The 130,249-nt window shown below is 36.7% G+C and overlaps 6 protein-coding genes across 7 annotated transcripts; 4 read left to right on the top strand and 2 right to left on the bottom strand.

Moving 5' to 3' along the window:
• Positions 1 to 4,705: 4,705 nt before the first annotated feature.
• Positions 4,706 to 11,793, top strand: LOC140143407 (uncharacterized). Its single transcript, XM_072165263.1, has 8 exons — positions 4,706 to 4,767; positions 5,428 to 5,534; positions 6,240 to 6,385; positions 8,599 to 8,760; positions 9,406 to 9,536; positions 10,309 to 10,411; positions 10,801 to 11,117; positions 11,727 to 11,793. Exons 1-8 carry the CDS (start codon positions 4,706 to 4,708, stop codon positions 11,791 to 11,793), a joined length of 1,095 nt encoding a protein of 364 aa, XP_072021364.1.
• Positions 11,794 to 15,204: 3,411 nt separating this feature from the next.
• On the top strand, positions 15,205 to 25,236 carry LOC140143408 (uncharacterized). Its single transcript, XM_072165264.1, has 7 exons — positions 15,205 to 15,316; positions 16,447 to 16,553; positions 17,211 to 17,356; positions 18,846 to 19,007; positions 23,501 to 23,631; positions 24,398 to 24,500; positions 24,916 to 25,236. The coding sequence occupies exons 1-7, from the start codon at positions 15,303 to 15,305 to the stop codon at positions 25,234 to 25,236; spliced, it is 984 nt and encodes a 327-aa protein (XP_072021365.1). The 5' UTR covers positions 15,205 to 15,302.
• Positions 25,237 to 33,910: 8,674 nt separating this feature from the next.
• Positions 33,911 to 35,710, bottom strand: LOC140143409 (uncharacterized). Its single transcript, XM_072165265.1, has one exon. The coding sequence runs from the start codon at positions 35,708 to 35,710 to the stop codon at positions 33,911 to 33,913; it is 1,800 nt and encodes a 599-aa protein (XP_072021366.1).
• A 1,625-nt stretch (positions 35,711 to 37,335) lies between these two features.
• Positions 37,336 to 49,061, top strand: LOC140143410 (uncharacterized). Its single transcript, XM_072165266.1, has 3 exons — positions 37,336 to 37,467; positions 45,073 to 45,179; positions 48,868 to 49,061. Exons 1-3 carry the CDS (start codon positions 37,439 to 37,441, stop codon positions 49,059 to 49,061), a joined length of 330 nt encoding a protein of 109 aa, XP_072021367.1. The 5' UTR covers positions 37,336 to 37,438.
• A 5,726-nt stretch (positions 49,062 to 54,787) lies between these two features.
• Positions 54,788 to 67,049, top strand: LOC140143346 (uncharacterized). Of its 2 annotated transcripts, XM_072165201.1 has the most exons (4): positions 54,788 to 54,921; positions 65,003 to 65,105; positions 65,899 to 66,206; positions 66,972 to 67,049. In XM_072165201.1, exons 2-4 carry the CDS (start codon positions 65,064 to 65,066, stop codon positions 67,033 to 67,035), a joined length of 414 nt encoding a protein of 137 aa, XP_072021302.1. In that variant the 5' UTR covers positions 54,788 to 54,921; positions 65,003 to 65,063; the 3' UTR covers positions 67,036 to 67,049. The 2 variants fall into 2 exon arrangements, 1 of the variants encoding a protein (XP_072021302.1); XR_011857741.1 differs by lacking the exons at positions 65,003 to 65,105; positions 65,899 to 66,206; positions 66,972 to 67,049 and adding an exon at positions 55,515 to 55,631.
• Positions 67,050 to 86,528: 19,479 nt separating this feature from the next.
• LOC140143411 (atrial natriuretic peptide receptor 1-like) lies at positions 86,529 to 118,118 on the bottom strand. The gene is made up of 21 exons (XM_072165267.1): positions 117,855 to 118,118; positions 116,592 to 116,747; positions 115,409 to 115,544; positions 113,141 to 113,235; positions 111,958 to 112,096; positions 110,946 to 111,030; positions 108,842 to 108,956; positions 108,517 to 108,579; positions 108,340 to 108,417; positions 106,841 to 106,945; positions 106,377 to 106,448; positions 105,383 to 105,551; positions 104,818 to 104,967; positions 104,136 to 104,304; positions 102,332 to 102,481; positions 97,562 to 97,685; positions 96,952 to 97,020; positions 96,111 to 96,285; positions 93,504 to 93,602; positions 87,468 to 87,559; positions 86,529 to 86,751 (listed from the first exon to the last, which is right to left on the bottom strand). The coding sequence occupies exons 1-21, from the start codon at positions 118,116 to 118,118 to the stop codon at positions 86,683 to 86,685; spliced, it is 2,574 nt and encodes an 857-aa protein (XP_072021368.1). The 3' UTR covers positions 86,529 to 86,682.
• Positions 118,119 to 130,249: the final 12,131 nt, after the last annotated feature.

Here is a 130,249-nt window from a genome sequence, read left to right on the forward strand (position 1 = left end):
ATACAACGCTCCGACGTTGTATTGACGTCATTTTGCTGACGTGTCCACTGGGTAGCCTCATTCCCACCGGGAATGAGGCTTGGAACTTGAAACCTATTTATTTATTTCAATATCATCTATAATACCTTTAATCATTTTCAATCAACTTTTCAACATCAAAACATTGCTGGAAAATAACGAAACAAACTTTCTTGTGATCTCATGAAAAACCTGTACAAAATCCCCATAGGAAAAGTGGCGACGCTGTGCTTAATTATCGAATTATGACGTCCGTCCTTGACGACCACTATAACAACAGATGACGTCCGAGGTATTTGAACTCCTTTTTAAAACATGTGATGCATAACAAATTATCAAGGTTATGAATTGTGATACTGGAGCAATAAAGGTATCCCCGATTACAGCGGATTAGTAATTGTTATGCGATTATGTTATTTGCCACGATCCAAAAGTTGATATCATGCAGCCTCACTAGAGGGATTTCCTATCTAGCAGTTAATTTCGACTTCCAAAATTATTCAGTTTTAACAACAGATCAGGCTCAAAATGCCAAAAATTACCGATCACCAGAAGGGAATGATAGAAGCATATGTGAAGGAAAATCTAACCGTAAAATTGCAAGATTATTGAATATTTGACGAGGGATCTGTTCGATATAATTTGAGAAAAAGGAGATCCATTGATCAATGGACAATCGCCCGAAATCTGGACGGCCGAAAAAAACAACACCAAGATAATAAATAGAGAAGCTTCTTTATTCTTGGATCTCATCGATTCGGCCGGTTTAAAACAATTTGTAACTGTACCCACTCATATTAAAGGGAACACACTCGATCTTATTATCACCCGCTCTACAGACAATTTTGTATCCAATGTAAGTGCCACTAATTTCCTTCCTTCCGACCACGCAGCCGTCTTGTGCTCACTTGATATTGTTCGCCCTGAGACTACAAAAATGGAAATATGTATACGAAAACTTCGCGACATTGACTTGAATACTTTTCGCAATGATATTTTACAGTCATCTTTATATACTTCTCCTTCTCCTGATCTAGATAAGCTAATTGCTCAATATGAAAATGTGTTACTCAAACTCAAAGACAAACATGCTCCACTTATTACTCGCACGGTCAAATGTCGTCCAAATGCACCATGGTATAATGAGCAACTCTGTGACTTGAAACAAAAACTCCGTCGCCTTGAACGTCGCTGGCTCTCTTCTAAATTAGAAATTGACAAGCAATGCTTCAAAGAACTCAGCAATCAATACCATGAAATGATCAATCAAGCTAAACTTGATTACCATAAGATGCAGTTTGAAAACTGCAATTCAAAGCAACTGTTTCAACAAGTTGAGAAATTAAGCAAACCAAAAACATCTAAAGTTTTGCCATCAGAAATTCCTAATGACCCTCTCGTTGAAAGATTCTCCAGCTTTTTGCAGAAAAAATTCAACGTATTAAAGCTAATTTGGAAGAATCACCACCATCACATTTAAGTGTTCAAACAAGCTATTCTTGCACTTCGACACTTTCTGAATTAGCCATGGTGTCTGAGGAATCGGTAAAGGAAATCATCATGAAATCACCATCTTCTTCATGCACGCTGGATCCAATACCAACATAGCTCCTTAAAAAATATATAAATGAACTTGTTCCTATCATCACAAAAATCATCAACTTATCATTCCAGCAAGGTAAATTTCCTGATGTTTTAAAATCTGCACTCATCACACCACTCATCAAAAACCAAGCTTAGACTGTGAAACTCTGAAAAATTATCGTCCTGTGGCCAATCTCAAATTCCTCGCTAAAACTATTGAACGTGCATGTTCTTCACAAATACATAAGTATCTCACTTCACAACATCTTCGCGGTAAAATGCAGTCGGCCTATAGATCTGATCACAGTATTGAGACAGCGCTACTTCGTGTATATAATGACTTGTTGTTGGCAGTAGACAAAGGAAAGGAAGCTGTTTTAATACTTCTAGATTACTCTGCTGCATTTGACACTATCAACCATGATATTTTTATTGACCGCCTTACCCAGAGATATGGTATTACTGGATCTGTATTAAACTGGTTTTCATCATACTTCAACAACCGCTCACAATTTGTTTCAATCAATAACACTATTTCTAAAGCGCATGTGCCAAAGGAGGGTGTTCCACAAGGATCTGTGATTGGACCACTATCATTTACCATGTACACAGCCCCTCTGGAGGATGTTATTAATGCTCATGGCTTCAGTAAAATGATTTATGCCGATGACACTCAAATATATATTGTGCTCGATGAATGTGAACGTTCATATCTTCTTCCAAAGCTTGAAAGATGTATAAACGACATTAAAACCTGGTCAAACATGAACGATTTAAAACTAAATGAGGACAAAACGGAAGTAATCCATATCACATCTCGTTTTAGACACAATTCACCTTTACCACCTGTTCAAATTTGTGACTCATTTATCCAACCTGTAAATAATGCTCGCAATCTTGGTGTAATTGTCCAGAATGATCTGAGAATGGATTCTTTTGTTAATAACATTTGTCGCTCAGCATCTTTTGCTCTGTATAAAATTGGCCAGATCAGAAAATATCTTGATAAAAATTGTACTGAAATGCTTGTTCACGCTTTTATTACATGTCGCCTTGACCAATGCAATAGTCTTCTTTATGGTTTACCCGACTCACAGATCTCCAAACTCCAACGAATTCAAAACTCGGCTGCCAGATTAATTTCGCTTACTAAGAAACGTGATCACATTACTCCAATCCTTCATGATTTACATTGGCTACCTGTGAAATACCGCATTATATACAAAGTTCTCCTCCTCACTTATAAATGTATTAATGATCTTGCACCTGTCTATCTACAAGAACTCATACAGCATTACACGCCTCCACGTAGTCTTCGATCGTCAACACAATTTCGTCTAACTAGCTCATCATATTCTACTCAGTATGGTCATCGCTCATTTTCTATTGCTGCCTCTGAACTTTGGAACAGTTTACCATTACATGTGAAAAACTCTCAGACTGTTAATCAGTTTAAAACATCTCTGAAAACTTATTTATTTAAAATTGCATACTAATGTTTATTTGTTATGTTTTTTTCTATGTATAATTTGTTTAAGCGCTTAGGGACTTTGGTGTAAAGCGCTATATAAGCATGGTTTATTATTATTATTATTATTATTATTATTAAATAACTTAACAACCGAACTCAAATAGCGTTTGTATCAAACATTGCTGATGCTGACCAGCAGTGCAGTCGGGATAACTGCAAGTCGATCATGATAACTTTTTGATAGCAACATGGTATTGACGTCATAATGAGCCTCATTAAACAGCGCCGCCACTTTTTTCAATGGAATTTTACTGTGTAATTTACCGCAAAATAAGGATATTTTTTCTTTCTTTATTTTTGTAATAAATGAGGGTTCCAAGTTCCTGCAATTATGACTATTATTGATTAAAGGGTTAATAGTTTAGTGACAGTTAGGTTTGATACGTTTTCCATTTGCAGTAGCATTACAGTTTTTCAACATTTAACATTTTCACTTAACCTTTTAACATTTTCTGCGGTTATAATGGGTGCGCAAAGACATTTCAACGCGGGAGTACATGTAATATGTTGACAACTTTATCATAGTTCGTGATCTATGGCTTTATCATGAAATGATTATGTTTCAACGGTCAAAAATCAATTCGTTATCACAGCTTTGATACATACCTGGGATTTATGATAAATATTTCGACTACTCGACTGTTATCATGGCGGATTCAGAGTAAGTACGAGTATAAGCCTTTAGAAACACGATCGGTCAAATGAATAACTGTTTGAATATACATTTCAAAGAGGATTAGTTGTGTCTTATTCACTTGCGCATATTAGGCCTTAGTGTGCACAAACACGTATTTTGGTCGCGTTTGTTTGGCGTTTTGTTTGGTCAGCATTTTAATGGCTTACATAATTTGAGGAGGTCCGTAGCACGAAAGGTACACGTTATGGAAAAATGCTGAATTAAAAACACTGACCATGAGCATTTTGAATTCTCCGAATAGCCAATAATGTGGGAGGTGTGTGGGGGTGGGTGTGTACGAGGGGGTGAATGGGAGATGGTACGGGGTATATAAACATCTCAAAGAAGTAACTAACCCCCCTTAAATAATGGCCATTATTTAAAAACGGGCTATTGTATTACAAATCTGTAAAATGTGTTGGAAGCACAATTTATTTCTGCGCATTTTGACACCTCATTTGATGTAGTGAGGTCCAGATTTGAAAGTTGCACTTAAACAAAACAAAAACACTCAGATATCATTACACACATTGTCATTTTCAGTTTTAAACTCATGTGATTTAATGGTTTTTACATTTACAAATGTCTCTTGTAACTGTTGTTGTAATGTTCACTTCCATATCAGTTAATATCGGGTGTGGCTTCCTTCTGCCTGAATAACTGCCAAGCACCTCCGCCTCATACTGTTTACAAGACGTCTGATGCGTCCCTGGTCTACTGCCGCCCATTCCCGTCTCAGAATTTGTTCCAGTCCTATCAAAGTTGTTGTTGGCTTGGTCCTCTTGTCTACCCGGTACTTTAAATGTCCCCACAAATGCTCCAACGGGTTCAAGTCTGGAGATTTGGCAGGCCATAACATACGATTGATCCAGAAACTGGTTTGTTATCCTAGCCCTATGTGGAGTTGCATTATTGTCCATCAAGATGAAGTCTCTTGTAACCTTGGCATGTTAAAAAGGTGAGATGTTACGAGGATGACCAGCCTAAACTGATCTAACTTAACCGTTGAAATGACAACTTGGCGGGGCATTTAAAAATGTGTTAACAACTAGGGATTAAGTGAATATTGACCAAAGATAAGAATAATGACAATAAATTGATATTGATTTTCCCGACATTTTGACCCCCAAATGCATGAAACAAAACGAACATTCCCATGAGAGCCGAGCAGATTTCCTTCCATTATACTGAATAGGCTTCATATCAATAGAATTTACTGCAACTTTCAAATCTTGGGTTACATTGATTTAAATGTATGCCGCGGCGTCAATCTTTAGACAATTGCTACAAAATGAGGTGTCAAAATACGCAGAAATAAATTCTGCTTCCAACGCATTTTACAGATTTGTAATATAATCGCCCATTTTTGAATAATGGCCATTGCCTAATTTCACATTTGGAAACCATTTAATTCTGCCCCATATGCCTTTGTATATAAATATGACTGTTATGAGATTGGAAATGCGCATTTGTTTTTACTGGAAATACAGAAAATATATGCTGGTGCCAAAATTTCATTTTTTGCGAACAATAATATTGAGATGAGGTAGTTTTTTGCTGAGTCAGCAATGTAACATATATTAAATTTTTTTTTTTCGCCGTCATCTTATTTCCTCAGGTTACCTGAAACGTTTGTCAAAGGATTTCACGATGAAGACTCCGTCCGAAAGATGCAATACAACCCTTTGGGGAATACGGGAATGAATGTATCAGTTATTGGTTGTGGTAAGTAGGTCAAAAATTACAACTCATATGACCACGTATTATGACTGGTTAATAGAGAGATTGCGATTTACAAACGTAGCATTGAACGTACGTGGAATCTATTCAAAATCCCGTCACATGAGAGTGGTTTTGAATAGATTCCACGTACGTTCAATACGTACGTTTGGAAATCGCAATGAGTAAGTTCGCAATTCGCACACGCCGTGATCGTACGCCAGTCTAACTATTCAAAATCACTCTCCTGTGTGACGCAGCGAGGTCTCTTATTTAGGCAGTATTGACGATTCTGCATGTACGAAATGAACGAGCGGACAACGTAGAAAATTAACACAAAATTGGTCCGTTTTATATTATATTAAAGACATTCGGGGATATTGATCACATGAAGGAAAGTATTTCCATCATTATTTTTCATTTTGTTTGTAAGAAATCATCATGATAAATATACCATATAGATGAATCATTATTCTTAAAACCTAACCTCCTAATGTATTTAGGCAGTAGCGTGGCAATGGGGAATTTTCAAGGATAAAATGGGTAAGTTGTCATTAAAATGATTAAAAATGGGATAAAAATGACAAATGGGGACGAGAATTTGGCTTTGCCCACCCACACACTATAAAAGGTTGGCTACGCTGCTCTATTTAGTATAAGTTTGGACAGTTCACTTGAAAAATATTTGATTTTAGGTTTTCTTCAACGTAGGTGGTGCACCTCTTGGTGGATGGTATGGTGATTTTCATGAGGAGAAAGCTGTACAATCAGTTCGTGATGCTCTCGTCAATGGTATCAACTATATAGACACGGCACCATGGTATGGAATGGGGAAATCCGAAACGAGAATTGGGCGAGTATGTTTCATGTTCAATTTCCAGAATCATACACGATAATGTATCCCTACATAATAAATCATCGAACATTTACCTGGTATTCTTATTGTCAATATCAAACTAGCTATATGTTAAACAAAGTAATAAATGCAAATCACGAAGGGTGTGAAAACAACCTCTACTTCTGTAACTAAACTTAGTTATACAACTAGTTTGTTAGCCTGTGTCTTCGGGCACGTGTGGTGCAGCGGTAGAATATATTTTAACGACTCAAAATATTCAGAGCGTGTGTTCGAGTCCCGGAGTGACCGTGTGTTCTGTGTCCTGAGCAAGGTACTTCATCTCAATTTGCTCATCTACACCCAAGTGTATAAATGGGTACCGGCTCATAAAGATAAACAGACTCGTTTTACGGAGGCCTAGCGACCCACCCGCTCCGCATACTCAGAGCAACATTACAAGGCATAGTTTGGCCCAATGGCTACCGCCACACAATTTACCTTTCTCAATATCAATTTGTAAGCGCTCTTTAGCAAAAGTCATAGTTCATCGAATTTACAACCGTATGACAAAACGGGCGAAAATAGTAGCCTTTTGCACAAGATTTGCAATTTAACGAGAATTAACCATTGCTCATTCTAGTGACGCTAGTATATATTTCTTTTTCATCAAATGACATAAAATTTGAAAAAATGTAAGGAACACTTGAGGTTTTGACTTTTAAAACCTACACTTTGGTCAAAAAATGTGCTTGGACAGGTAGTTTTCTACAGATTTACCACATTCGCCTTATTATAACATTGAATTGCGTTATCTGTTCACCTAATGGCGAAAAGTGTTTTTAAGAGTAAGTGTTAACTTCCGTTTGATCTAAAAATCTGATTGGATGAAGGGACCACTTGAGCTTTCGACAAACACCAATCACAGAGGCCCATTTTTCATCTAGAAGCTCCACAGCTCTTACGATACTATGCACTCAACCGTGTAGTGTAATCAAAGACTGTGTGGAGACAAATTCACTGTTTGCTTGGAAGCTCTTGGACGAAAATATGTGCTCAGGTGTATTGAGGTGAATCGTTTTTGTATAGAAACCGTTCCATATGGTGCGCTTCCCTTCATTTATACTACCAATAGGACATCCCATCAGTAACTTCATATATGCTTTGTGTTGCTGTTTTACGGAGATCATTTTAGTCGTATACAGGGTGTCCCAGAAAAAATTACCAAGTGATTAAAATCACAAAATTTAAAATGTAACGCTTTGCCTATTTTCATGATTTTATTGTGCATTACATGCCAAAATTTTATTTGATTCGGTTGACTGGTTGCGAAGAAATTAAGGATTACATAATGCGCGCATCAATGCAGTTTATTCCAAGTTTGATCAACAGGCACTTTTTTCATACTCGCTCACTGCTTTCTAAAGTTTGTGTATCTCATTAAATTTAGTCCACATCTATTTTATATTCCGACGGTGTTATGTTATTCATGCTTTCACTGAAGATAAATAACAGTTTGTCCGAGAAAACTTTGATTTTTGCAATTGGAAGCTCAACTTTAATTCTTTAGGTTGTGCAAATATGTTATATTTTAACTTTCCAAAGAACATTTGCGCCAAGAATGATAATGATCATGTGCTTACGGCTTTACGTGTGATTTTTGATACCATGCAACATTAATGTTGAAGTTTTAAAAGATTTAAACTTTGCACTACAATTTCTTGGAAATATTCCAAAACATTAATGTGTGTGAGAAATTAATTAAGCAAGCTGGAATTCTTTATGCAATAATATTCTTTATGCAACATTTATATCAACAATAACGAAAAAAAGATATTTACATGCCAGTTTTCATTTTCAATATCGTACAGATTTTCAAATTTGAACAAAACTTAATTAAATGGTTGGCAAGAAACAGATTGTTTAAAAAGAACGAAAAGGATTTCACCGAACCAAATATGAAGCCCATTGACAGTGCTAACCACTGGTGCACATTAATTGCGTTGAACGATCTTTCTTTCAAACTTGGAATGAAGTGAATTGACGTATGCGTTATGTAATCGCTCATTTCTTCGCAATCAGTCAACCGATCCCAGTAAAATTACTACACGCTGATTTTTAGATATTTGGATTTTGATGTCTATTTCTCGACTTACGTCTAAATTCATTCGCCCGGTATTTTTTCTGGGACACCCTGTACATATGTATATTATATTTTTGTGTACCTTTATGAAGGCAATCAAAGACGTTCCCCGTCAAGCGTTCTACATCGCCACAAAAGTGGGTAGATACAAGCCAAATATTGAAGAGATGTTTGATTTTTCCGCGGAGAAGACCCTTCAAAGTGTGGATGACAGTCTGCGCTATTTAGGGCTAGACTACGTGGATATTATTCAGGTAAAGCTGTTTTCTTATTACGGACGGGACATTATTATGTAGACAACTCGGTAGGTTCGAGGCCCGGGTCCGAGAGGCCAAAAATTATATCAGCGTCAGGAAACATTGAAATACTATTATACTATGCATTGATACACATGTTCATACTTTCCATCTCAGAAATATAGACAAATTAATGTGAGATGCCCCAGCACATACCATTGTTACTGACATTCCAAGCGGCTGCGTAAGTGTTATATTATGTCAATATTATAAACTTTTTCCTTTGCATTCAAGGCTCTTTTGGACACTTCCATATATGACCACTTTACTGTGTCGATCACAGATCTCTCTATCCAGAATCATGTCATCATATTTATACGCACGCTGCCTGCAAAGCTCTGCAAATATCCTTGCCATCAATGCCAGAGAAAACAGCCAAGAAAGTATCAATATTGCTCGGCATTTTTTGCCGAACAAAGACTGATTCTCACGCTAATCATCTAATAGGCTCTGAACAGTAAATTTGACACTCTTTACTATTTATGTATGTTTCTTCTTCATCATAATAATATAATAATATATAATAATTTTGATATTCATAGGCCTGCTAGGATCGAAAGCTTAGACCATTAACCAAATTTGAATTATTATTTCAATATACAGGTGCATGATATAGAGTATGCCAAGAGTCCTGATATTATTCTAAACGAAACACTGCCAGCACTGGAAAAAGTGAGACAAGCTGGAAAAGCTCGGTTTATTGGGATCACGGGATATCCCCTGAATTCTTACAGGTACTTGGAGAAATTTATCTTTATGCTGGTTTCATAGTGTCATGCCGCTGCCACCTTTTATATGTATCAAAGCACTTTACATTTATTCCGCTGTCGTAAGAATATGCCCGGGAGAATATGTCAGCTGTCATAAAATGCCCAAGGCGTGCTCATATCTTTGCGCGCGTTCAATGTAGGGTTTGAACAGTCACGTGACACATAATTCTCATTCGCAAAAGTCGCCTTATAGAGCCATATTGGGGCACGGTGCACAGCGGTACGGGCTCTAGCTCGCAATCGGAGGGTTGTAAATTCGAGACCCGGCGCGCCGGTGCTATCGTGTTATGCACTTGGGTAATGCGCTTTACCTCACTTGCCTCTCTCTACCCAGGAGTGAAATGGGGAGCTGTTAGGAATATTGTCCATTAATCGCTGTCCAATGGTATAGCATGTCTTGGGTATTGTTTGGCAGCTGACATATTCTAACAACAGCGGAATAAATGTAAACAAAAGCGCTTTGATACACGTGAAAGGCGTTAAACAGTTGACTTCGGGTATATATATAAATGCGTGTATTATATAAATAATAATGTGTATGGCGCTGGCCATCTGGTCACGTGCGTATTTATAAAAGCGCATTTGTTAAAGAAATGTCAACATTTATAAAACTTTTATTTATATTAGTTTTGTTGGTGAATATCTAAAAAAAAAAAAAAGTGCATGCTAATTGCACTAACTATGCGACTGCACGATGTGTATGTCACTTGTTTGCTTCGTTTAATTACCTTTTCAGGGAGATCATTGAAAGAAGCACAGTTAAGATAGATACTATCCTGTCATATGCTCACCTGACGATGCATGATACCACTCTACTTGACTATTTATCGTACTTCAAAGTAAGTTTATTTTAGTGTGTTACCGCATTTTTTTGTTCAGAAAAATGTTTTTTTTTTTTGGAAATATTTTGATTATTGAGTTTTTAATAAATTGCATATAAAACAACGGTAAAATTGGATAAATCGAAATAATTGTTAACCTCAATTGCTTCAATTTATTGATGGATTAGGCCTATTTGTTTTCACCTACATCACGATATCTATTTTTTCCGAAATATCGGAATTCCAAAACTGAGTTGTTGATAGCACTCGGCCTATCCGAAATTAGTGAGAGAGACGAAGCCTGCATTACTTAGGCAAAATCAAATGATGCAAAATCCTTTCAATTGACACGTAACACCATATCTAACTTCAGCACATTTCTTTCACTCGATATACAAACCATTTAGGAGAAAGAAATTGGTGTTATCAATGCGTCACCATTTGCGTTGGGATTCCTGACCCCGCACGGCCCACAACCATGGTTAACCAAGCTAACAGCAGCTAAACCACACATCAAGGAGAATTGTAGGAAAGCTGTCGAATACTGTCAAACCAAAGGAGTCGACATTACTAGATTAGCGCTACACTACACACTGTCCCACAATGCAGTGCCGATTACAGTTATTGGCACGACGAGCCCTGACGAGATGAAGACCAACATCGGGAGCGCTTGTGGTTCTTTGACACCTGTCGAATCTGAAACATTGGAAGATGTACTTGAAAAGTAAGGAATAATACCCTCGTCATATCCATTAGCGATTACATACTTCCACCTGCTTTATTTTATATTTTTCTCCATATAGGAGTTACAAGTTTTCTGATGTCAGATTTGAATTTTACACAAAAAAGTACACAGGATACATACTTTTCCAAGTTATAGGGGTTCCCTTTATACATTTATGGACCTCCAAACATGGCCTTTCGCGTCGCGACATATTTTGTACGCTGACCCCCTAAATTTCAAATTGCTGCCACGGGAAAACGAAATGGGGTATGAAGCTCAAATTTTCATAATTTTACTTTCTCATCAATATATACCACCACACAGACAACGAAATAAATGAAGAGGTGCTGCGGTGCACATCCCTGGGGTTGACATGGATTGTCTAGGCTGATGCGAACGAAGGCTTAAACATGATTTAAATACTGACCCTAAAACCCGGAACTAAAACACCAATGACATTTTGAACCTTTCTTTCCTTTCAGATTCATGTGTCCACTGAATATCGAAAATTAGGCTGATGAGAACGAAGGCCTATACATGATTTTAAATCTGGCCCTAAAACCTGGGACTAAAACACCAATGACATTTTGAACCTTTCGTTCCTTTCAGATTAATGCGTCCACTGAATAACGACAATTGGGCTGCTGAGAACCAAGACCTACAATCATTCACATAATGAGCTAATCAATGGAAACCTTCGCAATCAACAAAATAATGGTCAATGTGAAGTTGGAAACAGATTGATCAACAATAAGCACCAATAAAGTCTGGTCCGGTGGCGGCGGAAGCATTAAAATATACGGGAGGGGGCGTATTTTATCCAGCTTTAAACTCCCATTCAATGATCCCATGCGAAAGTGTAAAAAAATGTTTATAAATTGCTTTAAAGTGAAGGATAAGTCATTCAAATCGTCATTTGGTATTTCTTAAATGACAAATTTAAAAAGTTGTGGTAAAAGGCCATTTTACATTATTTCATATATATTTCTTTGAAATGACATTTTAAGCAAACAAATAAACAAACAAACAAACAGCAACAATGTGTCTGTTCAAACTTTTAATGGGCAATGATGTACCATATTTGTTATAGTGCATTTCGTTGGTTGTAACACCTGTAGTGCCTATCAGAGTTACAGAAGTATTTAAAAATTCCCTCTAAAGAGGGATGTGCAATTACAAGGATGATTAACAATGAGAAGCATCATATTTCGTTTGGTCAAAATAATTTCGTGTATTTAAATATTCGAAAATTTCTGAATGGTACATTTTGATGACCATATTTAAAGTGAGTACAAAAAAGATTTTGATATTTTGAGAAAATATCTCAAAACGTTTTTATGTTGAAATCGATGACCAGCACGCAGTGTTAAACGTTGGGGTTCAAGGGCCCTGAGACGAAAAAGGGCCAGAGGGCGTCTATTGAACTGATATAACTTAAATTTTGAAACAAAAAATGAAACTCAAGGGAAAATATACCTGAATGTGAAAGATACAGGATTTGAGAGAGAGCAACCTTTGCAGGAACATTAAGCCCAATCGCCATTCTAACTTCCGGTTTTTGAGAGCAGTTTTGGGACACTTTGACCTCTGACATATCGGGAAAATTTACGTAATTATTATTAATTTTCTTATTATTGTCACAATTTTGATCATTAAAAATACCATTAATTAATTTATACAACACTAATATTTTTTATATTTGTTTTAAATATTGTAAAACATTTTTGATTATATTTTGTACGTACAAAAACCCAATATTTCTGAATTTTCTGAAAGGTCAAAGGACAAAGTGTCCTAAAACTGCAAAAACTGTCCTACAATGCATTGCAAACTTCCAATGCCGATTGTATTACATGTCAATTACCTGATGAAGCACTCATGAAACTTTTTTTGTCTTGATTCAACATGTTCAAAAAGCATTATGCAGCAGGCTGCAACATTTTTATCAATTAATTTAAACATTTAAAATTGGGACATTTTATTTATCTTTTGGTTTGTGGACACACAACTTTGTGCCTAAATTAGTCCTTGATATGCGCGCATGTGTGTGGATCGGGTCGTGTTTAATATCGACATTGCATGACCTATTGCATGACCTATTCCATCCATTGCTCATTAGAATAACGCCAAAATAATTGTAACTTCGACCCTTTAATAGTTGCTTTTTACAAAGCGTTTTACAATAAATATACTGACACACGGAGCCGTACTTAAAGGGGCATTTCATGATCTATAGCCTCAGTCCCACCGGGAAAACCGGTAATTTCTGTGTGCCCAAAATATATCTTGCAGATGAATTAGCTTATGCATAGCTTAGAAACGCAAAATTGGATTCAATGCGAAGAATGAAAAAAAAACTGCACAAAAGTAACACGGCCGTTATATAAATACGCCTATAGCTTCAGAACTATTAATGGTATTCACATATTTCACAGTGTTTTGACATAGAACGAAGGATGGTGTATATACGCTCATGTGAAATTTGATCCCACATTTTTTGTTCAATGTCGTTCAATATTAATAACGCAGTAGTGCTTTTAAAGAAAAATACCCGAATTTAAAAGATGCAGTTTACAGCGATCAATGGTTATCATGCAAGCATTGTAGCACGTAAAGCCCACCATTATCTTCGCGCTGACTTCAAATCAATACAAATAGCGGCAACTTTTAAATTTGGGTATTTTTCTTTCAAAACACTGCTGTGTTTTTAATATTGAAAGAAACTGGACAAATGGAATATCAAAATGCGCGTTAATGCACCATCCTTCGTTCTATATCAAAATATTGTGAATACAATTAACAGCTCTGAAGCTATAGGCGTATTTATAATGGCTGCGTTACTTTTTGTGCAGTCTTCAGGACTTTTCAGGTACATATCTACTCAAACATACCATAAAAAGAAAGAATGCTAGAATAACAAAATGTTCCGTTAAATGTTTAACTACCCATTATGCAGTCATGTCTACAGCAGAATTCACCACGACCTTTGCAGGACGTAAATATGTTAAACCCCATACCTCATTGAAAACAGCTTAACTATGTTAAATCAGGGATGTGTCTCATATCCATGGTTAAATCCACAAGCACATGTTTCTGATTTATGTGCATTATTGCAATGGGCTGTGGTGAAATATGTATCATGATTTCAGTTGGATGCACCATTACAAAGCAAACGCACAGTACAATACTGTGCGTGGCCTTTGTTTCCCAAATAAGAACAACTTGAGTATGCATATTGTTAACCAGGCTTGTTGATGGTACAACTCATGTCAAACTTGTCAGAGAAATTGTGATTGTATCACACAAGTAAATGAGAAACATGTGGTTTTAGACTTAACACGGTTTGGAAATAAGTTTTTCATTTCTTAGCTCTCTATCGGGCAGTCAGAACTCCATATTTGGGAGGGCTCGACAACAATCTTCCCAAAATCGCATTTTAATAATATTTAGATGACCATAGAGAGCTATAGAGGGAAAGAATTTAAGTTTATTTTCAGCTTCTATGGCGAAAATTGATCAAACCGATCACCCGACGGTGCCCCGTCGAAGTTGGGGCTATCATAGTCCGAATAATCTGACCCAGAACAAAATATTAATTTCTGACATGATCGTGTTCTGGGTCTGAACTGTTTTCATTCGAAATCTTGATGGCAAATACATGTAGGGCTATTAGTCAGCTGTTGAGCACAATTTGCCATTGAAATTACACGTCCGACTGCTATGAAATTTTGGAATTCTCTCTTCGGAAAAATAGCTCGACAACAGCTTTCCCGTGACATTTTTTACTTCAAATTGTAGTATGTTAAGGATGAATATTATAATTCACATGTGAGCTTCTATGGCTAATGGTGAAGGGTTTTCCCACCAGCTCACTAACTAGTCTATTGTCTATACGTACAGTACAGTGAGTGAGCTAGAGGTCAATCATCAATTGGAGCGCTGTGTGTGCACTGAATAGGAAAAACGGACAGTAACTGTATAATGCTTAATTCGTTCCTACTTTGTACATGCAGCTATAAGCTTCACTACTCCTAGCAATATTCACGCTTTTGTCAGTTGACAGCTTTATTATTAAATTGGATAGATAATCAGCTTCAACAGTCAAAGGTCACTCCGTTATCACAGGTTTGAAACATGCTTGGGATTCACTGAATATAAATATTTTGACTACTCGACGGTTTAATCATGGCGAATTCAGAGTAAGTATATGAATTTAGAAACACGATCGGTCAAATGAATAACTGTTTGAAATAAACATACTTTCAAGGAGGATCAGTTGTGTCTAATTGGTTGTCGATTCACTTGCGCATATTAGGCCTTAGTGTGCACAAACGCGTATTATGGTCGGGGTTTGTATGGTAATGCAGCATTTTTAATGGCTTATAGAATTCAAGGAGGCCCGTAGCACGGAGCGTGCACGTTAGGGAAAAATGCTGATCAAGAACACCGACCATTCTCCGAATGATGAGTAAGTTGTTGGGGGTGTTTGCTATGTAAGTTAACTTGATACCATATCTACTACATAATGTGCTTTAGTTTGATCAGTTCGTAATCGGCGGGAGTTGTTAGGCTATATAGTACCACTACGCCGAAAAGTAGACCCACGTTAAGAGTGATATAGTTGGCCTATCTGATCGATTTTGTGCGCGTTAAATAAAGTAGATTGAGTATAGGATTTTGAATAAATAATTTGTGATACTTCTGGTGAGATGTCACAAGACAACTCGAGAAATAAAATATATTGCTCATTAATCCGCGATGTTATAAGGCCCGCCAATTACGAGCTGATCAAACTATAATGTTCACTTATATTGCCACATCTCACATTTGGAAACCACCTAATTCTGCCCTCATACGCCTTTGTATGTAAATATGGCTGTTTCACTGGTGTTGGAAATGCGCCTTTTATTATGTTTTTACTGGAAATGCGGAAAATTAATGCTGGTACCAAAATTTCATTTTTGCGAACAATAATATTGAGATGAGGCAGTTTTTTTCGCTGAGTCCACAATGTAACAGACTATAGTTTGATCAGCACGTAATCGGCGGGAATTGTTAGGCTTTTACCACTACGCCGAAAAGTAGACCCACGTTAAGCATATGTTAAAGAGTGATATAGTTGAACTGTCTGGTTTAATTGTGTGCTTTAAATAAAGTAAATAAAATATAAGACTCGAATTAATAATTCGTGATTCTTCTGGCGAAATGTCACAAGACAAGTCTCGAAATAAAAATATATTGATATTAATTCGCGATGTTATAAGGCCCGCCGATTACGAGCTGATCAAACTATACTGTAGTTTTTTTCGCCGTCATCATATTTCCTCAGGTTACCTGAAACGTTTGTCAAAGGATTTCACGATGAAGATTCCGTCCGAAAGATGCAATACAACCCTTTGAGGAATACGGGAATGAATGTATCCGTTATTGGTTGTGGTAAGTAGGTCAAATATTATTACAACTGACCACATAAACCGGATTATACGTAGGCCTACCCAGATAATTACCCAGATAATTTTAAAGATTGCATTCTCTTATGCGTTACAATAGAATGATGAGTGAGGTCGCAAGTCTCACACGCAGTGATCGGACGCCCGTCTAACTATTCAAAATCACTCTCCTGTGACGCAGAGAGGTCGCTTATTTAGGCAGTATTGACGATTCTGCATGTACGAAATGAACGAGCGGACAACGTAGAAAATGCACACAAAATTGGTCGGTTTTTCATTATATTAAAGTCGTTCGGGGATATTGATCACATGAAGGAAAGTATTTCCATTAATATTTTTCATTTTGTTTGTAAGAAATCATCATGATAAATACCGTAAACGCTCGCCTAATCATGCTAATGGCGCACATGGGCTCCTTTGCCTTGGGGTAAATTTCTTGTACAAATAGAGAGCCCCCTCCTCTGAAAATCCCAACAAGTATTGTCATTAAAATGACTAAAAATGGGATAAAAATGACAAATGGGGACGTGAAGTTGGCTTTGCCCACCCACACACTATAAAAGGTTGGCTATGCTGCTCTATTTAGCATAAGTTTGGACAGTTCACTTGAAAAATATTTGATGTTAGGTTTTCTTCAACGTAGGTGGTGCACCTCTTGGTGGATGGTATGGTGATTTTCATGAGGAGAAAGCTGTACAATCAGTTCGTGATGCTCTCGTCAATGGTATCAACTATATAGACACGGCACCATGGTATGGAATGGGGAAATCCGAAACGAGAATTGGGCGAGTATGTTTCATGATTAATTTCCAGAATCATACACGATAATGTATACCTACATAATAAACCTTCTAGCATTTACCTAGTATTCTTTTTCTCAATATCAAACTAGCCATATGTTAAACAAAGTAATAAATGCAAATCTTGAAGGGTGTGAAAACAGCCTCTACTTCTGTAGCTAAACTTAGTTATACAACTAGTTTGTTAGCCTGTGTCTTCGGGCACGTGTGGTGCAGCGGTAGTATTTAAGGACTCAAAATATTCAGAGCGTGTGTTTGAGTGACCGTGTGCTGTGTCTTGAGCAAGGTACTTAATCTCAATTTGTTCATCTACACTCAAGTGTATAAATGGGTACCTGCTCGTGAAGATAAACGGACTCGTTTTACGGAGGTCTAGCGACCCACCCACCCCGCATGCTCAGAGCAACATTACAAGGCAAAGGTTGGCCCAATGGCCACCGCCACACAGTTTACCTTTCTCAATACAAACTTCATATCAATTTGTAAGCGCTCTATAGTAAAGTCATAGTTCATTGAATTTACAACCGTATGACAAAACAGGCGAAAATAGTAACTTTTTGCACAAGACTTGCAATTTAAAGAGAATTGCGCCATTGCTCATTCTAGTGACGCTAGTATATGGACAATATCAGTGTGTTTTTTCATCTAATGACATAAAATTTGAAAAAAAAATGTAAGGAACACTTGAGGTTTTGACTTTTAAAACCTACATTTTGGTCAAAAAATGTGCTTGAATAGGTAGTTTTCTACAGATTTACCACACTCGCCTTGCTATAACATTGAATTGCGTTATCTGTTGACCTAATGACGAAAAGTATTTTTAGGGGTAAGTGTTAACTTTCGTTTGATCTAAAAAATCTGATTGGATGAAGGGAACACTTGAGGTTTCGACAAACACCAATCACAGAGGCCAATTTTCAGCTAGAAGCTCCACAGCTCTTACGATGCTATGCACTCAACCGTGTAGTGTAATCAAAGACTGTTTGAAGACAAATTCACTGCTTGCTTGGAAGCTCTTGGACGAAAATGTGTGCTCAGGTGTATCGAGCAACTGTGCGTAGATGGTTTATAAGAGAATCGTTTTGTATAGAAACCTTTCCATATGGTGCTCTTCCTTCATTTTTACAGGAGACATACTACCAATAGGATATCCCATCAGTAACTTCATATATCATGTACCGTAAAACCCCGTCTACAAGCATATATAGTGTTTTTGATGAAAGTTAAATTAATACGATACATGCGTAAATATGTCAATACAATAGAGTGGTCTTACAATAATACTTGTTTGTATGTGCTTGGATCTATAATTTATTTGCTCTAATTCCATAATGGCGCCTGGATTAATTTAGCTTTTATTAGAAGCACTCTATTATGCTTGTAGACGAGGTTTTACGGTATATGCTTTGTGTTGCTGTTTTATGGAGATTATTTTAGTCTTATACATAATATACATTATTTTTTGTACCTTTATGAAGGCGATCAAACACGTTCCCCGACAAGCGTACTACATCGCCACCAAAGTGGGTAGATACAAGCCAAATGTTGAAGAGATGTTTGATTTTTCCGCGGAGAAGACCCTTCAAAGTGTAGATGACAGTCTGCGCTATCTAGGGCTAGACTACGTAGATATTATTCAGGTAAAGCTGTTTTCTTATTGTAGACGTACCTGGGGCTAAATATAGTCAACTCGATAGGCCCGAGGCCGGCACTCTAAAGTAAAGTTTGTCGTTGGCTTAGGAGATTGCAGCCCAAAGTTGGGTAATGTTTTGCCCAATGGTGTGTAATGTAACGAGACTGCTGTGCAGCAAAATTGCATATGGTCATGTTTTTTAAACTGGGACCCTAAAAAAGGTGGTGCTGTCACATTTTGCTAAATCATTTTGTCTTCTTATTCCTATATTTTTGCTAAAATTCATCATGAACAAATGGTTTTGGTCTTATTTTGAAGATAAATTATTAATCTAATGAATTAATAACAAATATAATTAAACAAATGTATTAATTAATTACAACAGCTTAATTAAGTTAATTAGTCAGGGGTGGTGCCGGAAGTGGAGGAGCCGGAAGCGGAGGAGCTCTGTGTAATTCCAATGGGAAGTTGGTGTTCATTAATAAAATTTATGCACTTTGTTGCCTAGTAGAAGTGAAAATGCATTTGCATAATGTTAATCTTATTTTTAACTTTCTATAACTATAATTGCCTAGTTAATCTTAATAAACTTAGTAATTACGGATTTATAAGCTTTTAATTAATGCAGTGGAATGTGGGTCATGCAATAGAATGGGCTTTAAATTTTGCATGCATATGAAATAAATTTCAATATTGTTTTATATTTGAAATATAAAATAAATCTTCTCAAAGGAGATTATTACAGTCAAAGGATTTAATCTGATGACATATTGATCTCTGGTTATTGTTAAAAGTTTATTGATGTAGGCTATTTGTGCATGTATATGGTCGAATCCAACGAAAAGTGTACACGGCATGTTCAGGGCCATAACTTAAAAGTATTAATCAATTGGCATTCGTTTTTGTATTGTGTTTATTCGTCTTGATCATACGCTTCGCGCCATATATAATAAGACCCCTTCTGTGAAAAACTTAGACACAGAGACCCCAAAACATGCTATTTTTACCCATTTTTTTTTTTTTTTTCTTAAAGTATTTTTAAAAACATCTAAATCAGTTATGAAAAGAAGTCATTGGATTGAAACTAAATTGATTTCCTAAAAGGTGTGTATTCAAATATTGCCTGTTCAATTTTTCACATATTTGTACATAATTATGAATTTTTTGTGATATTTTTTTTGAGTGGTATTTTTTTACATTACCTACGAATACAAATTTTCATAGCACTAGATATCTCTTTAAAAAATGGAAATCACTAATAAATGCGCAATTGATACAAGCTTTAATATGTCCAATACTGAAATGCATTGCATTCGGACATCTTTATTATTGTGTTTAGCTGCCAGAAATTCTAAATGGCACAAAGGTAGGTTTGGTAAAAAATATGCATTACCTCCGAATACATGTTAAAAGCTGTGCCATTTCCACAAAGTGAGAGAATAGTAAACAATAATTAAGCAATAGGTGCAGGGTAATACACTCTTTATTTCTACCAAGTTTCAATAACCTGCGTTTAAATATTTCTGAGATGTCAACAATAAAAGCAAGTATTCGTAGGTAAATTTCGGTAACCGAATGTTACCTACGAATACACTTTGACATCATGACAGTATTGTGAAACACCGCCATTCATGCCAATGCCCATATTGGTACATAACGAAGGCCTGTATGTTTGCTATTAAATCATATGTCAATGAAAGTTGCGAATTCACATACATGCCCACCATGCAAAACTGAATACGGCTTAATTGGTGAAAAATATGTACTGAAATAGACGACGGTCTGCTCATTTGAAAGAAAAATCAGATTCAAAGAAGATTAGAAGGGATAAATACTTGGATTTGTCAACTGTCATGTGTGCTTCATTTTAAATGTTTACCGACCTTCTGGTTTCTTAGTAATTTGTGTCCAAATTGATTTATTCGAAGGTAACTTTTGACGTTTTCGCTAAGGTTACCTACGAATACCATGGAAAAAACGACTGTTCTCATTGTCTCATGATCTTGACAACACATTGATGGACCCTGGTATAAAGCTAATTGTAGTTGCCCTCAAACGAAAGGCCACAAGACGTAACTGACTCCAAGATGGACTTCACAAGTCTGCAATAACGGTTTTAAGCGATTTATGTGCAATTAAGCAAATTAAAGTCACTTTAGTGCCTTTGTTTCTTACCTCAATCCTCTTTCAACCGTTGTGAACCGACATTATTAATACATGATAAGGTCTAAAGTATCAATAAACGCACATAAAGAAAATAATACATTCAAAGTGCTTTATAAAATGAAGTTTTGATTGCGATATCCACCAAAAGTCTAATTCTTACCTACAAATACTGAAATGTTACTGACGAATACAGCATAATACATGTCATGTGTAATGAAGTGTCCCTATCGATGGAAATTAATTGTCAAAAACTTTAAGCGGTACCCCAGGACACTATTATTACCCATATACGGATTCATTCAACAATTATTTATTATGTAAAATTGCTGATTAACTACTTGTATATCAAAATGAAGTGGTCAAAATCTTGCTAAAAGCATCAAAAATGTTTGATCTAAGGTAATAGCATTTATTCATTTGGACGTACCATCTGAAAGGGATCTAAAACTACCATTTTATTAATTCATTACCATAATAGCAAAATTTAAACCTATAAACTCAATATAGATATTGTTAAATCGCTCATGTTACCTACGAATACCCGGGTTTCTTCACCTTTTCATTGTGTAAAGCGTTAGGTGTATGCGTATAATTCCTAATATTCTTGAAAACATATATCATACTCGTTCTTATACAATGTGTAAATTGATTCATACTCATTTGATAAATAAAATACAGACACTGATCTAAACTTCATTTTCAAAAATAAACTAGCATAAATTGACTATGATCATATTGATCGCGTTATAAAAATAAAAACAAATATTTTCTGGTTGAGTTAGCATTTTCCTGACACCCTGTGGTCTACATTACACGAAAAAAGCGTTAATGGGAATATTCCATTTGTTTTAGGTTGATTAGTATTGAGATAGTGAAAGCATCCTAGTGGTATTCGTAGGTAACATTGGGTATTGATATCACATTTACTATCACACGTCCTGGATTTATTTTTCAAGATTAGTAATGGCACTTTTGGTTCCTATAAGGCCAATATGTCATCAATCAATGGGCAAAAGGAAAAAAATTGTGGAGACATTTTTATTTCGGACTTTTATTTTTGGCCCGTGGACACTTTTGGTTGGATTCGACCATATGCCTACATGTACATGTACCTTTGTTACTAATTATTCACTGTATATTGATTTTTGGAACACCCTATATAGGAATTGGATATTTAAATTTGATATTATAGCAATTCTTTAAACTATATTGAATATATTTTCCAAATTTAATGGCACTTAGTGAAATTTTACATAAATTAACAAATTTAAAATACAACTTTTTTCACACCCTGTATAACACAATGGGCTTAACAAATATAGTGCAAACTATATATTTAATGAAAGGACTAACTGTGTACATTGCAAATATCAAGTTCATTTTCCAATTTAATATACTATGTAGAAATATTGAAGTGGTAAAGAAATTAAATTTTTCGGTATTTTTCAATGGAATCACCCTGTATATTTTTGGTACACCCTGTATATCCACTCAAACTTTACAGATTTGCAATCATGACAATATATGCTTTCTAAAAATGTATACTTTTACTAGTTTGGGTGAAAAGTTTTTGAAATATAATCAGAAATACAAAAAAGGAGTTCATTTTTGACAAATTGCAAGATGTGACACAATTGGGTCCCACCTCAAAAAACATGACCATATATAATTGTCTATTTTGTTCAACTTTGTGTTTATATTGTAAACGTTTCCGTCGTTGAATATTTTTTTCCGTCGTCAAATACTTTCAAAATATTGATTTTGATAACATCTTACAAAATTCTGAATTGCAAAATGTGTTTTAATTTTGCAATTCAATTAATACTTAAATTTGATGATATTCATCTACAGAGTTCCTATCCCTTTCTGTATAGTGGTCAATGCGTGAGGATTTGGTCACGCTTGCTGGTCTTGATATGTCGTGCCCATGGGTCACGTGCGTATTTATAAAAACGCATTTATAAATACCGAAGTACACTGATTATAGACTTTTCCCTTTGCATTCAATTGGCTCTTTTGGACACTTCCATGTGACCACTTTACTGTGTCAATCACAGACCCCTCTGTCCAGAATCAGGTCATCATTAACGCACGATGAAATATCCTCGCAATCAATGCCAGAGAAAACAGCCAAGACCGTATTGTTATTGCCCGGCTAAAGACTCATTCTCACGCTAATTATTTAATAGCTTTGAACAGTAAATTTGACACTCTTTGCGATTTTTGTATTTTTGCCTTCATCATAATAATATAATGGTATATAATAATTTTGGTAGGATTGATAGGATTGAAATCTCAGACATCAACCAAATTTGAATTATCATTTTAATACAGGTGCACGATATCGAGCATGCCAAGAGTCCTGATATCATATTAAACGAAACACTACCAGCACTGGAAGAAGTGAGACAAGCTGGAAAAGCTCGGTTTATTGGGATCACGGCATATCCCTTGAACGCTTACAGGTACTTGGAGAAATTTATCTTTATGCTGGTTTCCACAGTGTCCTGTCGCTGCCGCTTGGTTAAAAAAAATGTTGGTATTTATATAGCTCCTTTCAAATGTGCACATGTATCAGACCGTGCTTTTACATGCTACGCACCTCGTCAATGGAACCGGCTACCGAAACATATCAGAAATGCAAACTCTCTTCTCATTTTCAAAAGACTCTTGAAATGCCATTTGTTTAATGTTGCCTATGGACTGTAATTTTATTTGGTTTAAGTGTTTATCAGCGCCTGTTAGTACAATTATTTGGTTTTAGGCGCTATATAAATTTCAGTTGTATTGTATTGTATTGTATCAAAGCGCTGCCATACAATGCCTAAGGCATGTTTATACCTTTGCGCGCGTTCAATGGACAATATTCGTAACAGCTCCCCATTTCATCCCTGAGTAGAAAGAGGCAAGTAAGGTAAAGCGCATTTTGTCCAAGAGCACAACACGATATTATGAGCATGGTATAAGTATGCCTTTTGCATTATTTGACAGCTGACATGTTCTAACAATAGCGGAATAAATGTAAAGCACGTTGATACACATGAAAGGCGCTTTATAAATGTCAACATTTATTTAACATTTATTTATATTAGTTTTGTGGGTAAATATTAAGAAAAAACACCAAAAGGCAATTTTCAACAAGATGTGGCCGATTTCATGCCTCCCTAAACTACATGATAATTACACTGTACGAATGTCACTTGTTTGATTCGTTTAATGTATTGTTTTCAGGGATATCATAGAAAGAAGCACAGTTAAGATAGATACTATCCTGTCATATGCGCACCTGACGATGCATGATACCACTCTTCTTGACTATTTATCGTACTTCAAGGTAAGCTGGTGTGTAACGGCTTTTTTGTTCAGAAAATATCCTTTTTTTGTAAATATTTGGGGATTATTGAGTTTTGAATACACCGTGTGCAGCACGTGTGGCCGAGTGGATAAGGCGCCCGACTCATACTCCATAGGTTGCGAGTTCGAACCCCACTTGTGCCAACGTGTTGTTACGGGTTACCATTAGAAATAAAACCTCAAAAAAGCGGTAAAAGTGGATTAATGGAAAGAATTGTTAACCTCAATTGTTTCAATTTATTGATGGAGTATTTGTTTTCACCTACAGCCTACAACTGAGTTGTTGATAGCACTCGGCCTATTCAAATAATGCAAAAATCCTTTCATCTGACTTCTAACACCATGTCTAACTTTTGTCAATTTCTTTCACTTTATAAATTATACAAACTTTTTAGGAGAAAGGAATTGGTGTTATCAACGCGTCACCATTCGCGATGGGATTTCTGACACCGCACGGCCCGCAACCATGGTTAACCACGCTAACAGCAGCTAAACCACACATCAAGGAGAATTGTAGGAAAGCTGTTGAATACTGTCAAACCAAAGGAGTCGACATTACTAAGTTAGCACTACACTACACACTTTCCCACAATGCAGTGCCGATTACAGTTATTGGCACGACGAGCCCTGACGAGATGAAGACCAACATTGGGAGCGCTTGTGGTTCTTTGACGGCTGTCGAATCTGAAACACTGCAATATGTACTTGAAAAGTAAGGATTAATGCCCTCTTTATTTCTTTCATACTTGCCCCGCTTTATTTTTAGTCTTAACAACGTTCAAAGTATTTTTTTTAAAGTAAAGGTATACTTTATCAAATTTAGGAACTTTTGAATCGGTCTGAAAAACACATAATGTACAAAGTCTGCTCATAGGACATAAATGTCGCATGCATAATTTTGGATGTCATTTTCTTCAGCATGTTCAAGGCTCATTTTTCTGTGTATAAATTTAGTTGCTTTCATATTTGTAACAGATCTTTTCACGCTTCTATTTCGTTATCAACACGATATTTCCTTGGCATATACAGTCAGCACAATAAATAAGAAAGTAGTTCATAAATAACCTTATATAATTGAAGACTGAATTAAAAAGACTAGTTTGCGTATGACATCATGTCAACCAGACCAAAAATGCTGTGCTGCGCATGGCAGCAGCCAATCACGTCGCGCCTTTGCCCTGAGTTCAGACAAACTAGTCTGTTTAATTCGGTCTTCAATTAGCCCTATAGCAAAAGTGAGGATCGATTTTGAAAATCTAGGTAACCGCAAGGTCAATGTTTTCTTTAATTTGAGATATCATTGACGGCAAATTATACAGAAATATACAACTTATGAAACTAAAACCGATAGAAGGTACAGATTCAAAAGTTGCACCCTTTATATGACAATACCCTTATTCAAAATGAATCATGGTGAGTGCCGCACACCGTCATCGTCCCTACATCTTCGTGTTAATAATTGCCGTGATAGTACGATGAATCCTCACGTTTTTCAACAGCTACGCATGGTGATTTTGTTCGAGATAGGCCGAGCGACTCAGGCTAAGCATACAATGTGAGATTTTGAGAGTCTGCCACACTGTTTCTATTCTATGTTTTTACGATTTTCGCATGATCAGTATATGGCTGTCCGTAACCGCCACAACATGGAGCTGCTACGCGCAGCTTACTTTTCGCTTCGCGGAGCTAAATTGACCAATCATGTTAGATCTTTTCATTACGCGGAGCCAGTGGATGCATCCTCGTTCCAGAGAGAAAACTCTTGCCAAAATTAATGTTTACTATGGGGATTTTAAATGAATCGAATGTAAATAAACCACGACCAGTTGTACAGGACCAATTCCATTGTTTGATTAGTGTATAGTCAATGTTACCTTGCATGCATGTGTCATGTGTGTGGCGTGTTTGTTTGTTTGTTTGTTTGTCTACTGTGTCAGGCCAGGATCACTGACACCCACGGTACTGATACTGTCATACTATCACGGTGATCATATTGTTGAATGTTGTTGACTTTAAAATAATCATGATGCAGTCATGTCTACAGTAGAATTCACCACGACCTTTGAAGGACTTAAACCCCATTAAAAGCTATTAAACCAAGATAACACTCAATGAAAACAGCTCAACTATGTTACATCAGATCTTCTCTGGTTAAATACACACTGCACTTGTGTCTGTTTTACCTGTGCAATAAGCAATGAGCTGGTATTATAGTTTCAGTTGGGTGAACGATTATAAAGCGAACGTAAGGTAACAATACTGTGTGGGCTTAGTGTTTACGAAATGAGACAATAGTCTGCTTATTGTTCACCAGCGTTCTTGAAAATGAGAAGCATAATGGTTTGCAGACTTAACACGGTTTAGAAATAATTTCTTCATATTTTTTGGTGTTATCTGTCGTTTACATATCCTTCCTAAAACACAAAAGTACCAATATTTCCAAACACCTAAATTAGCTAAAAATTTAGGACATGTTACAAAACTATATTTTCTAGAATTTCAGAGAATACTTTAAATATTGGCCGGTTATTTTTTATACAGTGACGTCAACTAGGCAATGGCCTATACTTCTAACATACACTATTTGTAGAGGTCACGCGTCAATGGTGAGCGCACTGAGTATTGTGTATAGGAAAACGGACAGTAACTACAGTACAGTATGTATGGCCTACTATACTAGTATATATAAAGTAAATCCGAACTGGTTTGCTGTAGGTCGAATTCCGCAGGCCACGCCGCGCAAGTTGTACAAATTAGCTCTCGGCGATACACTGCAGATCGCAGAATTGTGTGCATGGTTTACCACCACTCTGCCTAGCTATTATAGTTATGTACAATACTGTATGAGTTTCTTATGAGTGCATGTCCATCTTAATAATAACGGTTCGTACTTTTCATAAACTACTTTTATCATAACTTTCGTGACCGAGGATATCTTGCAACTACGTGAAGCTCGTCTGGCAAATTCTTAATGAATAAATGAGTAAGTCGTACTTGATTGGTCAGTTTTACCTCCGAGTAATGAAAAACTCTAACATGATTGGTCAATTTGGCTCCACGGAGCAAAAAGTCAGCTACGCGTATAGCAGCTCCACGTTGTGGCTGTTGCGGCCTACCATATCAGTATCCCATATGATATTTCTATTGCAAGAAAATTTTATTTGTTGTCAGGTAAATCACAGGTTTTATTTTAAATACACTAACTGGAAATTAAATTCACTAATTAGTGAGGACCGGTATTAACTGCAATTTTGCGGTAAAAAATTTGAAATCCTGGGTAAAAATTTTGATATATTCAACTCTTTGAGAAAATAATTATATAAAGGAATGCATGTAAAACCCAGGTGCAATACAATGTATATTATTGACACACTATCACTTTCTTTATCTACGTCAATAATAGAATAATCGATTTCAATCGAATTGAATACAATTCTCCATTTTGAGTTTGTAGTTGACTACTGAGCGACATAAGCGATCGATTGCTAGCCAATCAGATAGAATTCCGTTTCTTGCGTTCGGTGAAATACCACTCGCCCGTCGCTCACCAACGGAGTATTAAATTTATATTTATCGTATAGGGCGTCGACACTGTGTGCCGCGGACAATGCTTGCATGCTACCGATGAATATTGACGGAAAGCGAAAAGACATGCATGATGTGTATTAACCCATAGGGTCCGAATACGTCTGTATTCGGACGTCTTGTGTCCATTCGTCTGTGACAAACGCAGAAGTAATTTAGGTTGATGTGAACGAAGGCCTAAACATGACATATACTAAGTATTCTGGCCCTAAAACCCGGGACTAAAACACCAATGACATTTTGAAACCTTCGTTCCTTTCAGATTTATGCGTCCACTGAATAATAAAAATTAGGCTGATGCGAACGAAGGCCTATACATGATTTAAATTCTGGCCCTAAAACCCGGGACTAATACAAACACCAATGACATATTGAACTTTTCGTTCCTTTCAGATTTATGCGTCCCCTGAATAACGACAATTGGGCTGCTGAGAACCAAGGCCTACAATCATACACATAATGTGAGCTAATCAATGGAACCTTCGTTGGTCAATGAAGTTGCTCAACTTTCATCAACAATCAAGCACCAGTCAACGTGTCACTACATTTCTTTACAACAGAGGCTGGTTCTGCAACAAACCAGCAATGTGAAAAATCAAAACACATTCTTTAATTATGGGCAGGTATAGTTTCTATTCTGACCAAAACGCATTCGTGAGAGATGTAGAAACAATTAGGCAGGTACATCCCAGAAAAAAAACTACTGCTTTTTCCTACCAAAACCATACTTGGCGTGTATTTTGCTTTCGATGACAGAAGTAAAATAAGCCCAGGGGCCACCTCAATTTTTTCCTTAAATCCAAGATGGCGGCCAAAATCCCCAAAATCCACTAAAATCCCCCAAAACTCATGTTTACAGTCTTAGAATGTTTCATTTTACCTTGCACTTATATACAGATATCGGTTAACATGTGCACACAACAAAAACAACATCACAAAATAGGTAATTCACTAAATGGACTCACCGTTGACCCAACTCAATATGACTAGATGTTAAAAATAATTATGATGAAATGACACAGTAGAGAGATTGCGAAATTTACGTGAAACGTGATACGGGAACGCCAACCGCATGCTACATTAGTCGAAAATCAGTTAGTATGCCCTCTAGATGGTGAAATCCATTGTGAATTGGTCAATCGTGGAATTTCCGTAAGGTGGTTACGTTGCGGTTGGTAGCAAAAATGACGTTCCAAAATGATAAAAAATTGCATTACAAAATGTGCCCATCCACCACAAACTGGTCGTAAAGTCGGCATTTTCCATTTTGAGATACAATCAAAAACAGTATATGGATTTCTATGTAAAATGTAGTAGGAATTTGACCTTTGATGAACCATAACTTCACTTCCAGATGTCAGATGAAGCTGGTTGAGATGTCATTTTACAGCTGCAAGTGCATTTTATTTTAATCTGCAATGAGAAAATGATCTAGAGCCGACTTTACTACTACTTCGTGGTGGATGGTCTCAAATGCAGAAAAATGTTATGTTTGTCGTGTTATGAAGCGAATCAAAGTATCCAAATAGTACAAGTAGAGTCCGACATGTAATAAAATCCATTTTGGGGTTACAATATGACTTAGTACTGTATAAAAAAGAGGTGAATAAATTTCGATTTTTTCGACGCGAATTCGAACGGGCAGACTGCCTATTCATTTGTGTGTGGAGAATGCCGTCCAAATATCATCTTGCGAAAAGGCGTTATAGGCAAGATCGTGTCGTCTTACGGCATAATGCGGTATGAATTGTCTGTTTTGGACGACGGGCAGTAGAAGTTCGTGCAACGTCATTTTTCGCCATTGCTTTTTCGTTGCGTTAAACAGCTATCAAAGTGTTTTGCTTATGGATACTATTCAGCAAACACCAAAAATGTTTTTAAAACATGATAATTAACTTGCCCATACACTATCTGTAAATAAATGATGCAGGCTCGTTCACTGATATTCATGTTAAGTAAATGGAAATAATTTGAAATATCAACCGAAAATCTCGATCACCCATCTGCTACTCCACTTTTCAGCCCTCGACCCCTCCTTCACTACCTCAATTGCCCCTGGCTTTTAAAATGTATATTCGTGATATTACGAAACCCATTTGACTTTATTGAACAGGTCTATAACCATGATAACAACATATAAGGCCCCCAAAAAAATTGTTCTGTTGCCTCAACCGCCCGACCCTAAATCCTGAAAAATCAGGGTCGGCATTTTTTTTTTGAATAATGATTTTTACAGATTTGTTCAAAAAAATCAATGTTTTTCACTTAAAATTAATATTTTATTGAAAGACTAGTCTTTAATTGATGTCTAACAGGTATCCAGAAGTCAAAATTGACAAATGTCTCCAAATTGAAGAAGCATTATTTAATATTTGAGGGGATTAAAAAAAAAATGAAGGTTTGGGAAAAAAAAATCCGTCCGTCCGACCCAACTTTCCCATTTTCCCACTTGAGGGCAACACAACAATATTTTTTTTGGCCTAATACTGCGAAGTAGTTAACTATAGAAAGTGACACAGATATACCTATAGCAACAATGGCACGGGTAATCGATCAGCAACTCTATTGAACTTATTTAAATGAGGCGCCTAAATAAAGGTGTGTGGTAAATAATTGTACATCGACGGTAAAGTGTGCTTTTGTGTGCATGTGACAACTCAAGCACACCCTTGGGTTATATTAGAACAAAGGGTACCTCTCGTTCGTGTAGGCGCTTTCACGTGACTTTCGTTTCATCACTTATTGACAGTAGCCTGCCTATTATAGCGTTAATACGCTGTCAGGTCAACATGAAGGCGCTGGAACTGACAATAAATTTTGAGATTTTCACTTTAACTCTCCTCTCTAGTGATAATTGCGCTATTCCGCTATTTTCAAAAATCGCTTCAAAGTAATTGCGCAATTTTGAGTTAAATTGCGCAAGTTTGAGATTTTCACTTTACCTCACCACTCAAATGATAACTGCGCTATTTCTCTATTTTCAAACATGACATTTTTACTTTACATCTCCACTCAAGTGATAATTGCGTTATTCCGCTATTATCAATCTTTTCGTCCAACGTATTTAACATACACGCAGCAGCTCAAATGTTTTGAGAACATGCTCCAAGTGGGATCACAACGTATCAGCCCCGCATGGCAAGTAAGAAAGTGTGAACTGCTAGGTCTGACGTTTACGCATTTGTCCTGATAGCTGTGGAATTTTGTCCAAAGGGCGTTTCAAATTTTTTAATAACATACATGCAGCAGCCCAAACGTAGGTCTAGCTGAAAGGCTAATTTTGAAAATTGCGGAATAGCGCTATTATCACTAGAGTGGTGAGGTAAAGTGAAAATTTCAAAATTGCGCAATTTTGTCTTAAGGCTATTTTTGAAAATAGCGAAATAGCGCCATTATCATCTGAGTGGTGAGGTAAAGTTGAAATTTCAAAATTCCGCAATTTTGTCTAAAGGCAATTTTTGAAAATAGCGGAATAGCGCAATTATCACTTGTGATGAGTGGTGAGGTAATGTGAAAAATTCAAAAATTGCGCAATTTTGTTTAAAGGCCATTTTGAAAATATATAGCGGAAATATCATTTGAGTGGTGAGGTAAAGTGAAAAACTCAAAATTGCGCAATTTCGTGTAAAGGCCATTTTTGAAAATAAGCGGAATAGCGCTATTATCACTAGATAGATTTTTTTCTAATTTAAATATGTAAAAGTCCATGTTCTTCTGATTACAAAACTGAAAGTTTTATTTAATCAGACATTCGGTTCTCGAGATATGGCCTGCCAAAATGGCGCGAAACCAACAAATTGGCAACAACTTTCTTTTTATTTTCTTTATTTTTGGCATGCAGCGTTGCCAGGTAATTTTCTAATTATATATGCATGAATTATGCAAAGTAAAGTTTTCAGATACAATTAGAAGAGGTATGGTACTGAAACTTGGTACATGGGCAGTATACATGAAATGCAACAAACCTACGGTTGCGTTTGGCAAATTTCCATTTGCATAATTAATTAGGGCCCTAATCAACTTTTCTAATTAGTGGCCCTAATTAATTATGCAAATTAAAATTTGGCAAACGCAACCATAATTTTGTAGCACCTTGTTTGTACTACCCATGCACCATGCCTCAGTACCATAGCTCTTTTAATTCTATCTGAAAACTTTACTTTGCATAATTCATGCATAATTAGAAAATTACTTGGCAACTGGAATTGTCAAAAATATAGAAAACAAAAAGAAAGTTGTTGGCAATTTGTTGGTTTCGCGCCATTTTGACAGGCCATATCTCGAGAAGCGAATGTCCGATTGAAACAAAATTTTCATTTTTGTAATCTACAAGGCAAGAGCTTTAACATATTTAAATTGAAAGAAAATCTAAATGTTTGCATTAGCCGATAGGGCCACCTTAAGGTTTGTAAATTGGGATCCCAAAAATTTGGCATGCACAAGGGGGGGGGCTTTTTGGGCAAAGAATTTTGGCGGGCCGAGAGGGGGGGGTCAAGCGATTTTGGCATGCCGAGAGGGGGGGGGCGGCAAGCGATTTTTGGCGAGCCGTTTGGAAATTCCCCCCGGGGCTCATAATTATTGCACAGCCCCTTAGGCGGAGGCGCCGTGGATATTTAATTATTTTCTTTGATTTCCACCCGCCTTACCCCCGGGCCTTTAGGCCCGCCTTTAGTTTAGGCCCCTATACCCGGGTGGAAAATCAAAGAAAATAATTAAATATCCAAAACAACGCTAAATTACGGCGCCTCCGCCTAATGTGTACCGGGCCGGAACTGGTAAGGAGGCGCTTCTGCTTCTGCTTAAGTACTGTACTCATCACCCTGTAGGGTTATCTCGGTACAGGTCTGGTCATGTGGGTAGCAGCAAATTAAATCCTGAAGTGTGCGCGGATGACTAAATTATTTATGTCCAAAGTATCTAAAGCAGTTTTAAAACTGTCCACGCTCGGTGCCAACTTCATTTCCTCAGGCAAAAGATTCCATTCAGGTAAAGTTCTTGGATAGAGTGAATATTTTAAACAATCCTTGTTGAAACTGGGTGTCTTATATGAATATTGTCCATGCATACGGCGAGAGTGGTAAGTGTTTTTATGAATAAATTGTTCTATGTTACTGGGTAACAGTCCCCGTGACTCCTTGTAAATCAGGGCTAGCCTGGCTTTAGTGCGACGAACTTCCAGAGTGTCCCATCCTAGGTCTTGAACCAAAGCAGATGCACTTGTTTCTCTGCTGTAGTCTCTTGAGACGAAACGCGCTGCTCTTCTTTGAATTTTCTCGACATTATATTTGTGAGTTTTGTGGTGTGGGTCCCAGATAGTATTACAGTACTCCAACCTGGGTCGAACAAGTGCCTTATAGGCAATTGATTTAACATCTGCAGGGCAGCTGAATATATTTCTCCGTAGCAATCCCAGCATTCTATTTGCTTTGTTACTGATCTTGTTTATATGAGAACCCCAGTTCAAGTCTTTAGATATCTCTACACCAAGATAAGGATAACTTTTGACGTCCTCCAATGGAGTGTCGTCCATGTTGTACGTTTGGATTTCAGGTTTCCTTTTATGCGTAACTCCCATCGAAAAACATTTGTTTTTATTAAAGCTCATCTGCCATGTTTTTTCCCAATCAGAGACTTCATTTATGTCTGCCTGAAGCTGAAGCTGGTCGCTTGATGACTTAATCTCTCTATATACTATACAGTCGTCAGCAAACAACCTAACTCTGGACTTGATGTTATTTGGCAAATCGTTAATGTATATTAAAAACAGCAATGGCCTGAGAACCGTCCCTTGGGGCACACCAGATGTCACTGTGGCTTCTGATGACGATGCCCCCTCCAGAACAACTTTTGATGTCTTTTAGTCAGAAAGCTCTCAATCCAGGTGAGGATATTATTTCGTATCCCAACATTGTGAAGTTTAAGAAGCAGGCGTTTATGCGGCACGGTGTCAAAGGCCTTACTGAAATCCATTATTATTAAGTCAGCTTGGCCTTTAGAGTCCACAATTTTTTTTTTTTTTTCAATTAAACCTGCAAGTTGGGTTTCACAAGAGAGTCCTTTTCTGAAGCCATGCTGCTTGTCATACAGAATGTTATGATAATCTAGATGATTCATTATGTGATGGTGGATAATGTGCTCCAGTAGTTTACACGAGATAGATGTAAGGGATACAGGACGATAGTTCGCCGGGTCTGAACGATCTCCCTTCTTGAAAAGTGGCACCACGTTTGCATTCAGCCAATCTCTTGGGAGCTCACCGGAAGACAGAGACTTATTAAAGATCTTGCTTAAAACAGGAGCCACGCTCGATGCACATTCGCGTAGAACTCTGCCGGGTATTTCATCTGGGCCCGCAGCTTTGTTTGGCTTGATCTCTTTCAGCAGCTTTTCGACACCAGGAGTGGTTATAGTGATGCCGGATATGTCTGTTATATCATGAGTCTTATGACTAGGGGCATTTCTGTGGTCCTCCTTTGTAAATACCGAGCAAAATTGATCGTTAAGTGCATTTGCCTTTTCTGTTGTCGATGAAGCAAACTTTCCATCAGCTGTCTTCAGGGTGGAAACACCAAACACTTCCTGTTTCTTGGTTTTCAGGAAATTCCAGAAAGGCTTTGTATTGTTTTCTTTCAGGCTACCCCCAACCGTATCTCTCACATAATTTCTGTAGGCCCTGCGAATCTTCCTATCAGTGTTTCTACGCTGAGTTCTGAATTTCTCCCAACTTTTGGAAGTCCCACTCTTCCTGGCTTGTTTATAATAACGCTTTTTCTTGCGAATGTCTTTCTTAATGTTGCGGTTTACCCAAGGCAAATTGAACCTTGAGGTACTCATTTTAGAAGGGATATGTTTGTCCATTGAAGCCAAAAGTGTATCTCTGAAGAGCGACCAGATTTCATCCACACTATGATTTCTGATAAAGTCTGGCGATAACTTCTGATCAAAAGCACTAACATCATCAGAGATATTTTGGTAATTTGCCTTTTTATACAAAAAGATTTTGCGTTTAGCTGGGCGCATGAGCTTAGGTTTCACATCGGCATCAATAACAACAACATCGTGATCGCTGATGCCTGCTTGAACACTAACATTCTTGACAAACGATGGGCTGTTTGTAAAGCACAAGTCCAAAATACTTTTTTCCCTTGTTGGCTTGTCGACTTTTTGGAATAAGTTATGGTCCATTGCAATGTCAATCATAGCCTTGCTAGGGGCTGGATACCTGCCACCACTTTTAAAAGCAAACTTTTCCCAGTCTACATCTGGCAGGTTAAAGTCTCCCAGCAACCATATTGACGCTTGTTTAGGAATTTTGCTAAGAGCAATGTCTAATTGTTTGATATAATCTTCATTTGTCGTTTGAGATCTGTAAAAAGCCCCGATATACACTGGGCTGACACCCTTAACGTGGATGCTTGCCCAGATTGATTCAGTCTGAGTAGCTAAGTCTTTTTCTTCAGAAGCAATAAGAGTATTTTGATGGCTAAAAACACTCCCCGTGTGGATCAGTTTCGCGATCCTTGCGGAAAACTTGGTAATGAGGCGGAAAAATTTCACCCGATGAAATTCCATCATGTAGCCACGATTCAGTCCCAACAATGACATCTGGATCCTCTGATTCCAGAAGCAAATGAAAACTAGCTGCTTTACCTTTAACACTTTGACAGTTTACATTCAAAATCTTAAGCGGCTTATGCTTGGGCTTAGTTTTTGCTTTGCCTTTTTTGCAGGCTTTGGGCTAGAACAATGAGCAGGCAAGCTATCACAAAGGTTTGATGAGCTTGGTAGAGAGTCAATACTGCTGACGCTTGAATTTTGGCAATCAAGACTAGTTAACAGGTCGCTTTCCGAGTCCAAATTTGATAGTGGATCAAAACTGTTTGAAAGGTCAATGCTAGAATTTCCAAAAGTGTACTGTTCAAAATGCGGAATTCCACATGAGCAGCAAATCCATGAATATGAATCATGTTGAGCCAAAACATTGTAAATATCCTCACTCAAACCGATACATTCGCGATGGAACCACTCCTGACAATTGTCACATTCAATGGCTTGTTGGCCCCATTTTGCTGCTTTTGTACATATAGCACAGGGGTACTTAGGCACATAAGTAGGGCCCGGTTTTTTTCTATGTCTCCACAAAGCAGAATGAGCAGGCATAACTGAGTTTTTAAGTTCAGGTTTTTGACAGCAAATGCTTTTTTTTTTTTTTACTAGATGGTGACTGAGAAGAAATATGGAACGAACTCACCCATAAATCCCGAATGACCAAATCTGTACCGTTAGTCAATGTCGACGACCAATGCTCGCAATGGTAGTCAGGCAAATCCAACTCTACAGGCGTATTTAGGATCCTCCAAAACATGATAAACAACGTAGCAAACAAAGAACAGTATGGTGATGCATTCATAAATCCCATTATTGCACTATGCGGTTGAGTAATTCAGAGAAGTAATGTAACGAGATGGCTGATAAGATGTGGCAAGATGGCGACACCCTTATTGCGTCATTAAAATTTACACATCAAAATCGCGGAAAATTATTTCAAAATGTTAAAATGCGCACTGAAGACACAAGGTATTTCATAAAAAGACTGCAAATTTATTTCAAAGAGTTAAAAACTGCGCCACTGTTTGATAAAAAACACCGAAAGTACAAGTAATATCCACGCTGAAAAAGTCGCTGGGTGGGTCCAAGATGTATTCAGGATATAGCCAAAGGCAATATGGCCGCTAGCAATTCTCCAGACGCGGGAACATCAAAATTTTCAACTGAAGATATATCTTCCAAAAATGCGAGAATGACGAAAATCACGAAACACGGAATGCTAGATAGTTAAAATAACTGAATTGTTGATAAAACTCGCGTGAAAGATGAAAATAAATAACTAAATTTGGATAAAATTGTCCACCGATGGACGGAGCGAAATTTTTTGCTGCTAGCCACAGTGGTGACCTTTTGACCTTTTTAATGGAATGAAATTCGGGGATGGCGCTATTCAGTGGTTCTTATCTTCCAAATTTGTCTTCACTTGTTTTAAAAACTCAAATTTTAATAAACATGTTATCTTTATTTAAGAGATTGGTGTGATCAAAACAATAAAAAATACTGTTACAGCAGAAAAACAAACTTACTTTTTTGTATTTTCACGTGTATTTCAATGAGACGTTTATTTAGTGGTGTGCACCCACAGGCTTGGGTGACAGGCTAGAGATAGCGGAGCACGGACATTAATTTTTACGAGAAAGAAACAGCATTCAGTTAAATTAACACACTTAAATTAGCAGTAGGCCTAATTGGAGAATCTACTGGAGGTGACGGTAGTATGCGAGTATGAAATCGTCTCAAACAACTGTAACGCAGTGAGTATTACTATTAACGTAAGCACAGCCTCTGTCATGATCAGGCGCGTACGCAGGAATTTAAAAAAAAGGGGAGTGTGATGATAAACAATACTAAAATAAAGAAATGGCCGCGTAGCGGTATCGCGTCGCGCTTGCGCGACGCAGGGGGGTGTCTGAGGGGGGATGTGCCCCCCTCAGAATTAAGAAACTTTTGGGAAATGAAGACCTAATTGAAGCGATTTTTTGGTGGACAATTTTGGCACTATTAGGGCTAGGCTAATGAAAGTCGATTCAAAGTTTCCCGTTACCCTACTCCGCTCAAAACAAATTGCTGGCCAAATATTTCATTATTTTGAATAAATGTTGATTTCTAACAAACTTTTTAATATGCAAATAAATAATTGTGTTTTTAAATATATCATAAATCTCTTTCTGTTGATTTTCAGGGATTTTCTTTGCAGTAGGAGCATGGTATATCATCATGCCTGGAAAAAGTGGGGAACTTGGGAACCATGTTCCCAGGAAATTTTGCTATTTGGAGGGAAATGTTTGTCTTCTAAACAAAAAAATACATAGCAAATAATGGAAACATTTTCAATACTGGAGGGAAATTTTGCAAACTTGGAGGGAAAGTTTGATGATGTTCCCGGGAAATGTTGCATTTTTTCCAGCCCTGCATAGGCCTATGGGTCAGTCCATGTCAAATCAACCAATATTCTGAAAAGTTCCCAGGTGACCCTCTCAGATTTTGATGAAATTCCATCAGAATAATCTTTTGTGGCCACAATGAACCCATACAAAAATTTGGCTTCATAGGCCATGTCGTTTTCGAGAAATGGCCCTTTGAAGTTTGGCCCGGACCCCCCCTTTTTGGCACTCGCGAGTGTCATTGGTGATTTTTACCAACTTTGGTGGCTCATAACTTCTTGTTCTAAACAGATATAAAGCTGCATTCTTGGATTCTAGCTAACCTTATGTCATATTTTCAGAATCTGGCTCTAAATTTCAGATATCTGCTTTCGTTTTTAAGTTATGAGCACCCAAACTTAGTCATTTATTCAACCGCAAGTGTGATTTTGTCATTTTTGGGGTCCCCTGGTGCCAAAAATATGTGGTCATATGACTCAAATGTCATAGATACATTGTCTATGGGTACATATCTGAGCCCACAAGCAAGTTTGAGCAAATCAAACCATTAATGGAGGAATGAGCGGTTGGGTTCGGGTGAAAATTTGCCGGAGACCCCCCTCTTTCTGACCAATGGTTGACCATGTTGACAGTTGAAACATGAATTGAAATTTACAGCCATGAAACATACTTATGAGACCTACCCAGAAACAAAAAATCAGCTTTGGTACTCAACTCCATTATAGTTAGATGGTAGCTTGAAAATAGGGTGCAAAACCTGCTATTTCTTGTCTAAGGGTGTTCAATTCAGCAACCATGACAACAAAATCAGCAAAATTTGACAAAGTTTTTTCACAAGTTACCTCAAGTATCATATGAAATATGTTCTGGGTGTGTTTTAGAGGCTAATAAACACATCTAGAGTGGTCTGTAATGTACGACCCAAAAATATGCACATATACTTAGTAAAATTTGGCATATTTTGTTACTATGGCTGCCGAATTCAACACCCTTAGACAAGAAATAACAGTTTTTTCTCCCTATTTTCAAGAGCCATCTAACTATGATGGAGTTGAGTACCAAAGCTAAATTTTTGTTTCTGGGTAGGTCTCATAAGTACGTTTCATGGCTGTAAATTTCAATTCATGTTTCAACTGTCAACATGGTCAACCATTGGTCAGAAAGAGGGGGGGGGGGGGGGCTCCAGCAAATTTTCACCTGAACCCAACTTTGGATGCCGCTCATTCCTCCATTAATGGTTTGATTTGCTCAAACTTGCTTGTGGGCTCAGATATGTACCCATAGACAATGTATCTATGACATTTGAGTCATATGACCACATATTTTTGGCACCAGGGGACCCCCAAAATGACAAAATCACACTTGCGGTTGAATAAATGACCAACTTTGGGTGCTCATAACTTTAAAAGGAAAGCAGATATCTGAAATTTAGAGCCAGATTCTGAAAATATGACATAATGATAAGGTTAGCTATAGAATCCAAGATTGCAGCTTTATATCTGTTTTAATAGAACAAGAAGTTATGAGCCACCAAAGTTGGTAAAAATCACCAATGACACTTGCGAGTGCCAAAAAAGGGGGGGGAAGGTTCTGGGCCAAACTTCAAAGGGCCATTTCTCAAAAACGACATGGCCTATGAGGCCAATTTTTGAGGCCAAAAAATGAGTTGGTGCCGGTAAAACAAGTTTCGGACAGGGGGTCTGAAAATCAATAATTTTGACAATAATCATTATTATATGCCTTATTCTGTTAAAGTTGGTGCTGATTTGTATGTAATTGATGTCTAGAATTCCATTTATGAAAGTTGCATAAAAATTGGAGTTGTCGTTTTCTTAAAATGGCTGTTTTACGTCCAAATATGGATGTGAGGGCGCTTTGCATAAAATATGCAAACGACCTTTCAAACGGAAATTTCAATGATGTATGTATGAAGATAATCATAGTTAGCACCTGCTCAAGAAATTTGAGTGGTTTACATAGTACGGTTTGATTTTGGCAGCCATTTGAATATTTCATAGAATGTTCCCATTTAACTGGTCAATACACTTTAAAACGTGTACAATTCAATGGAAGGCTTCCTGGGAATACGGAAAATGGTGCCACGGTCAAACGAAAAGCAATATAATGCCCAAATTTCTTGAGGATATGCCACATGTGATTATCTTCAAACTGGCATCATTTAAATTTCTTGTGAAAAGAACGTGTGCGTGTTTTATGCAAAGCGCCCTCACATCCATATTTGGACGTAAAACGGCCATTTTAAGAAAACGACAGTTCCCATTTTTATGCAACTTTCATAAATGGAATTCTAGAATTCTCAACTTTAACAGAATTACGCATATAATAATGATTATTGTCAAAAATATTAATTTTCAGACCCCCCACAGACCCCCTGTCCAAAAACTAATTTTTTGGCCGATTTGGATGAAAATGGTGTCAAAATGCTCAGGAGATCATACTCTATCAAATAAGCCTGTTCCCTAAGAAATTTGAAACATCAGGATTAAATAACCCACCACTACTATTAGTGTATAAAATTTTAGTTTGAAAAATCCGAAAATTGGTGAAATAATGGTCCGTGAAGCCATTCGTGAACAAGAGTTTTCCCTCCTGCAGAAGTTGGAAAAATGTGCAAAATGAAGGTCCGATTGAAGCTATTTGGTGCATAATTTTTACACTATTTAAATCATTGCTTCAAACAGAAAAAAGGCCCGAACTCAATTTGCACAATTAAAACCTAAAGGCCTACGTGAGTACGTTGCCGGGGTAGGGTCCGGGGGTAGGGTGTGGGGTGTGACAATGTGGAGAGGTTGACAATTAAAACCTTTACGTACGTACGTTACCAGGGTATACATGGTAGGCCCCCTATAGGTGTGACTGAGTGATGATGATGTGTGTGTGTACATGTGGGGGTGTGTGTGTGTGGGGGTGTGTGTGTGTGTGGGGGGGGGTTAACATTAATCGACACATTTACGTACGTTGCCGGTCAATACCGGGTAAAGCCAGGGGTGAGAAAAATTTGTGTGGGTGTAGTTAAGGCATCTATTATAGGTCTATGATAATTTGATAATAATGTCCCATATGCCTTGTTCATCTCCATCCTCTCCTCTCCCCCTCTCCCCCCCTCTCTCTCTCTCTCTCCCTCTCTCTTTTCTCTTTCTTTGCCTTTTCTCCCCCCATTTTCTTTTGGACAGACACAAGGGGGGTGTTTCACACCCGTAACACCCCCCCCCCGCGTACGTCAATGGTCATGATCATGTCGGTGCCGTCCGCTGTAGTGCTGGGACTCCAACTTGATTACTCGAGAACCCCGGGGTCGAGAACTCTAGTATTTAGACTATTATTAGCTTAGAATTCGCACGCGATAGTAATGGTACAGGTAGTGTTTAGTGTTAAGTGTACGAGCTAGTTCACATGGCTCAGAATTTATACACTAATAGGTCTTCACCATTATATTGCTATTTGAGTATTCTGATAGCACTAGTCAGAATTATACCTCTTAGCATATCTACTTCTCCCACAAATTACGTAGGACGGGGACGCAACTTGCGCATATGCATTGCCATTACCCAGTGTCTATGAATCATACACAGATTTGAGGTCAAAGGTCATTAAGGGGACACTTCCGGTGTAAGACGAAATACCTTCAAAATGCTACTTCTCTCATAAATTACGTAGAGCACAGACGACACTTGCACACGTGCATTGTCATTACCCAGTGTATATAAATCATACACAGATTTGGGGTCAAAGGTCATTAAGGGGTTACTTCCGGTGTAAAACAAAATACCTTCAAAATGCTTCTCTGCCACAAACAACGTAGCAGAGTGACACCATTTGCGCAAATGCATTGTTATTACCCAATGTCTATAAATTGTAAACAGATTAGGGGTCAAATGTCATTAAGGGGTTCAATTCTGGTGTTAAACAAAATAACATAGCACATTAACGGTATGTTTACACATGAATTGTTGATACCCCACTCCTCCCTACGCCATACATAAATTCTCCCAGCTACATTTCCCTAATAAGAAATTAAAAATAAAAGTAAATTGAGTTCGGCAGAGGTGGGGCTCGAACCCACGCCGCTATCATAGATACAGTATACTTCCAGCGCCTTCGGGCGCTCGCCTACGCAACTTCAACATACCACGTGGCAATTTTATCTGCTTAAAAACATTAATGTGTATTATAGCGCTAAATTGTTGATAATTGCGTGTTCTACATACAGAAATACGACAATACATGGGCCTATACACATGCACAATACATATCGATTTTGACTCGCCGGACTGCATGTGGCTAAGGTACCAGTTATGTTCATCCCCTGTATATCCTAAATAAACACAGATATGTAATAATTGGAACCAGCATCCAAAAGCTCCATCTTTTAGCTCGAATTTAAGACCTCATTCGTTGAAATTGTTCAAGAAATAAAGACACGACGATCCAAAAACCCAGAAATACCAATTTAAAACTTGCAGTTAACACCATTGCATGCCCTATAATATTGATTTGTACACAAAGCGTTCGCGAACAAGAGAACTATAGCGCCGTGCTTCCATTGATTAGCACGATTAAAACTAGCGTCGTTCTTTCATTGATTGGAACACAAAAGTGCAACTTTTGAGTCGTTTTAGATCACTGTTTCTTTAATTCACAACCAATGTCAACAAATAAGGTCTTAAATCAGAGTCAAAGAGTATAGGTATTGGCTGCTTGTTTTAATTTTGACATATTTGTCTTTATTTAGGATATACAGGTGTGAACACAACTGGTACCTGAATTATTTGGCTTACTGTAGATCAGTATATGGAGCCAACCATTTTTCTTGTGTATACGTTCTGGGTTTTTACCATTTATTTATAGGATTTCCCGGTCAATTTTGCAACTTGTGTGTTCTGTTTAATAAAAGGGTCGTTCTTTTTCGTGCCAGATTGAATGATCGCAACAAATCCCGCTTTCTTTTTTGCATCATGAGCAATCGATTTCATTTTAGCTCAATCAAATTAATGTATGATCAGCACTATTCATTATTGTGAATTCAATTTTGTTCTAATGCTTCTAATTTCACCATTACACGTCTAATTTGAAGAATTCGCCACAGATGAAGAGGGACTGTGAAACGGTGTTAATCCGATTTTCTGTTTCATGCATTGTCAATCTAATTAGCAATAATGCATTCAATTCGAAACTATGGGCATATTTAAGTCCACTGATATTGCAAAAAATACAGAGTATGCCTAGGTACGTAAAACTGAAACACTTTAACGTGTTGATGGCCAATGCTTGTACAATTAAGTATACATTAGGTGCTGTTCAAGTTCATTCATGAATTAACACATTAACGCTTGCAAATATGAATACGAATGCAACATGTTACTATTGTTAACACACGCACGTCTTAAAATGTGTTCAAAACGTCTTTTCACACGTTCAATGATAAACCATCACGTGTTCAAGTATAGGGCTTAGGCTTCTCTGCATTTTTGCAGACAAACACCAATCTGTAAATGTTATTTTTTTATCCATATTTTCACACAATCACTTGAACAAGAAATAGGTCTCTATAGCTTTAAGATTTTATTCGTAATTAAAGTTGCGTATATATACATTTTACTATACATATCTGGGGTCAAAGTTATTAAAAGGTCACTTCCGGTCCGAAACGAAATTCCTTCAAAATGTCTCTTCTGGCACAAATAACACAGCAGAGTGATGCCACGTGCACTCATGCATTGGCAATAGCCAATGTCTATGGGGTGTTCAGAGATTTTGGGGTCAAAGGTCATTAATGGTCACACCACAACTGTGTTCGTTGTCTTAGACAATGATATTGGTTATGACACTGGATTCCTGATGATTGACAGCTGAAGGGCGGGGCTAATCGACGAGACAAAAATGTGACTCGAAAAATGAATCAAAATTCGGAGCGGTGATACGTGGTCACAAACTAGATAGATCATAGATGCAAGGCATACTGCAGTTACTGTCCGTTTTCCTATACACAATACACAGTGCTCTCACCATTGACGCGTGACCTCTACAAATGATGTATGTTGGAAGAATGGACACTTGCCTAGTTAACATCACTGTGTGAAAAATAACCAGCCAATTAAAAAATTACAGCTAGGTTAGATGTTCAGAAATGGTCGCACTTTTGTAAAATATGAGTGAGGGCAAAGCATAGCTAGCTCATAGCTAGCCAACTCCCCGTGTTAATTGAATGGAGATTTGACCGAAAATATTGAGCTATATTGGTAACGGACCGCTCCGTTCTGCAGGATGCCACAAAAAACGGTACAAGCTACATTTAAACTATTCTAAATAGGTTCTAGAAAATATAGTTTTGTAACATGTCCTAAATTTTTAGCTAATTTAGATGTTTGGAGAGGGTCGCACTTTTGTGTTTTAGGAAGGATATGTAAACGACAGAAAAAATATGAAGAAATTATTTCCAAACCGTGTTAAGTCAACAATCATTATGTTGCTCATTTTGAAGAATGCTGGTTAACAAAAAGCAGGTCATTGTCTCATTTCGTGAACAAAGGTACACATACCATTGTTTCCTTTCGTTTCCTTTATAATCGGTTACCCAACTGAAGCTATAATACCAGCTTTATTGTGATGTCGCACATGTAAAACAGACACTTGTGCACAACCAGAGAAGATCTGATTTAATCAGTTGAGCTGCTTCAATGAGTGTTATCTTGGTTTAATAGCTTTTAATGGGGTTTAAGTCCTGCAAAGGTCGAGATGAATTCTACTGTACACATGACTGCATCATGGGCCGATGTGACTCCATCGTATAGGCATTTACTACAGAGTATCGTTGGCCTGATTCCCCGCTGGGGCCTGATTAGAATATGGCTTTCATTTATAAGCCTAAGTTGTATGATTACAAAGTGTACCACGCCTACAACAAAGTTATGAACGATCATCTTACCCACACTGTATTTGTTCACTATTCTTCAGATTACCTGAAACATTTGTCAAGGAATTTCACGATGAAGACTCCGTCCGAAAAATGCAATACAACCCTTTGGGGAATACGGGAATGAATGTATCCGTTATTGGCTATGGTAAGTATAGGTCTTTCATCCTAAATAAAAATGCAATATTTGCTTCGATGATTACATACAGATACTGCATTCAACTTTGGATGCAGACTGAATTAATTAAGATATCTGCCCCCATCCCGTTAAAACGGGTGACGGGGATGTGCGGTCACATTGACCCCCATTTTTCAACTCGCTCTCACCCAATGACCCCCTTTTTTGTTTTACTGAACTCCTCTCACCCAATGACCCCCTTGTTTGTTTTTCTGTCACCAAAAGACCCCCTTTTTCAAAAATTGTTTTGAAATTTTGAAATTTTTTCATCAACTTTTATATCTTGACCCAAAATTTTTCCCAGTCTCACTGAATGACCCTCTTTTTTGGTCAGAATTTCCCCAGTCTCACGGAAATCCCTTTTTGGAACCTTCTCACTGAAAGACCCTCTTTTTCGGTGTCTAGGCTCTCACCGAAAGACCCCTAGTTTCGAACTGCTGTCCGCACATCCCCGTCACCTCCAAAGTCGAGTGCCCCCCCCCCCGGGTATCTGCCTCCCAAACTTTGAAATGCGGTGCCTGTTATGTGCATTACAGGTTGTTATCGATAACATTTTCAGTCTTTGGCGGACTTTGCCATTTTTCTCTTATCTTCTGACTTCACATTGAATCTTGATGAAGCCATCTTTCTTCCAGTTGCCTAACAGCTTGTAAGATATATCTCAATAATCTCATAGTGGACCCTCTTAACCGTATCCCTCTTCTGCAAATGTAACCCTAATTCAAATTCTAACCCAAAACATATTTCTAGCACTACTAAACAATCATAATCCTAATAGTAATACGTGTACTATATTTTGGAACACCAAATCAAGTATGAATTATAGGCCTACACCTAAAGACTTCTCCAAACGCGCCCCTTTCATTGGCTGCTGAATTTGGCACCATTTTTGGTTCTGACCCCAACCAGCTTAGGTAGCCGTGTTAACGCTTGCTTTACAGAGTCTAATTATTAATGACTGAAATTCTATCGAGAACGGTGAGCAATGTGGTTTACTTTACCGTAAAATTCCGTCTACAAGAATATACCGTATGCCTCTAAACGAGGGTTTTTTGACGGAAGATATGAGAGGCAGATACTCTTCACAAAAACATTATTTGGAGTTTGAACAACTATATTACTGCAGGCGACTGCACAAACACGTATTATTGTAAGACCGATATATCATAATATTTTTGTGAAGGGTATTTGCCTTTGGTCCTCGTTTAGAGGCATAATCATGCTTGTGATATCACACCACCAAATAAATCCTCATAGAGATATGTACTAAATTCGCCTCAAGAAAACGTCCTTTTTTCTTCTCAAGAGCGACTCAGTTCTTAGCGACAGCTATGATGGTTGAAATTAGCCCTAGCCTGATCCCTCTGACTGGGAAAAATATAGGTTGACCGTCATTATTTTTTACGACTGGCCCTCGAAGTCTATGATGTCTGGGAATTACCTAATTTACCTGCAAAATCATGCCAGTGTTTCTGTACAGAAACTTATTTTTACTTTTATCCACCACTTTTGCCTTTCATAGCGTCGTGGGGAAATGTAACTTTCTTTCCTGGGCGAGTCGGGTAGCCCCACTCATGGTAATCCCATGACTTGCGAGTACTTCCTTTACTCCATCTGCCCACCTCTTCCTTGGTCTTCCTCTAGCCCTAGTTCCTGTTGTTTTGCTGTTATATGTTCTTGCTGCAGGTTGGCTAGGGGCCATTCGCATAAGGTGACTGAACCATCTAACTTTTTGTTTTGCAACATATTCTGTGATTGGTGTGGTGCCCACCATCTTTCTGATATCCTCATTCCTGATTTTATCCCTCCTTGACTTATTAGCTGCTCTTCTTAGGCATCTCATTTCACAGGTGATGAGCTTTGGGGTTGTTCTATTGTTGAGAGTCCATGTTTGGCACTGGTAGCAGAGAGTTGGGAAAAATATGGCATTGATGAGTTTTGCTTTTGTATCCATCGGTATTGCAGGATGTGTGAGAAGCGGGCCTAGTTGGTAGATACTATTATTGGCCTTTTGACATCGTGTCTCTATTTCTCTGGTGATACTTCCATCCTCAGAAAAGATACTTCCCAAGTACTTAAACTCCTTCTGTACAGAAAAGACTGCTTAAAATCATTTAAAAAAAATCGATCTCTCCCATCTGTGGTACACTTGCAGGATTTGATATTACTAATCATGACCAATCCAAATTTAGTCAAAATTATGCAAATTTCAGCTCATTTTAATGCTTACCAAGGGTAATTCAAGTTTTTTCTGAGAAATGCATTGGACGCACGACCGTATAATCCTATTTGGTGGTGTGAAATCTTGTAGACGGTATTTGCGGGAGCAGAATGAATCAAACAAAAAGGCAGTAGCCCTATCTGCTCTGTAATATTTAGGCTACATGTAATCACTGCGTTGTTACTTGGATGGGCATACATGTAGGTCCGCCGTCCAAATTGTTAATTCATATACAGACTTTTTATTAGTTAGAAGTTAAACATTACTGGAAATGGAATTGGAATAGATTGAATAACGAAGACATGTTACATCAAATATTCTACGTCGAATATTCGGAGTCTGTATGACCCTTTAAGCGTAATATTTTTGCTCTAAATGCAAAAATTGAGTGCCCAATCGGCACCCGTGAGCAATCCCAACATTCCAAAGTCAAAGTGTATACAGGGGTCAAAAGTTTGACAAATCTACAACTTATCTGTCTGTAGTTAGGCCCAAGGATTTTGGTTTTGTTATCTCAAAAAGAATACTTTGCACTATCTAGGGTATTTGTTATCTAGGAATCACAGCAAAATATGTCACAATCAATAGGACTGGATGGGTATCGATCCATTTCGATAACTGTGTTACCCAGGTAACAAAACATCTTAGGTATTGCAAACTATTTATTATTTAAATAATTATTATTGTTGCAACAAACTGACCATTTTGGAGACCATTTTGATGAAAATGTTTTGTTTTTTACCTAAAGCCAAAATGTTGTCCTTCGACCTTAACGTTAAGAATTCCAGACTAATAAGTTGTAGGTAGGCCAAACTATATATTTTCTGAATCCTACGAATATTTTGGAATAAGTTTTAACTAAATCAGAACAAGTATGAGTTTTAACCCCTGTGTAAACTTTGACCCTTGATATCTCGGAAGGCTCAGGGGTTCACACTGGACACCCTCCAGATTCTTGTTCTATAATACACCTCAGAGGTCAACATAAAAAGCAACAAATCGTAGTCATACCCAACTTTACAGTCATAATCAAGTTCTATTTAAAGTATTATTCAGATTTCCTTTTACAAGTTAACCATCGCGTATACGTGCGCGACGTCAAGCGTGTGCATTGGACCATGTGTAAAATACGCGCTGGACGGCTAGCAGTACGCTTAATTTGTAAAAGGAAATCTGAATAATACTTTACCTGACTAAATATTTTGATATGGTCGTAAACCATGATACCACGAGGAGGATGAGCTGACATTTTAGGGGCGTGGGGGGGGAGCCGCAATAGTGAAATTGAGGTTTAGTCAATAGACTCCCGCCTTTCTCTGGACGAATCCAGAATCCAAATTACCACGTTTCTTGTGAAGACAAGAATGTTAATTTTGATAAATTTTGACAGTTTATTTGAGCAAATTGATTTTAACATTACACGATTCTCTCATACAGGTGGTGCACCTCTTGGCGGATGGTATGGTGATTTTCATGAGGAGAAAGGTGTACAATCAGTTCGCGATGCTCTCGTCAATGGTATCAACTATATAGATACATCACCATGGTATGGAATGGGGAAATCCGAAATGAACATTGGGCGAGTATGTTTCTTGTTCAACTTTCGAAATGATAATGACGATAGTGTATAAACTTACTATATATGGAAATTTCGGCAGTATTTCTTTTCCAAATACACTAAGCCAAAAAAGAAACCTATCATTTTTACAAGGTCATATCTTAAAATCCTGTCCATCAAAATTAACCAAAATTACACAGGATTGCCTCAATACTATATTCTAAACACATGTCAGTAACCAAGCAGTTGTCCAACTGACACAACAGCAAAATGAACTGATATGGTACAGCTTCCTGGACCACCATGACCATATTCACAGCCCAATAATTGGCACCAGCACAAGAAATCTGTGAGAGCGTTGAACAGATGCCAATTATTGGACTGTGAATGTGGTCCAGGAAGCTGTTCCATATCAGTGCATTTTGCTGTTGTGTCAGTAGGACAATTGCTTGGTTACTGACATGTGTTTAGAGTAGAGTATTGAATCCGGGTGCTCTGCAGGGACTCCAGTGGTGCCGTTGTGGTGGATGGCAGTGTCTCAGAGCCTTTCCGGGTGACGGCTGGAGTGCTTCGGGGTGGTGTGTTGGCGCCGTTCCTGTTCATTGTCCTGGTGGACTGCCTTCTGATGGGGTCGACTTCTGGAATTGACGCTGGGGTTGTTGCCTGCCCGTGTCAGTCTAGCAGGTGTCCTGCCGGGATGTTGAATGACCTGGATTTTGCTGATGATGTTGCCCTGCTGGAGTCTTCCGTGGACTTTCACGGCTTGCTGGGACTGCGGCTGCGGCGGCGGATCTGGGCCTTGTTGTCGGCGCACCTGGGACGGAATGTGTGACTGCGGGCTGTGACGCCCGGCCGGCACTTGAGGTCTGTGGTGGTACCATCAGCCATGTCACAGGCTTCAGGTATTTGGGTTCCGGGGTGGGCTCTGGTGTTGGAGACCTGGAGGGAGGAGGGGCGCTGGCCTGGGCGGCTTTCTGGAGGCTGGGCGCCTTTGGAGGGGCCCGTCCCTGCCGGTCGAAACAGGGGTCAAGCTGTTTCAGACGGCGTGTGTTGCTGTCTTTCTGTGCGGGTGCGAGTCGTGGGTGATTGCCAGGGACGTGGAGGACGGATCAATGCGTTTGCAGCGTCTTGCTGCAGAGTCATGTTGGACGTCGGGCGTGTGGATCGGATTCGGGGTGGGGCCATCTGCAGCCTGGCCGGCGCCACTCCACTGGTTGCCGGAGTCGGGATTCATCGGCTCAGATTTCTCGGCCATGTGCTGCGTCTTGGAGATGGCGAGCCTGTGAGAGAATATGCGCTTTGTATTCCACCACATGGGAAGAGGAAACCGGGACGGCCACGCACACTGTACTAACAGTGTGTCCAGCACCTCCTGGGAGATACTGATGGGATGCTGCAGCCAAACAAAATTGTTTTGCTTGCCCAAAATCGCATTAGTTGGAGAAAGCTCCGCAGCCGACTGATGATGATTGAAGTAATCCTGTGTGTAATTTTGGTTCATTTTGATGAACAAGATTTTAAGATATGACCTTGTGAAAATTGTAAGTTTCTTTTTGGCTTAGTGTATCAACCCCAATCATAAGTTTCAGCCTAATCGTGAGAATCAACTTAACCGTATAGGGTCATGATTTTTATGTTGGGCACCAGTTACGTTGCATGTGTATTTTCAAACAAATCACATGCTTTTACAGGTTTGGTACTATAACTTCAAAAGTTTACATTAGAACCCAATAAAAGTATATATTCTGAGAGCATATACTCAGACGATTTCAGAAACCATACATTGGGAGTAATTATACAGGGTGACCCATATAATATACAGGGTGTAACAAGCAAAATAAGAATGAAAATATTAATTCAGTTAGGGGTGTCGACGTACATTGATAATGTAAAGTTTTCACACATGTTTAATATAGTTTATTTAATTGCCCACCTAGCCATATGCAACTTTTAGCGGTCAAGTACTTCAATTATGTAGATATATGGTGGTCAAAAATCTGTCAATATTTATATACATTTCTTTAAAACACCCCTTATCTGGCACTGGAGATGCAAATTTTCATGATTGTGGCATGTAACTAGATGTACAATAAGCTCAACAATCCAGTTTTGAAAGTTAAAAGAGAATTCGACAAAGCGTTTTCGTAAAAATGGACTTTTTGAATCAAAATTTGTCGCAAACTTTCTATAATTTTACTAGTTTTTAGTTTGCTGAAGTAAAGAGGATCACAACCAAGGTCTGCTTAAAAAATTTGAGCCTTTTATCATGTTTCGTTTGTCCGTAGCATCCTTTTGAATCTTGCCTACATTAAATCCCTATTAAGTACATAGAGGTCAACGAACTTTATTAATGTAGCAACAAGTAATTAGTGATTTTTAATTGTCTAATTAACAAATACTGAGGCAATGAATGCTAAACATGATATCATTTGGCTGAGATCAAGTACAGAAACAAGTAGAAATCCATCAATAATGTTTATTGAAGATCATGTGGCGGAGGATCACCATTGTACAGCATTGTGATCCTCCGCCACCTATGATCCTCCGCCACATGAGCCACCTCTGACTAATTAGACTTAACGAGTTACAGTAATTAGTACAAATGAAAATCCTTAATTTTTGTTTCAGAAATTGAAAGACCAATGTCTAAGGAAAAAAATAGTACTAAACAAGCTCATAATAAATATCAAATAAACAAGCTACATGCATGTAAACTTCAAATTGTGAAAGCCTTTTGTTTTCGAACGAAAACAACTTATTTGCTATATATAATTTACATAAACATGATAAAATCTGAACTAATTTTTGTTTGCCATCGACTAGCTCAATATACAAAGGTATGCTCGACTTCGCTCGCTGCATTTAAGACATACCTCATACGATATGCCATCATGTAACAGTGATAATATTTGGTATGGTCAAATTTCAATAATTACGTCACAATTCATTTCGCATGCGCCCATCTCCCAAAAGCTTACACAAAAACATATCAAAAATCATGGAAAATCTAAGTGGTGATCAGTGTCTAATATGCATGAATCCAACATGGCCGGCTATAAAGGTGTGAAATGTTAATGCATTCCTCACGTCATAAGGATTCAGAAAAAGTACACTTTGACCTGTCTCAGTCCTTGAATTATAGGCCTATACAAAAAGGTCGAAGGTCGAAATATGTGGAAAATCACACTGGTCTCAACTTGTTCCTTTAGCAAAATCGCGACATTGGTCAACGTCAGTCAGCAGTAGTCAATGTATCATTGCACCCCCCCGACACACACACACACAGATCAGTGCATTCTGCTTACAGTGCGGGATAATACATTCAAAAATAGTGCAAACCCATTAATAATAGTGATTGGCTATAAAACCTTGATGTGTCAGATAGCTTAGGGGAGGGTCTTATTTGAAGCAGCTTATCTTCCTGAACATTTTGACACCTTTAAAAAAATAATCGGTTGAAAAATGAGTTGGTGCCGGCCAAAAACGACATACAAGGGGGGGGGTAATTTGGACCTTAATTTTCTACTTTTAAGCAAATATTGTGACATTAAAGATTATGTATTGTATATTTTGGTATTTCATAGATGAATTTAGGTCCAGGAAGGTCATTTATGCAATTTGTGTCGAACTCGAAAGAAAATGTTTGGTGTCTTTAAAATTGATGTTTTAGAGTAAAATCAGTCTGTGAGGGCGCTTTGTCATTTAATGGCCCTTTTCGCGCATACTTTTGTTCTCGCACTATTGCGATGGGTTTTGGTCTACTTATTTCCTCACAGCGTTGCAGAATAAAAAATAAAATAATCGTGCTGTCTATGTAATCAGGAAACTACAGAGGCGATAGTGTACATTTAAATTTGTCATTACTACTTCATGTTGATATACAAACAGTGCTATAAAGTTGTTTTACCAAGGAATGTGTTTGTATTAAAAGAAATAATTGTTTTACAACTTGGATGAACTAGAATTACTTTTATGCAAATCCGAAAATTGCAACAGATATTTTCATTGCTTTAATATTTAGCGGTATTGCCAGATTTTACATACAGTTGGGCTACATTAATAGCCTCATTATAGTTTTATTAATAACTTCCTACCCCTCCCAGTATCAAATGGTGCGTCCCTTAGTTTAATTCTTTCACTCCTCTGCTAATGATGACAAGTGAAAATCGAAGTAATACTGCATTAGGCCAAATAAAAAAATAAACATGTTTCACGTCCCCTCCCGCTTCCTTTTTGGAGGTTTCTTCAATTATATTTTTATATTTTGAAATTCAGTTATAACTTGTTAAAAATTATGTCTAGGATGTTGAGATGCTTTCTATAGCCTTCCCAATATATAAGAAACAATTTGGAAGGTTTTGAGATCATTAGAGGGGGCCTACCCCTCAGAACAACAAATAAAAAGAGGCCTCCTCCTTTTTGCAGGTATTATTGTGCACGCTAAAATAGCTCTAAATATGGGTATTTGTATCGATTCTGCGATACAAAATCCTCCTTTTTTTCAAAAACCTGGACGTCAAACATGTTTTTTATTTTACTTGGACTTATCAATATGGAACTACACCTTTATCTTGACAATTAATTTGCTCGCCCTATTCCTTTTAAAGGAATTTTTATTTAATTCATCATATACTCGAGATAATCATTGATTACACAGATTCTAAAATTTATAGCATTTTATCACATTTGGTGTGGCTGTAGCGCTCATTTTTAATCTAGGGGGAACCTGCCCATAGGAACATACAGGGGTCAACGAACTTTTGTATTACTTGTAATTCAATGGAAGCGGCTGTTCAAATATTTAAATCGGTACTACGCAAAAACAAAATAAGCTAGAAAGTTCAAACTTGGGGAGATTCTGTTAATTATAAATTGCTTTCATTTGGTCATAAAAAAGAACAAAATTTTAATAGGGGTGTATGCGAAACAGCTTTTAGGCTGAACAGCGCCCTCACGTCCTAAATTGGAGCTTTAACTCAAAATAAAAGATACAATTTTGGTAAAAATTTCATAAATTGGTCCAGTGGTCCTCAAACTATGTAAATTATCATTAAAAACCATCAAACAATATAAAAAAATTGCCGTAATATTCAAAATAGTGTAAAAGAGGGGGTCCAAAACCAATCACCTTCTACGTCGTTTTTTGGCCCGCACCAACTCATTTTTCAACCGATTATTTTTTTAAAGGTGTCAAAATGCTCAGGAGGATGAGCCGCTTAAAATAAGACCCTCTCCTAAGCTTTCTGAAACAGCACCCCTTTTTTCAGGCTGTTTAGCCTATGCCTATTAATAACGCTATTGACGACTTCTTGTCTCCCAATGGCTGTTTTATCACATGACTGCATGGGTTATTATATGTGCCTTGAACGCTACCATGACTGCGGTATTTTTTACAAATGCTGTCACTTATGTACTAATAATTACTTTTATGGACCGAAAAGAGTTATTGTTCAGCTTCACTTGTGCTCTTTTCACCTAATGCGCACTCAAAAGGCGGGAAAAGTGGGTCAAGATCGTCGCGGTGGTTGTTTCCCTTGCACGCTACCCTACCAAAAAGCAACTGAATAAAAGTTACTTATTTTTTGAAACATTGGATACCTTTAACAGAGGGTCGCTGATATCAGCGGACCAAAGTGCTAAAGTTTATTCCTTCGCACCTTTTACACCGAGATGATCCCTATCCATGTCACTTATCTTTTGTTTTAAATGAAGTTTACGCTATTAATTAATTGATTATCACCTACATTTTGTACTGTATCTATTTTAAAGGCGATTAAAATGTTCCTCGACAAACGTTCTACATCGCTACCAAAGTGGGTCGATACATGAAGCCAAATCGTGAAGCGATATTAGATTTTTCTGCGGAGAAGACCCTTCAGAGTGTGGATGATAGCCTGCGCTATCTAGGGTTAGACTACGTGGATATCATTCAGGTAATACTCCTAGGGTAATACTTTGTTCTCGGGGTTTGTATAGGCTTAACCACGGTGGCTTACAGATGCAATTAAGGAGCCAAAGAAAACTTGGTGTTGTCACGATCACTTACAAGTTCTTAGAAAGTCAGTGCGAATTTAATACCGTGAGTAGACAAAACAGAGTATAGATCCTAAGTATGTGCGTCTTGTAGTGACTCCTTCGGTAGCCTAATGATCTATAATAATTACTCTGTACCCCTCCTCTGGCACAAAATTTTGCAAAAGCCAATTTCAAATCGATGATTGCTCTCATATTCGAGCCTATATACGCCCTGATCCTAAACCCAATCATTATAACTCTGACTCTAATACTAACTGTGACCCTAACCCTGGCATGACCCTATAACACCAATCCTAACCATTACCTAATTCCTAACCCTAATCCAACGACATATTCCTAACCAAGCATACTCTAAAGTAACCGTAATTTTAACCCTTTTCGAACTATAAATGACTCTTCGGACTGTTCCGCCTTGTTTCCCCCCCCCCCAGTTTCCGAAGAATAAACCTAGATTAGGCTGATCAGGTCTCCATCATATTTTAATTTACAGGTACACGATAACCAGCATACGGATGCCATTGTAAACGAAACGCTACCAGCATTAGCAAAAGTGAGACAAGCTGGGAAAGCTCGGTTCATTGGACTTACGGGATATTCATTAAATGCTTTCAGGCACGTTTAATTTTGATAAAGTGACAGTAACCCTTTAGAACCAACTTCGTCTATACACCTATCCGACTTCGCCATTACTGCGGTGTCCCCGATGTAAAACTGCGGTGTCCCGAGGTCGGGGGTTCCATCCATTATTTATTGTGTGCTATACAGAATTGTGCCCGGGAATTGTACACAACAGTGATATTCAATACACAATCATGAGTATTGAATTACGAATTAAATCTCCCGCTCTGGTACATCTGTGTTGCCGTCAATAGAGGGCCAAATACAGTAAACGCTTCTCGGATTGGTGTATAGTTTGTCATTAATTTTTGAAAATGCATGTTTTGAATTTCATACCCTTTCAAATCTTCAAGGTTTAACTTTTCATTAATCCCCTAATCTAGGCAATGAAAATTGATTTTTTGGAGTTAAACGACCGCAGCTATTCCGACACGCCTTGCACCATTCGTGATGATGTAACAAGATTAAAGGATGACTCCGGCAATCACAACAGTATGCCTTATATTATCAGTTCGGGGGCACTCGTAATAACCAGACGTCTCTGATTTCAAAGACGGGTCAGTGATTTCACATACGGGGCACAGTGTCGGCGCCCTATACGATAAATATAAATTTAATACTCCGTTGGTGAGCGACGGGCGAGTGAAGGAGTTCTATCTGATTGGCTAGCAATCGATCGCTTATGTCGCTCAGTAGTCAACTACAAACTCAAAATGGAGCAATGTATTCAATTCGATTGAAATCGATTATTCTATTATTGACGTAGATAAAGAGAGTGATAGTGTGTCAATAATGTACATTGTATTGCACCTGGATTTTACATGCATTCCTTTATATAATTATTTTCTCTAAGAGTTGAATATTATCACAATTTTTACCGTGGATTTCAAATTTTTTACATCAAAATTGCAGTTAAACATATCCACAGCAAAATACCGGTCCTCACTAATTAGTGAATTTAATTTCCAGTTAGTGTATTTAAAATAAAACCTGTGATTTACCTGACAACAAATAAAATTTTCTTGCAATAGAAATATCATATGGGATACTGATATGGTAGGCCGCAACAGCCACAACGCGTAGCTGACTTTTTGCTCCGTGGAGCCAAATTGACCAATCATGTTAGAGTTTTTCATTACTCGGAGGTAAAACTGACCAATCAAGTACGACTTACTCATTACGTGAAGCGAATTTATTCATTAAGAATTTGCCAGACGAGCTTCACGTAGTTGCAAGATATCCTCGGTCACGAAAGTTATGATTCAAAAAGTAGTTTATGAAAAGTACGAACCGACTTATTATTAAGATGGACAAGAAACTCATACAGTATTGTACATAACTATATAGCTAGGCAGAGTGGTGGTAAACCATGCGCACAATTCTGCGATGTGCAGTGTATCGCCGGGAGCTAATTTGTACAACTTGCGCGGCGTGGCCTGCGGAATTCGACCTTCAGCAAACCAGTTCGGATTTACTTTATATACTAGTAGTAGGCCATACATACTGTAGTTACTGTCCGTTTTCCTATACACAATACTCAGTGCGCTCACCATTGACGCGTGACCTCTACAAATAGTGTATGTTAGAAGTATAGGCCATTGCCTAGTTGACGTCACTGTGTAAAAAATAACCGGCCAATATTTAAAGTATTTTCTGAAGTTCTAGAAAATATAGTTTTGTAACATGTCCTAAATTTTTAGCTAATTTAGGTGTTTGGAAATATTGGTACTTTTGTGTTTTAGGAAGGATATGTAAACGACAGATAACACCAAAAAATATGAAGAAATTATTTCTAAACCGTGTTAAGTCTGCAAACCATTATGCTTCTCATTTTCAAGAACGCTGGTTAACAATAAGCAGACTATTGTCTCATTTCGTAAACAAAAGCGCACACAGTATTGTTACCTTGCATTCGCTTTATAATCGTTCACCCAACTGAAACTATAATACCAGCTCATTGCTCATTGCACAGGTAAAACAGACACAAGTGCAGTGTGTATTTAACCAGAGAAGATCTGATGTAACATAGTTGAGCTGTTTTCATTGAGTGTTATCATGGGGTTTAAGTCCTTCAAAGGTCGTGGTGAATTCTACTGTAGACATGACTGCATCATGATTATTTTAAAGTCAACAACATTCAACAATATGATCACCGTGATAGTATGACAGTATCAGTACCGTGGGTGTCAGTGATCCTGGCCTGACACAGTAGACAAACAAACAAACAAATACGCCACACACATGACACATGCATGCAAGGTAACATTGACTATACACTAATCAAACAATGGTATTGATCCTGTACAACTGGTCGTGGTTTATTTACATTTGATTCATTTAAAATCCCCATAGAAAACATTAATTTTGGCAAGAGTTTTCTCTCTCTGGAACGAGGATGCATCCACTGGCTCCGCGTAATGAAAAGATCTAACATGATTGGTCAATTTAGCTCCGCGAAGCGAAAAGTAAGCTACGCGTAGCAGCTCCACGTTGTGGCGGTTACGGCCAGCCATATACTGATCATGCGAAAATCGTAAAAACATAGAATAGAAACAGTGTGGCAGACTCTCAAAATCTCACATTGTATGCTTAGCCTGAGTCACTCGGCCTATCTCGAACAAAATCACCATGCGTAGCTGTTGAAACACGTGAGGATTCATCGTACTATCACGGCAATTTTTGACACGAAGATATAGGGACGATGACGGTGTGCGGGGTCTGTTATATCACATACGTCGAGCTTTGTTGACAGCTCGGCACCCGATGCAGCACATCGGAACGAAGCTGAGTGTATTAGAATAAGCTTTCCTATGTTTAGAAAATATCTACCTGTGCAAAAATTATATCTATCTGTGCAAATTCTGACAAATGGTCCCAGAGCACACTTAGATTGCAATGGCCAAAATCAAATGTTTTGAAGTAAAAAAATTCCCAATTTTACTATCCAATTCATGAATTGGATAGTAAAATTGGCAGGCACTCAACATGGTCAACTTGGGCTAGCTACAACCCTGATAAGGCCTATACACAAAATTATTCCCACTGCGCTGGCACGTTCATCAAAATTACTTATATCGTTTGCGACTGGGTTTTGAAACTAGGGAGTATGTGATTTATGAGACGTCTCTGAAATATGATACTGTTATGTGACATGACGCTTCAAGAGTATTTGATATCAGAGACGTCTTTGAATTAGCAGTGCCCCCGAGCTGTTATACCAGGGCTACGACACTCAACTCATTTGCATAGCAAAATGACCCGTCTCCTCTGCAGCCAATTTGGTTCCGCTCCATCGAAATCAAGCTGGTCACGGAGGAGACTACCCTCCTTGTGTTTGTTCATTTGTGTATGGAGAGCCCATCTTGGAGTCCGTAATGACTTAGGCTACGCTCTCAGCTAGAGTCCGACGCTGCATTGCACTAGAAATACTTTTCTGTGAAATCGCTATAGAGCCAACCGGGAACACGTATTCGTTTTGAAAATATAGCATTAAAATTAGTATCACCCTTGTGGCCCCCGTGCAGTGGAAAACCTTAATTCTTTCATTAAAAGGAAATGAAAATTAAAAAAAACACGGATCTACCTGTGCACCTATAAAAATGAGCACAGCAATTTGTCTCAAATAATTATGAATGAATTTTAAGAAACATACGGGATGATGATGAACATTGACCTGACGCCATGATAGTAGGATCTATTAGTCGTTTTATATACAATGTATATACCGTATTGTCATAATACCAATATTTGTCATTATATATAATGAGTAATATTTAGCAACGTAAATGTGCAGTGCATATGCACAAACGAATACTGATCTTTATGATATTCAGGTTTTTGTACATCACATATAACATGTCACATAGGAGGTCATACGTGTTGACCTTCATCTATTGTATTTGTTCATCTGTGTATGGAGAGGATTAACGCCATTAAACGCCATTAAAACTCCATCAGTATAAGGGCGTATAGTTCAGTGAACTCACCGTATTGCTATTCCAAGTACTTTGATAATACAGATAATATGTATTAATGGGTCGAGGCGATTGCATTGAAAAACCTAATAAATTATTCATAACAGTTACGTAATCAATCGATAGTGTGGACACTTTTCATTTGCAAACCACCAAAATTCGTAATCTTTTAGCGTTGGAAAAGAAACCACGTGAATCGAGTGCCCTCTCAAGAATATCTGCTCTCTGCTTATACTATCAAGCACAAATCACATGGTTTTATTTAAAACAAACTCATATTGACCATAAAAATGAATAAAAACAGCCGGCTCTCAACACGCGATATTCAAAATTCCCCGCCGCCGAAATTGTCCAGCGCAATGACGTCGTGGTTATTTGTGCTCAATTGTTGTCAGCCTTCATTGTATTACTGGGACGTCACTGCACTCGATAATCTCGGCGCCTGGGAATTTTGAATATCGCGTGTTGAGAGACGGCTGTTTTAATTAGTTTTTATGGATAATATGAGTTTGTTTAAAATAAAACCACGTGATTCGTGCTTGGTAATTAATTTTCTAACATATAAGGCATAATGTTGTGATTGCAGGAGTCATATCGTTTAAATACCGTAGCAATAGGTTAAAACAATTTTTGAATATATCGCCCAGCACTACAAGCAGGTTGCACTTATCACCTGTGTATGTCTGCAATCATAGATTAAATGCAATACCGCTCTTTTCAACGGTACTAATCTTGCAGGTGCGAGTGATCAGCATGATATGGTTCAATGCAGAGGTATCGCGTGAACGTATTAGTGCATCGCGATATATTCAAAAATTGTTTTAACCTATTGCTAAGGTAGTTAATCCGGTTGTTACATCACTTCTACGGCGAATCAGTGATTTGGGAAATCAGATAAACCCTTCTTTTGCATTTTTTAATTGTCAATTAAAAATCAATTTTCAATTGGAAGTATTAAAGTCGATGTTGGAGGCGTTTATCCATTTGGACACTCGTCGCTCGGATGACATATCGCTCGGATGACATACCGACGTATCAGCTATTTTTGACAACATATCAATTTGTAAGCGCCCTCTAGCAAAGTCATAGTTCATTAAATTTACAACTGTATGACAAAACAGGCAAAAGTAGTAACTTTTTGCACAAGATTTGCAATTTAAAGAGAATTGGCCATTGCTCATTCTAATGAGGCTAGTATATGGACAATATAAGTGTGCCCTTTCATTTAATGACATAAAATTTGAAAAATATTGTGAGGAACACTTGAGGTTTTGACTTTTGAAACCTACATTTTGGTCAAAAATTGTGCTGTGGTACCGTAAACGTTCGCCTAATGGCGCTTTTGGATTCTTAGAAATGTGAGAGCGCCATCCTTGTAAAATCTCAACAGCATTAAGGGCTGGGGTATGAACGTTTGGACAGTATTTATTTTGGGACATTAGAGCACATCAGACATATCGAATTGCATTCTGAATACGAAGAATGTCATTCTGATAATAAATAATTTTGATTTTTTGAAATTCGTAATTTAATACACATTTTATGGCAAATCATTAAAAATTGATATTTTTGATATTTAACAGTACTTGAAGCAAACTTTATAAATCTGATGATTTATACTTAAAGTGTATGTAGGTGGGATGAAAAGCCGACGATCAATTGAAAATTTTGACCTTTCGTATTGAAGATATGGATTTTTTCCCAAAACACCAAAAAAATTAGGTCTTTTTGGGAAAAAATCCATATCTTCAATATGAAAGGTCAAAATTTTCAATTGACCGTCGGCTTTTTCCTTCCTGCTGCATACACTTTAAGAATATATCATTAGATTTATATAATTTACTTCGAGGACTGTTATATATCAAAAATTTGAAAAATATCAAATTTTTATAATTTGTCATAAAATTTGTATTATATTGTGATTTTCAAAAAATGAAAATTATTTGATATCAGAAAGACATGCTTCGTATTCAGAATGCAATTCGATAGGTCTGAGGTGCTCTCATGTCCCAAAAAAAATACTGTCGAAACGCAATAAACGCTCATTTTAGATCCCTTAAGGATACGTGTATGTTAAATTGAGCAACCTGGACATAATGCCTCAGAAAAAATATCGTGACATGACCCAATACTTTAGGTCACTAGGTTAGTTGCTAGAGCAGCAAATGTTTTGGGGTTTCTTCAGGTATTCTCTCTCTGGACTTAATTTGTAAATCGATTCATACGTTATACCTAACTCATTTTGGTAAATCTGTTTATAACATTGTAATTTCTTTATATTTGTTTAATATTCTTCAGTTCAAAATTACACCCTTCTATTGTCTGACCCGTTAGCTCAGTCGGTAGAGGGTGCGCCTTGAATGGTGAATGGTACTTGTTCGAATCTTGATTTCTGCCCCCACTTTATGTGAAGAAGGGTCAAGAAATGTTTTTGGATTTTGTCCCCATTTTACGAACGAATATTGTGAATTTTTTTAATTTAATTTTAATTTTCATATTTTTTTAAAATATATAGGCACTGCGAACAAACGGCAACAAAAACCGCTGAAAAAATTTGCTCCACCTGCTACCTATCAATGCGTGATATATTCCACTACATTTAACAGTTAAATGACCTTTGAAAAATAGAACGGCCTCAATGTTTCAAATTGTGTAACTACATTACTTTATTCATTAATGCATTATAAATGATCAGCTATTTTTTCTGTTCTTAAAGGGGCATTTCGTGATCCACAGCCTCATCCCCCACTTTTCCCAAAAAAGTTGAGATTTTTACACCACTGGATACCTCTGGCTACATAATGTTTATGTACCAAATATTTCTTGCAGATTAATTCGTTTAGCAAAAATATCGCCAAATTTGAATTTCGTTCTGGTGCACCAGAACGAAATTACAACACATTGTCTATGGAGCAGTGTAATACACATAATCATGCATAACTCGCAAACGCAAAATCGGAATCAACTGAAATTTTGGAAATAAGCTTTTTTCGTGGATATCTACTGAAAAATGTCATAAAAAGAGGATGCTAGGATCACAAAATCCTCCTTTAAAAGGATCGAACCCAAGTAGATCAGACCATTGATCATATAACTATCAGACCACGAAGTAGTTACGTAACTCCGTGATGGTATCGGAACCAAGCACTGTTTGTATGGCGATCATTACGATCACGCTATTTTGGTATGCCTTTTTTGTGTACTGATTGTTTCGATCGTGGTTCATTACTTAAGCGCGTGATCCCGTTGACATAGTAACATTACGTAACTTCGATACCGGGCTTCGATACTGAATAGTTGTTGAGTGCACATAATATGGAAAGCCATTGGGGTATTGTGTGCCTTCCAAAGCGCCTTATAACATGTTCTCATTGTGTTGTGGAATCCTAGCCAGTATTCAATGATAGCTATAGAGGCCTTGCGTTTATCGATTGGCTCCAAACAAAGGATTTGAACCGGTTTCTTCCCCGTAATCATGGCGCAGTGCAGTCCATTCAATCAAATGTTGTCATCAACCTATTTGATCGTAGTGCATTTTGTTATGTGTGTGAGACGAACTGTCGCGGTAGATGCAATCATGCTTTTGTTGAATGCATTTGAGTAGTCCGCCATATTTACAGGATGATTGATACGTCATATGCACAGCCTCTATTCAGTTGGTAGTTGTATGATTTTGTTCGTTCACTCATTCAAATTTTATTTATATCATTTGAAGACTGAGCCTATTATGATACATCCTCCGTTGAACAGTTTCAAACAAATATAGCTAGGGATTATTGGGGCAGAGGTTATCTTTTGAATCCTCTTAGAGGGCTATCATTTTTTTCGGAAGGGGGGGGGGTCCCACATTTACAAAAAGGCTGCGTCAATAAAATTGCGCTCCCCCTATTTCGGCAACAAAATTTTATGATCCCAAACCCCAAAATTGTATTGAAATCAGTCTTTTGAATAAAATAACACACTTTCTGTGGTCATCGTGTGACTCCTACATTTTGGTCATAAAACATTTTATGACCCCTCCTATTATTCTTTCCAAGACTTTATGACCCCCCCTTTCGAATAAAATGATATACCTCTTATGACCACTGATGCATAGGCAAGGACACTCGCGCGAATTGAAAGACTTGTCGCACGCGACAGTTCGTCTCACACACATAACAAATGCCTATACATTCAAATAGGTTCATTACAACATTTGATTGAATGGATTGAGTTACTCTAAAATGAAACGATAAAAACAAAGAATCATGAAAAAAGACACATACAAGATAAGATAATAAAATTATATAAACAATGTTAAAGATAAAATCAAGAAAATCGGGAATAAAATTTCCTCAAATCAGAAAAAAACAAACATTGACAGACATCATAATCTGTCAGAAATTACTGCATGAGATTCGAACCATCAATCTTCTCCACAAGTTCTCTTTATCCTCGCACTATAGTCTAATGCTCTGCTCACTGGGCCACAACGTATCAGGTGAATGATTACCGCATTATCATGAACAAGTTTGTTCGATCTTGTTCATAATTGTATGTGTCGATAGGTTTCACCCTTTAACTACACGTACCCTTAATGATCAGTGATAATAGTCGGCTTTTACAGGGATGGCGCTCTCTCATTTCCATGAACTCCATAGCGCCATTAGGCGAACGTTTACGGTATGTCCATACTAGCGTCACTAGAATGAGCAATGGCCAATTCTCTTTAAATTGCCAATCTTGTGCAAAAAGTTACTATTTTCGCCTGTTTTGTCATACGGTTGTAAATTCAATGAACTATGACTTTGCTAAAGAGCGCTTACAAATTGATATGTACGCCACTATGTCGTAAATATGTGGCATACGCCACTATTTCGGTAAATCGCGGCTGTGTGGCTAATACAGATATGAATTCAACAATGACTGGACATAATTGACGTATCACGTGTCGTATGTCAATTTAACCATTTTTCAAAAAATTTACCATACTGGCGTATAAGTTTAATGATTAGTTACAATTAATTGGTGAACGACAACAATGTATTTTCATTAAATATAACTTAAATATCTATTTTTCATATCCATTCAAGAAAAGGAGACATTTTAATCGAGTCGAGGTAATGTATGACAAACGGGTAAAAGTTGCAAAAATATTTCAAATGCAATTTTATCTCATAATGGCCATTTTCGTGATACGTCATTATTTCATCCGAGCGAATTCATACACACAATAACTTCACTGATATATCATATTTTCAGTACTTTTTGTTGTTTTTCATATGAAACAAATACATGGTGTGAAAAGTATTAACTTATCCTTCACCGATGGTGCTCTTTAGTGCCTGTCTTGTAGGACTACATTTCCTTTGGATCTTATTTTGATTTGCTTCGGTTCTTCTTTCAGGGATATCATAGAAAGAAGCACAGTTAAGATAGATACTATCTTGACATTTGCTCACCTGACGATGCATGATACCACTCTACTTGGCCATTTATCATACTTCAAGGTAAGTTAGTGTGTAATTGCTATAAATGCATATATAAAAAGACAAACTACCATACAGAGAAAATAGAATCCAGTAAAATGACAATCGCGACAAAATGAGCAAGAATGAAAGTGGAGGAGTCCAGCAGGTGCGATCCGGGTGCCATCACAAACTGTCGAGAAGCTGATCTTTGGATATAGCTGGAGAGGAAGGCCATTGCTGAGCACGAGTGGCCCAACATTGTCCGGGTAATGAGCTCACGGGATTCAACTACAACAGGAAACAAAGTTACGCGTTCCTGAAAAACAATAATTTTGACCATCCAATTTTGATGTTTCTTCTTGATTTTTATGGGTTTAACGTTAAAGTGGTTCTTTTGATATTGATGTTGGGTCCCATGGAACTCCCCCCCCCTGGGGGTGGGGGATTTTCGAACATATTCGTACGGGGACATGCCACGCGAACTTTCGGATGTTAACTTTCACTATATTTTTGCAACCCATCAGTATACCAATTTATGTTACAAATACCACCCAAAAAGCACACAAATTTGCCCAAATTGGTTGCTTTTAAGGGCACTTTTGCCCAAATATGCCAAATTGGGCGCATTGGCTTCCATTTAAAACCTACCTATCGATATACCAAATCGCTGAAAAGGTATTCCAAAACCGTGACACATCCCCATAAACTTTCAACCAGGAAGACCCCCCCCCCCCCGGTACACCCCCTCACCACAAGCGAGGAAAAAGGTACCTTGATCACTTTTACCATGCTTACATATTAATTTCCATTCCGCTTCTAAACCATTAATTAGGAAAAAGGAGTTGGTGTTATCAATGCGTCACCGTTTGCGTTAGGAATGCTTACACCACACGGCCCTCAACCATGGCACACAGCACCTGCACCACACATCAAGGAGAATTGTAGGAAAGCAGTTGATTACTGTCAAAGCGATGGAATTGATATTACCAAGTTAGCGCTACACTACACACTTTCCCACAATGCAGTGCCGATTACAGTTATTGGTACGTCGAGCCCTGAAGAGATGAAGACCAACATCGGGAACGCTTGTGGTTCTTTGACATCTGTCGAATCTGAAACAATGGAATATGTACTTGAAAAGTAAGAAATTAATTGATTGCCTTGTTGTATCCTTAATATGGATTTTGATTAGTTTATCCTGCGTATTTTCATATTTGATCAAGTCCGGGCGAGTAGGATGGCAGGAGCCATTATGTCCATTTAATAGCCATTTAACGAAAACAATGCAGTGGAGAAGAAACGAAAAAAGGAAAGAAGATGAACAAAGAAGTTGGTGCTTTCCCCCAGGTTTTGACCCAGGACCCCTCACGTGCCAAACACTCCATATCGGCGAAGTGTAGCTACGGGTGTTTCGCTAGCCCGGCCAACGAAACCGTGCTTTGGCCCTCTATGACTTTTGCATACGTAGCTAGCATCACGTGGGATGCACACAGTGGTGGTTTTGCTTTCAATTGTAAGATATGTGGAGGAAATTATAAGCCTACTCCTGATATCAAGCCTTAGTATCTAATTTAAATTACATAAAATACATATTATTTTAGCCAAAAATGAAGGTGAATTTTGCTATTTGAAGGGCTAGTGTGCGCGAAGGGCGCACAATTTTACAATTTTACCCTATGTTGGCCCAAAACATGGGCTAAAAAGGAATTTTTGGGCCCTGGGCCCAGGCCCATCTGGCCAAATGGTAAATCCAGCCTGATTGCAGCGGCTAATCGCAGCGGGGAAAAGAAAACGCAGCATTCGTCGCTGCGAAAAAATTTCACTCGAAAAACGTAATATTATAGGTCTTTACTGACCCTTAATCCTATTTTGCACGAATGATATGTTTGCACCTTCTTTTTTCAGATTTATGCGTCCATTGAATAACGAGAATTGGGATAATGTCAACCAATCGTATACATTGAGGTAGTCTGTCAGTCAGCAATGAAGTTGGATAACACTTTCATCTTAATGATAACTTAAAGACTTGAACCTGGTAAAAAGCACTACACTAAAAATGAAGAACTTAATAAAGTGATACTGATAATGTAAATAAAAACTGAGGCTGAGAATTGGAATGAAGAAGTTAACAAAATCAGTCAATGTAGTAACTATAGAATCTATAAAACAAGTCTTCAATTTGAAAATTATATCAAAACTCTTGACCAGAATGATCGTATCAAACTTTGCAAATTTAGATGTGGTAACCACAAACTTCCCATCACCACTGGGAGGTACCAAGGTATCCCCAAAGAAGAACGTTTGTGCCCTCTATGCACAAAACATCAAGTGGGTGACGAATTTTACTATCTTTTTGAGTGCCCATCGTTGTCTAACGAAAGAGATAAATATTTGACAGCACAATTCAGGCATAGACCAAACATGTTGACAAAATTGCATCGCTTTTGAACTCTCAAAAAGACAGTGAAATGGTCAATCTGGCCAAATTCTGCAAATATATTATGAAAAATTTTGAGTAACCTATTATTATGTATTGTCGTATATTTTGAAGTCGTAAAATTGAAACGGTATTATCTTATATGTATTTTATTTTATCTATTTGGATTTGGATTTGGATTATATATTTGGATTTGGTTGTGTGTGTATGTACGTATATCTAATGACTGTATGGTTGATTATATTCTCTCATACCTTTTTGAAGGTAGTTACAGAGTTTAATAAAACTTGTAAACTTGCTTATTAGCACCCTTCGGTGGTTCTGCATAGTCAGTGACCTAAATACCCATTCTCACCGTAACGCATTTCTTGTGAGGTGCACATGCAGAACTTACGGTAACTTTTTGTAACAATTTCTAGAAATAAGAGAAAACCTGAAAAAATATCCCAATCGTGCAGCGTCCCTTAAAGTTGCAGAATCAAAATTTACTAAGGATTTCATAAAATGGTACGTATCCTTCGAATCTCAGGATTCTCGCTATTGCATGCATGCATGCAATAGGAGAAATGATTGCTTCCTGTACCGGCCGGTATTTCCATGAAATGCTCATCGTTTTTGTTCCTCTTGATGTACTTTTTACGTACATGCGCGTTTAGGGTTCCCATCAGCTAGATGCGCTCAATCATACATGATGTATAATTGAAGATCGAACTAGACTAATTTGGGGTGACGTCAGGGCAAGGGCGTGACGTGATTGGTTACTGACCTGCGCAGTACGGCATTTTTGGTGTGGTTGACAGGACGTCATACGCAAACTAGTCTTTTTTTTTTTAAAATTCGGTCTTCAATTATAGAAACCTTGTATTACTCTTTAATCCCAGGGTCGTGATAAATCTTTAAAAACTAAAACCGCCAATAAAAAATTTCCGTTTTCTCTCTTACATGTCTTATGTAACCCTTCTCTGAAAGTCTTAAAGCTAACAGTTTGGCATGGCTGGTTTTATAGTTTTTATAAAGATTTAAATTGACAATTGACTGACTGGGTTTATAGTCTTTTGATGTAGGCTAATTGATAAAGTTGTGGTAAAAGGCCATTTTACAGTTTTCAGAATGAAAGTATTGAGAATCACAGACCGTAAAGACCCAATGCGACAAGACTTTTCTTTGTGAAGTTATCGGATATCGAAGACGAACCGATTTGAGCACGGAGCGTGGCAAAGAGCACTTCCCCTTCACATGCTCGACTTAACACGTACGTCATTGAAAAACTCAGATCTGAGATTGGTTGAAATGGAACCTGCATACAAAGTTCTTTCTCAACTTTCCTAGTGTAATATAAAATAAGGGGTCGCAAGCTCTAAGTACCCTCTAAAGACTCTTTAAAATAAATTGAAAAGCTTTTTTGACGAAATTAACAGGTTAAAATATTCTTCATTCTGTATTTGCTATATACATTTTTTCATCAAATCACACAATTTCTGTATAAATTTTTTTCTGAATATTTATCTAAAACTTTTGGTTTTATGCTTTGATGCTATAATATTGTTTGGTATAAGAATCACGTTGGAACGCAACATAGGCCTACCCAGCAAACACAAAACGTTTTCGACATCATTCGCAAAAGGTTATAAAAGGTTGTCAGAAAACGTTTAAATGTCGGGTTATATAAAGGGTATATTAAGTGTATAAAACGTTTTCATAACCTTACACAAACATTTTTTAATAATCTACTGCTCGGCAAACAAAAATGTTTTACAGAAAACGTTTAAATGTCGGGTTATATAAAGGGTATAAAAACGTTCTAATAACATTCCAAAAACATTCTTGAAACTTGATACAAAACATTCTAAACAGAATGTTATTTTGGGGTTCAAAAAATATTTTGCGAAAAATGTTTGCCCAAAATATTTTCAATAACGTTTTAAAAACGTTTTCATGACCTTTATATAACCCGACAATTAAATGTTATTAAAAGGTTTTGAAAAAAAAAAAATTTTAAAAACATTTCTGTGTTTGCTTGGTTCAAATATTTTAACATAATGTTATTTAAGTATTGACACAATATTTGGCAAAAATGTTTGCAAAAAATAGTTTACAAGAACATTCAAAAATATTGTTGTAGTGTGTTTTTATACAAAACGTTTTAAAACGTTATCATGACCTTTATATAACCCGACATTTGAATGTTATTAAAGCGTTTGTACCTAAACCAAAAGCCAAAATATAACTTATTTAAAACGTTTTTAAAACGTTTTTGTGTTTGCTGGGTACGTAAGGCCAAAAAAATTGTCAGATATCCGCCCGCATTTCTACGTCATTTTACATGTTCTATGCCATTTGCATGTCAAAACATGTTCTTTAATGATTTTAACCTGTATAGTGCAAATGGCAGCCATTTTGAATATTTCAAAATCAAGTGATGAGACATTGGCTGAAATGAATCAGTTTGTATATTTTGCTTACACATTTAAGGTTGAAACTGTTGCCATTTCCATCACATAAGATGTCAAAATATGTTTTTGAATGATTTTTAACCTGTACAGTACAAATGGCAACCATGTTGAATATTTCAAGGCCAAGTGATAAGACATTTATAGAAACTAATACGTGTGGGTATTTTGTTTACATCTGGATATTGCTTCACATAAAGATGCCAAAGCAACTTTTTATAGTGATTTCCTGTACACTTGGTGATTCATCTTTGATTCGAGGTGACCCCTGGGCTTATTTTGTTTGTATTATCCATCCCAAGTAGCATATCCCCATTAACCTCGTATGGAAGACATAACATTAATCTTCAACTCAGGGAGTGTGAATCAGGGGCGTAGCCAGCTTTTTTGGTCGGGGGGGGGGGGGGGCAAAATAAAATTTCGGGGGCACAGACGAAAAAATTACAGTTGCATCATACAATAGCCCCCTACATAGATCTTCGAGCGTCAAAGAAGGCTTTATTTGGACGATGTGCGCGCGTAGCGCGCAAAATTGGGTATTTTATACTATTTTCGCCCATTATCATGATGGAAATGGCTTTATTTTCACAAAATTTTTGTATTTTACACTATTTTGGCCCATGATCGGGCTGAATTTTGCCCTTTTCTTTTCCTTTGCCCTTCTGATTTCCTTTTTTATTTTTTGTCAGAGGGGCACTTTTTTCTTTCATTTTTTGTCAGGGGCACTCTGCCCCCCTGCCCCCCGCTGGCTACGCTACTGGTGTGAATTAGGTCTAAATGCGGATATCTAAATGGGAAGACTGTAGGCCTACTCCCAATTCCAGAAAATACAGAACTAATTTTTTGAGATTAAAAAAAATATTATCCTGTTTTTGCCAAATGAAACATAATTTAGATAAATCATAATCATTTAGTTAGTAATAACAAAAAAAAAATGAAATCAAATTTTAATATTTGGTCAAGTTTTGGGAATAAGGGTTAAAAACTTGCGTTTTTAGGGCGTCTTTCGCAGCTGTGATAATCAAGCCCAAAGACTTGTACCAAGACTAATTTCAATTTCAATTTTTGAAAAACACATTATTTTTTCTAATATCAACCAATTATCAAAATTAACATAAAATAATATGAGCAAACTCATACATAGTCTCTACTCCAAGTTTTGAATGCTTACATTTGTGACAAGTCTTTGAATTTTGTGACTGCAGTTGTAAGAAATCATGTAAAATTGCATTATTTGGCCCATTACCTTTCAAATTGCAAAACTGTTAAAATTGGACGCTTATTGCTAGTTAGAACTAAGTAAAGGATTAAGATTTCGATATGTGTCAACTTTCATTTGAAAAAACAGGATGATATTTTTTAATCCATAAAAATAGTTCTGCTGTATTTTTCTGGTATTGAGCATGTTGAGAGTAGACATATTAGAAGTCTAAACCGCATAAGACGCAGAGGCAATTAATATATTATATTATTTAACAATAATATTATTTAGATTTTGATGTTACGTTTATCAAATTTTAAGTCGATGTTTATGCTTGTGACTATTGCAAAACATATGCACTGAAAGACACTACTTTTTTTGTAGAGGGGTGGGGGGGGCTTGTGGAATCGGTAGTGTATAGGTCAGAAAATGTAACTTTGTCCGATAGGCGATAACGCTTCAATGTTATCGCAACAAAACTTAAGTAACTTGTTTAAACCATGTTTGATAAAAATTGCACCAACAAATCTCAGTAAAGAAAAAGTTTTAGGGACATATCCACCATAAACATCACTCGTGCTGCTAAATCCCAAAGAAAAGACCACTCCTGTTATAAGAGTTTGAATCACAAACGGGAATTATAGAAATAGCTGCCGGATGTTGTTATCTACATTAAAAACAGGACTGCTACCCAAGATAGAGATGAGGGCTAGGTTTTAGGGTTAACATTAAGGTTGGCTAGAGTTAGGATCAGGCACGTACGCAGGGTTCTTTTTTTTTTTTTTTGGGTGGGGTGGGGGTGGGGTGCAGATTTTGAAAAAGTGGACCTTTTTCCGTGGTTGGGGACGATTTTGTGAAAAGTAGACCTTCTTCCCAATTTGGGCCTTTTTTGACTAAAATAAAATCATAAAATCCCCGATTTGTTTTCCTCGCTATGCTTGTCAGTTTTTGGGACTTTTGTTTTTAAGTGGACTTTTGCAAATTTGGAGTCTTAATACGATGTTAAAATATTCTTGCATTTTAATTTTAACATTTTAGCATTAACTACTATGTGCATTAAATCCAAAAGTTATGCTATTTATAAAATTTATATAGTTTTAATAACAACATTTTACCATAGTTAGACTATCTTTTGAATAAAGTGCTCAATCCCAAAAGGGAGAGCGTATAAAAATTCAAAGAACAGACCTTCCAGAATAAGTAGTCGTTACTCTGAGTTTCATGCCTAAAAGGCAATCGTCAGACGACACGATAGTTTTAATATAAAAGTATTTACTGTTTAAGGCAGCTATACTAAGCTTGAGATATTGAAATTATCATATAACTGTAATAAATAGTCAATAAGTCAGTGTTCGTTTCTTAAGATAATGATAAGAGGAAAATATGAAATCAATATCAATAATTGATCATGTAACGAGGAAAAGTAAAGGGCTGTCATGGTTCAACCGCTCGATGCCAATCATCATCGAATATGCTGGAAAAGAGAGGGAATTACCCAGAATTGTAAACAACAAAGGAGGAGGTGTTTATAAGTCCGACCACAAACACTTTTTCGCGTCAGAAGTTAAATTGTTATGCAAGGAGCAACATCGTAATACTTGTCAGAAGTTGTGTAACTTGGCTAACGCTCAATTCTTATATTGCATCAGGTGTTTTGGCAGTTGGCGTCAAATGTGATCATACACTTAAAATAGCTACTTATAAAACCAGTTCGTACCGGTGCCAACTTGGCTTGAATAACGTTCTCTCAGTTGTAGAGTTACCTATTCAGACAAAAGATTATTTTGGGAATATTAAGACGTGCAAAGACTTCACTATGGATAAGCTATCAGTTTATACACCAAAACTTTCGTCACCTGCAGAATTGAACTCTCACAAACAATTATCTACAGTGATGGATAATAATCTTCCACTTCGGCGGCCAAAAATTGCGATATTTGCAAGTCCTGAAGCGGAATCTGCAAGAGACTCTATTGACATTGAAGATGAAGTGTTCCTTGCGGATAATGAAAATGATACAAAGGTACGACATGACAGGTGCGTTGGATTGGACATTGAATTGCAAGAATGCCAACGTTTTCAACGCGAGAAGAAAACAGCTTGGGTGCCGAAACAGAAGGCGAAACCAAACCAGCGACAATCTACAGCAAATCAACGGTGGAAGAAAGCGACAATTAGCGCAAGACTTTGTGTGGATCTTGCAAACAGGAAGAAAAGTGGTTTAGAATCTGACGAGAAAGATTTTGTTTCGGAGAAAAAGGACTTGATACCAGGTTTAACGCTAAATCGTCGTCGTTGGAGAAAAGTTGGACTATGTGTATCTATGAATGCAATGTCGTTGAAAGATGTGAACAAATCTAAACAAGAAAAGAAATCTGAACAAAAATCAAGCGCTGGTAATGATGATCCCTTTGTGCAGATTTCAGAAGACAGTAACTCATTGAATATTGCTGGCAGCGATAGGACAGAAACAAAAACATCCGGTAGGACAATTCCAAGTGCGCAAAGATTTGGGAGGCGATTGTCACCACAAGTGAGCAGAAGTTTACCAGATAAATTCAAGCCTTCTCCACCTCCCAGTCCCAGGCGATGTTTGACAAGAAGAACTCAGTCGGAGAGTCATTCTCATCTGGACATACCACATGGTCACGCAAGACCTTTCAGAAGAATATCCAGCCCAGCTCTTAGTTCCCGATCAAGCTCACCCCCGCCTTCGGTCTGCTCTTCTCCAACATTCTGTCGCCGAAAACTCTCTCTCGCATCTGATTCGTCACTGCCGAATTCCCCACCTTCATCAACTTGTTCGTCACCAAGGAGTGAAAGAAAGAGGTTGTCGCTGGCATCTGATTTGGAGACAAATAGAAGTATAGTGGAAGATTTGATGCATCAACGGTCAGAAGCAATATCACACCTTAGTGACGAGAGAAGTTTCAGATGTGGAAGGAAGAATGTGATGAACTGTGATGAGTCTCCAATTGGCAGACGATCAACTCAAGCTTGGGAACCTTTAAAGGTAATTATGATTTACAATTTACTTAAGGGCTCGGATAACGACGTTTTCACGTATTTTTTTCTAGGACCTGAGAGAACATCAGACACATCAAATTGCATTCTGAATACGAGGAATGTCATTCTAATATCAAATAATTTATTGAAATTCGGGATATAATACCAATTTTATGGCAAATTATTAGAAATTAATATAATTTTCGACCTTTCGTATTGAAGAAGTGACTCGTGTGCTCTGAGGCCCCACAAAAAATACGTGAAAACGTCGCTATCCTTTACCTATAACGTTAGCAGATAACTATTTTGTGCTCCAAATAGCACCAGTAGTTAATTTGTGCTCCAAACAGTCGAATAATTATTATACAATGTTTTGATCGTTTGTATGGACATTGAATATGGATCTAAATTGATTGAAACTGTTAGCATGGTTAGTCAATAAAAAAAATCAATGTCTTCAATTAAATAGATAATATCAATATCAATTTAAAAAGAAGTTACAATAAAAACATGGAAGTATAATTATAAATAGATAAGCTACAAAATATACTTTATATTCATCTTTTTGTGCTATCATATATTATATTTTGCAGAATCATGAAGACATCGCTTTGACTGAAAGGTTGCCTGTTGCAGACCCCACGAAATCAAAACAACAACTTCAAGAAGCTGAGCTGACAGAATACTACGACATTGCAGAAGATAACGGTTTCTCTCTGTCATTAAAGGAGTTGAAACAAACATCTAACTTTAATTTACCAGAACTCGTATGCTTAGAGTCTGATAGCATTTCCGATTGCAAAAGCAGAACATCTTCAAATGATAGCAGCATAACGGAATGGACTGGAAGTATGAAATCATTTAGGACTTCCAATAAAACAGACAATACCAAAACATGTTCGAAATTTGCTTGTAAAAGAACTGATGCAGACATTGTCAAAGACGTTGAAGAAGAGATCCAACAGAGAGTCTCCAGGCGGAAACAGCAGTTGATACAGCAAGCAGGTGGTCAAGAACACCACGGCAGGTTACAGTTAAGAGCAAGAGCAAGATCAACTGGAGGACAATTACGGAGAGTGCTCTCCGATATGCATGAAAAGCGTACAACAGCCGAACTGTGGCAAATGGCCGTTGAAAAGAGCAAATCGCAAAGCTCGTATTTTTCACATACAAATAATATGGTTTTATCAGTTCATTGAACTATTGACTTTGACTCACTGGCTATATTGGGCTATTCCAGTTGAAATCCACACTACCCATGTGGAGCATTTTGGAAATATCTTCCACAGTGGGAGTATGATTTTCAAATGTAATTGGTCAGGGTTAATCATTTTGAAACCCATACTCCCCTTGTATTATGGCTACCTATATCTTCTACAACTGGAGCGAGTATTTCAAATGGAAGTTATCCAATTTGTCTAATCTATTTGAAACTCATACTCCCTCTGTGGAAGACTTTAGCTAAATCTTCCACAGGGGTAGTGTGGATTTTAAATGGAATAGCCCACTGTGTTGATATCCACTTATTTTCAAAAACAAATCAATGTTAGTGTTGAAATGATTTGAAAATATATCGAAAGCTTTGATAAGATCTAATATTTATATTGCATGAATCGGGTCCCAGCAAACACAAAAATGTTTTAAAAACGTTTTAAAGAAGTTATATTTTGGGTTTTGGTTTAGGTAAACAATGGTAAAACGATTTAATAACATTAAATGTCGGGTTATATAAAGGCGTAACATTTTGTCAACACTTAAAAAAACATTATGTTAAAATATTTGCAGTAGATTATCAAAAATGTTTTGAATGTTATGAAAACGTTTTATACCCTTTATATACCCTTTATATAACCTTTTATAACCTTTTGCGAATAACGTCGAAAACATTTTGCGTTTGCTGGGGTGTAATGTGATATAGGTAAATTTTTTTGATAACCATAAAACAAAGTTAATTTAAAAATGAGCAAGTAAAATAAGCATTACAAATGATTGGAAATAATTATGTGCAATAGTATATTGGACAAAAAGTTTTGTTGATGAACTTTTGATTTGTGCCATTTCAGTTGAAATCCATACAGCCCCTGTAAAGACATGATCTTAATCTTCTACATAGGGATTGTGAATTTCAAAGGAGGTTTATACCTGAATGGGTGACTCCATTTGAAATCTACACTCCCTGTATGTGAGATTAAAGTCTAGTCTTCCATAGGGCTTGTATGGATTTCAACTGGAATAGCCCATTAAATTAACTTAGATTAGGATTTAGGATAAAGATTAAATTTTCGACGCTTTGTCATCTTAAATGAATGATGAACAGATCATTGTGGATTATGTAGAATTTTAGCCTAATTTAATGCTATAATTAACAAAGATTTTTGACGATAATAGTTTAATCTAATCATCTTGTAAAGTAAAGCTAATCAGTTTTGATGGAAGATATCATTTTTAAATATCTAATACATGATATTTGATAAAATAATTCGCCAACATTGGCTAATGCATGTTGGTAGAAAAAATGACGCAATAATAGTTAGGCCTGTAACTTATATAAACAAACAATTCAACGAATTGTGTTAAATACATAATAAATGTGGTGATTATATGAACATTTGTTTCCTTTGTGTCTTCCTTGTGATGTAAACTGTGTTGTTTTATTTCATAACGATTAGGCCTATTCATAGAACTTCTTCGGTAGTTATATTACGGCCTATAAATAACATTTACAAAGTGAACATTATACACGTGAGCAATATGATCAATATTTCGATTAATAATAGTAAAAAATCAAAACCTTGGAAGAGCGCCAAAAGTACTTTATTGAATATTGATGATGTAATTTTGTTTTCGATATCACTAGGATCCACAACATGCTCATCAGGGCCACAGTTCTTTAACCCCAATACATTTGTACATTCATTGAATGACCTTTTGAAAATTCGGGTACAAAAACTCATTCTCTGCAACTTGAGGTCAAATTTTGTACTATGATTGTTTAATTGAGGTTATTGAACTATACCATTAGGATGAGGCCATTGTGGTCCATAGGGTATGTTGAAGCACAGACCCTATAGTTGAAGCCTACAGATTTGTTTTTCTGTTAGAGAAAGGAAATAAGTTTATCTGTTATCCAAAGTAATCAATTTTCGCTATTATTAGATCATTATGTTCAATAATGATTGATTTAAGCAGAAGTTCCTCGATATTTTGTAGAACATTTAATTTGATGTTATAAATAAGTAACTGAAATAGCCCATTAGATTAACATTAAGGATTAGGATCAAGATTTAAATTTCGACGCTTTGTCATGAATGATAAACACAAAACCAGTAAACACAAAACGTTTTCGACATCATTCGCAAAAGGTTATAAAAGGTTGTCAGAAAACGTTTAAATGTCGGGTTATATAAAGGGTACATTAATGGTATAAATCGTTTTTATAACATTAAATAACATTTGTTGGTAATTTACTGCATAATGTCGGGTTATATAAAGGGTATAAAAACGTTTTAATAACATTCCAAAAACATTTTTGAAAACTTGGTACAACTCATTCTAAACAGAATGTTATTTTGGGGTTGAAAAAATATTTTGCAAAAATGTTTGCCCAAAATATTTACAATAACGTTTTTAAAATGTTTTCACGACCTTTATATAACCCGACATTTAAATGTTATTAAAACGTTTTGTAAAAAACATTTTAAGAACATTTCTGTGTTTGCTGGGTGCAAATATTTTAACATAATGTTATTTAAGTGTTGACAAAATATTTGGCCAAAAAAGTTTGCAAAAATAGTTTACAATGACATTTCGAAAACATTTAAAAATATTGTTGTAGTGTGTTTTCATACAAAAGGTTTTAAAACGATTTAAAGACCTTTATATAACCTGACATTTTAATGTTATTAAAACGTTTTTACCTAAACCAAAACCCAAAATATAACTTATTTAAAACGTTTTAAAAACGTTTTTGTGTTTGCTGGGATACTAGATTATCTGATAAAATTATACGCCAATATTGACTAATGCATGGTAGAAAAAATGACGCAATAATAGTTATAACTTAAATATGTTAAAAACCAATTCAACGAATTGTGTTAAATAAATAATAAAGGTGGTGATTTCTAATAACAGTTGTTCCCATTTTGTTATGTTTGTGATGCAAAAACGTTGTTTTATTTCATATAACGATTATTCATAGAACTTCTTCGGTAGTTATATTACGGCCTATAAATAACATTCACAAAGTGAACATAAACACGTGAGCACTACGATCAATATTTCGATAACTAAAATAGTAACAAGTATTCCTGAAAAAAATTGGTGTCAGTTCCAATTTACAATGTAATTATTATTTGAATGTAATGTTAAAGAGAAGTTTTGCACTGTAGCGCTGACAAGAACATGAGTGGTAGTTCATATACGGTATCATTAAATAGGCCCACCATACTGCAGTTACTGTCCGTTTTCCTATACACAATACACAGTGCTCTTTCCCATTGACGCGTGACCTCTACAAATAGCCCTACGTTAAAAGTATGGGGATATGACTAGTTAACTTCGCTGTGTGAAAAATAACCGGCCAATATTAAAAGTACTCTTCTAAAGTTCTAGAAAATATAGTTTTTTAACATGTCCTAAATTTTTAGCTAATTTAGATGTTTGGAAATATTCATACTTTGGTGTTTTAGTTAATGTTATAGGTAATAGTACATTGCCTAGTTAACGTCGCTGTGTGAAAAATAACCGGCCAATATTAAAAGTACTCTTCTAAAATTCTAGACAATATAGTTTTGTAACATGTCCTAAATTTTTAGCTAATTTAGATGTTTGGAAATATTCGTACTTTGGTGTTTTAGGAAGGATATGTAAACGGCAGATAACACCAAAAATATGAAGAAATTATTTCCAAACCGTGTTAAGTCAACAATCATTATGTTGCTCATTTTCAAGAATGCTGGTTTACAAAAAGCAGGCAATTGTCTCATTTCGTGAACAAAGCTACACATACCATTGTTTCCTTTCGTTTCCTTTATAATCGGTTACCCAACTGAAGCTATAATACCAGCTTTATTGAGATATCGCACATGAAAACAGACACTTGTGCACAACCAGAGAAGATCCGATTTAATCAGTTGAGCTGTTTCAATGAGTGTTATCTTGGTTTAATAGCTTTTAATGGGGTTAAGTCCTGCAAAGGTCGAGATGAATTCTACTGTAGACATGACTGCATCATGCATGTTTTTAGCGAAACGTCAGCCTTCTATTCTTCAAATCTTTTCAGAGGGCGCACCACCAAATCACTCACGATTTATGTACCAGTGAAATTCGGTTAAAATAGTCCACCGCTTATTTGAGCTTGTTGCGACTTTATTTTCTAAAGATAATTGTCAAAATTCGCCCGTTTTCAGCTCATTGCTTCTGGCAAGTGTCTACATGAAGGAATCTGAGAAAAAATCCCAATATTTTATTTCAGAGGTGAAGTTTTGGCGCAAATTTGAACAACGTCCGGTTTCAAAAATGAGCTGCTGCCACCAGATATAGGCTAATTAAAACAGCGTATTACTATCAAGACTTATGTTTGAAAGCTGTCCTCAGATCGATGCGTGAAGTTTCCAGTCCATCACACTACGTGCTCTATATATTAGTCCATGTCGATATTATCAAGACAGAGATTGCGTCTGATGACGTCATCTGTCAAAGTCGTTGATGATGACCCGGCGGTAACGGCGCCTTATTTTAAGCTTATTGTTAATTTTGCACCTTCAAACCGTACAAACAATCTCAAAAGTTAGGTCTTTATAGTAGGAAACTTTCTTTAGCGGGGGCACCATGTCAACAATGCCTAGAAAAGTTGCTTTTTGCCTTGTAAAAGTACGTAATTTTTCGGCATTTCCTGGTATCAGCATGGAAGCAGGTCGATTCGGCCCAAACCAATTCGTCCACAGTTGACTTGGCCATATGCCAATTCATGCATTGGCCCCAAGCTAAGTCAGCTACAAACCAATTCGATATTGACCAAAAGGGATAAACGATTTAATATGTTAATGAATATATGTGACCGTCCATCACGAAACAGCTGTAAAGTCGGCTGGCGGTCAATTTTGTTTTATTTCGTGTTTAGAAAATATATCATAAGCTTTAAAATGAAAAATCATTTGACTCAAACGATATCCAGAAGTAAAAAACAAGGGGTTAAGTGCACAACGTACAAAAAAGTGACTATATCTCATTAACCGATGATCCTACAGATATGCGACCACTGACTTTTCTGTTCCTTTTTGACATATGGCACGACTCTCTAAGATATTTGGTTAAAAATTTAAAAAAGTGACTATATCTTATTAACCAATGATCCTACAGATATGCGACCACAGACTTTTTTTGTTCCTTATGACTAAGTTTGACATATCTCACGACTCTGTAGGAAATGATGTACATCATCATCATCATACATCATCATTTTATTTTCATACACATCGACATACAAAATATATATAAAAGACACAACATTTGAATGAGGAGATGCTCAAAAGGCCTGAAGCGAGCACCCCCTTACACTGCCTTAAGTTACAACATACAATTACACAAAGCTAACAAATATAAGAAAGAGGAGAAGAACATGCAAAGAAAGAAGCAGTATAAATATTTATAACATTTCATATAGACATTCCACAGTTCACAGAAGAAATTGATAGTTGGGGTGGAGATGGGTGGGGATGGGTGAGGTCATTAAATAATGCCTAAATATTAAATGTAATTTTTTATTAGACTTTTCTTTATTTGTAACTTAAACTGGTTTACTGATTTTGCCATCTTTATATATTTATCAGTAATATTCCATTTCCTAGGCCCGGCAGCTCACCGGAAGCCCGTGTTGTGAGGGCCACAATAACTGCGGCTACAACGAATTGGTTTGTGACCGAATGCAAGACATCAAGGCATCTAAATATACAGATTTGGTGTAAAAACAACGGTTATGGAAAAAATCACGAAATAGTTCAATTTGGCCAACTTTTTTTGTACATCAATATACAGGGTTCGAATTAGCATGTGGGCGAATTGGTTTGGGGCTGAATTGACGAATAGTATTGATATCGATATTGATATTTTTACCCACGTGATATTTCGATATGATGATTCGAATTGTCACGTGATCGTCAAACCTGTACTAAAGGTATAAATATAATGTAAATTTGGTCAGAAACACAAAAAAGTCGGGGCGGTCACCATCTCACAAGGGGGGGGGGGGGCAAGAGGGGGGAAAGACTTTTCACAGGGGAGGACAGCTGCCCCCCTTGCCCCCCCCCTCCCCCGGCTACGCCACTGGCATGCATTTAAACATATTTATTCACCAATCATTACACAAGAACAAAATGATAATGAGGCAACTTAAGAGGTGGGGTATGAACGTTTGGACAGTATTTATTTTGGGACATCAGAGCACACCAGACATATCGAATTGCATTCTGAATACGAAGAATGTCATTCTGATATCAAATAATTTTCAATTTTTGAAATTCGCAATTTAATACACATTTTATGGCAAATCATTAAAAATTGATATTTTTGATATTTAACAGTACTTGAAGTAAACTTTATAAATCTGATGATTTATACTTAAAGTGTATGTAGGTGGGATGAAAAGCCGACGATCAATAATTGAAAATTTTGACCTTTCGTATTGAAGATATGAATTTTTTTTCCCAAAACACACAAAAAAAATAGTTTTTTTTTGGAAAAAAATCCATATCTTCAATATGAAAGGTCAAAATTTTCCATTGACCGTCGGCTTTTCCTCCCTGCTACATACACTTTAAGAATATATCATTAGATTTATATAATTTACTTCGAGGATTGTTATATATCAAAATTTGAAAAATATCAAATTTTTATAATTTGTCATAAAATTTGTATTATATTGTGATTTTCAAAAATGAAAATTATTTGATATCAGAAAGACATGCTTCGTATTCAGAATGCAATTCGATAGGTCTGAGGTGCTCTCATGTCCTACAAAAATACTGTCGAAACGCAATAAACGCTCATTTTAGATCCCTTAATGGGAATAATCAGAAATAATTAGGAGGATTAGGGCCTATGTATTACCGATGCATGATGAACCATATTTTATACCGTTCTCAAAATTACAAAAAAACGACCTTTAAAGACAATTATCGTACAAGATCGTGAAAAGAATGTAAGAAAGGTATGGAATCATAGAAGTCGTTTAGACACGCGCCCTTCATGGCTGAATGTATTCTTACCCCGGAGGGGTTCTCCCTGCATGGTTGAAGGTGTACGGGTATGGCAAGCCAAGGGGTCCAAAAGCGTGGAACAGCTACGCGTAGCTTCTTTCTCGTTACGAGCAGCTGTTTGACCAATCAAAATAGTCAAATTCAATCACGTGGTTGGGTCGTTAGCTGCGCGTAGTATAGTTATAGGTATCCTCTTTCACAATTATTATCTTGTAATTAATTTACGGAATTAGCATAGATAACGAACGGGTAAAGGAGGCCAAATCACAGCACGTGTCAAGAGAACATGTTGCTAATGCCTGGCTAAAATGACACAAAGCATATTTATTTAGTCTTTCCAAGTTTACACCGTGTTTAATAGCAAGTAACTTTATACTCGGGCTGTATTAGCGGTGCAGGGGATATGAAGGTCAAACAACAACTACTACTGATGTAAAGCGCTGTGTAAAGATATTGCTGGGAAAGCGATATCACATGCCACTGTGTAAATATGGAGAGAGTAAAATGGGTCATCATTTTTTTCGGAACGGGGGGAGGGGGGGGGGGTCCTAAATTTACAAAAAGTCGGCGTCAATAAAATTGTGGCCCTCACTATTTCGGCATCAAAATGTTTTTACCCCCGACTCCCACCACCGATACACCTTACCCCCTAGACAGGCTAAAATTGTATTGAAATCAGTCTTTTTGAATACAATAAACACACTATCTGTAGTCATCTTGTGACTCCCTACATTTTGTCATTATCAATTTATGACCCCTCCCCCTTATTTTTCTTTCCAAAAAGTATGACCCCTATATTTGGGATCCTTCCGAAGAAAAAATGATAGCCCCTAAATATAGAACAATCATCATTCTGTTCAGATATTACTTTAATAGCACCTATACCATTTTTTGCTGATATACTACAGATATTTTCATTTACAAAAATTAACAACGTAATATTTGTGAGAGAGGATGTTTACATCAGCTCCACGTGTTTAAAACCGCGAATCTGATTGGTTAATATGCTGCACGTAACGAGAAAGAAGCTACGCGTAGCAGTTCCACGCTTTTGGACCCCTTGGCTTGCCATATACGGGTATGTGCCACGGTTGAGGGGTACTTTTTAGCAATATATAAATATTAATAATAAATTGCGCTTTGACCAAATTGAAACGAAATTGGTCTTATAAAAATAGTATACAAATTAGTGTCAGCAACGCCGAGCTGCTCCAAAACAATGGAATTTATATGAACATAATTAAATCGGTAAAGAAGTTTAGGAAATTGGAGTTACTATTTCACATTGTACATTGTATTACAAGTTCAATTGTGCATTGTTTTAAAAGTTCCAATTATGAACCTGTTTAATTTGCAAAAAAAAGCTGCTCGAGTTAGTCAAGTTGTTTCTTTAAGGTGTTTCAAGGAATTCATATTGAAAACAAATAAACCACGTGCTCTTCCAGTCGTAGTCAATATAAGGGCCTTTCCCTGCGTCATTCAATTCGATTTGAAGAGGTTAATCAATATCGAATATTGATGTTCATAACTTAAATCCAATAGAGGAAATGAGAGTGATGTCGGGAATGAATCTTATGCAAAGTTCCTAAAGACTATATCTGTTTTCCCCGTTTGTTCTCAAAGATCCCATATTGTGCTTGTTTGCCCCTCATATAGACCCCTGTATGCCCTCAAAAGACACTGTATTGTCTTGTTCCCCCAAGACACATTTTACTCCTTTTGTGAAAATATTACTGTTTTACCAAAATCTGCCCCAAACGACTTATGTTTCAGGAACTTCTCTTGAAAAGCCAATTTTTTTTAGCATCTGACCCCGAAAGAACCCCCTTTTAGGATGGTTCATTCTTAATTTGAAGTGTTTTTGCAAAACGAATAATTTGAGATCATTGTATGAAAATCTGAGCAATTTCAGGTTTTGACCCCTGTGGAGTGCCAATTGTGACCTTTGACCTTTTGTGTTTCGAGAACCTTACATCGCATCGCAGATTCTATACTTTTTCTGAATCGTTAAGACAATGCAGAGAAATTACTTTGGAGTGGTTTTTAACCAAATATGAGCAATTTTAAACTTTAACCCCGTTGTATGAAATTTGACCCTTGTTGACCCTGTCATTTTTTTTCAATTTGTTAACATAGCTTATTGTTTTCTACGCATTTTTTCCGATCTAGAAACCTTGATTAGAGGTTGATCTCCGAGGATACAGGATGTTACCTTCTACCAACTAAACTAAGACGTATAGGGTTCAATTGCAAAGATATTGGCCCATCTTGCAATTTGCCTTTGCCGACATCCGACTCATTTGGTCGCGTTGATACACAACTGAGTACTTCACTCACAAGAAACATGTTAAATCATATTAACGATGAATCAATTTATTTATTTGGATAGAACTGATAGAGGGGCTATGACCTGAAATGAAAAAAGAAAGTGACTTATTTTTCAAACCAAGTGATGTTTTGATCTTTTCCAGTTGTTTGCTTAAAAATAGAGCAGGTTATGTACATAGGTGCAAACCTTTTGCAGGTAAATATGGTCCCTCAGAAAGGTGATTGACCTAGGCGCATCATACCCCGGGGTGGCACTCATTAAAAATGGGTGACGGGGATGTGCGGCCACATTGACCCCCATTTCTCGACACTTTCTCACCCAATGAAGCCCTTTTTTTATTTTACTGAACTCCCTCTCACCCAATGACCCCCTTTATGTTTTCCTCTCACCAAAGGACCCGCTTTTTTCAAAAAATTGGTAAAATTTCTGATAATCTCTCACTGAAAGACCCAGTTTTTCATTATTTTTCCTCATTTTTTTTTTTCAAATTTTGATAAATTTTTTCAAATTTTGATGATTTTTTTTTTTTTTTTATACATTTTTTCAAATTTTGATGAATTTTTTCAAATTTTGATGAATTTTTTTCTAATTTTGATGAATTTTGGCAAATTTTGATAAATTTTGTCAAATTTTGATGAATTTTTTCAAATTTTGATGAATTTTTTCCAATTTTGATGAATTTTTTTCAAATTTGTTATCAACTTTTATATCTTGACCCAAAATTTGTCACAGTCTCACTGAATGACCCCCTTTTTCGGTGTCTAGGCTCTCACCGAAAGACCCCTATAGTTTCGAACTGCTGTCCACCCATCCCCGTCACTTCCAAAGACGAGTACCCCCACCCCCGGGGCATCATATACATGTGTCAAATGATTAAAGGTATGTATACCGATTGTGCCACATAATGTTTTTTTTAACCTCGCACGAGGCCTATCGCCCTTTCCTGGGTGCCACCAAACTATATACTGTATTTTGTTCATATCACCTAAACAAACCATATGAGCTTTCATTTGATACCAAAATCTGCAAATTTTATGAATTTGGGATGGGCTGTCAATCGAGTCATCTTTAATTAAGGGCACAGTGATTAAGGGGTAGTTTCGACGTTTAATTTCTTGCGTTTTCCAGTGCAGTAAATAATGGGCAACAAACGTAATGTTTTCACTTCTGATTTTCAGCTGAAAATTTATTCTTCAATCCCAACATGTATAACATTAGATAATAAGCAGGACCGGATTTATCTTTTTCAGGACCCTGTGCAAGGCTAAAATGTAGGACCTTCTGGATATCTAGATCCACGTGCACACCCACCCAAGCGCTGTAACCTAATTCTCATTCTAAACCAGTGCTTCACTAAATTGTTTCACTTTCCTCTTTTTTAATTTATTTTTAATTTTGTTGTATCCTCCCATAACCAAATATGGGTCCCCTGGATCTTGGGTCCTGGTAAGTTCGACCATGTTCATAAAGATAAAACGGAGGTAAAGACAATAATAATTTGCTCTATATAATTTCGAATAGATTAAGAACATGAAGTACAGAGCAAGAAGAGGGGGGGCGTTACATTACATCAAAATGAGGATAGTACAAACCGAATGCATAAAGAGGGTTCCATATCCACCTATGTGCTTACTATCGAGCACAAAACATGCAAACATGAAGACCGCCATCCACAAAAGTTTTTGGGGTTTTGAGCAAATCATCGATACATAATTATAGTTATAAAAATTATACGAAAAAGTCAACCTGCAAATGTGTGTCTCAACCTCATTAGCTCTGTTGGTAAAGCGCCGGACTTTGGTACAAATTCATGTTTTCAAAAGCGCTCGATAGTAAGTACATATGCTAACTATCGAGTTTTTACGGTATACTAAACAGTGGATATTCTGCAAGAATTGTGTTTTCTGCGTATTTCTGAAAATTGAGTTCCGACCATATTCACGCATTAGATTCAGTTGTATCCTCACAGCAACCAATAAGCCAGTAGGTAATCTGTGTTCCTTTTCCCTGGATGAAAAGAAAACAATTACATTAACTCACTTTTAATGGAATAATATTTAAAAATTCTTTTGGAAAAAATATGTCACTTTTGATGTATAATTTGGCATGTAGATGTTTGTGGCAATGGCCTTATCTTTTATGATTTTCTTTAAGAATAAGTTACGATTTAATGACAGTCGGAATCATTAAACTATCAAAATTGATAACGCTGTATTATTATATTTATCTTAAATATCACTTCTAATATTAACTTTAAATTGTTAATAATTAGAAAGTGTTACACAATAAGAAATTAAATCATACTTCTTTACATGTTCAAGCCATAAAGTGTGATTTGCTCCACAGCGAAGCCCTAATTTTTTTTTCGAATTTTCACTTTTGCAAGACGTACTAAAATACCATGTCAAAGACTTTAACTAAACCGGAAGTGCTTTAATTACAGTAAAATTAAAATATTCAACCATATAACTCCACAATGACGTCACCAAACGTTCTTGTTGCCGAGAATGTATGACCTGGTCATAAATTTTGTCCAATTTTGTCCAACAAGAAAGTTTGGTGACGTCATCAAAACCAGACAGAAGTGTTGCCGGTTCTAAAAACATCTAGAAACACCAGTACCAGAGTGAACAAGATTCCTGATAGGAATTGAAATATTTCTGAGTGAGTAGTATCATTTTATTGGATCTGAAAAAGAACCTTTTATCAATCTTATGATTTACCTTCATATCTACGTGTCCGCGAAGCTCCATCTGAAATCTGTCGAAGGAATCAAGAATCTGCTTCGTAGAGGAACTTATGTGAATTTTCAAAGCTGAATATGGAAAAAGTGAAAGTGTGAATTTTTCTTTTATACAGATATTTTACTTCATTATCATCAAATAATTATGATTATGATGTAAGCTTTAAAGCATGCCGGTTTTTGTCGTCACCGTCTTACTACTGTTTGGCATACGTGACTCTCTTTGGTTTTAGGAAGTTGTCATGATTCACCTTTTTGATAAAAACATTCATATCAATACATTTGTATAATTTTTTATTTCAAATATCTCAAATTGATTTTTTTCCCATGATTTAGCATGTGAAATTCACTTTTTTGTGGTCAAAATTGAACAAAACTACCCGAATCCATTTCCCCTCAAATATTTTATCAACGAATATTGAATTACATGTGACATGTATTCTTCATATCAAATGAAGTTCAAACTTTATTTACTTTAAAATGCTGTTTTAATAATTGACATTTTTGGTAAAAAAAAAGGTAAAAAAACATCACAGAAACTGTATTATGCCGGGTAAAATAAAAAGATCAGAGTGTGTAGATACATTTTTTAAAACACCATAAGAAGCTTTGTCCAAATATGTTGCACAAAAACTTCAAAATCACTATGTGTTCTCACTAAATCTATGTATGCATAAAAGTGGAAAAATCCAAATAATATGCATTTCATGCTGAAATGGCATATGGTTTCTGGTCATAGGTAAAAAACTATGGGTCACAGAAATATGTCACTGTTAACTTTTTCAATTCAAACATCAAGCTCAATACATTGATATACATTTCTTGTCAAATATAGAATAAAAATGGGCATGTTTGGCAAAAAATGATTAATATCATGAAAAAAGCATGTTTTAACCCAAATTTTGCCTCAATATGGTATGATGGAATATTTTTGTTTACAGATTTAAAATATTCATATGCCCTATATTATTCAGAGCAAAAATTAAGATTGCAGTCAATTTTCTTTCGAAGTTCCGGCTACTTTAATATTTGCAATTTTTGGGTAAAAATTGGGAAAAAAAATCACAAAATACACATTTTCAACCAAAATATCTCAGTCCACGTCACCTTTCAGAATTGCCAGCCGCAAGTCTGCTTATGCATAATATACGATTAATGAGGAGGCTATCTAATTCGGCCATGTTGTAGAACCGGATGATGGGCGGTACTTTATTAGCTAGGTAACACTCACGGTGTATATGGTTGGGCGGTATTACATAAATCCATATACTATAACATCTCCCTTTCTTTACAAAGGAATTAAAGAGATTGATAACTGTCCATTGTTCATATACATTTCAAATGTCTTCTAGAGTCTGTTTCATGTCAACATGTTCCTCTTTAAACATTAATTTGAAAATAAATCGAGCATCATCAAAACAAAGCATTCAACTTTGGATAATTTTGGTCAAAAATATAACTGGCCTAACTTACAATACATAAAAGGCGAGACCGAAAAATTTTAAGTTGCTGTGCATTATTGTGCAAATGTTCGGTAGCATGTCGTTCCCTCTTGACGAATATGTCGCTAACCGGCACAGCATTTAATACAGCGTATTATTTATCACACAAACTATGTTTGTTTTTGCTTCTTTTTTCTTTGAGCAAAAATCTTGAACTTTATTTATTTCTTTTCTTTGATTTTCTTTCTTTAAAATCATATAAACCAAACACTGCTTTGAAGAAAATTAAGCTTCATTACTGACTAGTGAGTTCTGCTGCAAAGCTTCTGTTTGCGCATAATTCCTTCCGATACACAAGTCTCTTGGGCGTCTTTTGCATCCTCACGCTTTTAGGGAATCTTGGATTACTTTACACCCGATGCTGATGTGCGACTTTGCTCCTCAAGTCGTTGCTCCTTGAGTCGTTGCTCCTTGAGTCGTTGCTCCTTGAGTCGTTGCTCCATGAGTCGTTGCTCCATGAGTCGTTGTGCACATCACATCTCCCATATGGTTTGCAAACATCCTCGCGTACTGCATGCTTACAGCTACCGACCAATGCTTACATTCTTCATGTTTAATAGCTAGCATATATTAGAAACATGGTTCATACAGGCTTAGTCAAAAAGAAGTAAACTCATGTTTGAGGGGCTGTAACTCAAAATCTGTAAAGAATCTGCTAAAAATGAAAATACCACTGGAAAGAGCAAATTCTACACGTCTAAATTAAAAAATGAATTGATGCAATTGCTCACAGCAAACTCAAGTTATACTCATTTGAATACAACCATCCATTTTTGTAGCTGCACACGGTTTCACTTCCCAGGTAGGGGCCTACCTAATATTGATTGGCAAGGCGCGATATTCAAATGCAAATAAAGTTCTGTGGCAGGTGTGGTTTCGAGCAATAATTCCTACATGTTAAAGGGCTCTTTTCAATATGAATTTTACCTCATTGCACTACATTATAATAAATTGGGCCAAATAACAACATGGCACCACAATTTACCGCACGGGAGCGCACGTTTCTGTCGACGAAGTATCGACGGAGTCCCACTGAAGTTCAGCGTCTTTTTCCAATTTCCTACACCTAACCGGGTTTCATGTAAGGGAGCAGTATATAAGAATGTGAACAAGCTCAAAGTGCATGGGACACTATGGAACAGACAGCCGGAAGCTTCAGGCAGACCCCCGGGGGCAGACCACGAACTGCTAGATCACAACATTGCTAGAGTTAGACATGCGTTACAGCAAGACCAAAGATCAGCTCAATCCTGTACCCAACATTCCCCAATCAAGCTTCTGCCAGATCGTTCGTAAAGACTTGAATTGGTATCCTTACAAACTATAGTACCGTCATGGACTTTGTTGAACATTAATTAAAAGCAAAAGTTGTCTTTTCAAGAATAAATCCTGTAAGCACTTTGCTGATTCGTCGAAATTGAAATGGAAGAAAATCAATCGGCCGTGTGCAGCTTTAAAAATGGGTGGTTGTCTTCAAATGATTATAACTTTAGTTTGCTGTGAGCAATTGCAACAATTCTTTTTTACAGCCCCTCAAACATGAGTTTACTTCTTTTTGAGTCAGCCTGTATGTTGTATTTAAATGGCATCACATTTTAAAACACAGTGTCCAATGGCATTCATTACATTGTAAACACAACTCTGTATCAGGAAACATCACAAGTCCAAGACTGCATGTCCTGCTGACGTGCTGTTTATCACACTCACTGTCATTTTTTTTGCTTGCTGCAGGTATTTCTTGCTGCATCTTGTGCATTTCTTTATCAGCTCGGAAAATCTTGATTTCAGGCTTCTGCTGACGTATATTTTGACAACTTCAAAGTTCTTCAAAGCATGCATGTTTTCTTCAAATCGCCGATTTTTTTTTTTTTTTTCGTCGAATCTTTCTTGCCGACAGCGCGCAGTCCATTAGTGGCGACACAGCTCGTCACCTGTTATCGGTGATTCGACGAAAGTTTTCCATCTTTGTTTTACGCCCACGTAATCCATTTCGATTTGGTCTTTACCTAGCCGGGACACCGGCTAGGTCTTGTGATGCTATCGGATCTTTCTTACCTAGCCGGGACACCGGCTAGGTCTTGTGATACTATCGGATCTTTCTTCTTCTTTCTTCTTCTGGCAACAAATTTCAAAATGCTTCTTCTCCTACATGTTACATCCTACAATGACGTCACTTGCACATATGCATCGGCTATATCCAGTGTCTACAGGATATTCACAAATTTGGGGTCAAAGGTCATTAAGGGGTCATTTCCGGTATAAAACCAAATATCTTCAAAATGCTTCTTCTCCTACATGTTACATCCTACAATAACGTCACTTGCACATATGCATTGCCTTTATCCAGTGCCTATAAATTATTCACATAATTTGGGTCAAAGGTCATTTAGGGGTCATTTCCGGTCTGAAAGCTAAAAATATTCAAAAAATCACTGTTTTTACAAATTACATAGCAGAGTGTTGTCATTAGCACACATGCATTGCTACCAACCAGGGTCTTTGGGGTGTCTACAGTTTTGGGGTCAAAGGTCATTAAGGGTCGCTTCCGGTCAAAAACCAAAAATCATCAAATATGTTCATTTTAAAAATCTCAAAACCTAACTAGACCAGAGTTGCATAAACTTCATATATGCATTAGTGTTACCCGATGTGTGCATGGTATTTTTATTATTTTGGTCAAAAGTCATTTAGACGTCATTTCCGGTTTTAAGCTAAATAACTTCAAGAATTTTTATCTCCATAACTAAGCATAGCAGATTTATTTTATTTAAACTGTAACAATGCATTTTCGTGGTGTATATTAGGTTTTTTTTGTATTGGGGTCAAATGTCATTAAGGAGGTCAAAACGTCAAATTTGCAAAAAAATGTTTAAAATTACGGAAAAGTAGCTATATCTCAGCCTATAGAAGACGGATAAAGCCCCTACATGCTACAGTGATGGACCATTAATGGTATGAGATGTCCATAAACTTTAAAGACTGGCATTTCCGGCTCCGGCTAGGTCCAGATCTGTAACCAGATCTAGTTCTTTCTTCTTCTTTCTTCTTCTTCTGGCAACAAATTTCAAAATGCTTCTTCTCTTACATGTTACATCCTACAATGACGTCACTTGCCCATATGCATCGGCTATATCCAGTGTCTATATGGTGTTCACAGATTTGGGGTCAAAGGTCATTAAGGGGTCATTTCCGGTATAAAACCAAATATGTTCAAAATGCTTCTTCTTCCACAAATTACATGTGATGGTAACATGCTTAGGACATGTGATTTGACTTTGAACGATGTCTATAGGGTGTTCACAGATAAGGGGTCAAAGGTCATTAAAGGGTCATTTCCGGTCTGAAAGCTAAAATATTCAAAAATCACTGTTTTTACAAAATACATAGCAGAGAAAAGTCATTAGCACACGTGCATTGCTACTAACCAGGGTCTTTGGGGTGTCTACAGTTTTGGGGTCAAAGGTCATTAAGGGGTCACTGCCGGTCAAAAACCAAAAATCGTCAAATATTTTCATTTTTTTAAATCTCAAAACGTAACCAGACCAGAGTGACATAAACTTCATATATGCATTAGTGTTACTCGATGTATGCACGGTATTTTTGTTATTTTGGTCAAAGGTCATTTAGACGTCATTTCCGGTTTGAAGCTAAATAACTTCAAGAATTTTTATCTCCATAACTAAGCAGAGTAGATTTTTTTAATTTAAACTGTAACAATGCATTTTCTCGGTGTATATGAGGTTTTTTTATATTGGGGTCAAAGGTCATTAAGAAGGTCAAAACATCAAATTTGCAAACAAATGTTTAAAATTACGGAAAAGTAGCTGTATCTCAGCCTATGGAAGACGGATAAAGCCCCTACATGCTACAGTGATGCACCATTAATGGTCTGAGATGTCCATAATAGCCGGTCAAAGGTCAAACTTTAAGACTGGCATTTCCGGCCCCGGCTAGGTCCAGATCTGTAGCCAGATCTAGTCTTTTTTGTCTTTCTTTGACGTCCACGGCGGCGCTAGGACTCGTCTCATCGTAGGCGGGGGTATCTACAGTGCCAGAAAACCACGTCTGACACCATGTATCATGCCTGCTTATGCATATTATATATGATTAATCATGAGGCTATGAGACAGTAGTTTATATCTAATTCGGCCATATTGTAGAACCCGAGGATGGGCGGTACTTTATTAGCTAGGTAACATTCACGGTGTATATGGCTGGGCGGTATTACATAAATCCATATACTATAACAAACAGATAGGGTGACTCTACACTTTCGAAATTATGGCTACTTTAATATTTGCCACTTTGGGATAAAAATGAAAAAAAAGTCACAAAAAAAAAACACATTTTCAACCGAATTATCTCAGTCCACGTCACTTTTCAGAATTGCCAGCCGGGTTAGACAGATAGGGGAGACTCTAACGATTAATTGAAGCCCGGCTGGCACCATAAATGTTGCATGACCTCTCTACTATTATATAGAACATTTCAGGAGTTGAAATACATTATCTTACCTTCCCCAGTTGATTCCATTCTGGATGTTGTGTTGACAGTGTCTCCAAATAAACAATATCTAGGCATCTTAAGTCCAACTACTCCAGCCACACACGGGCCTGTGTTTGAAAGATAGGTAAGAATGAAAAAGTGTAAGAAATGAAGTATATATTTTATGAGAGAATGTGCCGTTTTTACACAGCCGTGACGTTAGTCACGGCTGTGTCTTTTTTCTTACAGGTTCTTTACCTAGCCGGGACACCGGCTAGGTCTTGAAATGCTACCGGATCTTTCTTTCTTCTGGCAACAAATTTCAAAATGCTTCTTCCCTTACATGTTACATCCTACAATGACGTCACTTGCACATATGCATCGTCTATATCCAGTGTCTATAGGGTGTTCACAGATTTGGGGTCAAAGGTCATTAAGGGGTCATTTCCGGTATAAAACCAAATATCTTCAAAATGCTTCTTCTTCCACAAATTACATGTGATGGTGACATGCTTAGATCATGTGACTTGACTTTGGTCGGTGTCTATAGGGTGTTCACAGATAAGGGGTCAAAGGTCATTAAGGGGTCATTTCGGTTTTAAGCTAAATAACTTCAAGAATTTTTATCTCCATAATTAAGCATAGTAGATTTTTTAAATTTAAACTGTAACAATGCATTTTCTCGGTGTATATGAGGGTTTTTTTTATATTGGGGTCAAAGGTCATTAAGGAGGTCAAAACGTCAAATTTGCAAAAAAAAATATTTAAAATTACGGAAAAGTAGCTGTATCTCAGCCTATGGAAGACGGATAAAGCCCCTACATGCTACAGTGATGCACCATTAATGGTGTGAGATGTCCATAATAGCCGGTCAAAGGTCAAACTTTAAGTTAAGACTGGCATTTCCGGCCCCGGCTAGGTCCAGATCTGTAACCAGATCTAGTTCTTTCTTTCTTCTTCTTCTTCTTCTTCTTCTTCTTCTGTCAACCATTACATTTGCTCTAGCACTCACATGCTTACATCGATTTTGACCTAACTTGGTCACAATGATCATTGACCGTGCCCCTACATGTCACATGAAACTCGTGGGGTCAAATGTCACGCAGGGGTCATAGGGGTCAAAAACGTGATTTCAACTAAAATGCATCTTCTCCCACACCTTACGTAGGACAGCGACCCCACTTGCACACATGGATTGTTATTACCCAGTGTCTATGTGGTGTACACAGATTTGGGGTCAAAGGTCATTAAGGGGTCACTTCCGGTATAAAACGAAAAACCTTCACAAATTTTTATTAGCTAAGTAAAACATAGCACAGTAACGGAATGTTCACACATGATCTGCAGTCACCCAATGTATATGTGGTATTTTTTTATTTGGGGTCAAATCTCATTAAGGGGTCACTTCCGGTATAAAACGAAATACCTTTAAAATGCATCTTCTTCCACAGATTATGTAGAACAGTGACGCCACTTGCACACATGTATTGTTATTACCCAGTGTCTATGGGGTGTACACAGATTTGGGGTCAAAGGTCATTAAGGGGTCACTTCCGGTATAAAACGAAAAACCTTCAAAAATTTTTATTTGCTAAGAAAAACATAGGACAGTAACGGTATGTTCACATATGAGTTGCAGTTACCCAATGTATATGTGGTATTTTTTATTTGGGGTCAAAGGTCATTAAGGGGTCGCTTCCGGAATAAAACGAAATACCTTTAAAATGCATCTTCTCCCACAAATTACGTAGGACAGTGACACCACTTGCACATATGCATTGTTATTACCCAGTGTCAATGTGGTGTACACAGATTTGGTGACAAAGGTCATTAAGGGCCACTTCCGGTATAAATCGAAATATTTTCAAAAAATTTTATTAGCTAAGAAAAACATAGGAGAGTGATGGTATGTTCACTATTGAATTGTGTTTAACCAATGTATATGTGGTATTTTTTATTTGGGGTCAAAGGTCATTAAGGGGTCGCTTCCGGTATAAAACGAAATACCTTTAAAATACATCTTCTCCCACAAATTACGCAGGACAGTTATGCCACTTACACACATGCATTGTTATTACCCAGTGTCTATGGGGGTACACAGATTTGGGGTCAAAGTTCATTAAGCGGTCACTTCCGGTCTGAGACGAAAAACTTTCAAAATGCCCCATCTGCCACAAATAACATGGCAAAGTAATGCCACGTGCACGCATACATTGACATTAGCCAATGTCTATGGGGTTTTCATATATTTTGGGATCAAAGGTCATTAAAGGGTCACAACACGGCTGTGTTCGTGGTCTTAGACCACAGCTAAGTCTAGTTGTACTTGTTTGTTTATTGTTTGTTTGTTATTTTTATGTCTTGACGAAAATTAGAAGAAAGGCCCTCTACCAATACTGATAACTATTATATAGCAAATGCAAAGAAGACAAAGAAGAAGATGCCAGAAGAGAAGATGATGACGATGATCATCATGATGATGACAACGGCTTCGATGATGATGATGATGATGATGATGATGATGATGATGATGATGATGATGATGATGATGATCATGCTGATCATGACGACGACGACGATGATATTGGATAAGAAGATAAGGAAGAGGATGAAAAAACGTCTGTTGGTAATCAAACCTGAGTGCACACCGGCCCGAAGCTGTAGTCGCTTGTCTGGTACATGTCTTATCGTAAATGTATCAACAGCTTTGAGTAACGCCAATGACATTTTCGCTATCTCCTTTGCATGTGCTAAACCATTGGGTACAGGTAAACCAGAGACAACCATATAGGCATCACCTATTGTTTCAACCTGAAAAATAATTAAATTTGTCAACAAAGAATGGGAGATCAAACCTCAAACAAACTAAGCAATTAAATTCTTGTCCTATACACAAAATATTAGAACAGAGTAGCCTCTGAAGGTTAGGGCGTCCAACTCTTGATCGCAAGTTTGGTTGTGGATAACAAATGGATAAGAGCACCGTCAGGACCAGAGTGTCATTGTACATGTCATTTTATCTCGCTTTCCCCCTCTACCCAGGTGTATAATATGGAGCTATTAGGAGTAGTCATACCAGCGCCATTATTGTTGACAGCACATGGTGGGAAGTGAGCGGAAACAATATTTTTCGCTTTGAACAAATGAAAAGACGTTATTTAAGCAAGAAAAATGGGTTTGTGCACTTTAGATATCACTATCAGTGAATCACAAAGCAGCTATTTATACAAATGAAAATGATATAAACACATCTTGAGCAATGGATGATAGTAAATTTTCAGTTGAAAATATATATATACAAATAGTTATCAAAAAGGTTAATTTGACTTCAAATCAAAATTGATGTAAAAGAGCTTGAAAATATTTTGGCATTAAGGTATCAATAATTGGCCCAGAATTCCCATTTCCTGCGAAAGAAACATATCTAACAATACGCAGCGCATAATGCCTAATATTATTGGAAACCGAATAACCTACCTTATAAACGTCAAAATTGCCAATTATACCGTCAAAACATGTGTATAGATCGTTTAACAAGGCAACAACCTAAAATAGACGTGACAAAAATATGATCATAATCAATCTGTTGGTTTTAAACATTGTCGGTATCATGGTCATAACTTAATTCCTCGGAAGCAAAGTTAATCGTGTTTATGTTAACACTGTGTGGGGGTGGGTAGAGGGTGTGTATGGGGGTGGTAGGGGTGTATAGGGGGAGTGTACGGGTCTATTGGGGGTGGGGGTGAGTGTGCGTAAGGATTAAGATTAAAGACACCCAGGAACTGGAAAGTGAACATTAGTATCGCTTTTGTCATTGTAGATTACGTGTTGGTTGATGGTTGTGATGGTGTGTGGGGTGGTTTGGGTGTGTATGGGGGTGTTAGTTTATGCGTGGGGTGTTTATACCTGTGTGGGGGTGTGCATGGATAGGGTGTGTGAGTGCATGTAGTGCCTGTGTAAATATTTCTGTTTCTTTACACGTGTGGGTGTCTGTTTGGCGTTAAAAGTGTATAAGCAGTGGGATGTGGTGTATGTTGGTGTATGTGGCTGTTGGGTATGTGTTAATTTTCATTTTGGAAAAGAGTACCTGCATCGGAGTACTAGCGGCTGATAGTGACGTAAAACCAACAATATCACTGAAGAATATCGTCACCATTTGAAATGTCTCTGGGTCAACGGCATTTCCACGCTTTAGTTGATCAGCAACAGATCTTTAAAAAAATAAATCCACAAAAGATGTTATTTTATTGCATGTATTTCTATTTTGTTCACACTAATGAAAACAAATTATGATGTGCATGTACACTGAAAGTTGAAAGAAAACACTGTATGATAGCTTTAGCAGGATCCATGCGAGAGATATAAACAACGCATAAAGACTGAAATAGAAGTTGTCAAGTTGTCGAGCTAAAGTGAGCCGAGTGCACCAAATCGGCATGACTTATATAACCTAGTATCTCTATACCACGCCATTAGCTACCCCAGATCTCCGAGTCGGTTATTCTTACTCAAATAGTATATTTCCGAGCATACCTGGCTTCAGCAGAATAACTTCAAGAATGACTAGAATGACAGACAATGGACTCATGTAGTCATATTTATTGGCGAGAAAACCTGGTGAACGACTTCAGCAGAATCTGTTCTATCTCACTAGAATGACTGTAAATGGACCAGTTCAATGTTTCAAAAATTGTCTGTTTGTCCACGTACGACAGACCGTGTACCCTGGTCCCGACTGTGACTTTTTTTTTTTCTAATTTTTTTTGGTTTTTTTGTTTTTAATTTTTTTTTTTTAATTTTTTTTTTTAATTTTAAATTTTAAATTTTTTTTTTGGCATCGATGGGACACCGTTTACATTACGTTTGGGTTTTGGAAAGAACCTTCTGTTAAATCATGCATGACTCAATTACAAAATATCTACATCCCTTTCTTCTTGTCTATTGATATTTTGAATAGTGTTTATCTTTCCCTAATAGATAGCGCCCTGATCGATTCTTCCTGCATATCAATATGCTTCATTTACATTACATTACAGAGATCGGACACTAATCCCTACCATAACAAACCATGTAAAGGTGAATAACAGGTTTATATTACAGGATTAGATTAGTAAACTATGATCTATTTGCAAGTATTATAATATATTCATTGAGCAGGAAAGATGTGATACTATTTTTTTGTATAGTAGTCTAGTTGCCGGCGTCAGGTATACATAGAATGTATTTTTTTCATGATGATGACATGTATGATGCAAACTCATAGGTGTTGTGCGTTTGGCAATTTGGGAGGGTGGGGGTTCAAAATGACCCCATAGGATTATAAAATCAAAATTTCAATTGCTCAAATACCTCTTTCCAATATATCAAATTATTTACATAAACAGAAATAAATAAATAAATAAATAAATAAATAAATAAATAAATAAATAAATAAATAAACGAAAAAAATTGAACAAATTGTAGCGTAGCATTAAAATCATAAATATAACCATTGCTGGCAGGAAGACTCGAACCAACGATATGACATTAGCAGTCTGATGCTCTACCATTGAGCTATGACAGCATCTAGTGAGGGTCGAGTTTTTAGCTTATACAGTGTTTGTCTGTGATAATGCCGCCTCGTGAAAGAAATAAATATAAAATCTCAATTTTTAATTTAAATTTATTTGATAATTTTCTAACCTATATTTTCTTTAGAGCAGGGACAAATATTTCCCCTTTTATCCAATTTGGCCGCTAAATAAGAATCTATATACTTCTTTTATTACTAATTTAATTCCGCGATTTGTTCCATTAAGCAATATCAAAGATTAATGTCAAGCATCTCATAACAGATATTTAGTTGGTTTAGTGGTCTTGCACAGTGCTTTTTAACCGGGAGGTACCGAGATCGATAACTTGTTAAACTTTGCTCCTTCCGTAAAAGGGTACATTATTTTGGCACTACATTATTTCTTTTTTTAAACATTGCTGGTATTAAATATCAAATGGTCATAATTGGCGGTCACTTCAAATCATCCCCAACTGAACGAGGTTCAGGAATGTCCTCTCATTGTCAATTGTTGGTTAGCCCACCACTTGAACAGGATTTAGCCAAAGCAAACAAAGACTTAAGCTTTTTACTAATGCTATACATAAGTATAAGCTTATTATCCTCTTCAAAAATAGGATTAAAGATTGGTGCTTGACTGGAATTACATGCTAGTGTCATTGGTTATTGTTAAAAGGCAATAAGGTGTGTAATTGCAATATTTCCTCTGAATAGGAAAGACTCTCTACATCGAACCATGGATGCTGAAGGTTCGCAATACTGTTATTAGCTGTTATTTAGGGGAAGGTATCTTCCAACCCCAATTTCAAATGGTATAAATTTAAAGAAAGAAAATGTAAAGAAAATGAACAGTATAACATGCAGAACCATCTCAAGAGTTAAACCAGTAAAGTGCTGTGTGTTTTGACTTATTTACCAGTCTTCAAAAAATCCGACCCAACTGTTTCATAAGCCTCTATGGACAAACAAACAATTTTTTTTTTGGCCTTAACGTGGTGAGTTGTTGTGTTAAAACAACACATTGTGATGTGCCCTGAGTAATTTAATTTGATTATTTATCTTTGTTTACAATTTAAGCTATGTCATGAGAGATATAAGACATTTGTGTTATGCCATGTTTTAGGGAAATCCCCTTTGGTTACATTAAACAAACTCAAGAGTCATTAAATAATCTTGGGACATCACCACTATGCCAGAATATTCGGTGCATTGCATAATGTTAATTGGGAAAACATCGTTGCTAAAATAAACTGAATGTGACACAATGGTCTATAAATAGATGTGAGTCTTTGTTGGTATAAAAACAAATGTTAACAGGTTTACTGGACAGATATTTGATTATTATGAAGCGTGTGAGTTGTGTGATTAATACCGGAAAGTGTGCTCAAAGGTTCAATAAGGAGATTTACGGAAATGGTGTTGTGTGTGCTGTTTTGTGAATACAGGAGATTTTAAGTACACGAAGGTGCTTAAACTCCCTAAAAGCTACTTCGGATCAATTACTATCAGGCAGACTTGTACCCGAGTCCAGCTTGTCCGAGTCCGAGCCGAGCCGAGTCCATTTGTATCCGAGTCCGAGCCAAGTCCGAGTCCTTTTGTGTCCGAGTCCGGACTCGAGTCCAAGTCCAGGGGTGCCGAGTCCGAGCCAAGTCCGAGTCCAACAAAAATAAGATTCGAGTCCGGAATCGAGTCCGGCTCGAGTCCGGACTCGGTCAAAGTCCACGCCCGTGTGTGTGTATGGGGGGGGGTCATTCAACTTATGATGTGACAGGTGTCTGCCTACTGGCATTGCTTTATAGTAGGAGCCTATTTGTATAAAAATGGGTCATTTGGGTATAACAAAATGAAAAGGGATAATTGGGTATAAAATTTTGAAAGAAGGGGTTATTTGGTATAACATTTTGAAAAAATGGGGCATTATTTCCCAAAAATGGAGCAAAATTTTATATTTTGTTTCTAATTTGAAAATTAACAATACAAATTTGCTGAAAAAAAAAGAAAATTGCAAAGTTTTTGATGCTAAAATTGTAGAAAAAGGTCATTGGCCATAAGTCACTCACTACACTACACCACACACCGCTCTCCCTATACACACCCACCCTACCAAACCCCTCCCACCCCACCCTACAGTTAACATTTAAAAGACTCAACCCAACTCAACCAACCAACTGTACACACACCCCTTCAAAGTCCCATACCCATGAACAGGTAACTCCTGATGGTAAAAACTACTACATGTATCAGACCACCTGTATCAGACAGCACTCACATCGCACAGTGAACTTGCACCCAGGGACTAGAGAAGTGTCACTAGGCTGCATTCAGCATACATGTAAATGAATTGCAATGTATTCAAATATATTATAGAAAAATAACATCATCATCATCATCATCGTTATCATTCTCTTTATCACCATCATCATCATAATAATAATAATACTAACAGAAATTCACCTTTAATTCTAAATATCTTTTCAAAATTGTCCCACACAATGTGCACCCTACAGCCATATTACAATTTACTGAGCTGAGATGTATGGTCCAGTGTGCATATTTCTCTCTTTCAAGATTGGATTGGAAAGTTCCATGAAAGAACTCTTAGATATTATGTAGTCCAAATTTTTAATAAAGTTTGCATTTAAATAATTATCAATATTTCATTAATGACAAAAATAATATGATTCTACTAAGTGACACTTGAGATCAATCTAAATAATTTGGTGGATATGTAGGATATATGACATCACAGATTTGACAGCCCCAATTAATTTGTAAAATGGCCAAATAAGTAAAGTCAACAAATTTGAGATCTACTTTGACATTTTTAGATAATAATTTTACATGGATTTAATTGGACTGGACTCGAACCGGACTCTGCTTCGAGTCCGAGTCCTTTTGTGTCCGAGTCCGAGCCGAGCCGAGTCTTTTGGTGTCCGAGTCAGAGCCAAGTCCGAGTCCAACAAAAAGTGGACTTGAGTCCGGACTCGAGTCCGAGTCCGGACTCGAACGATACATCACTGCTATCAGGCATTTTTTTATGTTGGCCATGATGTCAACTACCAATGGTAAAAATTTGCCCCCCCCCCAACTGGTACCAAACACCCCATCTGAGGAGCCAGGCTCATACACTATTATTGTCCAGTTATATTTTACTTTTCATTTAAGACTCAAATTTTGTTAACTTTATCAAACAGTGTGTATTGTTGTGCATTCTGAAGTGAATCTGGGTAAAGGGTATTTTGGCCTTGAGTCATTAACGACTCGTACTAACATATTCACAATTGATCAAAACAAGACAGTAATTACTTTGGCAAAACTTCGTATAGGAGAGTTTCCGCTCTTTTCTTCTCTTCCAAGAACGCTGCTGTTCTATCTTCTACTAGTGTTTCTAGATTGTTTGCATACTGCTCCATTCTGGTTAGTAAGTTGTCTAGAATGTTTTCACTGTTGGATTCCCTGGAATAATTAAAATAATAAATTAATTCACATTTCTTCGTAAATTGCGAAGTATGCAAGCGATTAACTGCAGTATTTCCAATGGGTAATATGGTTGTAGTCACTCAGTGGCATGTGGAAGTTTGCTAACGGATATTAAGTGGTGGGATCGAGTGAACACGTACTCACTTCATGATCAAAAAATCCCGATAATTGAGAGCCGTGAAAAAATGTTGTGTCTTTCTTCCACTAAAACCACGCTATTATATGCAGCTCCATTTTTTTTCAATTTGTATCTTAATATGACTTAAACAAGAGGGCACTTTATTTATCATGAATTTAGTGGTCAATAATTATTTGATTGAATTTAATAAAAAAAAGGTAAGGGAACTTTTTCATCGTTAAAAGTTCCCTGATATGCAGTAACGAAACTGAACAAGTATGAACTAAACTTGGACTTAATTAACTGATAACACAGGAAAAAGGGGAAAATCTGTACCATTTCAAAAACAAACCAAGATAACAGACTGGTCATGTTAAAATCACATTAATCATTTCTGAGAGTAGTATTCACAGGTATATATTATTAAAGGGGAATATTGGAATGTCATATTTCTCTGGGTAAGACCAGACAGCAAGCCAAGCAACAGCTAGACAGTAACATGAGAAGGTTCATTTCACCTTGAAGGCATGGATAGTCTTGCAAATATGGGATAACTTTCCCCTAGGCCAGCCAATATGCCTGAATTAGTAGGACTACAACTGGTATCTACTGGTCAGTTTATACTCTTATTTCCACATCTATTATATTTATGTGGGTCTTTAAAGGAGCATATAAAAATAACAGATGTGGAAATAGGAGCATAAACTGACCAGTAGATACCAGTTGTAGTCCTACTGTATATGGCATATTGGATGGCCTAGGGGAAAGTTGGCCCATATTTGCAAGACTATCCTTGCCTTCATGTTACCCTCTGGTCATGGGCTGGCCTGGTGTCAGATCTTACCGAGGGAAAGATGACATTCCAATATGCGCCTTTAAGATTGGTATGTGAGTCTGTTTATTCGCCCTTACACTCGGAACTGTCACGCGGCATGGCCCTCAAACTTAGAATTGGTCTAAAGCAGAGCAAGTTTGCATTTGTTAGGTCATCCAAGGTCAAAGGTCAGGTCAAATTTAAAGTAGCTCTGATCGGGGTGTATCTCGGGGAAAACAATCACCGGCACTTGGGAGCATGGAGGTCATATGAGGTGAAAGGTCAGGTCAAATTCAAAGTTGCTCGCATTGGGGTGTAACTTAGGGAAAATGATCCCTGACACTTGAGGAGTTTAAAACCGCACAGGTCATCCGAGAGCAAAGGTCAGGTCAAATTTGAAGTTGCTTCGATCGGGCTGTAACTGCAGGGAAAACGATCCCTGACACTTGGTGAGTATTAACCGTCGAGATCATCCGAAGATGTTAACCACTCCGGTTTACCAACCGCTCCCGTGCGGCGAAACCGCTCCCGTGCCGCGCGGCGAAGCGCGGGACCCCCGCTAGTATTATATAACATAGTAGAACATAACGAAATATTTTTCCTTCCAATATAAGTAAAAAGGCAGTATTTATTATGTTGTTTATCTACAGATACTGCATTTTTACTTGGCGGAGGGAAGATTTGAAAACAAATGGTACTTGTTAAGTTTACGCAAAGCTGCCAGTAGAGCCTTTGCAGTAGGGCGGTCGTCTGGTCTCTCAGCCCAGCAATATTGCACCAATTGCATCAGTTCTTGAGTTCCGTCGTTTAGGTTCACAAAAGGTCGAAACGGTGGGTCACTGACTTGTTGCAATTTATTTAAAATCTCTGTGAAAATAAGTGTTTGTTTAATATTATTTTTAATATACATCGCAATCACATGTTTGTTTACATTTATAGGCTTTTATTAGAAAAAAAGCTTTGTTGGGGGATGATTCTGGCAATTGGAACACACACGCTATGATAAAATAAATCTTTACAACCCATTTGCAATGATTTGCAATCGCCATTGTAACTTCCGATTTTTGAGAGCCCTTTTGGGACACTTTGACCTCTGACATATCGGGAAAATTGCTGTAAGTATTTAATAATATGTTGATTTATTATTGCCATTATGTTATCATTAAAAATGTTTAAATAATTAATTTATGTGATAATAATGTTTTTTGTGTTTGTTTTCATTCTTGCAAAACATTTTTGGTTGCATTTTGTACGCACAAAAACAAATATTTCTGAGGGCAAAGTGTCCCAAAACTGCAAATACTGTCTCACAATGCATTGCAAACTTCCAATGCCGATTTGGCTTATTGCCTTGGATTGTTCAAATTGTTATATAAATACCTTCCGATCCAAGATTCATTCGTTCAGTTTCAAATGGTGGATTTCTTGTTGTTATTTCAAGCAAAACCATCCCGGCGCTATAAATATCACCTTCCTTCGTCGGGGGTCGATTTGCGTCTCGTAGTATTTCAGGTGCTTTCCACAATAACTCTGAAATAATGCAATCAAATTAATTTATCTCTCAATTTTGAAATAGCTATCTTATTTGTTAAAATGATCGCACAGAAACTTCAGAAAGTCAGACTTACACTAATTTACCAATTTTACAAACGAAACATCAGCAGCATGCAGCATTATATATTCGTGCCGGCCGAACTCGTAGAGGTTTTTTGAGCAAACAGATATCATAATTTTACTGAGCTGAGGGCAGAGTAATGATACTATAATCAATCCACAGGATACTATGAGGGACTTTGCGGGCACTTTTGATGTGTTGCGAGTCCGCAAAGTCCCTCATAGTATCCTGTGGATTGATTATAGTATCATTACTCTGCCCTCAGTAAAATTACGATATCTGTCATAACAACATGCTCAATTTGATAACACTTGAATTGTTTGACTTTACTCTCTGTATTTTGTATTGTTTCTCCTCCTTCATCATGTTTAGCCCACTTGATGAATTCGTAAAGTCCAAAATCTGTGAGTTTTAACACGAATCTGCTATCGATAGTACAGTTGGATGAGCTCAGACGCCCATGGATACCCAAGACGCTACCATGGAGGTAGTGAAGACCCTGGAACAAATTTGAGATAAACACTAAGGTATGAGAGCATAAAGCATAAAGTGAGGATGCCCCCTATGGCCCCACTCAAACCTGGTTTAGATATTTACAACAAAAATGTTAGATAGTTGCAAACAAATTATACGGTACTTAATCAAGTGCAATCAATTGCCCACACTCTTGAGGCCAAACTGGGAACTGCTGCGGCCAGAGTGGGACCACATGGTGTTGGGACGCAGGTATCAATTCAATTCTACTTGAGTAAATACTGTATAATTTGTTTGGTAAATATCTACCATTTCTAAATATCTACCAAATTATAGTAGGAATTCCAATTGAATGAACGCAGCTTTCAACAGCTGTACTCGATCCAACCGCAATCGTATATCGCGTATTTAAAACTACAACGCGAACCAATCACGAGTGCGTTGGCAGGGGTTGGGTTCACTTCCACGTTACTCACGCACAGTCGCACACGCTGGCGTACATCGCGCAGTATACGTAACAATTTATTCAATTGGAATTCCTACTACGCGGTATAGTGATTACTTGATTGCTTGATCATGGAGCGACGTATGACGTAAGCTTTCATAGGCTCCAGTGCTTCTCAACTTGATGTATATGCATGTGATCTGAAGCACTTAACATTCACATTCACACTATTAAATGTTAAACATATTGTGTATGGTGCTGTTAACATGAAAATATATCCCATTTTAGCACTTTTGTATTGTAATGGCCGCCCACATTATCTTTAGTCCTAGAAATGTTGCATTGCCGATTTGTTGGTATTACTTTAGTTCTATTCAAGCAATAAGCATGAGAAAAAAATATTACCTTCGCCATATCAATCATCAGTGAGTGCTTAAATGATGTGTCCAGCTTGAAGGAGTCATTTTGAAGAACATCCTTTTGCGAGATCATATTTTGTAAAAAAACCAAAAGATTGTTAGAAAAATAAGAAGATAAAAGACGTGCAACATCGGTGCTTTTTTGCAACAAAATGGGCGCGAAGAGATGATAAAACATTACATTGAATATAACTGGACAAAATGCGCGCTAAACGCGTGAAATTTTTATAATGCAACGGTCAGCTATGATCTTTCATTTGGTCCGAAACATATTGTATTTGCATAACACGGGAGGGATGATTACATGGACCACCCCTCGTCGAATACTGGGAAGATTGATCCCCATCCCCATATTTACACCCATGTGCAGTATATTGAAGATAACCAGTATGCTCTGCATTTAATAGTGGATTACTTAAACATGTGGTGTGATTGCTTCTGAACACTCACCTGTAAGCTTCCTTTTGGACAATATTCTGTCAATGTACAAACGTTTGGCGGATCTACGCATGCGCCAATAAACCGAGTAATGTTTGCATGTTCTACTGTACGCATCTGTATGAAAAAGAAAAGTTTTAAAATGGGAATCACCGTATACACTAGTCCTACTTTATTGTGGTTCTAATTGTTGAAACCTTGTCCACCTGAGCCAAATGTTATAACACAAACTATGAAGGAAGAGGGAGTGGTTTGTTATATATGGGTCTCCTTTATCCAGTGATACCAAAATAATTACAAACATACTCCCGTTAGGTCGCTATGACGTCATAAAGTGAGCGCGTCCTTGTAAAATTAGGACATTCTAACATACACAATTCAAAATGACTTGTTGAAAGCTCGAGCAAACTGACATAAAAAATTGAGAGACCCAGTGAACACAAAACGTTTTAAAAACGTTTTAAACAGGTTATGTTTTGGGTTTTAGGTTTTGGTAAAAAACATTTTAACAACATTAATGATGTCCAAAACGTTTTGTGTTTGCTGAGGTGTGAACAAATGAGGACTTGATGGAACATATTAAAGTATGCTATACGTAAAATTCATTTTAGGCTAAAAATCCCATGAACATCCCTTGAGTTACCGCTGAAATTTACAAAACGTCTATTTTAATCTAACATGAGCAAAATCACGGATTTGACTGTAGAAACTTATGGTGGGCTTCACCTCCCTCCATAATATCAGCGAGTAAGGTGGTAGGGTGACATTTTTAATCACTACAATGTGCACACATGATGGATCTACGATTACTTCAAGTTATATGGGTGCGTTTTAGTGTGCCGGAAGAAAAACCTTGAGGTTTTTCTCCTTCGTAAGGCAAGGGTTTAATCTTTGATAGAATTTAAAAGGGACTCTTTTCTACTTTCTATCTAAATTTTTTTGATCGACCATGGACCAATTAAAAACAAGAAAATCAAAGAATGAACCAATGGGAGATTACATGAATCTTTGTGATTTGATCACGCAAGCCAATAAGACGCCTGTTTTTCTTCTTCCGTTAAAAATAAAAGAAAGAGTTATATGGCCAGAATAATTGTTCGTGTTCTCTTGCAGTGCTTTTCAGCAATGAAATTGCAACATTTAGAAAGCTAACATTTTATTATTATCATGATTATCTAATTATTCTTAATAATTTTATTTGATTCGAGATGTTGATATTTGTTGTGACGATAATTTGCATAATTGATTATAGTGCCACAAGCCATGGTACACGTGCATCGAGTGCACGCCGTATTATCCTTGCATCAATTGCACGCCGTGGAGAAATGTATTAATGATGTTAAGAGTCATCGGTACCTAACCGGGCACCGATAGTTCTATAGGACCAAATTCGATATGGTGCCTTAGGAATATCTTATTTGTTTTCGCACAAAGAGACGCATATTATACCACAAAGCTCGTGGTGTTTACAAATCAAGTTATTCATTCATTAGTTTTAGTATGATACTTACACTTCTCATTTCCCTAAGGACAGGATTCGACAATTCGACTCTTGATATTGCTAAGTTTTTCACAACAACAGTTCGTCCCTGTGATTTAAAAAGAAATCACAGATAAGTTTCTTGAAGGAGACAATAATGGACAACAGCAAATGTAATAAGTTTCCAAGGATGTAAGGCCCTACTTACCTCTATATTGGCGAGTTTTGCAAAGATCTGGTGATGTTTTACTTCCATACTTGTGGATAATCCCTACAAAAAATCAAACAAAACATTGAGTACAATTTTTTTGCGCAAAACAAAAGAAAAAACATCAGTGTAACGTCTATCCTTGCTCCTTGAATGATCAATTTTGGATGTAACGAAAAGAGAAATGAAAGGGGAGAAAAAGAGAGAGAAAAGCTGAAATTGCGCGTAATTGAATAGGCCCGCACAGTCCTGTCGATCGCAAGTAACCTGTGATTATTTAAGACAGCGCTTGAAATAAGGCGCGCCCTCAAAGTTTCATAGTTACCAGAGACAAAGACCTCCTAGATGAAGCATTTGATTTGGTAGTATCTAGGAATACTAAATCATCATAACGTATTTTCCAAGAGATATTGGCAGCTTCAGCATCATGGCGTATTTTCCTGTAAAATAAATATTACGCATTTACTCTGTAGCCTAGGTAAACCACAAGTATATTAAAGTGCTACAGAAGTGTATTTCGTGATCCTAGCATCCTCTTTTTATGACAGTTTTTCAGTAGATGTCCACGAAAAAGGCTTATTCCCAAAATGTCAGTTGCGAGTTTTGCATGATTATGTGTACTCTGCTCCATTAGCCACTGTGTTGTAATCTATTCAAATTTGGCGCTATTTTTGCAAAACGAATTAATCTGCAAATTTTTTTGTACATAAACATTATGAAGCCAGATGGCATTCTAATCTCACCTTGTTTTAAGTTAAGTGAAGGGATGAGGTTATGGATCACGAAATGCCCCTTTAAAAGGTGTGTTTAAATCTTTAGGATTTTAGAAAAATGTTTACATCCACGCACCCTATATCTCTAAAACATCCTGCACTTGACCCCAATCACATACACCTCCACATAGGCAACATCAAAATATATACTTTAATGTGCTTGACGTAATAATAGCAAAGAAGATTTTTACAGCATCCCAGAATACACCACAGCGTCAACAACAGGTAAATTATTATTTTTTCCCTGCAGCGAATCACGTGGAATTGTAATAAGACCAGCTTTAGCTAAATTTAGGCCTATACTACGTTGGTGAGCGACGGGCGATTGGTATTTCATCAAGGTAGCTCGCTTTTCCGAATGCAAGAAAAGAAGTCGTATCACATTGGCTAAAAACCGATCGGAGATGATGACGCTGTGTGCTGTACATGTCATTTTATGTGAAATTTGTGCAAATAATCAATTTTGAACTCTAATGGATTTGTTCATCTATCATCTACCCCTTTGTTATGGTATACTTCCGAAATTCACGTGCTGAAGGTCGCGGTTTACATACATCAGTGAGCATCAAAAGAGAAGCTAGGTTGATCTCCGTATCAAAATATGACTGGTTCCCATTTTTTATTTTAAATTTTATAACACTATTTTGTCTTACTTTCACAAGCTATTAATTTTTGAACACTTGCAATGAGTAGATGAGGCCCCCTGCTACCCGTAAATACCATCCAAACCAAAGGAGCCCCAGTGATATTGTTGCTGTTAAGCACTCCTTCATGTACATATGGAAACTTGTGTGCATGCATCAGGAACCATTTGTAGGGTCTTTTGCAAAAGCATATTGCATTGTGGTGATGTTGCGATAATCTTCTTGTGATAATAGCCTGATTGCCTTATATTTGGTTTGGCGGGAAACTAATAGTGCTCCGATTTCAAGGAAAATTATCTCAAATTGATCGTCATGTAAAATGAACTCAAATAAGGAATAGCGTAAGAAAATCTTTAAAAAACATGTTTGAACTCAAACCTTGCCTCAATATGGTATGTTGGAATATTTGTGTTCAAAATTAAGGTTGCAGTCAATTTTCTTTTGAAATTATGGCTACTTTAATATTCGACATTTTGGGGGTAAATATTGGGGGAAAAGTCTCAAAAACAAAAACAAACCTGTTATGCTAGTTCGATTTATACTTGTACATGTATCATTTCCTTTCTGAAAATCTATACTTCTATATACCGTAAAAACTCGATAGTTAGCATATGTGCTTACTATCGAGCGCTTTTGTGGATGGGGCTCTTCGAGTTTTTACGGTATTTGTAATCATTACATTTAGAGATACAATAAAATACAATATCTAAGTTACTAAGTTACTGAAGGCATACGGACTATAGGTTATTTTATGATGTTTAAACATGGTGATAATAATAAACTGTAATATTGCATGTTTCATTGGAAATTTAACCAAATAAATTCGATTAAGTGACATGATAATGCATTAGAGTAAATAAAGATTGAGGCATTTATGACAGTTATTGATAAATGACATATTAATTATTATTGGTATTGATAAATAAAGATAAATACAAATTGAAACATTTATGACATTTATTGATAAATGACATATAAAGCAAGCATAAAAACACACTTTCACATTGATTACCTGTAAATCAAAGGTGTAACGAGGATAACAACTGCCAAAATACAAGCCACAATTATCCCTATAATGACCAGTGTTGACAATTCGTCTAAAATCAAATCAAATAAAAAATAAACAAAATTATCAATTTTTGAGTTCGAAGTAAAACATTGATTCAGGGACGCACAACCGAGGTCTGGTTCCGGGTCTGGTCTGTAATATTGAAATGTTCACTAATAATAGTAATTGACTATTTGCTTCACATTTTTTTATGATCACATCGGTTCCTTTAACAAAACTCTACATTATAAATAGTTCAATACCATTAAACGAAGCTGCATGCTGTTTGGGTGGTTAAACACGCATCTACTATTTTGACTCCCAGAATAAAATCAAATTACGAGTCTCAGTCTGCTCCGTTCTTAGGAAAGAACGTGTTATTCATCGATTTCACAGTCTGTCATTATTTAAACTTAAATTTCAGCATTCGACACAAATGTGTCATAATACCGAAAATTTCGAAGTTTTGCGTACATTTCTGCTAGGCAGTGTACATTACTGCTATTGCAGTGTAATGCAGTGTCTATTCGCTGTCGAAGCGACGTAATAATCGGATTAACTACCATAGCAATAGGGTAAAACAATTTTTGAATGTATCGCGCTGCACTAGAAATAGGGTGTACTCATCACATAATCTTACAGGTGCGAGTGATCAGCTTGATATGGCTCAATGCAGATGTACCGCTTGAACGTACCAGTGCAGCACGGTATATTCAAAAATTATTTTACCCTATTGCTATGGTAGTTAATCCGATTATTACATCACTAGGACGGCGAATAATGCACACAAAACCGCCTAGCCAATGTATTGTAATTTGCACCGACGGTAATCAATTTCCATACGGGTCCGGTGTAGAATGTAGTTTTACATGCACCGGCAAATTCACCCAAAACAGGCGATAATGGCCTAATGGTACCAATATTCGCTTCTTCATAAATGCAATTTTTCAGGAAAAAGCAACTGTGAGTATAATACCTTTTATTTTGCATTCGGGGTTGTCATTATCAAATCCACAAAACGGCTCATCTAAAGGTGGTTCTGTGCGTCCATCAGGCCATACTACATCCTGAATGATTTCATACGTATTGGAAGCGCCATAAAAATTGGCAACCACCTGAAAACAAGTTTTAATCATGTTAATGTGAGTATATGAAATAGAGAGTTAAGGCTAGAGCCTCATAAAACGACATATATCGCAAGAATCACAATACATTAAGCAATTTTTGAAAGTGCATTGCCTTGCATTCCGTACACATTTTTTTTTTAGTTGAACGAATATGACTACACAGTTTTAAAAGAATCAAATATATAATAATTGGTTTGCTGTGATATATTCTTGTTGCTTGTCCCTAGCTTATCTACTCGAAACATTTGTATTAACTTTTGTCTACTTATCCCTGTGGTTTTATAAAAAAAATTATGCAATAGCAATTTTTTTTTGACAAAAATAAAAGAGATCATGGCAACAATGTTATATGCAGTGGAACCAATAACATGTTGGCTAATTTAAATTGGTTTCTTTACGAGCTCGTTATCAAAAGCTATGCTCAATTAATCGTCCAGAAAACGAGTTGGGCTACTTTTGAACTTTTCAGTACATATCAAGCTTGTTTTGCGAATTTCAAAGATTTCAGAACAAAAGCAAAGGTCTTTCATGTATTTCTTTCAGTTAATTGACATTAGCAAATAAATAATATGATATTTATTTCAAATGTATAAATTAAAATTGTTTGAAATTACCCATCTTAAGAGCACCGACTTGATGGTTCATGATTCTACTCAATTCAACCACTTTTGCTACACAAAGACACGAAACTGACCCAAGCTGTCTTAGGACCTTTTTTTACATAATTGGCCATATATTCGCTTCTTGTAGACCACTGATTTTATTGAAACAAAGCTTATGTAGTAGCTTAAGAAATTATGTTGATGACCAAATAAAATTCGATACAATAGATTCGATAGTCACATGTTTGTCTGATACTATTTACCAAATTGTATACATTTTTGTTACAACCTGTATTTTTACCTTTACCATGTTTTCCTGTGTTAGTGCGCACAATGCATTAGTTATGATCATTCTTTGTCTTTCTCTTGTTCCTAAATCAAGTTGATATACCTGGCTCTTATCTTTCTGATTATAATTCAAGTAACTTACCATAAGTATACCTTTCTCAACATCTACCATATTCCACATCGAATAGTCCCCATCCCTATCACCGTTGGCGTCAATGGTTAGGGTGCCAGAAATTCCTTGAGTGTGGTGATGATAACACATAGTTGGAATCAGGACTATACCTTTTAGATTAGGCGCTAACACCGGGTGCAGAATATTTTGTTAGTGTTAGTGTTTGGTGTTGGCGCCTAATCTAAAAGATCTACTCACGATTCAAATTAAAAAAAAAATATTACCTTGTTTTGCCAAATAAAACATAACTAAATATTAATCCTTTAGTTAGTTCTAAATGGCAATATAAGTCAAATTTTAATATTTTTGCAATTTGAGGGAAATGGGCCCAAAATTTTATATAATTTTTACAATAAATTGTAGTCACAAGATTCTAAGACTTTGCACAAGCGTAAGCATTCAAGATTAAATTTGAAAATGCGTTGCTCAAATTTTGAAATATCACAAGTTGTTCATCTAGTCAAGGTCATGTATCGTCAGGATTGCTTGTTAATGAGGTATAGGTCAAAGGGTACAATAACAATGTCATAAGTCACATTTGACAAATGCTCCAAATTTTATAAAAATAGCTTCAAATTATTCGTCTTTACAAATGATTATAATAAATACCAAAAATGTCCAATTTGCTATATGAGAAGTCATCTTATTCTAGAATAATGCGCCCATTACGGCTCATAGTATATGTAACCTTGACAGTTCGTAGGTCACAACTTTAATAGACTCCGTATATATAGCAAACTATACATTTTTTGCTTTCTTTTGCCAAGACGCATAATTTTACATTATTCTATTTACAGTTGGAGCATTATTTAACATTTCACCCCTGTACAATTTTGATTTTAACCTTTGACCTATTTTTACACGTATCTCATTAATTAGGCATTCTAGAGATATATGACCATTGACTTTTTTACTACTTGGGACTTGTGATATTTCATAACTTACATAAAGCATTTCGTAAGCCTGCTGCGCTAATGGCCTAAGTCATTTGTTTAATTTTGAGAACAAAGTACAAATGGTTCAAGCATATGATAGTTATTCACTAATCTTTGCACAAGAACAAATGATACTGATACACATAGGCGTAGATCCCGCGGCATGGGGATAAATCCCCCCCCCCAATATTTTGTCAGGGGGATGGTCCATACAATCATCCCCCCCATGTTGACGCCTGTATTTGGGTTTCTGACCAAATTAACTTCATATTTGGACATTTTAGCCCCAATAGTGCAAATTTTTGCGCGCTTCGGGCGATTTATTCCACGTGTGCACCATATTTCAACAGTTTAGCTTCAAAATGGCAACATTTTTCGCATTTGTACCATAAACTTATTCTTTCGCCAAAAGGTGCTGCATTCACTATACTTCCAGAAATATTTTCCAACCTCATCCCCTATGTAAAAAAGAAATCTACGACACTGATGATACAAATGAAAGGGGATAACCCGAAATAATTAGGGTGATTACGTTACTTATGTATGCGCGAACCACATTTTGTTCTTTGTTTTCAAAATGACAAAAAATGACTTAAATTAGCGTAACAGGCTGACGATTTTAAATTATAATCCCTTTGTGTGACCTCGATAACTCAATTTGCTCATCAAGGGTGCTTTTTTGGCACTCTGCGAATAATATCCCCGGTTGTTCAAAAATACATAACTTCACGCATGTACGGTCATTTCCCTCGCCCATCTGCACGTTGTGCTGTTGTGCCCCAGTTAAAGCAATTTCTATATAGGGGCCTATTGTCTCTCACTGATTTTGATTGAGTTTAATGTTTATAGGCTTTTTATGAAAGAGGCTTTAAAAGCCTCTTTCATAAGTCTAATACAATTATGAAAGAGGCTTAAAAGCTTGGAAGTTTAAACTAACTTTCAGCACCAAAAGTCACTAACCTTGAATTTTCGATGTGTGACACCAAATAATCTAAAATTCAAGGTTAGTGAATTTTAGTGCTGAAAGTCACTTTAAACTTTGTTTATCACCAGCACTTATGAACCTACATTTTTTCATAACTGTATTAGAAGCCTATAAATTACCGTATGCGAAGTTTTTAGAGATATAATGAATATAGAACATCACTTTTCAGTGGTTTGCCAAAATATATGAAATAAGCAAAAATTGGCATTGACTTTACATTCAAAAGTTTCAAGTCCGGTAACATCCTCTAAACTTTATTCCTGATAAAATTTTCAGAATCACCCTAGTCTTCATGCATGTCAAACTTTTTTTACCTACCTTCAAAAGATCTACCCCACATTTTCTTGGTGAGAGCCAATCCATCTGAGACATTACCGTTTTCTGCTAATGTTTCATTTATTGCCAGTGAGTACAAGATAATGGAATCATGTGTTGCTGCTTGCAGATAGGCAAACTGAAAATAGCGCATCATCATCTTTAGTGATACAAAGCTAAATTAAATCTCAATCTCACTGACTACATCGCTACCTATATTCCACCTAGGAAAGGCCTTCGCTCTGAGCTGGATATTACTCGCCTTGTCATCCCCAGGAGTAATAGAAAAATCCGGGAGAAAAATTGGTGATGGTTCATTTAGTGTGTCTGGTCCAACCCTCTGAAACCAGTTATCGGCTACCCTACGCACTGCTTTCACAGTTGAATCTTTCAAAAATGGTCTTAAAACATATATTTTCTAATGTATTTTGCTGTTGTTGTTTTTGTATGTTTGTAAAGCGCAATGTTCATATGTTTGGTATTGCGCTATATTAAGCGCCGTTGTTATGTTATGTTATGTTATGTTATGTTATGTTATGTTATGTTATGTTATGTTATGTTATGTTATGTAATGTTACTCAAATTTCTTAACCTGTTTCTAACATCTTTAAGACGAGTTGTTAGTAAAGATGACACTCACACCGAAATGTATGGGTTCTATAGGCTACTAAGATACCAAGGCCACTAAGATACTACAAGATAATAAGGATGGGAAATTTTGTTTTTGTATGTTTTCGGCCTTAACTCAAGAATCCTACGGAAATAAAAATACAATTATTCTTTCAATAAAATCAGTAAGTATATTAAAGTACTCTAATATAAGTTCACAAGTGCTGGTGATAAACAATTTCTAAAAGTTTAAACTGACTTTGGCACAACAAATTCAACTAACATTGAATTTCGATGTGTGATACACATCACAACACCTTCGGACTTCTTTTGATGAAGATGTGTATCACACATCGAAATCCAAGGTTAGTTGAATTTGTTAAGCGAAAGTCAGTTTAAACTTTTAGAAATTGTTTATCACCAGCACTTATGAACTTATTTGTAGTACGAAAAGTCAATTTACATTTTTACTAATAAATTAATTTAGCAAGCAGGAAAGCAAGTAAGCTTAAAAGTAAGTAAGTTAGCAAGCAACCAATTAAGTAAGTAAAGAATTAAAATTAAGTAGTACTCTTACACTTTCCCCAGGTGGACGGGTAAAGTTGAAGTCTTGTTGCTGACGAAGATCATGCGCCTCTATAAATTCCCTGAATTTGTCGTTATCCAGTTGATACAGCATGAAGGTTAACAACGCTTGATAGGCAAATTTGGCATCTTCGTCTCGAGCATCGTTCTTAAAATTAAATGAATACAAATCAACGACTGTCATATTAGCAGTAGCGTAGCCGGGGGCAAGGGGGGTGGGGGAGCTGCCCTGACATAGCCTATGTTTGACAATTTTCGGCAAAGTTTCCCCCCTGGAAACTTGTCTTGCCCCCTAAAAAAGTCATTGCTACGCCATTGCATTATTAAATATTCAAAAAAAAAATCTTGCTTTTAAATCATTGATTTAAATCACTTTTAAATGGGTTTTATAGCATGCAATGAGTATGGAAACTCAAAGTTAATATATAATATTAACAAACCACCAACTGAACATTTTAGAAATCTTCTAAGTCTCATTCTTGAACACAACACTTTCTGCTTTGATGACAACTTTTACAGGCAAAAAATTGGCCTGGCGATGGGTTCCCCTGTCAGTCCAACTTTAGCCAATCTAGCACTACACCCATTAGAACTTCAGTTTCTTAATACAACTAATAACATTCTCAACTACTGGAGATACTTAGATGACTGTCTCATCATATACCAAGGAACAGAAGAAGAACTAAAGACAGACATTAACTATCTTAACTCTATGCATCCAACTATTAAATTTACTTAGCCACTATCTCTAACACACATGTCGACTACCTAGATATAACTATCTTCAAAGGAAACATATTCAAAGAAAGTGGCACACTTGACATTAAAATGTATACCAAAAATTGTGAAACTTTCATGTATCTTATGCCCACCTCTACACACCCACCCTCAACTTTCTCGGGATTTATCAAAGGAGAATTTCCAAGAATTATTAGAAACTCCAGCATATAGATGATGCAATTGACCGCTCAAATCTATTCACCGAAAAACTCATAATCCGAGGTTACAAAAGAGAACTCATCAACAAAATCAGAGATACAGTTTCACACTCAGGAAGACCTAACTACCTTAAAACAAAAGAAACTAAAGATACTAAATTTCCACTAGTCTTTAGCACGAAATTCACAGGACATCTCGAATCATACACTCTCAAACAAACTCTCTTGAAATATTGGAATCATATAGAAAATTATAGGAAACTTTGCACAATTTTTCCTAAATCACATATCATTGCTTTAACCGGGCATTGAAATACCTGTTGCCAATTGTCGTCTCCAAAGATACGTTTATTGTCGAAAGGCTGGACGCTGAGAAATTGATACTCCCCATTAATAAGTTGCATGTCCAAGGCTGCCAGCATTAGTTGACGTACCACGGTTCCATGTACAGACAGAATGATTACTGTAAAAAGTTCATGTGATATTACCAGCTGTGGAGCACATTGGGATTTGTTTATCAGTCGTTTCTTCTTTTTGTTAACTCTTACACACTTGACTTCGTGGGGTAAATGGTTTGTCATTGTCTACTTAGTGTTCCCAAATTTAGGGTTAAGGACCATAAAAGGGTTCTATTCGGTCTGATCTCAAATGTACCTTCAAAATGCCTCTTCTGCAACAACAAACATCGTCCAGTATAGCTATAGCATTACGGAGAAGTGCGTGATCGTGGAAACCAATTACACGCTCCGTTACGGAATTATTTATTTATGCTGTCAATTATGAGGTATTAATTTTGATATTTTGTCTAGTTTGTCTTTTATACATATTGACATATCATTATGATGGATATAATAACAAACCCTGGGTTGTTATTGGTGAGTACAATTTAGTTTGTCTAGTTGAAATGGATTGGACAAACAAAGGTCAAATAGGTACACAAATTACAAAAGTGAAGCTTACGAAAAACTACCTAATCTGGTGGTATAGGTGACGAGAAATGCTATTTAACATTGCTGTACTGAGTTTGGTCTTGGAAACTTACCTGTGGCTTAATTAGGTTGAAGTGAAATAATATCGTTAGTTACAAATACAAAATATAGGTCAACATTAAAAACAGAAGCATTTTAACCAATTTGTTTTAAGAAATTAGCAACACGTATCCAAAATTTTAACGAAATCAGTTGGTAAGCTTACCAAAATGAAGTGAATTAAAAAATTTATGGTGCTTGAATGTAAAGAGTAAAGAATTCAAAAACTAGAAAAAAAGGGTTTCCTTTGGCTCAGAATAAAATGATGATTTTTTTTTTTTTTTTTTAAATGAGGCTACCTGCATCAAATTTGAGGACAGATTTTGTCAAACCATTGCGTAGCCTTAAGGGATCTAGAATGAGCGTTTTGAGCGTTTCGACACTATTTTTTGTGGGACATGAGAGCACATCAGACATATCGAATTGCATTCTGAATACGAAGAATGTCTTTCTGATATCAAATAATTGTCATTTTTTGAAATTCACGATATAATACAAATGACAAATTATTCAAATTTGATATTTTTCACATTTTTAATATATAACAGTCCTGGAAGTAAATTTTATAAATCTAATGGCATAGTTTTAAAGTGTATGTAGCTGGAAGGAAAAGCCGACGATCAATTGAAAAATTTGACCTTTCATATTGAAGATATGGATTTTTGTCCCCAAAAGACCTAATTTTTATGGTGTTTTGGGAAAAAAATCCATCTCTTCAATACGAAAGGTCAAATTTTTCAATTGATCGTCGGCTTTTCATCCCACCTACATACACTTTAAGTATAAATCATCAGATTTTTAAATATCAAAAATATAAATTTTTAATCATTTGCCATAAAATGTGTATTACATTGCGAATTTCAAAAAATCAAAATTATTTGATATCAGAAGGATATTCTTCGTATTCAGAATGCAATTCGATATGTCTGATGTGCTCTAATGTCCCACAATAAATACTATCCAAACGTTCATACCCACCCCTTAAAACTTTGTAACGATTAAAATTGCAACCTTGGCTGCCCATTTCTCACTGGTGTAAATAGATTCACTTTGGAATAAAGTGGTGCCTGGTTCGAGTTTCAGACCTATCCCGCTTTTGAAAGTTAACTCATTTGCTTGAATTTGATTTGATTTTTTGAATGGAGAAAGGGAAGTCCGAGATTGGTTCACACGATTAGGCACGGAACGACCGTTCCGAAATCATAATTAAAGAACGGGAACTTAATAATGTAAAAACCTTTGAATACTCGAGAAATATGCAATATTTAAGTAAATGTAAAAATAATGCATGATGGGTAAAACAAAAAAAATTCTATTTTCCCATTGAAATCTCGTTGATGTGTTATACAGACTTGACATTTAATATGGAATATTTTTTCGCAAAATTCCAAGGTTGGTCTGGTAGGGGTCTGCATAAACCGCACGGGCTAAATATTAATCGGGGTGTGTCGGGAGATGGTGGAAAATAATTGTCTGACAGAAGAGGTACTTTCCATTAGTTTACATTATGGCGCTCATAATGTAGTGAATTAACCTAAAATGGCGGATTTAAGGAGACTAAATTTGATTTTTGTGGGGGTAAAATTTCTGAATTTTAGCAACATTTTTCTGATATTATCGAATTTATTAAGGTTTGAGGCGATATTTACTGAACCTAAATACCAATAAGTGTTCGTCAGAACTGAAATGCACTTGTAATCTACCAGTTTTGAAAGTGGGAGGAGCTTTAAAAATATGGCTCTTAAAGGGTACGCACTCAGAAACTGATGAATGGTCCCCTGGGGCCAAATGTTATAAACTTATTGTACACAAAGAAGCAACGTGAGTTCATTGGACAACCAGGAATCAGTGCAGTTGTTTTTATACCGTAAGTTTATAACATTTGACCCCAGGGGGCCATTTAAACTTTCTGAATGCGTAACACTTTTAAGAGCCCTATTTTTAAACTCCTCCCATGTTAAAAAAATTGGTACATTGTAATCGTATTTCAGCTGTGATGAGTGCCAATTGCTGACGAAGTTTAAGAAAAATCACCTCAAACCCCTATACATTTGATAATAACAGAACAATGTTGCATAAAATCCGAAATTGTGTTCCCCACAAAGCTCAAATTCAGCTTCCCTAAATCCGCCATTTTAGGTAAATTCGTTACATTATGAGCGCCATAATGTAACCTAATGGAAAGCACATTTTCTGTCAAACAATTATTTTACACCATCTCCCGACACACCCAATTAATATTTAGCCAGTGCGGTTTATGCAGACTCGATCCAGACTAGCCTTGGAATTTTGAGAAAAAATATTCCATATTAAATGTCAAGTCTGTATAATAAATATAATGTGTGTTTACGGCGAACTTTGCGACACAAATCACTGTTATCCCCTTATTTTGGCATGCAATTGAATATTCATTGCGCATAAACTAAACTGCAGCTCTGAAAAATTACGTACATAATATTGTGCCAAGTTTTGTTTATTTTGTGGTTTTATTATTGAGTTGTTTACATGTGTCAAATAGCGCGGCCTTTGCGCAATGTTCTATTGCAGGCTAATTTCCTAATTCGAGTCTCTCGTATTATCCATTTAAGTAATTACTTATACAAATAATGTAACGTAACAAGAAGAAAAGGGAATTGTTAAATGCAACTGAATCGAAATTTGAGTTTGTATTTTTAGTTCATCCATGGGAAACTAATTAATAAAGAGTCCAATTAATGGATTACTATTCATCATCTAAAAAGCTTTTAACATCAGGTCATCGATAAGCTGTAATTGGAAAAACATATATGTGACCGTAAACGACGAATGAGCCGTAAATTCCCCCCGGTTAATTTTGTTTTATTTCGTGTTTGGAACATATATATCATAAGCTTTAAAATGGTACTTCAGTTGACTTCAAACGATATCCAGAAGCGGGGTTATGGTTTGTTGAACTTTGGTCCTTCAACAAAATGGTAGCTTTTTTCGTTTCTAAATGTGTCTCTTTTTCCACATTGCTGCTAATAAATATCAAACAGTCATTATTGGCGGTCATTTCAAATCATCCCCAAGTCAATGAGGTTCAGGATTGTCCTTTCATTGTTAATTGTTGGTTATACATAGCTAGACAAAATACAATGCTTTGTAACCCACCACTTGAACAGGGTTTAGCCAAATCAAACAAAGACCCAGAGCTATTAAGAATTATATAGACATCTAAGGTAGAAGCTTATTATCTTCATCAACAATAGGATTATTGATTGATTTAAAAGGTGTTTGACTATCAAAATGAGATAGATGTCGCGCCAACTTGAGGTACCGATGAATACGACCTTCATGCACATTTTACACTGTATATCATAATACAATTAATATATAATACGGTTCATTTGTGCTGTACGGTCACATATAATAGTAGCGTGAAGATTTCGTTAAAAGTCAAGGATACGAACGAAATAGTCCATGGAGTAGTGTTAAAGGAAGTTCCGGCAATCACAACAACCATGCCTTATATCATATTTTATATTAAATTAAAGATTCTGGTAAAATAAAACCGATTTGACAGTACGAATAGCAGAAAGGAAAACATAGATGACAACGTCTGTCACGAGTAGCAATAAAAGCAATCGAGTGAAATTTAAAAAGACCTTGGGTCACAGAAATCACTAGAGATAAATATCAATTGCCTAATAATACAGTTATCAATGGAAATGCTATTTTGTGCAAGATTTTTTTTATATTCCGAACTCTCGCAGCTAAAACCAAACAATACCAATTTGGCACCTAAGGTTGGTCTGAACCCTGGAATTATGGAAACTTTCGGGCCTCATAACTGCTTAATTGTTGGTGTAAAGTATATAAAAGTATACATATTTAGAATGGCAAAGACTTGATAAGTTCATCTGTGAGGTCCAATTTGGGCCAAAATGCTAATTTCTGGACAAAATCCCCCCAAACGTTTTTTTTATATTAATTTGTAAAAACTAGATAAAAATATCTAGGAGCCGTTTTTTAATTTTTTTTAATTTTGACCAACTTCACCAAAAATATTTAGAATTTGGGCGCAAATCGGCTTTTTTATGATTTGTTTTGAAAATTCAGCATTTTTTGACAATTTTTGGTCCAAATTTCTCGAATTCAGACCAACTATTCTTGTTTAGCGCACTGAAATAGAAAAATGCTCGAAAAAGGCACTGAGCTCTCCAGACGGATGCATGGTTACTCTTTTGAGGGGTGCAAAATTATGAAAACTTTTTGGCAGTATAACTGAAGGTCATATTATTATGCTCGTAAACTTTACATGTGTGTCAAACGATTAAACGCACACAAATACACCCCCATCACCTAATATATCAATTCACACAAAATTATGTAATACTTACTTCTTCCCCTCTCAATTGCTGCTTGCAAAGTTGTTTTCACCGTTTCTTCATCAAATGAATTCATCATAAAATCACGTATTCTAATACCGTCATTTCCTAATGAATTCAAAAGACTTGGAGTCAGAATAGACCGCCAAAACGCGCGGGTGTTATCCCAAATTATGGAACACTGCTTCCAACCATACTTCCTGAAAACAGCACTCATAAATTGAACCAAGTTGGAAAGTTTATACGAAGTACGCGTCAGTGTTGTGTACCGGGATTTGTTATCCAAAATGCTCGACGTAGAACCACCAGAAAGTAAAGGTATCTGCCAATGCGCACACAAATCAGCAGCAGACTGTGTTTCAGGGCTACACAGTGGACCAACGAATGCCGATACATGATATTGATAGTATATATCAGCGGCTATACCCGGGGCTTTCATAGTCGGTGCTCCGCAATTGTTATCACTTTTTCGATAGATGTAAGACATTGAAAAATTCAAATATTCCCCCGTTTGAACTCGACGATTTACTTCATCAAAAGCAATATCAACAGCTGGCTTAAAATAAATATAGTCTATATCAAATGGCGCGTCATTAAGAATAAGACCGACTAAAATTTCGGGTATTTGGTTTGATGATACTATTGATGGTATAAGAACAAACAATGCAATTACAATCCAAATTTCCATTGTGTGTGATATGTTTCTCTTCTCCGACATGTAAAGGATTATAGCAAAGTATGCTTTCCAGTTTCAACATACATGAGTGACTTGAACCAATATAACCATTAAATCATGCTGGCAATAATGACCATAGAGGGCAGTTGGTACGATATAATATCAATCACAAGGCCTGGTCAGCCATATTCTAATTTCAGCATAAAAGCAACTAGAAACGTCCATATTAAATGATTAAGTCAGTTCATATCTTCATTTCTATTAGCTTTCTTTATCTGAATTTTTTTATATGATTTATTAAAGAAATTTGAGGGTCTGGTCTTAATCATGTTGGTTCCTGGATTCAATAATTTGGTAGATTGATTTCCGTATGTGATGTATAAAATGAGACAAAATCACGCGTGGGCATAGCTTTAAACCAATCATTTTCCAGCCCATGGGTTCAAGACAACATCAAAATGCCTGTGGCTTTAACTGTTTCAATTTAGCTTACACTACTTAACATTGACGAATATGTAATTCTATAATTACACTCTATATATAAATCACCCAAGGGCTTCGCGGAGCAAATTAATTTGGTATGTTGAATTGGTAGCAGCCACGCAAACAACATGCGGATGATCAAATTATCAATTTTTCCATCATTGCGCTGACATTAAAGCCATATTATAACATTTGCTGAGGAGGACGCCCTCACTGAATCCCCAAAATCCCAAAAATAATGGTTTTTGGCCCACTTCTTTTTCGTGCATCGTAACAAAAAAATTCTTGGGCCAAATTTATTTTTTGCTTAATTTTTAAAAACTAGATCAAAATATCTAGGACCCGTTTTTTCATTTTTTTGAATTTTGACCAATTTCACCAAAAATATTTGAAATTTGGGCCAAAATCGGGCTTTTTTATGATTTTTTTGAAAAATCAGCATCTTTTTACCATTTTTGGTGCAAATTTCTCAAAGTTGGTCGAAATTCAAAAAAATAAAAAACTGGTCCTAGATATTTTGATCTAGTTTTTAAGAATTAATAAAAAAAAAATTTTGGCCCAAGAATTTTTTGTTACGATGCACGAAAAAGAAGTGGGCCAAAAACCGTTATTTTAGGATTTTGGGCCAAAAGTGCCATTTTGGCCCAAATTTGACCTCACAGATGAACTTATCAAGTCTTTGCCATTCTAAATATGTATACTTTTATATACTTTGGACCAACAATTTAGAAGTTATGAGGCCCGAAAGTTTCCATATTTCCAGGGTTCAGACCAACCTTAAACCAATATAGCCTGCAAAAATCAAGACTCTAAGTGTTGTAGTTTTGTCAAAATCCGAGATTTTGAATAAAACGCCGGAATCCGCGCTTTATTATTACGATGGAATTAATAGTCGAACGCATACACGATGTTCATAACACACAGTACGTACACGGCGTGCGGGACGGTGATATACACAACACTATAACATGACCAAAGGAGTGGTACGTATTGGCGACATGTGCGCTGGTAGTAAATTCCAATTTTCTTTGCTTTGCCGTAGCTGTTGGGCTCAAAAATAAAGGGATATATCTGACAGTAAAAGCTAACATTTTATGGCAAAGAAATGCTAATCTATTTTGTTTGAAAATGTTATAATATGGCTTTAAATAGACGTCGCATTTCTGATTTAGAAATTTTGTAGTTTGTCTCCGTTCTATATATTTTATTAACATATCACGTCTTAAATTATGTTGAACTGTAACATGATAATAGAGAAGTTGTGATTCCCATACGCCGTGATCGTACGTCCGACTAACTATTAAAATCACTTTCATGTGACGCAGCGAGGCTGATGATGTAGCCAGTATTGAAGATTCTGCACGTACAAAATCAACGCGCGGACAACGACGAAATGCACAAAACTTTGATTTTTTTACAATATTATATTAAAACCGTCTAGGATATTGAAAATACGAAGTTTAATATGATCCATTCTGTTTGTAAAAAATCATTTTAATAAAGCAACAGTGAGGTGTGAAAATTTGACTTCATTCATACGCGCAGAAATGCGTGTGAAACTGACCGTATAAAAGAGGTTGCGATTTGCATATTTGATACAAACGTCCGTTTGTAAAACTTGTAACATTGCTTCATTTGGCTTATGCAACGCGACTTATTTTCCCCACGAAAAAGTATTATTTTGAAAATAAAGCCATGATAATGCATGCAGTGGTCCTTAGTTTAACGAATTTCCTTTGTTTGTTTGCAACCAAAATATTCAGGAAACACTGAAATACAACTGTATACGTTAGTCAATTTTGATTGGGGCGTCAAATTTGTAATCATGCTTAATATAATACTATTGATAAGATAGAAAAAAAAAACAATAAGAAGATTTTCTTTGATGGATCGCCGTCGCCCTTCGCTTCATAGTTATTTCCTAATACTGACAATACATAATTGCTATAAACCTTCCGTATGTGAGCCGTTAGTGTCCTGAGCGATTCGTCAAGCGCGAGCAGCGACAACGGCAACAACGGCGTATTACCCACAGATGTTATATATTAAGATTACAGATTCAAAATTGCACCACACGTAACGCTGTGGTAAATCCCCCATCTTGGTTTATGGGCTCATGGAGGTCATGTTATTTTAGTGGCCTGAACATCAACTAGAAGTAACATTTTGAATTGAAGGCCCAGACCAGTAAATTTAGATTAAGAAGTGGGAAATTATTTTACTTGAAACATAAAGGGAGAAGTAATAACACAAGTGAAGAAGTTATAATCGGAATTTTTAGGCACTTTTGATAAATGCAAAAGGTTCTACCCCGTTGGGTACCCACAGAATGGCCAATTAAATTTGGCCTGAAATGTTTACATGATTGGGGTCGCGGCCACTCCCTTTTTAAAACGGAACCTGCCTCTGAATAAACCGTGGGTATTGTTCAGTTTCTGGAAAGCGAACAAGAGGAGGGATGAAAAGCGAGGAACGAGAAGATAACAAAATACGAAAAGAAAATAGAAGTGGAATGAAAAAAAAACATAAACTTTAAGAAAACTGTTTCAGAGAAGTATGGGAGGACAAATCTACTTTAGTTAAATTTACATAATCTCCCCCAACGTCGAACTCAAAACTTATAATAATTATGCAGCATTTGTAAGCACTTTATACAAAGTGCATGTATGCACAATGCTTAAAATACATCAATACTAACCGCTTGATTGAAATGTCTGTATCATGCATTTGGAGAGATGATCTAGTACCAATAAAGTATAACAGACGAATCGTGAAATTATGAAAAATGTATTGTTGTGATGTATTACAATAACAACATTCGAACATGAGTTTTTTTATTGGAATTTTTATCCATATAAATTTTGATCAAGGTTCTTCATTTAAGGAGGTACTACAGCCCTTTTTTCTGACTATTTTTGTATTTTTCTCAAAAACTAATAACACACTGGTAACAAAAGTTACATATATTATTGGGGCAAGGAATCCAATTACTACACTGAAATTTTAGTGACTCAAGACAAGCGGTTCAGTATATATGATAGGAAATGAGGTACATCATAGCGGTACCTCATTTCTTATCATAAATAACGAACCGCTTGTCTTGGGTTACTGAAATTCCAGTGTAGTAATTGGATTCCTTGCCTTATAATATACATAACTTTTGTTACCAGTGTGTTATTAGTTTTGAGAAAAGTGCAAAAATAGTCACAAATTTATCGAAGGGTGTAGTACCCCCTTAAGGGCTCGGATTTTGAACGTTTAAAAAGCATTTTTGTGAGACATGAGAGCACATCAGACATATCGAATGGTATTCTAGTACGAAGAATTTCCTTCTGATAACAAGTAATTGTGATGTTTTTGAAATTCGCAATATAATACAAATTTTATGGCAAATAACTAAAAATTGATATTTTTGACATTAAACAGTACTCGAAGTAAAATTTATAAATCCAATCATATTTACGTAAAGTGTATGTAGCTGGAAGAAGAGCCAACGATCATTTGAAAAATGTAACCTTTCGTATTAAAGATAATTATACATTTTTTCCCAAAAAGATCTAAGCAATTTAGGTCTTTTGGGTTACAAAAATGTTTATCCCCTTCAATACGTCAACATTTTCGAATGATCGTCGGCTTTTCCTCCCAGCTGCAGACACTTTAAGTATATATCATTAGATTTACAAATTTTACTTCGAGAACTGTAAAATATGAAAAATAGAAAAAAATATCAGCTTTTAATAATTTGCCATAAAATGTGTATTACTCGTATGTCTCCAATTTAAAAAAAAATCAAAACTATTTGATATGAGAAGGACATTCCTCGTATTCAGAATATAATTCGATATGTCTGATGTGCTCTCATGTCCCACAAAAATACTATGCATACGTTGCTATCCGATTCCGTAAGATATAATCAGGATTGTATCTAGATGTGGGAGCATCAAATGTCCATTAGAATAATATGGAGAATTATGGAGATCCATTTTCTCTGTTGATAACTTTTCAAGATCATGATTATGTTTACTTTCATTCATTTAATCATTCAACATATTGAGCGAAATAGTTATAGTAGCCAATTACATTAGGCTTGTACTTTACAGTTCATGGTGTTGTTCATTCAAAACAAGATTTAATTAGTCCACAAAATATGGAGCAAAATATGTTTTTTTGTTTGTTTACAAGGTCTAGGGCGGATTCATGGAAGGGCGGCCTTTCCTTTTCAAAAGGGTGTATTTTTGACGATTTTGACCCCAATTTCTGCAAAACCTTTCAGACTCCCTCCAGAATGGTCATCAATAAAGTCGTATTTGCCGTAAAATTTAACAAGCGCCTTCCCATTTAAAAAGCCTTGATTCGCCTCTGTTTACCACGATTTGTCAGCATTTAAAAGAGATATTAATTAACGAAGCGCGAAGATAAATAATCAAGACTACAAATGACAAGTAGTCATTTTGGTACATTACAGTCACACAGTCGTAGTCAATTGTGATTTCTTTATACCTATTTATAAAATCAATCATGCCAGGAGCCAAATAACATTATGTCTTTTGATCTTTTTTCACATTAGGACATGAATACAAACACACAGACGATGGAGGGTCAGAAGAGGGTGCCAAAGGTTTCCTGACCCTGCCTTAAAAATACTACTTGTATTTCATACCTTACACAATATCCCGCATTTCCTTTGTATTCTCAAATTAGTACACTCTCTGTAAAAAAAAGATCTCTGATGCCTGATGGGAAATACCAGTCCGCCATTACTGGTCTGCTTTCAGCTCCATATCAATTTGAAAGCGCTCTACACACCGGTGAATGGGAGATGTCCTCTAACTTTTCTAATGTCAACAGATTTACCACATTCGCCTTGCTATAACATTGACTTGCGTTATCTGTTGACCTAATGGGAAAATATGTTTTTAGGGGGAAGTGTTAAATTTGGATGAAGGGAACACTCGAGGTTTTGACAAAAACCAATCACAGAATCCTATTTTCCACTAGATTTCACACAGGTCTTATGATGCTATACACTCAACCGTGTAGTATAACACAGAATGCGTACTAGGCTATAGACTCGCTGTGCTGGAAATATCTGTGTGCTTTGGTGTATCGAGGTGGAAACTGTGCGTAGATGCCTTTATAAGAGAATCGTTTTTGTAGTCAAACCTTTTCATATGTTATACCGGGCGGGCTTGTTACTCGCATTGAACAAACAAATTTTGCAACCTAAACGGAGGCTTTATTTGCCACCCGTAATTGACATGATCAAATGTTTCATAACTGGCCTCATTTTCTATCTAGCAAACCAGCGGAATTTATTTTATTTTATTTATTTATTTATTTATTAGACTCTATACACTGGAGATTGCACAATATCATATTAACAGTTAAATATATAATAGCAAAATACATTCGGAAAAGATTACAATAATATACATGTCTAAAATGGTTTAAAATACGAATTGATACCAGTGCAGAGAATGGGACGAACAGGTGCGTATCACCTCTAAGACCATCCCACCTCGAGATCAAAAATAAGCCACCCTCACCCTCCCCCTTTAAGTAAATTTGGCATTCGGTTTGCGTGCTTAATATATAGAACACTTGTGAATTCAGTGTTACCCACTTGGTAATACGAATTCAATCATCCAAACGCCTTGAACGCCCGGGACACTTCAATATGAAATGGATATAGGTATAGGCTGACACTTTCACAGTAAGGAGCCTTCGGTGAGGGCAAACGGTATACGGGGTCATTGGGTGAGAGCAAGATATTTGGCATTCGGTGAGCAAAATGTAATAGTATGGGGTCATTGGGTGACAACGTGACCTTTTTAATGGAGCCTTTGGGTAAGAGCCGGAACAGCGCCAAAGAAACCTCGAACGTTGAATTTCTAGTTCTAAATGGCTTCAAATTTCCTTTTTTCAAAATAAATAACAAAATCAGTGATAAATAAAAGTTGCAGTTCAAATTGAAAAATAACGGTCTTTGGGTGACAGATCAAATGGAAAAATAAGGGGTATTCGGGTGACAAAGCATGTATTCGTAAACAAATTATGGAGTCTTCGGGTGACAGCGACGCTGAAAAAGGGGGTCTTCACTTAACAGCCCTACATACGCGTCACCTTTAAAGTGGGCTCGAACGCAACGCCCGTATTCTGACGTACGGAATGAATCA

Source organism: Amphiura filiformis, unplaced genomic scaffold (assembly GCF_039555335.1).
Source record: "Amphiura filiformis unplaced genomic scaffold, Afil_fr2py scaffold_21, whole genome shotgun sequence".
Taxonomy (NCBI): domain Eukaryota; kingdom Metazoa; phylum Echinodermata; class Ophiuroidea; order Amphilepidida; family Amphiuridae; genus Amphiura; species Amphiura filiformis.

What these genes read in the sequence shown, in the direction of transcription:
- LOC140143407 (XM_072165263.1), top strand. Translation starts at nt 4,706, where the DNA reads ATGTGGAGTTGCATTATTGTCCATCAAGATGAAGTCTCTTGTAACCTT. An exon ending in AACCTTGGCATGTTAAAAAG is followed by an intron (nt 4,768 to 5,427) that starts GTGAGATGTTAC and finishes TTATTTCCTCAG; the next exon opens with GTTACCTGAAACGTTTGTCA. An exon ending in CCGAAACGAGAATTGGGCGA is followed by an intron (nt 6,386 to 8,598) that starts GTATGTTTCATG and finishes ACCTTTATGAAG; the next exon opens with GCAATCAAAGACGTTCCCCG.
- LOC140143408 (XM_072165264.1), top strand. An exon ending in CCGAAACGAGAATTGGGCGA is followed by an intron (nt 17,357 to 18,845) that starts GTATGTTTCATG and finishes ACCTTTATGAAG; the next exon opens with GCGATCAAACACGTTCCCCG. An exon ending in ACTACGTAGATATTATTCAG is followed by an intron (nt 19,008 to 23,500) that starts GTAAAGCTGTTT and finishes ATTTTAATACAG; the next exon opens with GTGCACGATATCGAGCATGC.
- LOC140143409 (XM_072165265.1), bottom strand. Translation starts at nt 35,710, where the DNA reads ATGTCATTGTTGGGACTGAATCGTGGCTACATGATGGAATTTCATCGG.
- LOC140143410 (XM_072165266.1), top strand. Translation starts at nt 37,439, where the DNA reads ATGAAATCGTCTCAAACAACTGTAACGCA. An exon ending in TCTCAAACAACTGTAACGCA is followed by an intron (nt 37,468 to 45,072) that starts GTGAGTATTACT and finishes ACTATTCTTCAG; the next exon opens with ATTACCTGAAACATTTGTCA. An exon ending in TGTATCCGTTATTGGCTATG is followed by an intron (nt 45,180 to 48,867) that starts GTAAGTATAGGT and finishes TCTCTCATACAG; the next exon opens with GTGGTGCACCTCTTGGCGGA.
- LOC140143346 (XM_072165201.1), top strand. Translation starts at nt 65,064, where the DNA reads ATGCATGATACCACTCTACTTGGCCATTTATCATACTTCAAG. An exon ending in GCCATTTATCATACTTCAAG is followed by an intron (nt 65,106 to 65,898) that starts GTAAGTTAGTGT and finishes ACCATTAATTAG; the next exon opens with GAAAAAGGAGTTGGTGTTAT. An exon ending in ATGGAATATGTACTTGAAAA is followed by an intron (nt 66,207 to 66,971) that starts GTAAGAAATTAA and finishes TTCTTTTTTCAG; the next exon opens with ATTTATGCGTCCATTGAATA.
- LOC140143411 (XM_072165267.1), bottom strand. Translation starts at nt 118,118, where the DNA reads ATGACAAACCATTTACCCCACGAAGTCAAGTGTGTAAGAGTTAACAAA. An exon ending in TGATGATTGATATGGCGAAG is followed by an intron (nt 105,552 to 106,376) that starts GTAATATTTTTT and finishes AATTTGTTCCAG; the next exon opens with GGTCTTCACTACCTCCATGG. An exon ending in AATGAATCTTGGATCGGAAG is followed by an intron (nt 104,305 to 104,817) that starts GTATTTATATAA and finishes TTATTTTCACAG; the next exon opens with AGATTTTAAATAAATTGCAA.